This window comes from Mytilus californianus, unplaced genomic scaffold (genome assembly GCF_021869535.1).
Source record: "Mytilus californianus isolate M0D057914Y unplaced genomic scaffold, xbMytCali1.0.p SCAF_3, whole genome shotgun sequence".
Taxonomy (NCBI): Eukaryota; Metazoa; Mollusca; class Bivalvia; order Mytilida; family Mytilidae; genus Mytilus; species Mytilus californianus.
The window spans coordinates 77,922,909-78,067,087 of NW_026262679.1; the positions used below are offsets into that span (position 1 = coordinate 77,922,909).

Consider the following 144,179-nt stretch of genomic DNA (forward strand, 5'->3'; position numbering starts at 1 on the left):
AATCATTATCCCATACGGTATATAAAAATTGTTGAGTTAGATTGCTGACAAATAACAAATACATTGTGTATTAAATAATAATATAACATCTTCACACGCTTAAAACACATGTCTTATGTCTATCTCTAGATTCGCCTTACGTGACAAGGTAACACTACGACTATTGAAGTTATATTTATATATAGCGGATGTGGTCGTGTGGTCTAGAGCGCTGGACATGAGGCTAAGCGATTGGTGCTGTAGTGTATCAAAGGTGTGAGTTCGAATCCCGTTGAGGGACAAAAATTTGTCAGCATAAAAGTCTAATTCTAACACTGTTGGGTGTAATTTTCAGACTTATATAAATATTTGTATTAACCCTGTGTCTCAAACACACTGAGATCCAGTGGGCATATATATTGTATGGTTGTCACTTGCTTAGACTTGTTTGTATGATATACTTATTTCTAGTGACTGTATAATGAATTGAATCATTTTCCCATACGGTATATAAAAATTGTTGAGTTAGATTGCTGACAAATAACAAATACATTGTGTATTAAATAATAATATAACATCTTCACACGCTTAAAACACATGTCTTATGTCTATCTCTAGATTCGCCTTACGTGACAAGGTAACACTACGACTATTGAAGTTATATTTATATATAGCGGATGTGGTCGTGTGGTCTAGAGCGCTGGACATGAGGCTAAGCGATTGGTGCTGTAGTGTATCAAAGGTGTGAGTTCGAATCCCGTTGAGGGACAAAAATTTGTCAGCATAAAAGTCTAATTCTAACACTGTTGGGTGTAATTTTCAGACTTATATAAATATTTGTATTAACCCTGTGTCTCAAACACACTGAGATCCAGTGGGCATATATATTGTATGGTTGTCACTTGCTTAGACTTGTTTGTATGATATACTTATTTCTAGTGACTGTATAATGAATTGAATCATTATCCCATACGGTATATAAAAATTGTTGAGTTAGATTGCTGACAAATAACAAATACATTGTGTATTAAATAATAATATAACATCTTCACACGCTTAAAACACATGTCTTATGTCTATCTCTAGATTCGCCTTACGTGACAAGGTAACACTACGACTATTGAAGTTATATTTATATATAGCGGATGTGGTCGTGTGGTCTAGAGCGCTGGACATGAGGATAAGCGATTGGTGCTGTAGTGTATCAAAGGTGTGAGTTCGAATCCCGTTGAGGGACAAAAATTTGTCAGCATAAAAGTCTAATTCTAACACTGTTGGGTGTAATTTTCAGACTTATATATATATATATATATATATATATATATATGACCTAAAATTAATTTTATAATATTATAAATCAATGATAAAATCAACTTCAATAGTAAGTGTCGTAGTAGGCCATTATATCTGGGAATAAAAACCGTCATTTCATATCAGTTGCTTGGTGAATATAAATGAATCAGACAAATTGTTTATTGTTCGACATAATTCCTTTAGAGGTCTAAACATGTAACGTTTATGAATGAATAAATCATTGAATCTCCAGAATTATTAAACATTCTGACCATGAATTTAACAATAATTGTTCAATACTAATCTTTTTTCTAGTTATAGATTTTGACAGCACTCGTTTTTCCTGTCATTATAGATTCGGCTTTCATGTAAAATCTAATGCTCTTTGCTAAAGAAAATAAAGAAAAATTTTCAAAAACAATATTATTAATTTGCTGAAATAAACAGAGAGAATAAAAAAGATGTTGAGTAAGTCAAGGTTAAAGTTGATTACCGATGTTCAGTTCTCATAAATCGATTAAAAAGATATAAGTGAAGGAAACAAGTAGACACTGAGGGTATTGAACCTCAAAAGGATCATCCGTCGACATGGTATAAGAGAGGTGGAAGATACCAAATGGATAGTTAAACTCATATATAAGTCGATAACGAGCTGACAATGCCATGGATAAAACGATAAACAACAAAACACAAACAAGTCTACAAAAAACAACATAGAAAACAAAAGACTGATCAACACGAACCCCACCAAAAAGTAAGCGTCTCCTGTTACGGATGCACCTCTCGCCATATGAATCCACACTCAGTCACAATCGGTAAAATTACATATTACATATTCTGGTATCTGAGGATCTAAGACTGCACAAAAATGTCGCTAGTGAGTTTGGGAAAGAGACCCATCGTATCGGTCAATCAATCCGTGATGATGACCGTAAAACCTGCGTAGTGTCGATTTTAGTCGTTCTTTTTCATAAGTCTGTTTGAGTAGGTTCTATATAAGGAGCACATCCCTGTCAACGAAGTCCATATAGTGTGAATATGTACGAGAGTAACGTATTAATTGAGATATGTGTACTCAATAAGATGAAGCAAATGGTATGTTACTGCTAAATGTGAAGTTGACAATAGAAAGTTGAAATCAACGCGTTTGTCATAGATTCTAGTTTGAAATCGTCCATCGGTGCCAGTATCAAGGAAAATATCGAGATATAAAGCAGACACAGTCAAGGCATCAACGTCATTATGGCAACAATCGCAAACGCAAACGACACCTACAGGTCAACATGCAGTCTTAACTAATACAGACATGTCAAACGCAAAATTGCTTGTCTATATATACAATATATGAACACTGTAGAAAAACATTAAACAATTTTTTTTTTGGGGGGGGGGGGGGTAATATCACGGGCTATACAGTTCCTTAAGAGCCTCATGTATCTTGAGACTTGGTTCCTACCGATGCACCACGGAAACCTATATCATTGGAGGCTGGAGTCATCTTAGTGGAACCAGGTGTCCTATTAGTAGAGCCTGTAGCTCATAATGTGAGTCTGGGGCCAAACGATAAAATTAGGATGGAGCCCGGAGTCTAGAGTCCGTGCTATCTCCAATTATTTGTTTGATCTATTGAAACAGGCAGAAAAGCGAAGCTTTTGCGTTAAGATTCTCTATAAAAAAAAGCCGTCGTTTGTTTAAATAGAAATCAACATTTCTTAAGCGCAGAGCACTAAGAAGAGGACCCCAAATTGAACTGTTACGTTTAACTTAATAGTAATTTTAGCATAACCTTTTGCTCAACATACAAGAAGAATATCAGGAGACTTTGTATAACAACTATCTGTATACCTGTTATTTGTACAATGGTTTGATGATTGCAAGTAAAAAATACATTATTAACAATTAGTATTTATGAGAGTCCCAAGGAATTTATCTCTTACAAAAAGTACGTCATCTTGTATTCTGATGAACGTTTTGGGATAATAATTACATTGATTATATAAATTTGTTCTAATTCCATTTATAAGAACCTCATTAACCCTTACAATCCCCTCAGTCCCGCTGCTAAAATTCATTAGTATGAGAAAACGGTTGAATTGATTTCAGAAAAAATAGTTTCTTTCAACAAATATTCCGACACTAAGCGGCAATCAATTTTCCCACTTTAATATGCAGTAAATGATTAATTGTTCCCCATAGGGATTTTTATAATTTTCATGTACACAAGTTCAAGATAGTACATTTTATAAATCTTCTAGGTAATCAAATAACGGGTTGAAAGGGAAAAGTTAGCTTTTGATAATGATATTTAAGTTTGATGGAGTTCGCGTTGTTCAGTCTGTAGTTTTCTATGTTGTGTTTTGTAATGTTTGTTTGTCTGTTCGTCGTCGTCGTCGTCGTTTTTTTTTTTTTTTTTTGCCATGGCGTTGTCAGTTTGTCTTCGAACTATGGGTTTGAACTGCCCCTCTTCTATAAGGTAGAAAATATACATATTTTGGGGCCCTTTATAGCTTTCTGTTCGGTGTGAGCCAAGGCTCCGTGTTGAAGGTCGTACTTTGACCTATAATGGTTTACTTTGGATGGAGAGTTGTCTCAATGGCACTCATACCACATCTTCTTATATCTATATATTTTCATCGAGGATTTTCTCAATCAATAGTGTTGCATAAGTGACACAAATTCATTACCGTATTCTTATTTCTTATGGGAAAATATCACAATCTCGGTAATATTTTATACATTGACAGACACGTAGGAGTTTTACACTTGTCGCATTTAAAAGTGATTCCAATTACTTACAATAGCACTTGTCTTTTTTAGCGATTCTGTTACTGTGCTTAATCGGATGGCTTTGTCCTTTCACAATACCAATTGCTAAAAATGTTTTACCCTATTGCAGTTTAAATTCATCTTTACATACTGATCAACTGATTAAACATTTTAGCTCATTTCTTCTGTGAAAGGTTGTTAGTATGAATTGAATGCAATGAAATCAAAGTAATGCTTACCACCCAAATTCAGTTACTCAGCGTCTGTGTCATGAAATTGAATTTAAATATTCACCTTCTTTAGCAAAAAGCACTGGTTTAAAAAGGTTTGATTTGGATATGAAAACTTCTTTCCTAATGACATTTTATAAAAGATTAGTTCTAAACTTTATTTTGTTGGTCAATGATTAAAGGCTGTAAAAATTTTAGCAAGCGCTCTTTTTTCAAGCTTGCCTAGCGCATTGGGTCGACGAGTTATTTCAATTTTTCATGTCCGTGAACTTTTCCACAATAAGTAATTGTACAGATGGTATACTATAGTGTTGGCCTACTTGTGGCTCAGTAACGTTCCGTAAACTGACATTGACAGCCTTTCCAGTTCATAATGAACTGTTTTTTTGTATGTAATTTTGTAAAAACAGATTGTGTTTTGATTTCAATACGGTTGACCCATTTATGATCTGGGCTATATTGGGAAATTTCTTTTAATCCCTCCTCCATGAATTTGATTTAAATTTTGTTTTAAGTATTTGGATACGACTATGTGTTGAGGTTTCGAGTTGTTGCAAATAACTAATTCTGTTAGATGTTTACTTTTCAGTAGTGCAAATGGTGAATAGCTTTTTTCCTTTAAAAAATTGTATTCAAGTTCACTGAACTTGAACTAGCTGATCCTAATTCACGTATGGTAAAACAATGGTTTATGTGATGAACAGGGTTCCTGCGAGCTTCAGATTCATTGCAAGTTTCATTTAATGCTGATTAATTCAAACACAGCCAAGTTTTTCGTAATCGATGCAGAAAACATGAATGTGTTGACTCATTGCTGTCAAATTCTGTATATTCCGAAGTACGCGATTTTGTCGGATTAAAATCTGGCCTTCAGATTTCCATCTTGCTTTGTACTGAAATCTTACTTATCCCACATATGAGATTACAGTCAAGATGGCAATTCTAATAACATTGAAGCAATTGGTGATGAATTCAACTTAATTCTTAATTGTACATCTTCATCAAATAGACGGAAAGAATTTCTAAAACTTTATAGTAACGCATAGTTAATATTTTAAAATTCTGCACATTTTTCGGATAAAAGATATTCTGGTATTAATAATTTGTATGAATTCATACTGACATACATTGTCTCGAATAGTAACAGCAAACATTTTTCGTCACATACTTTGTAGATTGGCTTACAAATGTTTATATACGAATATCATGGTTAAGTTTACATAATGAACGATTCATTTCCCAGAAAGAAACCACGTGGCAAGAAACTTCATCTTTAAAGTAAATAATAAAAATTTGGGTTTTAGCGTCTCTGATGGCCACAAAGCTATAGAATAGCGCTTCGGACGCATAAAATTTGATAGTAAGTGTTATTTTCATTTTAAAGTCGCCCAAGAAATTAAATGATAATTTAAAATACAAAAGTGCTAAGAAAGTCTCTATAATGGTAGCATAATGCAGGTTTTATTTCTTCTTTATTGGTAGAAGCATATAAATAGCATTTACGAATGTTATTTAAGAAATTTTGTTCATAAAATAATAAACTAGCATCTTCAAATTAAAAAAAAATACATAAATAGTAAAAGTTATTTCTCAACTTGTGTATATAATAAAATTTTTGGTGGGAAAATAAGGAAAAATGACACAATCATTTATCATTAAAAATAGTAAGACAAAATCATATAGATCACTTTAGCCTCGGCGTCATTAAACGCCATTAATCAAGACATCATTTAAGCAATACACTTTTGTACCATTCTGTACTTCTGGGACAGAAGATAATTAATTAGATTCCACGTAATAACATCACTTATAAAATCATTTATTCCTTTATTTCATTCATTGACCAAAACTAATTACATTTGTAGTGCAAAGAAATAAATGTATCAAATATGCATCTTTGCATCAGTGTTATTCTAGCAATTTTATAAGTTTTTGATCTCTATGATAGTATTTCAAGTATAAGTATATATATACATACATTTACCAACTTTCAAATGCATATTCTTACATTTTTTAGAGGTAGAGAGTATCTGTATTTAATGTTATTCATGGTTTTTTTCAAGAAGATGGATTACAAATAATGTGATGTCTTCAGTGGCGGATCCAGAACTTTGTGTAAGGGAGGGGGGGCTGACTGACCTAAGGGGGGGGGGGGGGGGGCGCGCTCCAGTCACGCTTCAGTGATTCCCTATATAATCAACCAAATTTTTCCCACGAAAAGGGGGGCCCGGCCCCCACCCCCACCCCTAGATCCGCCTATGGTCTTTCCTGAAAACGAAATTTGTACGGCTCCATTAGTTATGTTACGTAAGGGATATTCACGTTCATACTGAATTTAAATTCAGTTTACATATGTCGATACTGGGACCGTCTTGATCTCGTAGAACCTCTGTCTTTCAGAAATACTGTGTTTTCAATATTTATTGGTTTCTTCTTTTGCAATTCTGCCCGATATCTTATCTGCAGAAAATGTTAACTATCTTTATTAAAACTGTGACCAACTATGCGAGTTCACTTCGCCGCGATAAACACTCCCGTATATATTTGATTCCAAAACCTTTCAATTTTTGCAAAAATACACAGAATATTATTATTTGTCTCGATTAACCTATATGCAGCAATACCAGTGAATGAAAAAATTTTTTAACATCATTCTTTCGTCAGTAAATTGAAAATATTGCAAAACTATTTTAACCTCCTTAATCAAACAAACCAATTTTCTTGACCTACGTTTGATTGGAATGTGAATGTCCTCGGCGCGTGATTAGGAGTGTATAGTATTATTGTTCTTTCAAATATGATTTAATAGGAAATTCCAGGATTGACAAAATACTTCAAAAATAATGCATCTCACTTAAAGTTAATGCATTAAATAAAAGTGATATGTGATTACTTTGATAACATACTTCAGCAGATGCTATATAAATGAAATTATGCTTTCCAAAATCAAATTATAAATGCAGTTAATATGAAATATCTATTAAGCAAAGTACACTTAATTTTATTAAATTGTCAAAATAAAACTTTTTTCAAACTTGATATACGAAAACATTTTGCAATATTCGAAGTTACAAAACACTCAATAAACAATATTATTCAAATTATCCCCTTATAATTATTAAGGTGTTTACATTCAAAACCGAGTATGAAGGCTTCACCCCCCAAAAAACCCACCAGCATGACTTTAATTACCAAACTGTAATTTCCAGGAGACAAGGCCGTTTGAAAAGGAGGAAAAAAACCCCAGGAAAAACAATTATTGATTTTACACAAGATGCATTATGGTTGATTTGTTAAATTATTATATTTTTGAACCCAACCCATGACTCCACTCCACTTAACTCATCATATTAGCACAATTTTTAACCCTATGAATCCACTCCATGACTCTACTGCAAAACTCCACCCCACGGCTCAACTTCACTCCACTCCATTCCTGGATTCTACTCCAGAGCTCTACTCCACGGCTCTACTCAACTTTTTATTGACGACGACGACGACGAGACGACGACGACGACAACGACGACGACGACGATGACGATGACGATGACGATGATGATGATGATGATGATGATGATGATGATGATGATGATGATGATGATGATGATGATGATGATGATGATGATGATGATGATGATGATGATGATGATTAACGTCAAGTGGCAAATATTACATGTAATATCAGGGAGAGAATTTTTAAAATGTGATATGATTATGGACCCTGTCGGTAATAGATTCCATTGGTCAATATCTATTAGATTACAAAAGTGTTGTACCTGCACTTTGGCAAAACACTGCCATGTAAGCAAATAACAGCCCAGGTTATAAAGAAACATTAAACTAAAGCAAGGATAGCTGATCAACTATATTCATTTATTTGGTTTTAGTTTTGAAAATTATAATTTAAGACAAATAATGGATAATAGTTCATACGACGTAAAAAATTATTAAAAAACTTATTTAAATTAACTTTCTCTAGATAGTGTAAAGCACCAAAAAATCCATTTATCAACAACCGCGATAAATTGAAAATGAAATGTTGATTTTTCATAAGTTTTACATTATTAATAGACTGCGTGATAAAATTGCAGACTTGTTAAATTTACACTTTTAGACAGAAGACATTAACTAAACGTGTATTTAAAGTAGCACAGCAAAATTAGGTTTGTGCAAACTGACCTTGCATTTACTTGATTATTTGAAATATAAAACGAAAATAAAAGAAGTGTGGAATCTATTTGTTTTCAAACATTGAAATTAGTTTTGAATCATCGTTGTAGGAGTATTTCCTTAGATGTTGATGTGATTTTAGTTGTGTTATTTAGTATATAGAGATCTGTTATGAAGTGTTTCAGTCTTGAAATTCGTATGTGACATGTGTTTTATTGAGGCGCTTTGTCTGTGTAATCTGGTGAAACACTGTAAGGTGTTTTCGTATTGTTTGCTTATATGAGGGTGTGGACGGGGGGTTATAGAATAGAGAATAATGGGAAAAAATATAAAGAATAGAGAAAATGGACCAAAAAAATTTAAAAAAGAGAATAATGAGGTGCTAAAATATAAAGAATAGAGAATAATGGGCAAAAAGTATAAAGAATAGAGAAAAATGGCCTAAAAAATTTAAGAATACAGAAATGAAGGACCCCCTCATCCAGACCCTCTTATATATGTATTGCGTAAATTTGTTTTGATGTTCTTCAGTTTTCTGTTTGCACTGATATTGTTTATATTGTATATGTGTGTTAGAAAGTTACTTGGTCTTAAGTATGTAAAAATGTGTTGGGAGGTGTTGCCACATCCAGTCGGAATGGGACGTTAAATCCGATGCCACGTGCCTCGCTATCTACACGTTTTAGTCCAAAGTTGCTACCCTTCCTTTAGACAATCTACCTGCAGAACTTTCCGATTGTATTAATTGTTAATCTGTTGTCATCCTGAATATGCATGTAATATTTGCTGCTGGACTTAAATAAGCAACAAGCAATCAATCAATATGCATGATGTGCGTGTTCATTACGTGTAGTAGGGTGGCTTTTAAGTACACGTAGATATTTATCTGTGGGTATTGGATTCAGATGTGTTTTCGGTCTTGTTCATAAAATAGGTACTTGAGGACAGGACAACCTTTTTGTTAGCCCTTCCCCTTTTTTCCAAAAGCCTTTATTTTTTTGTTTTCTTGATTCATTCATACAACCAGAAAACAAAACAAAACAAAACCCAGAAACATATAGTAGAGATCATTTACCGATAAAAAGAATAGTTTCTTTTATTCTATATGTAGAACGTGGGTGGTTTTAATAAAATTGAGAATGGAAATGGGGAATATGTCAAAGAGACAACAACCCGACCAGAGAGCAGACAACAGCCCAAGGCCACCAATGGATCTTTTAAGTCTTTTTTTTTGGTATATGCCAATTTGTTCTTTATCATTGTGCGAGTTCTTTCATTATGGTTTTAGTCAAAAGCTTTGCTCTGTTATAGTATTAGTTTTCAATATTGCTTTGTTATAAGGTGGTATTCCTCTATCATGGTTTACACTTTTGTTTGTTTTTTTTTCAAACATTTTTTTCATTATCTTGATCTGAGACTACTATAGTGACATCATTCAATGTCTGATATTTGTATATCTCACTTTTTTACAAATGACATCCCATTACTTATATAATAAAAGTGAAGATCATAAAACCGATTTGTATTCATTAATTTTGCTATTAAGAACTGAATGCTCCTTTTTGTAATATTATTAGGTAACCGTTGTAAAGGCCTTGACCGAAGTACATTTTGTATGAGGAAGCGCTTCGTGCTAAAATGTGCGCACGATCAACGCTTGTCCAACCCCATAAAATACAAATAGAAGCATTCAATTTTTATAATTACATGTTCATGCTACAACCGTGAAAGAACGACTTATGTCAATTGTTCGTTTGTTTGTTCCTATATGCAATGTTGTGACGTTGTCACGGGAAGTTCGCACTGTCATGAATGTTGAATTTTATTTGGAAATAAAATCTAATTTTGTAATGCCTCTCCATTATTTCTAGTCGATCAAAAGTACGGATTCTTATGAACATACATGTAATGTAATTATTTGCAAATAACAAATCATAAATAATTAATATTCCCCGTTGAAAAATAAAGTAAATATTATTTTTCGGGGTCCCTTTTTCTAATTGCAGTACCTCAATTAATTTTAGATACAAATATGGGAATTCAAATTAAAGGTCATTGCAATAAAATTGTTCAATCACATGTTATAGAAACGCAATAATTAAAACCAAACATAACAGACATCTACTAGTATGCAATTTACATTAATTTTTATAATTGAGCATTGAGCAGACATGCTGAAATGTTTTGCCGACTCTACTGATTATTACATATTATTGAAAATTATATTTAAAGTCTTTGAGATCAAAATCCAACTAAAGGTATTCAATAATATGGACCATTGATCCATGCAAATGAGGTCAAGGTCAGAAGAATCTTATTCAATGGACATGTTCATCTTATAACTTTTGACAACAGATAAAATTGACTTTTAATTCAATATAAATGAGAAATTGATATAACCAAGAAAAATAAACATTGGTATATAAACCATTTGAAAATGATATCAAAGTGAAAAGAACCCTGTCAGATGTAAAAATCTCTTGATAATTGATATAGCACTATTGCAGACAAGACAGTTGCATTTACATCAATTCTCAGGTAGATAAGTATTTTTTCAGTGAATACAATGAGCTAAATGTGAGTCGATGACAATGGGTCCCTTAATTTGCATAACAAATTTGTTTAAATTGCAATTTCATATTTTAATCAAATAATGTTCCCTGTTTTATGTTTTACGTTTTATATCTATAGAAACAGAAGTTCTTACCAAATAAAGATTCTTGTGATAAAGTTTATTAATTGTCCTTGTAGGACATGGCACCAATTTGTATATTCATTTATTGAGATAAAGAATTGTGTATTGTGTTGTGTAAAAAAGTGTCTTAATTATGTAAAACTGAAGTTGATGAGTAATTTGGTCAATATAACTGGCATTTGAGGGGTGGGACATTCCAATTAAGTTTCAACCTAGTCCCTGATTGTTTGTTGATCATGACAGTTGTCAACAATACTGGTATTACCTAATAAAATTTAAAAGGACCAAACTAGCCAGGAAATTGACAAGACTAAACATATGTCCACTCTGTGTTTTTGTTAGATGTATTTCTATTTGTATCCATCTGATGAGTTAAGCCTTTTCCAACTGATTTTTATAGTTTGTTCTTATGTTGTACTGTTACACCACTGTCCCAGGTTAGGGAGAGGGTTGAGCGCTCAGAAAAATATTTAACCCCGCCATATTCTTAATGTGCCTGTCCCAAGTCATGAGCCTGTAGTTCAGTGGCGTAGGAGACCATAAGGCATGGGTTTTTCTCATTGTTGAAGGCCGTACGGTTGCCTATAATAGCTTACATCAACTTCATTTGAACTTTGGTGGATAGTTGTCTCATTGGCAATCATACCTCATCTCCTTATTTATATATACATACATGAATGAACTGATCTGAAGATTTAACCCAGTTTTCACACTTTATATGTGCAGACATGATAATCATTAGGAACTATATTTCAGTGTGTACTGATTTAGTAGCTAATATGGCCATTTCCTGTTTGGGAGGCTAGTGGAAAAAAATTGGACAGAAGTTCCATCTTTCCAAAAACAATAATAAAAATCTGATAATAAATTAAATGCTCCGCTGGGCACAGCTTGATACGACCGCAGAGGTCGAACCCTGAACAGTTGGGGCAAGTATGGACACAACATTCAAGCTTGATACAGCACTGAATTTGGATTGTGATTAAATATTTGACACAGCATAGGTTTCTGACACAGAATGAATGTGGTCTAAGAACTTAAAAAAAATTTTAATTTACCTATTCAAACCATATCATTATTATTTGCTTTTATATATAAATCAGAAATAACCAATTTAAAATGGAAAATTTTAAAGAAAAAAAAGGAAAAAAAAATCCCCCCCCCCCAATTTTTTGAACCCCCTTATGATTCATCACCCCCAAACTCAATCCCAGCCTTCCCTTTGTGGTATGGTACCTTGCAGTACAATTTCAGAGAGATCCATACACTTGAACACAAGTTATTGTCTTGAAACCAGAAAAATGCTTGTTTTTTTGGCCCCTTTTTTGCCCCAAATTCCTAAACATTTAGGGCAATTACCCCCAAACTCAAACCCAGCTTTCCCTTTGTGATATGGAACCTTGTAGTACAATTTCATAAAGATCCATACACTTACACACAAGTTATTGTCCTGAAACTAGAAAAATGCTTGTTTTTTGCCCTTTTTTGGTCCATAATTCCTAAATTATGAGGCAATTACCCCCAAAATCAATCCCAGCCTTCCCTTTGTGGTATGGTACCTTGCAGTACAATTTCAGAGAGATCCATACACTTGAACACAATTTATTGTCTGGAAACTAGAAAAATGTTTGTTTTTGGCCCCTTATTCCTAAACGTTTTGGGCAATTACCCCCAAACTCAATTCCAGCTTTCCCTTTGTGATATGGAACCTTGTAGTACAATTTCAGAAAGATCCATAGACTTACACACAAGTTATTGTCATGAAACTAGAAAAATGCTTGTTTTTTGCCCCTTATTGGCCCCTAATTCCTAAAATTTTGAGGCAATTACCCCCAAAATCAATCCCAGCCTTCCCTTTGTCATATGGAACCTTGCAGTACAATTTCAGAGAGATCCATACACTTGAACACAAGTTATTGTCTGGAAACTAGAAAAATGCTTATTTTTTGCCCCTTTTTGGCCCCTTATTCTTAACGTTTTGGGCAATTACCCCCAAACTCAATTCCAGCTTTCCCTTTGTGATATGGAACCTTGTAGTACAATTTCAGAAAGATCCATAGACTTACACACAAGTTATTGTCATGAAACTAGAAAAATGCTTGTTTTTTGCCGCTTTATTTGCCCCTAATTCCTAAATTTTGAGGCAATTACCCCCAAAATCAATCCCAGCATTCCCTTTGTGATATGGAACCTTGTGGTACAATGTCAGAGAGATCCATACACTAACACACAAGTTATGCCCGGAAGTTACAAAAATGCTTATTTTTGGCCCCTAATTCCTTAAATATTGGTACCATAACCCCCAAAATCAATCCCAACCTTCCTTTTGTGGTATTGAACCTTGTGGTAAAATTTCATAGAGATCCATTCACTTAAACTAAAGTTAGAATCGAAAACCAATGTGTCTTCGGAGGAAGACGAAGACGACGCCAACGTCATACCAATATACGACCGCAAAATTTTTCAAAAATTTTTTTGCGGTTGTATAAAAATGAGGTAGAGTTTCTATGAACCATTTCAGACAGACAGATTACTTTCATTTTGCAATGTGAACTTAAACATAATCATTGTATTTAGCACATTTCAGAAATATTTTGAATTGCATTTATCTTCCTAATCCTTTATTCATAATTGTACATTTGTACGAAAACCTATTTTTAGAACTGACAGATTCATACACCATGTCTTGTGTATTTTTTTTAATAAAATGGTTTTCTGGTAAAGTATGCTTATACAATCATTTTGTAATTTGAATTAAAGAATGTTGTATATCATATTTTTTGTTGTTTTGTACAAAAAATTGTTTTTACATTTTGTCATGGTAAAACCTTTCATATCATGTGATGCAGGAAGGTTTTGCACAATATTGCTAACATCTACGTCATTTGGTCTCTAGTGGATAGTTGTCTCATTAACAATCATACCACATCTTCTTATTTTTATGTTTTTAATTATGCTTAAATGAACCTTTAATGCCTGTTCAAAAGCAAAACATCAAAATATCACTTCACCTTTGTAAATATTGATAACTTAATTAATATTTGATTGGTTAGTGAAAGAACAAAACATTGTACTCCCCCCTGAACATTGATTCTCCTTCATACGACGTAACACACTGTTTACATAATGTTTAACCCTTTTTACAAAGCTAAATCATTGTCAATATTTTGCTTTAACAAATAAGTATGACATGTAATAAATAATTAATTACATGTGTTTTGATATATACTTATCATGTCATGCAAGGACGTATGTTAGTTATACGTCCTTGTGTCATGTAATTCTTAAATCAAGGAGAAATTGCAGCATGATGTATTTTTCTGGAAGTTAAAGAAAGTAGTGTAACTAGACATTATTGAGATGGGAGCCATTTCTGTGGGCCTGCTGACCTTGAGCTTTGACCTAGGAAGTTGTACAAACATTATGACACACCCTCACCTAATAAATCATTCATTACTCTTGCCTACTATACATTTATTTCCCTTGTCTTAGTAAGATATGAAGATTTGTTCATCTTCGAAAGCAATATTTCCCTCAGGCATTGCCCTTGAGAAATATGAATTTTCTTGGTGAACAAATCTTCATATCTCACTAAGACGAGGGAAAAAATGTATAATATCCCACTGAAACTAATTTAACACACATATCAGTGAAAGATATATTTTTTTGAAAAGAGAAAGAAAAGAATTCCTCTTTTCTTTAAAGGAGATACTATTTTCAGATTAATGACACTAATGTAAAAAAATCACAATTTTATAAATAAAACTCAAAAAGGCATAACTCAATAATGATTAAAGTGACGCCACCAAAATTCAACTTGATCTGTGTTTTGTGGTAAAAAGCATTGTGTATAAGTTTCATAACATTTGGTTGAGGCAACTTAAGTTAGAGAACAGAAACATAAAATTTTGCATTTTTTTTCCATTTATAAAGGGGCATAACTCGAGAATGGTTAAAGTCACCCCACCAAAATTCTAACTTGATCTTTATTTTGTGGTAATATGCATTGTGTATAAGTTTCATAACATTTGGTTAAAGCAAACTTAAGTTAGAGAACGGAAACTAAAAATTTTGCAATTTTTCCATTTATAAAGGGGCATAACTCTAGAACGGTTACAATGATACTACCAAAATTCAAACTTGATCTGTATTTTGTTGTAATAAGCATTGTGTATAAGTTTTATAACATTTGGTTGAGGCAAACTCAAGTTAGAGAAAGGAAACCAATTTTGGGACGTACGGACGTACGTACATACAGACGGACAAGGGTAAAACTTAATGCCCCCTCCGCTACGTCGGGGGCATAATAAAAAAATTACCAATCAACTCTTTATGAAACAGTACTGCTATACATTAGCTAAATTAGTGTAGTATTTATCTATATGTCATTATCATACAGGCATTAGATTTCAGACCTAATGGGACACTGGTAACTTTATTGTAACCCTAACCTGAGCAATATTAGATTTCAGACCTAACGGGATACTGATAAATTTATTGTAACCCTAGCATTAGCAACATTATATGTCAGACCTAATTGGATACTGATAACTGTATTGCAACTCGAGCAACTTTATTGTGACCCTAGCCTGAACAATAATCTAAAATTTCTCACCAACTGAAAAATTTGCTTTTATGATACAAATTGTACAGTAATTTGTTTAAATTTTTGATTGTGTTCTACAGGAAACAGTGATAAACTCCCAGTCAAGGCACACTTCTATCATTTCCATACAAAACAATTTAACAAGATTCAATATTGAAGTAGACAACAAAATATTAAGCAGTTTGTTTTAATACTTTATTTCATATAACTTGCACCAATACACATGTATTTGATTCGGTAAACAGCTGGTACAATATTGAGCAAACAAAGCTTGGCGATGACAAGTCAACACATTTAAGCTTTGAAGTCCTAGTTAAATACTTAAGATGAGTGTAAATTTAAACTATGACACAATTCATTGATGTTTTAATGATTTTACATTGATAACTTGAAAATTACATGTATTTGCTATTATTAGGAGTTGTTTCAATGCATTTGTTACCCCATAAATTTTATAGGTAATACCATCTACGTGACTGAAATAGCAGGCAGATCTATGCTTCACATGACATGTATTGTTGTACCGACATGAACAGTTCTTCAGTTTGAACTAATTAAACCCATAACAGCTGTCTGGTTAATGAAAACAGTCTTTTTTTTTTTTAAACTTTCTGGTATTATCCAAATGTTGTCCTTAAGAGGTTGAGTGGTGTCATTCTACAGAAATAGGATCTTAGCTATTTTATGAAAGAACATGGTATATTTTAATGGTTCTAATAAATACAGCAAAGTCCACATGCTTAACTATCATCCTTGATAATACATTATTTCTTATGAGTAAATTCTTGTAGTTGGTGAACAATTTCTGAGTCGACTGAATCCATCATTTCATTAAAAACACTTTGTCCATGTAATAGCTGACAGGCTCTGAGTTGAGAGAGTAAATATTCTCGCAGAGCGATGGTATGTACTGGATCCTTCTTTGATAACTGAAAAAATACAGTGAACCAGTCTGTGAAACATGCTTTGAAAATTAGCAATAGGGATTTCTTCAGACATTGAATGATTTGTAACTCTAGTGACTACACATAAGAATGTACTTTTAAAATAGCTTTTCAATGGTAATTTTAAAAGTACATCATGTACATTGATTAAAGTGTCTAAGGATTTTATTGTTTGAGGCTAAATTTCAAGGGTTTTGTGAGCAAACCACCAGCTTATTATTAAAGTCATATCTCATTGTATTGGTAGGAAAAATGTGAAAATATAAATTACAGGGCTTGTATTTCTTATCATGATTTCCTTGATAGAGGGTTGCTGCTAACATTGAAGCTATAAACCAAGAGTTCCAAGTGGTGAAACTTAAATCATCCCTTCGTAAATTTCATGGATGTCATCACTAGTTGGTTGACTGTTATGGAATATCTGTTTCAGATGACAACAGATATGTTCCAATTGTCATACTACAATCCTGTCCCCTTTTCCCCTAGTGTGACCTACTGAATTAGACTTATCAACATAATTGCATTTACATGAGCAACACCATGAGTGCCACATGTGGAGCAGGATCTGCTTACCCTTCCGAAGCACATGAGATCACCCCCATTTTTTGGTGGGGGTCCAAAAATAAACTTTGATTTCATCAAAAATTGAATTATGGGGGTTCTTTGATATGCAAAATCTTACTGTGTATTTGGATTTTTAATCTGGGGACCCTTTTTCAAATTGGTTCACATTAAGGTTCAAAGGGTCCAAAATTAAACTTTGTTTGATTTAAACAAAGTTAAATTCTTGGGGTTCTTTGATATGCTGAATCTAAGCATCTATTTACATTTTTGATTTTGGGCCCAGTTTTCAAGTTGGTCCAAATCGGGTCAAAAATTAAACTTTGATATTAACAAAAATTGAATTCTTTGGTTTCTTTGATATGCTGAATCTAACCATGTATTTAGATTTTGGATTTTGGACCCCCTTTTCAAATTGGTCCACATTGAGGTCCATAAGGTCTAAAATTAAACTTTTGTTTGATTTCATCAAAAATTGAATTCTTTGGGTTCTTTGATATTCTGAATCTAACCATGTATTTATATTTTGGATATTCGAACATAATAAGGTAAATGTCCAATTTCAAATTTTTAAGTTCTTAAACCACATTCATTCTGTGTAAGAAACCTATGCTGTGTCAATTATTTAATCACAATCCTAATTCAAAGCTGAATCAAGCTTGAATGTTGTGTTCATACTTGCCCCAACTGTTCAGGGTTTCGTCCTCTGCGGTCGTATCAAGCTGTGCCCTGCAGAGCATTTAATCTATGTTGTGTTTTGTGTACTGTTGTTTGTCCATTTTGCATTATTTTCTGCTATCTGAGAAGCTACTACATTTGTTTTTTTCAAATACTTATTTTATTCAACATAAACTTTGTTTTCAACATACTTTGTTCTGTTTAATACGCATCAAACATTTATTTCCTTTAACTGATTTTCAGTTAACCTTAATTGAGGGTTGGATGACCTTTTTTCAGGAAGTCTGGATTGAGCCATTTAATTCGCAGGAGTTTCCAAATAGCCAAATTTAATCATACTGTGGTGAAGGAATGGACACATCATTTTCACAGGTATCCAGAAAAGCCATTATTTTCTCTAGAATTCGGGATAAGACCCCTTCCTACCCCCTCTTAATTTTTCTCTTCAATCCTTTTATTCATTGTTTGTTACTACATTAAATTGGCTTTCAGTATCTTTAGCTACCTTAGTTTTTCTTCTGTCATGTTCTGTTATCTGATCTGTAGCTTCATTTCCACAATAATACTCGTTATCATCATCTGCACCATCATCATGTATCACAAGGGAACTAAAAATGTTATAAAATGCATTAATTTATTTTCATGGATACCAATTTTCGTGGATTGACAAAGATTTATATATACATGTATTATATTAGAATTTTGGATTTTGCAAAAGTCTCCTTACAATCTTTTATATAAATTGAACATTGTTGAACATTTAAAGCTGTTATTTACCTATATCCACGAATTCAATGAAAATTGGTATCAAACAAAAACCAATGAATCCACAGTAAATAGATTTACTAAAAGTAGACTTTAGTACACTGATGACATGGTTTAGTTGTATAGTCAAACTATTTCCCTGCTGCAAAGTGGATGGAAATTGAAACATAAATTATTTCCCTGCTGCAAAGTGGATGGAAATTGAAACACAAATTATTTCCCTGCTGCAAAGTGGATGGAAATTGAAACACAAATTATTTCCCTGCTGCAAAGTGGATGGAAATTGATTGTCTAGAGAAAGGAGAATATGCTTTTTTTTTTATCTAAAAGGTCAGAAACTGCTTTTTTTCCCTACTAAGGTAAATCAACATACTAACCCCATGAAAAAAAAAATGTTGAAATAAGACCTATCATGAAGGTCAGGCTGGGTATTTTTAATTTTTGGAAGGTGAACTGTCCCATTGAATGAATCCAATAGCTATTGTCCTCTGTGGAGTTCATTCAATAAAAACTTTAATAAATTTCTCCTTGAAAAAAAATAATCATTCATTAATTAATTTTTTTGTACAAAAAATTAAACTCCTAGTGATGAAAATACTTGTACCAATACTGAATAATGAAATACAAAACTCCCTCTGGTGTTGTACTTATTCATTGATACTGTAATATCATCTGTTGTTTGGGGGTTACTTAATAGTATGAAGGAGATGTTTACTACACCGCTAAACCAGTCTCAAATGTTATCACTATAAAACCAAAATAAACTGATATAATTCATTTGAAATATGCACCATTTAAAATAAATTATCTACAGCTTTTTCTCATAATTTGATTTAAAGTTTTATTTTTGAATGGGTTCACTAACCCTCATTTGAAGAGAAAAAATGAATTTTTGACATAAAATTTGGTTATGTTCCTACTTGATTTTTTTTTTATCGTGTTTGACCTATAAAATCATGAATATGGCAATGAATTAATTGACGCAAAAATCATAAGGTCATCATAAATTTATTCTATATGTACATGTAATATCAATCAACTGCATAGAATTGGGGGAAAAAATCCAAATTAATAAACTTATCAGATATTTCCTTTTAATGAAGATATATTGTGTTAATGAGTTAAGAATATGCACAAAAAATAATACGCCTACATGTATTCAGAATACATGTATTGATCAAATAAAATGAAATGTATTCTAAAGTTGACATAAATTTGTAATTATTATCTCTTGCTCTGATAATTTGTGTCCTTCAGAATTGGTACATGTATTTTCATCACTAAGATTTAAATCTTTTTTGTACAGCAAAAGAATCAATAAATGATTGGCTTTTCAAGGAAAAAAAATAAATTCCCATTGAATGATCTCCACAGAGGACATTAGCTATTGTATATATTCAAAGGAACAGTTCCCCTGCCAACAATTTAAATACCCTGACCAACACCAACTGATTCTAATGAAAGGTTTCATTTCCTTTGAGATAAGTGTTTATTTGTAAATCATTCCCTTTCTAAATATCCTGTATATTCTTCAGATGGAAGATTTCAATAAAGGAAAACTTAAAATGAAAGTTGCTGAATCATTATAAGAAAATTTAAATAAATGAGAATAAAACAGATCTTTCAGAAAATATTCTCCCATTTGTATAAAAAAAGCACCCAAAAGAGGAGTATTCACTTGCATTTTGATATCAGTGGTGTTTCCCATCATGCAGTTTGAACCAACTGTACCAAACAAACAGTAAGGGAGCAACCATTTAACTTCAAGGGCGGGGTTATGGTTTTTTGTCTGAGTCAGAAATTTTTACTTTGTTTTTTTGAAGCTATCAATCAAATTATTTTTTTTCAAAATTTAACACTATAAGGTAAGCGGAAAATCTGGATTCAGAATATTTTTTTTTGTCATCTGCTTGACCACAATATTTTTTTCATCAAATTGGGGAACAGAATATTTTTTTAAGAAAAAACCATAACCACCCTTGAAATTAAATGGTCGTTCCCTATTATGAAACAGTAACTGATTGGTTTAGATCTAGTAATTGACCTGAAATGACTCATCAATCACACAGGAAGTAGTCTGCAGAATATTGGTTTGAACTCCATAGTGGAAAGCACATGCAGATGTCATTCACCTGCGCTCTGTGACATCAATATATAATGGACATAACCTCATAGTGAACCATTGTTTGATATTTAATGAATATTGGATCTTGTAAATGGTAGCCTCTGTTTTGCATAAAAGATGCTAGAGCCAGAATAATAGATAGGTAACTACATCCATTCATGAGTTTATTGTAAAGGTATGACAAAATAGAAAAACGAGATGTGTCGGAACGACACACATGGTCCCCTCGGGAAAAAAGCTTGAAGCTCAACATATGTGAAGGCGTTTAGAAAAAAAATCTAAAACTGTTTTATTTTCATGAAATTTTCTTAAGCCCCTAATTTCGGCAAAAATAAGTGGAGCGGAACCAAATGTAAACTTGATCTGTAACTCATCATAGTACTCACATACTAAAAATTAGCTCAATATGCGAAGTCCTTATATTGTTCCTTACAGAATGACAGACAAGGGTAAAACTATATGGCCCGACCATTTCGTGGCGAGGCAATAAAAAACCATTGCCCCATCAAACGACAGTATGATTGAAAATAGAATATATTTCCATTTGATTAATCAACAAATGCCATTCCACGATCTATGCTCATTTTAACATTGGTGTCAATATAAAGAATAATTTCGATTCTAAAAGGAAAATTAAGAACTTTTGTACTTTGGAGGGGACATAATACACATTCAAAAGGCTGCAAAATTCATTTGATGAAACATTAAAAACAATGGTTTCACATTTGAAAAGTGAACAGATACACATAAACTTACTATCAGATTAATTTTATTTAATTTCCTAGCAAGCAACATGAACAAAAATGTCCATTTTGTTCTTTGGTTTTGTTCAAAATACAACTGATGTTGTAATTTTAATTGTGACATACTGCATGACTTTGTGCACCCAATGTTCTATTGGAATAAGAACATGGCTTTGCTTACAAGGCGAAAGAAAAGTGTGGTATAAGAATACTGTAAATTCAGAAATCTTTGTGTGCATTTATTATTGTGATTGTTGAACAATAGACACAAATGCGCAAAAAATATATAGCCCCGTTGAAATTTTCGCAATAACATTTGAATTTACATTACTAAATGAGAGTCTGGATAGGGTTTACGAAATAGAGAATAATGGGCAAAAAGTGCAGTATAGAGGGCTTAAAAAATAAAAAGAAATAGAGAAAACTAGGCCCAAAAATAAAATTATGTACAGAAGAATGGGGGTAAAAATAGAAAATTATGGGCCTTCGGGTGTTTTCTGCTCTTTGGTCAGGTTGCTGTCTGTTTGTCCATTCTTATCTTTAAATAGATAAAGAATATAGAAAATTTGTCTAAAAAATTAAAGAATAAAGAAATGAATGACCCCCCCCCCCCCCCCCTAGCCCCCTAGACCCTTGTAAATAAATACATACTCTAATTGTATTGTAGGATCTTCGTCCACAGGAATTCTGGTCACATCATGTAATACTTCCACACATAAACACATAATTGCACAAAACTTTTCTTTAATAACACTGTAAAATATTAATTATATGGTAATGGAACTGCAGTCAAATTTCCTCTTTGTGAGCATCTATAAATCAATTAAACCTGACTTATGACCTGAGAGACTTTATCTGCATGTATTGAAAATTGCTTGAAACCATGACAAAAAGTGCTGATTGCATTACTTTGCTGACTTGAATCAAGTTATAGTATAAAACTAGTAATTTGGGCATGATCAAGAAAAGTAGCACATACTGGTATTTTAAACAATACAGTTCTGATGCATAGCTGTAACTTTGTAAATAAGTAATATATTTGGGTAATTTTGGTATCGAACAAAGGACTTGGGATAACTGTAGAGTAATTATTGAAAGATTCTTCTGAATATTAAAAATAAACTGCTTCACTGAGCGCAGCTGGATACGCCCGCAGAGGTCCAACCCTGAACAGTTGGGGCAAAAATGGACACAATATTCAAGCTTGATACAGGTCTGAATTTGGATTGTAATTAAATATTGGATATATTATAGGTTTCTGAATAAATGTAGTCAAAGAACTTGAAATTGGTTTTATGAAAGATTTCTTGCTGTTGTGCAATACACTGTGCTGTTGCGCAATACATAGTAAATCTGTTGTCAGACTATAAACAAATAAAATCTTATAACTCGGAAACGTAAAATCGAAAATTTATAAAAATCAAAAGGGAGCTTACAAAAATGGATATAAACAATTTACCAAAGTTTCATAAAAAATGCTGAAAGCATTTTTGAGTTATTGTCCGAAAACTGGAAAATCCCCCCTTTCTGTAATGAATAAAACCCCATAAATCGGAAACATATAGTCTGAAATTTATAAAAATCAAAAGGGAGCTCATGTTGATAGAAATCATCAATTCACCAAAGTTTCTTGTAAATTGGTGAAATTGTTTTTGAGTTATTGTCTGAAAACTTGAAAATCCCCCCTTTTTTAATGAATAAAACCCAAAAACTCGGAAATGGTAAATCCGAAATTTATAAAAAACTAAAGGGAGCTCACGTCAATAGATATGAACAATTCACAAAAGTTTCATGCAAATTGGTGAAATTGTTTTTGAGTTATTGTCTGAAAACTGAAAAATCCCGCCTTTTTTAATGAATAAAACCCCAAAACTCAGAAATAGTAAATCTAAGATTCATAAAAAACGAAAGAAAGCTCACGTCAATAGATATGAACAATTCACAAAAGTTTCATGCAAATTGGTGAAATTGTTTTTGAGTTATTGTCTGAAAACTGAAAAATCCCACCTTTTTTAATGAATAAAACCCCAAAACTCAGAAATAGTAAATCTAAGATTCATAAAAAACGAAAGGGAGCTCACGTCAATAGATATAAACAATTCACCAAAGTTTCATGCATATTGGTTAAAGCGTTTTTGAATTAATGTCCGACATGTTGATGACGGACGGACAGACGGACAGACGGACGGACAGACGGTCAACGGTATACCATAATACGTCCCGTAAACGGACATATAAAAATTTCATGAAATTGAAATTGAAGGGCATATTTTGCCTATCTATCAGATTAGAAGTACCGGGTTTTTGTACTAAATGTACCAAACTTCTGGAAACCAGTGCACGTTTATATGCAATAAAAGGTATGTTCAATTTTTAAGCACAAGCCAGGATAAGGTATAGTTTTGATCTTAAATGACTGTCAATTTATTTAAACTAAAGGCAAAATAGCTATGAATGCTTGAAATTGCAGAATTTAGCTTAGAAAACAACAGGGCTATGTATTATTGGTTTTATTTCTTATACATGAAAAGGCACTATTTTTTTTACATTTTGCTACACATTCCCTTTTAAAATAACTTCCCATGTATTTTCCAGTGCTAGTGACACATTTGAACTTATAGCAGACAATGCAATTTATGTTATTGACCTTTTACATGCAGACATTATCTATTTCACTAATCAAAAATTTTAACAAGTATTTTAATACAAAGAGCAAACATCTTTTTGGCAAAATTTCATTTGATTTTGTTTTTTTAAGAAACTATTATTCATCATTAACTAAAAGTCATTGCTCTCATTTTAAATTATAACTTTTCATCAATAATGACGAAACTTTTAAAATTTCACAGAAAGTAATCACTGTTTTCTGTGATGTAATAATTGCTATTGATTTTGAAGTTGAATTAATCCAGTGGATTTCTATACAATCAAACAGATTGTCTAAAGATCATATTTGTCATCATGTTATTGCAATTTGTCTTCTTCATACTTGTTATAAACTTTTTTTTATATAATTATCCCTAAGTAATACAAAGAGAAATTTCAAATATCTTCATGAATGTGAGAAATTTTATTTTCTTAACATAAAAGCTTCACAGAATGTAGATAAAAAAACAAAAAATGTATCAGAAATTATCATTACTTTTATGATAAGTGAATACAAGAAATATTTCTTTTGAAAAAAATTCTCTAAAAGCTAGAAGAAGTGTTAAGTGGACTAAATCAAAAGTATTCTCTTGATCTATAGAAAAGGGGCAAGACAAATTGAGAAAAAAACCTATGGTGCACTTGAAAAGTCTTTTGATAACAAATCACAATATATTGCATTAAGGGGTAGGGATATGAACAGATTTTGAGATATTTATCAATATATGATATAAAAGGATGAGGAATTCACCTCCAGGGACACACAGATTTATAATGTCCAAAGTCATTGTCAAAGGATAAAAAAAAGTTATTTTTTACATGAAAATGAAGTGTCCCAGAAACACTTTGAATTTCAAGTCAAAGGTCGAAATCAGAAGTTATTTTCAATGGTACACAACATATCTTCCAGGTGATGCATACAGGAGCCAGTTAATATCAAAAGGGTATTCTCGAAGGCTAAAAATGTTATAACCTAGGCAAGAATATGTCAAAAGGCCATGTTCACATGAAGTTCCTGGTGTTATGTAACTGTCTTATATTATACCCCTTTATGCCATGTCTATGTCATGAGATATAAAAGGCTCCCGGGAGCCTGAATCGCTCACCTGGAACTCTTTGTGTAGATATTGCATCAATGATTATTTTGCTGTTTTAACGTATATTAATGTGTTAAATTAAAAGTGCCTTTTAAAGATTCTATCTATCATACTTTTGGCAAAAAACTGAAAATCATCTTTCAAGGGCAATAACTCCTATAAGGAATCAATTGACATTTTCAGTCAAGTTGTCTTATTTGTAGGTCTTGCATTGCTGATCAGTTTTACTGTTTAAAGTTTCTCTCTATCTATCACAGTTTCTGCAAAAACTAAAGTTTGGTAAAAATTATCTTTCAAGGGCAATATCTCCTACGTATAAGGGATCAATTGACAATTTTGATCATGCTGACTTATTTGTAGCTCTCTGAGACTCTCTTACTTTGCTGAACATTTTTTGCCCACAAAATTTCTCTCTATCTATCATAGTTTCTGCAAAAAACTAAAAAAATTGGTAAAAATTATCTTTCAAGGGCATTAACTCCTATAAGGGTTCAATTGACAATTTCGGTCAAGTTGACTTATTTGTAGCTCTTACTTTGCTGAACATTTTTGCTTTGAAATTTCTGTCTATCTATCATAGTTTCTGCGAAGAAACTAAAAAATTATCTTTCAAGGGCAGTAACTCCTATAAGGGATCAATTGAAACTTTCTGTCATGTTGACTTATCTGTAGCTCTCACTTTCCTGAACATTTTTGCTTTTGCAGTTTCTGTCTATCTTTAATAGCTTCTGTGAAAAATTTTAAAAATTGGTAAAAATTATCTTTCACAGGCAATTATACTCCTATAAGGGATCAATTGACAATAATTTGGTCATGCCCACTTAATTGAAGGTCTGACTTTGCTGAACAATTTTGCTGTTTGAATTTTCTATCTATTTACCAGTTTCTATACTTAGACATGGTGGCCATTTTTGTTGGCTGACTGGAATAAAAAACATAAACTTTATATTAGATACCATGCGTATCATTCCATCCAAGTTTGGTTGAAATTGGTTCAGTAGTTTCAGAGGAGAATTTAAAAAAAAAAGTTTACGACCACGACGCACGACAACTGATGCCAAGTGATGGCAATAGCTACAAAAGATATGGCAACAACAAAATTGCATGAGAACAAGAAAAACAATATGGCTTCCATCTTCAAAGGGAACACAGAATTAACAGAAAACTTGTCTTCCCTTGTGCAATAAAAAAAAGGTTTGACTGGTATTCGAAATAGTACTGGCTTCATTAAATCCTTTCTTGTAAGCCCTGACTTTGAAAAGAAAATCACCACTTAAATACATTATGAATGAAATGTTTGGTCTAAGTCAAGGAGACAACAGCCTAACGACACAAAAAATCTATAAAAGTTAAGTTGATAAAGTTAACAGAGGCTATAATATTGATACTTACTTTAAATTAAGCGATAACAAAGACGTAACACATAAAGCACACAGTTTCCGTTTCTCTGGTTGTGTAATACTATCTATCTTCTCTGACAATATGTCCAAAAACATTCCTAGAATACTCTCACTCTGTAAACAATAAAAAATATATCATAATCATTTTTAACAAAAGAAAAAATACTATAAGTTATATTTAATGAGAGAATACCCTATAATGGGGAAAAATTTATGAGAAATAACATCTATAGACGATATGAAATCATCATTGAATTTCCTCATCTACTACCACAAGACATTTGTTAGCTTTATACTTTTATTCAACTTATTTGTATAGAGAGATTAAAATAAACTATATTTCAGTAATAATTTTCAATAAATTATCTTGAAAATAAAATGTCTGTACTAATTTTTTTGTGGTTTGAGAATCACCTTTGCTCTTCCTTATTCCTATTTTAAATTTTCAATAAATTTACATTATTTTTTGTAACACTTCCTCACTGTAGCATTTTTGTTTGAGTGCAGGATGTCAAGTATTATATCAAGCTAGGTCAAATCAAAGATTTAAACATTGGTATTTGCTGCATCTTTGCTGATCATACTTCAATTATTAGTAAGTACTGTAGAAATTGGAGCTATAACAAGGATTGGTAGCTTTATACTTGGGAGTCAGAATAATGTGTGGGTGACATGTCGTCCTTGGGACTGTACCATGTGAACTAGCATTTTAAAATTCCTAGTTAGTGTGTAGGTCAAAGTACAAAGTCAGGATTTATATTCATATCACATTAACATATCATCTTGACTTGAATATTCATGAAACATTTGCCACTGGCTGTGACATATTTACCTTCATATCATTAATTTCATGTAACACCTCCACCTATTTTCTAGGCAAACAAGGTCGGACCCATGGTTTCCAGAAAGGGGGAGGGGTGAAGTTAGCCTGAATGGGTGAAATAGCCAATTTTATTTAACAGTTTTATGCAAAAAATTATATTTTCTCTAAGTAAAAGGGTGGGGGGTCTCACACCCTCTATGTCGTCCCCTTAATCCACAGACACGCTAGTTTTTTTCACAACACTCCTTATATTTCATCATGTCTAAGATAAAAATGAATCTCAGATACACTTCTGAAAAAATGTTATTTTTATTACAAGATTTTCAATTTGGTATTTGCTGCTTCTCCAAAAAGCATTCTGCATTTTGGAGTTATCAAAGACTGGTTGAGTTGTAGACAGAATAATGTGTCCAGTTATGGTGACTGTTATCTTTTGAACTGGATAAAAATCTGATCAGTTGATCAGTCCATATAAATCAAGGGAAAGTCATATCTAATTAACATGTAGTCATACTGAATATGCACATAATATTTGCCACTGGACAATCTGCAGCCCTAAAATCAATCAATCATTATGTAAATTGGTAAGTCAATTTCAAAAGGTTATCCATGTTCAAATTCATGAAAGCCATAATACAATTTTTGTTAAGGGACTTTCCAGAATAAAGCACAATGGAGGCATGGGAGGCACATTTTAAGACCCAACCATGGTTGGAAATGGTACACTTGAATTTTCATTTTACTTATAATTCTTCAACCACCCACATTTAATAAATTAATTAATAATTAATTGGAGTGCCTCCTGACCCCCCACCTGATAAATTTGGAACAGCCCTTACTTAAAACTTACATCTTTATTCAAATCTGTTGCTACTTGGTTTAAAAAATTAAACATAAATTCTTGGTTCTGTAGGAGAATTCTGGCAAGAAGTGTAAGGTACATAGACAAAATCAATGGATGTTCCTGAAAAATTAAATTCTTGTAGTGTTCAAAGTTTGTCAAATAGTTATCTTGAAATTATTTAAATATATGGTATTCTGTTAAAACTAAAACATAAAGCAATATCTCAAAAAACCTCTTTTTTCAAGTAAAATCTTTTATAAAAAAGACAAGTTTACTGTTAAATGTCAAATAATTTTCAACATGCTAACCATAAAAAGTTAATTTGATATGTACAAATCTACAAAAATAATAAAATTAAAATCCATTTCAACAATATTTTTTATTTTATTTTGAGCTATCTTTTACATATTGATTAATCATTATTTGAAATTGGACAATTATGTTCTGATTTTTTGTTGATTTATAAAAAAAAATGGCTTATCAGGACAATGTAGTATTTAAATTCTATTTATTGATATTTCTACTGATGAAGTGAGTTCACTCAAATCCTGAATATTATTAACAACTTAAACAAGTTAAAAAATTCAAATCAAGAATGTTCTGCAAAAAAAATCATATTAATGTCACAATGTGTCTTGACCTATTAAACAACATTTTAAAATATTTTTAAAATGGTACACTTGAATAATATATAGACACGTAAGATTCAGCTTTAGTTTACATATTTAACTTGATTCCTTACTAAAAGTGTTTGCTTTTCAATTTTACCTTTCATTTAAACAATATAATATATATATATAATCAATAAATGCCAAAATCCTTATGCTCTTAATATAAAAAAAAATCTTGATAAAAAGTTTTCAAGTTCATTCTTTGTATTAAATAAATAAGACTTTTTTTTTCTAATCAGGTAAATAGACTTTGACCAAAGAAATTCAGTTATCTTAAATAAAATGTATAAATATTTACAATATGCAATAAATTAAATGAAATCAATGTGTGAAATACTTCCTCAACCAGGAAGTAAATTTGACCTTTATCTTATTGGTGTGTTTAAGTGTACATGCAAGGTACTCTGTGACATGGCATCTAGTAAAATCTGTCACAATAAAAGAATTTGTTTTAGTAGGTTCACTGTTGATGAAAAAATCAATGGTTTAGGAATTTTTCTGTTGTTATAGACATACATATTATCATTGTGAAATATACCATTTGTTGTGATATTGATATTCACATATAATTGTTTCTCCCAGTAAGAGTACTCTGTTCATTTGTAAAATTAGGTTCGTGTTCTTATTACCTCATTTTCTAGTACTGCTTTCATAAAACTTGGTAGTAATGGAGAGAATGCCTCTGGAGCCTCTTTTGGGAATGTTTTCAACACAAGTTCAATCACCTTCAATAAAATAACAAACATATTCAATATATAAGATAATTCAACAACCTTTATATAGGATATTACAAGAATCTGTCCCATTACTGATCACATCAACTCTAAATCTGTCCCACTACTGATCACATCAACTCTAAATCTGTCCCACTACTGATCACATCAACTATCAATCTGTCCCATTACTGATCACATCAACTCTAAATCTGTCCCACTACTGATCACATCAACTCTCAATCTGTCCCACTACTGATCACATCAACTCTAAATCTGTCCCACTACTGATCACATCAAATCTAAATCTGTCCCATTACTGATCACATCAAATCTAAATCTGTCCCACTACTGATCACATCAAATCTAAATCTTTCCCACTACTGATCACATCAAATCTAAATCTGTCCCACTACTGATCACATCAAATCTAAATCTGTCCCACTACTGATCACATAAACTCTAAATCTGTCCCATTACTGATCACATACATGTAAAACACTAAATCTGTCCCACTACTGATCACATAATCACTTAAATAACCAGGAATATCAATGTGATGTCTAAAAACATCAATGAGACATCAACTAAAGAACCCCCTCTCATTAGCTTGCTTATACATGTACTGTCTTCTTCACATGGAAATAAAGTTCTCTTGACCTTAATTAATTCAGGAATAGAGCCATGCCATGTAAATGGTAATAAAGGAATACTTAAATCAAGCATTATCAGGCAAAGTGCCTACAAAGAAAATTAACTATCAAAACAGATGATTCTGCTTGACTGACATTTTTAAAGTGATGCAAAACAATTACAGATTTTCAGATGACACTAATTGTTATAAAAAAGTTTAATGCTGTAACATTAATGAAATATTAGGAAATTTCCATTAACAAATGAATATGAAACCTACTGACTTATTGAAGGATGAAATAGATGAGAAAAAATATTTATGATTGGAAGATGTTCAGAATTAGGCCAAACAAACAAACAGCAAAAAACATCCATTGGTTGACAATATAAATCATAAATAAAAATTAAAATTAAAGTACCGGTAAAATGTTAGGCCAAATTAGGCCATTATCACACCGTCCTTTTAAATTGTGTGAAAACCAACTCATCTTACCCTCAGTACTAATACTTGTGCTTCTGTCTTGATATCAGTCATTAAACTACCCAGACTGTTTACTAGTACACTGGAATACTGCTGTAAATACAGATATTGATACTGCCATAAATATAATAATCACTTGTACCCCTCAATCATAACAAATATATTATATTTAAAACTTCTCCCACAAAAAATTATCAGGTTCTTAAGGGCTGTTCCATAAATACATACATGGGACCTGTGAGGAAGGCAATTTGAAATCTGATCTTTTTTTTTGGGGGAGGGGGGGGGAAGGGGGGAGGGTGCCTACTCTGGGTACCATATACATTTTATTGGAACACCCCATAGCTACTTTTAAGAGCTCAGAGAAGGAGGATATGTTTTAATACAAAATCAATTAATTTATCGACCCAATCTCTTTATGTATATCATTATTTGGTATTACTTTATTTCATGAAATTTGATACAATAAAATGCTTCGCTGAGCGCAGCTTGATATGACCGCAGAGGTCCAACCCTGAACAGTTGGGGCGAAAATGGAAACAATATTCGCACTTGATACAGGTCTGAATTTGAATTGTAATTAAATATTTGACACATAATAGGTTTCTGACACCGAATAACTGTAGTCAAAGAACTTAGAATTGGTTATATGATTTGAATTTATATTCAATTTTTTGCTTTTGTGAAATACACTATGCTGTTCATATCGACCCCACCCCCCCCCCCCCCCCCCCCCCCCAAAAAAAAAAAAAAAATTGTTAGAGAGGTAATCCAACATTGTACAACATTGTACAATTTTGTTTTTTGATTACCTCCCTTACACTGCTTTTAAATTGTCCATTAACCAGGAAACCCTTGTTTTTTCCCCTTTTTTGCCCCTAATTCCTAAACGGTTTGAGCCATAACCCCTCAAAGCCAATCCTAACCATCCCTTTGTGGTATGGAAACTTGTGGTATAATTTCAGAGAGATCCATACACTTAAACACAGGTTATTGTCTGGAAGTTACAAAAATGCTTATTTTTTGCACCTTTTTGGCCCCTAATTCCTTAACTGTTGGTACCATAACCCCAAAATCAATCCCAACCTTCCTTTTGTGGTATTGAACCTTATGGTAAAATTTCATAGAGATCCTTTCACTTAAACTAAAGTTATTGTGCGAAAACCAATGTGTCTTCGGACAACGACGACGACGACGCCAACGTCATACCAATGTACGAATTTTTGCTGTCGTATAAAAACAGCACAACACATGTTTTTTGACTAGAATTAGGGTACTAGGTATCAGAAATTTTCAGAGTTTAATTAAAATAAGTAAGCATATTAACAGTAAGGCAAATCATAAGGCTGTGAGAATGAATATTTAGAGCAAGTCAGAGTTGTATCAGGGTTTCTTGTATTTAAAGTAAGGCAAAGTTGTACAATTGTAGGGAATAGTAATAAATGGAAGGCCAATTTGTCCTTTTGCAAGACACTGTATTTGGAATGTGGCAATTTTGTTTAACTGTGAGTCCTATATTGTTTATGGAGTGGTTTCACTATAACTTCCCTTTTTCAGGAAGATAGTTAGTTGTATTACAATAAGCTCAGGTATTTAAAGTAAGGCAAATTTGTCTCCCTGCATGACCTCACATTTTGAGTGTATTCAAGTAATTTTACTGTAAGTTCTAGTATTTGGATTGAGGCCTCCAAAGGCCAAGATGTTTCACTGTATGAAGGCAAAGCTGAACCACTGCAAAATTTTGTGTTTGAAGTAAGGTCTTCCAAAGCCAAGCTGTATCAATACTTATACTGGTGTTTGGAGGCCTATTGAGTTAAAGTTTTTTCTGTAAAATCTAGTGTTTGGAGTGAGACGTATTGAATCCCACTTCTTATGATATGAATCTTAAGTTTGCAGTGAAGGATGTTGATGCCAAATTGTTTCACTGCAAATTCTGGCATTTAAGAGTTTACAAGTTGTATGAGGACTTGTATTTAGAATAAAATTTTAACTGATTAATAACATATTTATATTGTAATTTTAATAAGAAAATATTTTATAATCTACCTTTAAAACATTAACATTTTCTTTTCACTGAGTATTTAAAACCTATATCAAGCATTAGATTAAATGAAAAGGTTGTATAAGATAAGACATTTTAATAACAACACATCTTTGTAGGCTGGGAAAATTGCATAAGCTATAGATTATTTAGTTTAATAGCAATAACTGTTGAACGTATCAGATAATCAACAGCTTGTATAAATATTTCTGCAGACTAGCTTTTTCCAAAAATTTAATTGAATATTTATCTAAATTCCAAACTTTATAGTTCACCAAATGCATTTAACTGAATTACAAATTGAAATATTAGATAAAAGTACAACTGTTTAAATTGATTAAAACAAATGTTATCAAACTGAACTACCCTTGATTGTATATACCTAGATGACTTCAAACTGTGAGCTACTGCTCACTAATGATAACCCAGCTTTAATTATTCCATACCCTGGCAGGTTGATAAGCAATGGATGTGACCCCACACCATAGGATATATCAGTTCAATTTCAAATTACAAGAAGAAATGAGACAAAAATTTCATACATTGACATTATGTTTAAAAATATATAAAAACTGTAAATTCAGAAATTGTTGCGATGTTTTTATTAATGCTAATAATTCGACTGAATGAGTATCGCAATAATAAGAATTTGCATTCTTATATCTGATACGTGTAACTGTATGAAGATTTTCCTGAAATCGCAATAATTAATCTTGCATTTTAGTCCATTGCACAAAATTCGCAATAATAAATGCAGGCAATAATTTCTGAATTTACAGTATTATGTTAATAGGAAGTTGATGAACTATGAATGTGAAAATGCAATCACACAGTATAACATGCTAACAAAAAGCTTGCTACAATATTTCATTAAGATACGATTTGTTGTTTCTGAGAAAAATACAACTAAGTTTCAAGGACGGACAGAAACATGGGACAGACAATGAAAAACCATAATACCCACTTTTCAGAAGAGGCTGTATAATAACATACCTGCATAAACTCAACAGGACATAACAGGATGTAATCTTCTATAACTTTTAGACACATCCGTAAATTTTCTGTTCCAAGTTCTGTAAAAAATAGTTTAATGGTAAAAGGGAGATAATAATATTAATTTGCAGTTATTGACCTATATTATCCCACTTGATTCAATTTGTAAAAATATAAACATACACATTCTTTTTATTGTTTCCCTACTTGATGTGTTTATGACACGGAACTTGTAAAGATCTAAAACTTTATATATTTTTAAGAAGAATAATTAATCAATTTCTAAGATAGTTAATACGCTTCATATTTTCTCCTCAACAACATACATTTCACCATTGAAAAATCAAAAGCTGAAGATATGACGGTACTACTAAAAGTTGATTGTTACAGAACAATAATATTATAACAGCATTCCTCAACTAATTCATATTGAAGCTGTTCTTTACAGGATAGTTATTTATGAGACTGCTACAAAACATTATCTTGACTTACAAGTGTATATTGTCTCCAAATCTTTAGGGGATCTGACAAAGTATAGATTTATGTTTGTTTTGTGGACATTTTAAAATGTACAATAAAACCTCTGTATTATTTGGAGTTTGACATATTGTATTAAAGACTTCTGTCTATTGTTGAAGACTGAATTTTGCCCTCTAAATGTCTTGTAGTTATTTTTGTCATTGGGTTGCTGCCTCATAAATGTATACCCCATCTCCCTTTGTTCATAGTTACTGGTAGTAAGTGAGCTTTAAATGATGAGAAAAAGAACTCTCATCTCACAGAAGGATTAAGACAGTCCCTGTTATTGATGTAATCAGTTCTGTTCATAAATTTTACTTTTCATTTCTGTAAATTTTGCTCTAGTATATCAAAACCACCATTTGTGCTAGCTCAGACAGCAAGAGGTCATTAATATGACCTCCACGATCAAACCAAAGAGTTTTTTCTGTTAAACATGTTGCATTTAGGTGTAAGAGCAAAGACTGGCCTTCTCAAAGTCAAAATACTGTATCAGGGTAAGGGCACATGTCTTCATGTAAGCTGTTACCCTGTTAACCAGAATGTTAAAACCCTAGCTCAGTGTGTCAGTCTTGTACAAAGCAGGGTTTTTATGTACTTCACATTTACATGTTCTAGTCCTGATTATGTAGTTTAACTTGAAATTGGACATTAAACAGCCATCAAACATAACCACAATCATCTTGCATATCCATACCTAATAAACCAGTCATATTTGAAAACAGCTGTAGCATATGGTCTGTAGAAACTGATGTATTCTGTAGAGTGACATGCCATAATTCTACGCCATCTTCTACAAGATATATATACTGGTCTTGTGTCACGTCAGTAGACATTTGTATCACAGGCAGCAGGAAATTAAACATACATGAACAACTGGTACCAAATCCCTGAAATTAATAGTTTGAATCTCAAAATATTTATATCAAAGGTTTATACATTAAAATGGAAGGCAAAATAGGAATAACTTTACCATTATTTGTTATAAATTATTAACGCCTAGAAATCTACATTGTCATCTAAGGGGGAAAACACCATTATTCATTTAATTTAAATTCATAAAAAATATATTTCCAGGTCAAAATGAATAGTATATTAGCAATTATGTCTGAATTTAATAAAACAGACAAAAACTGCTGAAAATGTTTCAGTGTCATGGTAATATCATGTCCAACTCTGATCCAATATGGTATGATATACAAAATAGATGAGTTTCATATTTTCTCAACAAGATTCAATATTAAACCATTCTTATTGTTCATTTCATAACATTATACATAATACATATACTTTTAACTAACTTATTTTCGTGCATACTTTATTTAGCATTAAGTTCTTTCTAGCCAACTTTACAGCCATTTATTTTTCGCGATCTTCTCAATTTCTTTGTATATTTATTTATTTAGGTAAGATCCAAATTTCACATATTCACGACAATTAAAATTGCGTTATTTTTCTAATCGCTAAAATTGCAAATATAAATCGCTTGCAAAAATTAGTTGGTTTACAATATCAATATTTTGTTTACAGACTTACTTGTACAAGATGAATGAGTGTAGTAAGTATAGCACATCGTAACATATTATGTTCGGCTGACTCTTGCCACAAAGCTGGTAGATAGTGGATCAATGCTGTGGCATATTGTTGTATCTTTGGTCCAACTCTCTCAATCACAAATGATATCACATGTAAAACTTGCATCTGGAAATACATTCAATTCTAATCTCAAGAAAGAACATATGAATGGATACCCCATATCCTTTGTTTTTCTATTATATGGTAAGAGTATTAAGTTTATGTTTACATACGGCCAAAATTGTATATAATTGTCACACTTAAGACTTGAGAAAACTGACCTCATTATTGAGATGCTTATTATTTTACTTTCAATATTTTTCCACAAAATTTTCTTATATTGTCTTCATGTTGATATTTATACATAAAAGTAAGGACAAAAAAAATAATATACAAATTTTTGCCTAATTTTCATAGATCCTTTTTTTTCTTTCGTGGGGAGTTGAGTATCACCCGATATCTTGAAAAGCATTATCAAAATAAAGCTCAAGCTAAAAATGCAAAAATGAAAATGAGAAGTGTTTTTTGTTTTTTTTTTCACTTAAAAAAAAAAGTTAACAAAAAAATATTTCAAAAGGTTATCTGAAATAAGAAAGAAGAATGGTTCTAATACATATATTTATTGAAATGAAATAAAAGATTTTTTCATATTACACATACTTACTTTTGTATCACATTCTCTAACCTCTTGTAGTAGTTGAAACAACAAGGAGAACAAGGTTTCCAAAAACTGAAAAAAAGGTTGGTTAGGCATTTACAGAAATGTCATGACAATGAAATTTGGTCTTCTAATAAACTCTCTGTCTTCTTTAGAATATTGTTTTTATTTAGAACTGTAACATATAGTACTGAGCCAGTATCATAAAGATGTATTAATGTGGTCAACCATTAGAGAATAGTAACATTAACATCATAATTAAACTTTGATATATATGAGAACAAGCAATCCACTCATTGTCTATAAGAAAAATAAACACCCTGATAGGAGAGGTTGACAAAATATTTTTGTATTTGTTTCTTCTACGCAAGGCTTTTTTCTTTTCATAATCTATGTCTATATTGACTACTTTTTTTATATCTAAAGCTTGTATATTATCTGCATTATTTATTTAGGGATGTGAAAGGTTATGTAATGTAAAAATACTGCAAATTTTTAATGTCATTTATATTAAATCACACTTACTGGTAAAAATTGATCCACACTAAATTCAAAATCATCCACTGGTAATACTGTTAAGGAATATTATATAAAAAGAGAGATCAAAACATGATCAATTTTCCATCGTTCATCAATAATGACAAACAAATACTAATGAAATTATACTAAATTTTGGAAAATGGGTGAAAATTCATTGTTTTGTATTTTACTTTGTGTTCATTGTAAATAAGAAAAAACGTGTACACCTATCATATTAAGCTAAAAGCTATAAATAAGTGTCTAGATGGGGTTTACAGAATAATAGAGAATAATGGGTTAATACTACAGAAAAATGACCCAAAACAATAAAGATTAGAGAAAAATAGGCCAAAAAATAAAGAATAGATAATAATGGAGCGCTAAAATATAAAGAACAGAGAATAATGGACAAAGTTTATAAAGAATAGAGAAAAATGGCTTAAAAAATTAAAGAATACAGAATTGAAAGACCCCATACAGACCCTCATAAATCATTCTATTGGGATTTTTGAAAAGGATATCAGTTTTCAGTGTCTGAGCAGCCTCTAATCTCACAACCAAATCCTCCTCTTTTGCCAGGAGAGGTATCAAAGCTTGGTACAAATTAGGTCTCAGGTTTTGTGACATCTTAACTCCTACCCACTGTCCACACAACCATATCACACGTCTTCTAATTATTCTGTAACTGTAAAATAAGTGGTAATTTATGATTATAAAGTTTTCACTGGTTCTCCATCTTTTTTATTTCTTATTGATTAACCTATACATCTTATTGTTATTTGTCTGCCATTACATGCCATCGCAAACATTCTTGTAAAATTTTAATGTCATAAGAGAAAATGTGTGACGCATCAATGAAAAGTGATTGTATGACATCAATGTTCAAATGTCGCAAAGATTCCTAGTCAATGACAAAGATTCCCAAAATGCTATAAAGTCTATTGAACGTGAACCTAGCACATTTAATCTAACTTTCCTTGTTTTTAAGGTGAACCATTATCTTTTGGTATATATTACAAATAGATATTTATATTCTTTTTACTATATCTACAGAACATACATAGTGTTGTGTGTTTTCCGAGGACTCATGGTAAAATAAGGACGCCCCAGTTTCCAAAAATGCTTTATACTATTCACTTAGGAGTGTAATGTCTTAGGTATATCTTCCCCATGGCTTCCAAAACGGTCATATATTCCGGACTTGACCGAAATTTATATAAAAAGTCCGGCTGCTCTCAGCCTCAAACGGTCAAATATCATAGGTTTGCCACTTTTTGTTATTCAAGGCATTTTTATAAAACGGTCATTTCACTTTTTTTACCAACTATCGATCGGTAAAAATGTCCGTTTGGGCATTATAGTTTATAATTGTGGCAATCTATTTCACAAAGATATTTCGGTCATATTTGGGTTTAATTAAACAGATGCAGCATATTTCATACTTTGAAGTGTCTCAGTTAGTCTAATCCTCTGGGTACACAAATGCACGGCTTTGTACATCAATAAAAAGTAGAAAAAAAAATTTGTTCTTTTATTTAAAAAACAAGAAGCTGTCAAACAATTATCCCTTCAATAAGTAATATTGAAGCCATAAATCATTCACTGATTACAGGTCATTATCTTTGATGAGAGACCTTAGCTTGTCTTATAAAGGTGATCAGGTAAACGAGGTCAAACATGTAAGCGTGTATGGAACAACATCCTACTTAATTAGGCTTTGTAGATATTATTGTAAATGACCATTCAGTTTTAAAAAAATTTCCTTAGATTTTAAAATAATTCTTCAAATAAGAATATTTATAAATGAATTCGAATATGTATGAAATTCATTATTATATTTAAAAACACTGTACATCGTGTTAAATACTGGGGTACGCTAAAGGGTATTCAAAGTTATTTTCTTACATTTCAGCGGGTTACATCTAATTAATTTAGTCTTAAAGATTGAAATTATAATAAATACGTTAATAAATATGATTTGATGAAAAATTTGAAAAGGTTTTAAACGAATAATCGTCAGAACCACGTTGTTTGAACTAGTACACTTGTGCGCATGTGTCTATTGTCCGCTGGTGGGAAATTTAATTATGCATCCTAATTCTTCAATAATGCTAAAATTATCATTGATTCCTTTATCTAACGTTCATTTCGAGTATTTTCTTACATGGATATTATGTATCCGTCTCTGATCCGTGATTTACCATTGTCAAGTCAACATCCGGCATTAGGAAAATGTGATTTTAAAAACAAAAGTAAAGCTTTTGACAGCGTTATTTTGCACAAATAAAGAGTCTAAAGCGGAATTAGTACGCTGATGTTGCACACTTCGAATGCTGCACTTTCAATTTAACACTTTACGTCAGAACATCGAATTTATATCAAAGTAAAGTTTAACATCGTTTTAATGTCAATCATTGGTTATATCATATATGATGGCCAACTGATTATCATAGTTGCCTAATTTTCTAAGTCTAAAGGGATTTAAAATCGGGATAAGATATGAAATGTCCGGCTGGCTCAACAAAATTTTGGAAGCCTTGATCTTCCCTTAATCTTTTTATCTTCTTTCATGTTAAAAACTTATGTTTGAATTATAATACAACCCTTACTTGACAGTATATTCTCCTGTGAACCAGAAAATGTCTTAAGTGTACTTAACACTTTATATTTTTGGCGAGTCTAAAGCACTTTTCTGGATTTACCTTCATCACACCAAAAAAAATGAAATCTGAGGATGTATAAATAATTGAATAAGTTATGAGCTATATGACCAAAAGGGACTTTAAAAGAATAGCCAAATTCTTTTAAGGTCAAATTTGCCTGAGAGAGGTTTAACCTAAATTTCTCAATAATTAATAATTTCATCAAAGGAAAATTTAAAAGTATGCAAAAAATCATGTCAGTATCGAAGCACTCATTACATAAATGTAAAACAGATTGAAATTCATATTTGATACAAGTAAATATGATGAGAGTATGTAGTACAAAGCCTAGACGAAGTAGATATACTTACTTTACATGTCTATTTTGTACTTCAGACAACAGATGACTTGTAAACCAATCATCAAAGTTTATATCATCAAACAAGTCAAAGGCCGACAGTCCTACAGCATTATACACTGATAACAGAACATTGACAAAAATCAAAAGTGACAGTATAAACTCATTATAATAATACACAAATTAGAGTGATTCTACAGTATCTTAAGGTTCATTATATATTTAATTTAATTATAACTTACACTAGGGTAATGCTCTATAGAACTAAAGTTAAAAAACACAAACTTAATTTTTTTTTTGCAGCCTCTGAAGCATGAACAAATAGGTATTTTGACCAGCATAACCCTACCATAACCAGTTAGATTGTTAAAGATGTCTGATTTTTTTTCACTTATTGTGGATTCTTTAATTTCCTTGAGTACCAATTTTGATGGATTAAGGAAAACATGCATTTTTCGTGGATATTTGATTTTGTGTTATTTTTTCTATAGAAAATTTGTAATTCATTAAATATCTAAATTTGTGAGTTCCCTGTACCCAAGAAATCCATGCCAATATCACACAAAAACAATGAAACCCCATTATATCATTTCTTACATACCTGCATCTTTTCTTAGGACAGCCATTATGTCATTTGGATCACTGGTCAGTTGTATTTGGTGTACCATTTCTATCAATACTGGTGATAACGACATTCTATTTTCTTTAAATAATGCCAAAAACAAAGTCTCTGTACAGGGCTGCAATAAAGAAAAAAGATATCCAGGATGAAAACAAGTCTGTTCTCTTAAAAAAATTGGAGAAAGCAAAGATACACAACAAGGCAAAAATAAAAACATAAGTGAAGTAAAAAAAACAACATGTTTAATACATCATCATTTATTTCAAATCCTAAGTGCAATACCTTATTCCTATTTCATACCTGATCATTTTTCACATATGGTAACACATGGGAACATATCTAATCACCAGAAAGTTTATCACCAACCCAGCTCGTCAAATAACCTAAGATTTTAGTAATGGTCCATTTTCATCAATATTCTAGATCAATAAGACTATACATGTCTTAAATACTTTATTTTCCTCTGAAATACTGCCTAATTTGTTCTTCATGGAGGATAAAATATTCAATAAACTTTATAACAGCCGGCAAAAAAGTATTTCCATAGAAAAATATTAATAACCCTAAGAGACAATACACAGATAAATATTTGGAGCTTAAAATACAACTAATAGTCATAGAAAACTCCCTAATGTGTACTAAACTGGTTAACGCTTCGTTTTGATCATTTAAACATTACAGAGCATTCATGCAAACAATCAGATATGAAGCTTTAAGTAAAATGATGTAAAAAGTAAGGAAGACAACTCTATTTTATCTATAGGTAGTATCGTAAACATCTCTCTAACTGTATCAGTAATTTAACATCATTAAAATTCCCCATTACCTTCTGAACGGCAAATCAGGTAAATAACAAAAATACAGGAAAGAGGTTTGAAAAAGAGAGACAACAAGTGAAACTGCAAGCTACTGCTCACTGATGATACCCCCAGCCCAAATACTTGACCGTAAACAGGAAGTTGTTGAGTGATGAATCTGAAAACGCATCACACGGTATAGCTGACTTCTATAAACCCTGAAACCAAATTTCAGAAATCCTTGTAGTGTAGTTCCTGAGGAAAATGTGATGAAAATTTTCAACTTGGCTTTCATGTGTAAAATGATACAAGTGTTCCATAAACAGGAAGTTGTTGAGTGATGAATCTGAAAACGCATCAAACGGTATAGCTGACTTATATAAACCCTGAAACCAAATTTCAGAAATCCTTGTAATGTAGTTCCTGAGAAAGATGCGAGGAAAAATATTCATGGGACAGAATGACTGATGGATGGATGGAAGGATGTACTGACAGATGGATGGATGGACTGACGGACGGATGGACAGACAGAGGTAAAACAGTATACCCCCCTTTTTTTAAAGCAGGGTAAAAATAAATACCAAACGATTATTCAAACTCATAAGTCGAAAACGAACTGACAATGCCATGGCTAAAACATGAAAAACAATCAAAAGACAAACAACAGTATTTAAAACTCAACATAGAAAACTAAAGACTGACTAACATGAACCCCACCAAAAAATTAGGGCGATCTCAGATTCTCAAAAATGGTAAGCAGACCCCTCAGAACATTTCCTTCAAAATGCTACCTTGTAATCATGTGACTAAACATTTAGGCAATGATTTGATTAATATTTTTAAAAACAATGAATATTCAAATAATTTTTGAATGGGTTATTAAGTAGAAATGGGAACCCGAATAAATTTTATACAGCTAGATAATTATTGTTATTAAGTAAAAATCAGAGAAAAAAGATTATTTTTTTGAATATTTTCAATGAATACATGTAATATGTTTTAAAATTGGGGGGAAAACAAGTGTATGAATACTCAAAATTCATCTTTAAAATGATTGTGCTATGAATGGATTTTTTTACTCAATATAGGTCATGACAAGTTTTTTTTACAGTTGTTGTGTGACTGTTCTCATGATTTAAATTTACAACAATAAATAAGTGTCATGAATATTTCAGTAAAAACTAACAATTAATTTTAGACAGCTGCTGTTGAGTTGTGAATTTCAGTTAATTTTTGCAGATTAAGACATTGTCGTGTTGTTACATTACTGTCCCAGTTCAGGGAAAGGTTTGTTTGCCCACAATCATAGTTAACCAAAACCCCTACTCTAGGAGCTAGTGCTGCCTATTATTCTAGGTTTTTTTATTGGATTCTATTGGATTATATAAGACCATTATTATGCATTTGCATTTTTTTACATTGGTTTACCCAATCATTTTGGAGTAAACATTGTGCTATGGGACTTTATAAGAGACACTATGGTAACCTGTAGATCTTATAGTCCTTTGGTCTTTGGTGGACAGTTTGTCTCATTGGTAATCATACCAGATTTGTTAATTGTTAACTGTTCTAGAATAATCTGGAATGTTTATGTTTTTAGTTTTACCTTTATTGAATATCTATAAGAATCTCCTATTTCTTCTTGACCTGTAATTAAAAAAAAAATAATTCCATATGTTTCAAATTTAATCATAGACTTCTAAATTCTGATAGAAATTTTATAGGCATATAATTGACCAAGCAGACTGATATCTGAGTAAAACTATAAAATAAATTCAATACTGAGTATAGCATATGTTAAATACTTAGTCTTTCTTAATTCTATGTAGACCTTTGTTACATGACAATTACGGTCATCAGATCTGAAATACTTACAAAATTCTTCTGGATCTGTATCCCAAGTATTCAGATCTTCAGAGGACAATAAAAAATACTGTGACACTAATCTTCGACATATTTCTGACAAGGTAGAGAATGTGAAAAATTCTGTTTTGATTTTACATGCTTCTTGTCTCATAGGTTCTGTTAAATCTGAAATATAGTAATATCTTTTAATATTTAAGAATATATGAAATTATAACATCTAAACTTATTACAAAAAATTATGTACCAAGTGCTCTTTAACATCATTTAATGTCATGACTTTTTACAACTACAATACCTAAAAGTATTTCAATTTATTAAACACATCATAAGTAAAACTTCATAAGATTGGGTCAAGAAGTTCTTTTATCCAACAGAAATCAACAAAAAATTAGCCCTTCTACATGTTCTGGGCAAAGGAAAAAAGAAGAAAAAAGCTGTTTCCAACTCATACTTACCTGATGAGTTCCGTAATGGTTTGTACATATCACACAATACTATAGACTTCATCAAATTAAAACAATTCACTGTAAACTTCTCAAATAACAGACCTACAATATAAAACAAATCGAAATGAATTAGATACAAATTATTTTTAGTTATGAAAAATCATCAAAGCTTTCTAAAAAAAAATAGTAAGCCTATAGAGAAGGTTTGTTTGTTATAACTTTTAAACATTCTTGCTATCTGATGAAATAATATTTTTTAGTGACAGAACAATATATATGTGGGTATATAGTTTTATTTCTTAGTTCCAAGTAAGTGGTCATCCTGTTGGTAGCTGGACAGTGCAGGTGGTTTTTTATTGTGTGTTTTACTTTTATGACATATGGTCTATATAGGCAAAGTGAGGTTATGACATATGGTCTATATAGGCAAAGTGAAGTTATGACATATGGTCTATATAGGCAAAGTGAGGTTATGACATATGGTCTATATAGGCAAAGTGAGGTTAGTACCGGTACACACTTCAAAATATTCATAGTTGTTGTCTTTGTTTGTACATTCATTTTGTGCAGGAGTCGGATAATTGGTAGCTAGTGTGGTATGTATGCTGTGCTGTCATATATTTTTGGTAATTCTTCAGGGCTATTCCATTTAAATGTATGTGGGAGGGTAGGAAGGGACTTTCAAAATATCCCTACAACCAAGAACCATTTTTTAGATAATTTTGCATAATGATAATAGACGCATACTGAAATTAAAATCAAACAAAGTTTAATTTTGGACCCTTTGGACCTTAATGTAGACCAATTTGAAAACTGGACCCAAAATTAAAAATCTAAATACACGGTTAGATTCGGCATAACAAATAAATAAATGTGGTCAAAGATTTTACAAATCTAATGCGCCATACTGTGCAATTAAAGATTACTTCTTGAAATTTTTCAATATTTGAAATTTGAAAAAAAATAATATTTGAAGAATAATTCTTTTTAATTTCTGAAATCTGAAATGAGAAAAAATTGACCCCCCACAATTTCTTTTTACCCCCCCCCCCCCTTTTTTTCCCCCAAAAAATTCTTTCCCTCAAGATATGGTCATAATCTCAATTCAAATTTCCAATGGAGTTTGCAACCATAATTACCCATTTAAATTTACCATAGTGCTAACTTAATCTATTTTATAATAGAATTTAAAATATGGTGTCAAATCTTTCATATGGATTTTTTTGTAAAAAAAAAAGATGCAGCATTTGCAGATATTTTTACTGGTCTTCCTTTATAAATATGCATTTCTTTAAACATTACGTAAAAGCAGTGTAAGGGAAGTAACCAAAACGTTGTATTTGGATTACCTCCCTTACACTGTTTTAAATTATCTTAATTGTTCATTAACCATTACTTTATACATAATTTAAAAGCAGTGTAAGGGAGGTAATTCAAATGATGTATTTGATTTATCTCCCTTACACTGCTTTAAATTATGTTTTGTACTAAAGTATTTGTCCACTAACCAGGACAACCTTGTTTTTCCCCCTTTTTTGCCCCTAATTCCTAAATGGTTTGAGCCATAACCCCCCAAAGCAAATCCTAACCATCCCTTTGTGGTATGGAAACTTGTGGTAAAATTTCAAAGAGATCCATTCACTTAAACTAAAGTTAGAGTGCGAAAACCAATGTGTCTTCGGACAACGACGACGCCAACGTCATACCAATATACGACCGCAAAAATACACATACGTATAAAAATTACTTGATATTTAGAAGAAAATAAAAATTTGCAATTTTGCCATCTATAAAGGGGCATAACTCTAGAACGGTTAAAGTGATGCCACCAAAGTTCAAACTTGATCTGTGTTTTGTGGTAATAAGCATTGTGTATAAGTTTCATAACATTTGGTTGAGGCAAACTTAAGTTAGAGAACGGAAACTAAAAATTTTGCAATTTTTCCATTTATAAAGGGGCATAACTCTAGAACAGTTAAAGTGACGCCACCAAAATTCAAATTTGATCTGTGTTTTGTGGTAATAAGCATTGTGTATAAGTTTCATAAAATGTGGTTGAGGCAAACTTAATTTAGAGAACGTAAACTAAAAATTTTGCAATTTTTCCATTTATTAAGGGGCATAACTCTAGAACAGTTAAAGTGACACCACCAATATTCAAACTTGATCTGTGTTTTGTAGTAATAAGCATTGTGTATAAGTTTCATAACATTTGGTGGAGGCAAACTCAAGTTAGAGAACAGAAACCAATTTTGGGAAGTATGGACGGACTTACGTACAGACGGACAAGGGAAAAACTTAATGCCCCCACTGCTAAGGCAGGGGCATAAAAAGACCCATTACCCACCTTCAATAATTAAACTTCCCTTCCTACCCTCCCACATACATTTTAATGGAATAGCCCTCATATGAGTTATTTCTTAAAATCTTCATGAATTCATGACTTTCCTGATCCCTTAACACCTTTTTAAGGCTGTTCCATTTAACATACATCAGCTGTTATTATCATTTGCTGTCTGTGATATCTGTTTTTTATTTATTGTTTTAGCATAAATCTGTCCTTTGGACAGTTTGAAATTGTTGATGGCATTCCGATATCAAATTTTGGATGGGTATCGAAAAGACTACTCAAATGAAAATGTACATGAATTGTTTGATATCCAATTTTCAGAATTTCATCGCTTAGTACAATGCATTGACTATCAAAAATCTTTTTTTTTTAAATCCTTGAATTTCATATTGGGAAGGGCAATTAATGCTATATAATATAAAACTTCTGATATATGATCATGTGTACTGGTGTGCAGTAACAAATCAAATTACTATCTACCTCATCAATTAGTAAATACAAACCTACATAATACATTGACTTTAGAGGAGAATAGAAAACAAACTAGGAAACAATCTATTTGCTTACCTTTCTCTGTCTGTGAGAAGTTATAAGCTACTGTTAATTCTAATGATGGTCTTATCAATGGTATAAATGTAACAGGATGCATATCAACCAAATCTAACAACTGAAAGTAAATTATGTATTGTTAAATATCAATATTGTTATTAATTATGTCTTTTTCCTTACTGTTGCTGCAGACTGAAAATAAGAAGCAACTATTTCTCTTCAAGTTCACAACCTTAATTCAAAATAGAATTACATTGCTTTTACAATTATGTGAGGATTCTGGTTTTTTTTAAATTAATCTATTAAGCTAGGATGCAATTGAATATAACTCTTGAAAAATTGAAAAAAGGATACGCTTTTTCTGCAGAAAAGTTTCTATATGAAAATAGGAGATGTGATCAATATGACTGTCAATGAGACAACTATCCATAAAGACCAAAGAACAGAGATGTGTGTATATGATTAATACATACTATATTTCTAGAATGCTTGTCAACAATTTGTCAGTTTAAGGTGTTACATAACACTACAGGGAGATAACTCTGTAAAAATCAGCTGAACGTTTTAATCACGTTCTATTGTTAAGGAAATATTAAGCTTCTCAATGATCAAAATTAGTGTTTGTCAAACTGCTATATATCCAATGAAATTTTTTCCGATAAAGTGTGTGGTTCAAGTTTTTTGAAATTTTAATATTTATGTCACAGGGTCAAAGTAAATATTTTGTCAACATTTTTATGAAAATTAAACGAGCAAAATTAGTTCTAGTCAAGGTGTTTGGTACCACCTTTAACTCTTAACACTAAATATGTTTGCAGGCTTAAAACCAATAATATATCAAGTTCTACAGGTGTAAAAAGCACTAAGTATCAAACATAAACAACTTAAAAGATAAGGCTACATTCTTTTGTGTATATACATAGCTGCTAGAAATGTTTGTGACCTAATATCTTATGTTTCTATATCAACAAGAAAATCAGACCCTATACAAAATATGACAAAATAAATACTGACAATAAGACCTTGATTTGAATACACATGTATAAATTGTCTATTTTCAGCATTAATTCCTATTCCATATAAACAAACATGGGACCCAAGGAAGGCAACTTGAATTTGCCCATAGGAATGAATGTGATATATTCATATGCAATTAAAATATATGCAGATCTCTACAATTGCTTGTATGGGTGGTTCCTTAATTTTCAAGTACCTTCCCTATACAAAAACAAGCATTCTGTGAGTATTGCATGGCAATACAATTACATAGTCCCCTACTGGTTAAAAATTCATTGTATTGGAACAAAATTCTAACTTGATCTATAACTTGTCATGGTGTAAACTATATAACAAATATCAAGTCAATATCTTCAAGCATGACGAAAAAAAGTGTTGAAAACTGATTATTTAAGTGAATTTTCTAAGTCCAAGGACCATAACTCTGCACAAAATCATCAGACCGGAACAAAATCCGAACTTGATCTGTAACTTGTCATGATAAAACTATATACCAATTATCAAATCAATATCTTCAAAATGACAACAAAAAAAAGTGCAGAAAACTGATTATTTCAGTGAATTTTCTAAGTCAAAGGACCATAACTCTAACCAAAATCATCAGACCGGAACAAAATTCGAACTTGATCTGTAACTTGTCATGATAAAACAATTCACTAAATATCAAATCAATATCATCAAGCATGAAGAAAATAAATGGGGAATGTGTCCATGGGACACAGATGATGCCCCCGCTTGCATATCATTTAAAGTTATAATGGGACATAACTGAAGAACGGTAAAAGTGATGCTACCCAAATTTGTTATTAATCTGAGTTTTGTAGAAATAAGTATTGTGTATAAGTTTCATAACATTTGGTTGAGGCAAACTTATTCATAAGTTAGAGAAGGGAAACGAAAAATTCAGCAATTTTTCCATTGTAAAGGGGCATAACTCTAGAACAGTAAGAGTGACACCACTAAAAATCAAACTTGATCTGTATTTTGTGGTAATAAGCATTGTGTATAAGTTTCATAATATTTGGTTGAGGCTAACTTAAGTAAGAGAATGGAAACCAAAAATTCAGCAAGTTTTCCATTTGTAAAGGGGCATAACTCTAGAACGTTTAAAGTGACACCACCAAAAATCAAACTTGATCTGTGTTTTGTAGTAATAAGCATTGTGTATAAGTTTCATAACATTTGGTTGAAGCAAACTTAAGTTAGAGAACAGAAACAAAAAATTCAGCAATTTTTCCATTTGTAAAGGGGCATAACTTTAGAACAGTTAAAGTGACACAACCAAAATTCAAACTTGATCTGTATTTTGTGGTAATAAGTATTGTGTATAAGTTTCATATCATTTGGTTGAGAACAGAAACCAACTTTGGGACGTACCGACGGAAAAGGGTAAAACTTAATGGCCCCTCCGCTACGGCGGGGGCATAAAAAGTGTGAAAAACTTATTTGCCGGGCTGACGGATAGACAGACAGATAGACAGACAGACAGACAGACAGATGGAGTGCAAACCTAAAGTCCCCTACGACTTCGTCGGTAGGGGACTAATAAGAAGATGTGGTATGATTGTCAATGAGACAACTTCCAACCAGGGATCAAAGGATGTAGGAGTAAGCAATTATAGGTCACTGTACAGCCTTCAACAATGAGCAAAACCCTTACCCATTACAACTTTAAAATGCCCCAAAATGACAAATGAAAACAATTTAAATGAGGAAAATTACGATCTGATTTATGTACAAAACAATAAACAAAAAACATGTATGTATTTATTGATGGAACAGCTCTAAAAAAAATCTATGGAAATGTAAAGGATATTTTAAAACATCAGAGTAACTTACCACTTTTGTCATAAGGATGATCATTTTTTCACATTTTTCTATCACCTGGTGATTGCCCCACATACTTTGTCCTGTAAAATAAACAGGTATAAAGATACTTAGCTGAAGTAAATAAATGTTTTTCTTCCCTATTCTGTTAGTATAATATATATTTCAAATGTTTTACTGCTGTTGAAAAAGTAACAAGGAATTTCATTGTGTAATTAGTATCAAAATCAGTGTATCCTATTGAACTGTAAATCTAATATGCTAGTATACAGTCATAATGTATTGCTGAAATATCTATTGACTGATTTTCAATGCTAAATTGTACAATAAGCATGGGGTACCATGATGCTACTTTTTTAATATTATAAATCTCCATTAAAATCTAAAAAAAACTCACTACAATCCAACATTTGCTTAAACCTTGTAAATATTTGCTTGAGGAAAATATTAACATCTGCATTTTCTCCAGGTTCTTTGAATCCAAATGCTGTCTGCTTCCTTAAAACTGAAAAGAAATTGTTTGAAATAAATATATTTTTGTTATCTGAAGGGTTTAGATTATAATGTTAACTAGATGTTAAAAATGACCACAGAGGGCCTCATTTACGGTAAGTATTAGGAAACAAGAAAATTGTGATAGTTTATTCAATAAAACATAGATACAGAAGGTAGAAATTTTCTGATACAGCACTTATTCATCCACAAACTGAAACTGTCCTTTAAAGGGATTTTTCTAGGTCTGTTTGATTTAATATTATAGGTTACAAATATATGTTAATCATCGTGTTTACATGTACCTGTATAAGTATGAGTTTTTGTGGATCGAATCAGTCAATCAAATGGTTTACCCTTGTTTCACTTTCAATGTTGATATTCTTTCCTTTTCATAACTGAACACGTGTAAATCATACGTAACCCAACTCTAGCTAAATAAGGGGTTAAATTAAAGGTCACATGAATACGGATTCAATGAGGTCGAATTATTCACTTGCAAGTGAATAATTCATCAGCGATCATCAATGATGTTTCTTTCCTTATTTGACAATATTGAACCAAACTGGCTGATAAAAGCGCATTATTATTTCACTATTTTACTTTCATTAAAGATTGAACCAAAAAAAATCATATTTTAGTATTTTTTTATATCTAGTAGCTAATGGCCTTTTAAGTTAGAAAGTTGAAATAATTTTTGTATAGTTAAGTTGAAATAAGTTTTGGATCATGACTTTCAAAGTCTGTTTTCCTTCCTTGTACTGGACACACCTTTTGGTACATGTAGTTGGGAAAAATCATGACAAATTTCATTGCTGAACTCAAAGGGGTTTATAAGTAACAGATCAGAAATGGGAGTTTTGTACATATGTACAGGGGTGGCAAAGTTAAATTAAGTTTTCGACTATGACTTTCACTGTAGGGTTTTCTTTTTGTATGAGACCCACCTTCTAGAAATTGGAATAATCATGTCACGTTTCATTACCAAACTCCACATGCAAGTGGTTTAGAGAGCAGAAACAATATTTGTACTAATGCACTGTCGAACTAAGGTTTGACTTTGGTTTTCAGTGTACGATTTTTTTTCTTGTATGCAGCAAACCTTCTAGAAGACATGAATAATCAAGTCAAGTTTCATTATCCAGCTCCATGGGGTTTGAAATTTAGAGAGTGGATACTTTTTTTGAAAACATAGTGCCCAATACTATCATTATAAAAATAAGGAGATGTGGTCTGATTGCCAATGAGACAACTCTCCACCAAAGTTCAAATGAAGTAGAATTTCAGCAATTATAGGCAACCATACTTCCTTCATAATGAGAAAAACCCATAACCTATAGTCGGCTATAAAAGGCCCTGACATGAAAAATATGAAACGATTCAATTGAGAAAACTAACGGCCTAATTCATAACAAAACAATTTATGAAAAACAAATACAACAGACATGAACCAACGACAACCAATGAACTACATGCTCCATATATATACCTGTCAACCTGTCTCATTTATATATACCTGTCAACCTGTCTCATTTACATATACCCCACATCTCATTGTATTACATATATGGGTCAATATCCCTAATGTGCCTCAAACTGAGGAACACGAAAGTACAAATTTAGTGTGTAAACAAAAAATCTCTGTGTAGTGATATTGGACAAGTTTCAATTCATAATGAGGGACTGTGTTTAACCATTTATGCTGATTTGGAGAGCAGAGGACCATAGAATAAAGATGTAAAAACTATGGAATTATTAAATGTATGCAAAGAACTAAATTTTCAAAGAACTTACTGTGTGAAAAAAGGAATTTTTTACCTTGAGAAGCAGCATCACAAAAGGATTTTTCGGGGGTGTGCTAAATTATGGAAAAACGAATTTCACTTCGTACCCTGAAATCTAACCACATATTTGAAAATGTCTCAGCTTCGAAACAAGCCATGATACATATTCAAGTTTACGATATGAGTAGAGGAATTGAAGAAAAGGCTACCATTAAGGCCTACCTCAAATGGATTGCGCATCTGTACACATACGAGTTATAATGTTTATGAAGAATTTATAGACTTACTTCTTAATGCCAGTATACTTTTATCTAAAGAATTGCTAGAGTTGTTGCTCTGTTTTAGGGCTAATTGTCCAAACTGATCCAGAGTAGATGTCCAAAGACCAAGAATAAAACTAAACACATCATTGGTTAACTGAAAAATTACAAAAAAATTATTCGCAAGGCCATTTATAAAGTCTAGTTTATTTTCTGATATTCCGAATGAATTTTTAATCAAGTATATTAATTAAAATCCTAAAGACAAAGTTAGACCAAAATCATCTGAGACATGCATGAAGATTTTGAAAATACATAATTTCAGGCATGCATTTGTCAGAATGGCTGAAAATTAATAGAAGAGTGCAATAACAAAATGTATTTACATGTTCTGATCTATTTTAAATATGATTAAGTGAATTTTAATAGTTCCCCTTTCTAAATGATCAAATCATATGTTACATTTAATGTCAGTCAATATCTATATAATCTATAACTTTAAGCAGCTGACACAAAACATACAAATACAATCGTGCTAAACACTTTTAAGTCTCAATTCAAAATATTGATTTTTTTTTAGTTGAAGGTAAATCTTGTCATAAATACATGTAGCTTGTTTAAAATGATAGATATAAGTGATTAGAAATAAATTTGCATTTAAATCTTATAAGAATAAGAAAAGTAAATAACAATATAATAAATAAATAAAATAACATCTTTTAAAATGTTTTAATATAACATATATTATTGAATAAATGGTAATCTTCATCCATATAATACAGAAGACAATAATTTTAAAACGATTCTTCATCCCTGTTTACTAATACAACTAATCAATAAATGAGGTACATGTATTGAAATTATAGAGTCATATCATACTAAACTTCTTGATTGATAAATATTACATCTGTGTAAGTAACAAATAGTTATATTACATATTACAGATATAGTAGCTGTCATTTGTATTTTATGTATTGTGATCTTTTATACATGTAATATCAAAAAATGTATATGCTAGTATCAAATGCATTCATATTACATTTACAATAAATGTGTCTAAAAGAGTCCATTACTTATTTTGTAATCTGAATGTTTGATCATGTTGATGTCTCCCTTTTTGCTCATAAGTACGTACACATATTGTTTTGGTTTTTTAGGGGGGGTTGCTGTATTTAACATTAGAATTTTCAGTATTTCATATTTTGGCAAGCACTAATTTTAATTTACCAAATATACATATGTAGTTTGTCAAAGATAATTCAATTATTCTTAAAATAGCCATTAATAGATGACCCTGTATTGGTTAAATCATATTTTACCAGGTTTAGATTATCCTACATATCATTCAGTCAGAAACAATCTTTATTCAGAAATCAAATTTAAATAAAATGCTCCGCAGGGCGCAGCTTGATACGACCGCAGAGGTCGAACCCTGAACAGTTGGGGCAAGTATGGACACAACATTTAAGCTTGATACAGCTTTGCATTTGGATTGTGATTAAATATTTGACACAGCATAGGTTTCTGACACAGAATGAATGTGGTCTAAGAACTTAAAAATTTTAAATTGGACATTCACCTATTATGGTCCAATATCCAAAATCTAAATACATGGTTAGATTCAGCATATCAAAGAACCCCAAGAATTCAATTTTTGATGAAATCAAACAAAGTTTAATTTTGGACCCTTTTGACCTCAATGTGGACAAAGTTGATAACGGGGCCCAAAAATCAAAAATCTAAATACATGGTTAGATTCAGCATATCAAAGAACCCCATATATTCAATTTTTGTTGAAATCAAACAAGTTTAATTTTGGACCCCGATTTGGACCAACTTGAAAACTGGGCCCATAATCAAAAATCTAAATACATGTTTAGATTCAGCATATCAAAGAACCCTAAGAATTCAATTTTTGTTAAAATCAAACTAAGTTTAATTTTGGACCCTTTGGACCTTAATGTAGACCAATTTGAAAACGGAACCAAAAATTAAGAATCTAAATACACGGTTAGATTCGGCATATCAAAGAACCCCAATAATTCAATTTTTGATGAAATCAAACAAAGTTTAATTTTGGACCCTTTGGACCTCAATGTGGACCAATTTAAAAACTGGGCCCAAAATCCAAAAACTAAATACACGGTTAGATTCAGCATATTAAAGAACCCCAAGAATTCAAGAATAAAACCCCATTGAAATTGGTCAAGAAATAAGCAATTTATAAGAAGTATCTTCTTTTGCACAGTATTGTGCAATTAAATATTTCTTGCTATTGCGCAATACTGTACAATTGACAATTTCTTGCTATTGCGCAATATTGTGCTATTGGATATTCTTGCTATTGCGCAATACTGTGCAATTGAAGATTTCTTGCTATTGCGCAATACTGTGCAATTGAAGATTTCTTGCTATTGTGCAATACTGTGCAATTGAAAATTTCTTGCTATTGCACAATACTTATTATATAATAATTTACACATCCTGTTTGGTGTGTATCTCCTACCATATCATTATTATTTGCGTTTTAATATAAATCTGAAATAACCAACTTAAAATGGAAAATTTTAAAAGAAAAAAAAAAGGAAAAGAAGAAAAAAAATGAAAAAAAAAAAATCCCCCCCCCCCAATTTTTTGAACCCCCTTATGATTCATCACCCCCAAACTCAATCCCAGCCTTCCCTTTGTGGTATGGTACCTTGCAGTACAATTTCAGAGAGATCCATACACTTGAACACAAGTTATTGTCTGGAAACTAGAAAAATGTGTTTTTTGGCCCCAAATTCCTAAACGTGTAGGGAAATTACCCCCAAACTCAAACCCAGCTTTCCCTTTGTGATATGGAACCTTGTAGTATAATTTCAGAAAGATCCATACACTTACACACAAGTTATTGTCCTGAAACTAGAAAAATGCTTGTTTTTTGCCCCTTTTTGGCCCCTTATTCCTAAAATATTGAGGCAATTACCCCCATCATCAATCCCAGCCTTCCCTTTGTGGTATGGTACCTTGCAGTACAATTTCAGAGAGATCCATACACTTGAACACAAGTTATGGTCTGGAAACTAGAAAAATGCTTATTTTTGGCCCCTTTTTGGCCCCCAATTCCTAAACGTTTCGGCAATTACCCCCAAACTCAATTCCAGCTTTCCCTTTGTGATATGGAACCTTGTAGTACAATTTCAGAAAGATCCATACACTTACACACAAGTTATTGTCATGAAACTAGAAAAATGCTTGTTTTTTGCCCCTTTTTTTGCCCCTAATTCCTAAAATTTTGAGGCAATTACCCCCAAAATCAATCCCAGCATTCCTTTTGTAATATGGAACCTTGTGATACAATGTCAGAGAGATCCATACACTAACACACAAGTTATGTCTGGAAGTTACAAAAATGCTTATTTTTGGCCCCTTTTTGGCCCCTAATTCCTTTACTGTTGGTACCATAACCCCCAAAATCAATCCCAACCTTCCTTTTGTGGTATTGAACCTTGTGGTAAAATTTCATAGAGATCCATACACTTAAACTAAAGTCAGAGTGCGAAAACCAATGTGTCTTCGGACAACGACGACGACTACGACGACGCCAACGTCATACCAATATACGACCACAAAAATTTTTTTTGCGGTCGTATAAAAATTGCTTGAAATTAAAATTTAGGTCAGGGATACTGGTTTCAACAAATAATAACATCTAAGATATAAATAAACAAGAATGTGTCCATAGTACACGGATGCCCCACTCGCACTATCATTTTCTATGTTCAGTGGACTGTGAAATTGGGGTAAAAACTCTAATTTGGCATTAAAATTAGAAAGATCATGTCAAAGGGAACATATGTGCTAATTTTTCAAGTTGATTGGACTTCAACTTCATCAAAAACTACCTTGACCAAAAACTTTAACCTGAAGCGGGACAGATGGACGGACTGACGAACGAATGGTCGCACAGACCGAAAAACATAATGCTCCTAGGTGGGGCATAAAAATAAATGGAAAATGTGTACATGGGACACAGACAATGCCCCCCGCTTGCATATAAGGTTATAAAAGGACATAATTAGAAAACTGTAAAAGTGACGCCACCCAAAATCGAACTTGATATGTGTTTTGTGGTAATACCGGTAAGATTTGTGTAGAAGTTTCATAACATTTGGCTGAGGCAAACTAAAGTTAGAAAACTGAAACCAATTTCGGGACGTACAGACGGACGTACAGATAGGGGAAAAACTTAATGCCAATATAAAAATATAAAAAATATATATTTATATATTCTGTATAAATAATTCTGCTGTTGGGAAGGTTAACTGAAACTATAATGTTGTTACCTCTTCAAACAATTTCCTGTCTCCAGGAAGCCTCTTAGATGCTAATGTCTTGGTCACATGATGTAAGACCAGTAAAGCTTGTTCTTGTGTATGCTCATCGTGACAACGTACTGCCTCAAACAGCACTGGTAGTAATCTTGACCAGTTTCTAGGACAGTCTACTCTCGCTATCTTTGCAATCAATACAGCTAACTGTAAAGCTATCTAGAAATGTATAAAATTTCAGCTTTTGAAGCAAATAAGTCAATTTGTACGTTTTTAGCTTGATTAAACATGTTCAATATAACAATAAGGAAATGTGTATAATTGTCAATGAGACAACAATCTACCAAAGACCAAAGGACAAGTGTAAACAACAACTGTGGATTTATTTATTTTCTTGGTTACCAATTTTTTGCAGGTTGAGAAAAAAAAGTATTTTAGTGGATATTTGATTTCAAATTTTGTGCCAAGTTTGCATTCTTAAGGAATAACTGTAATTCTTTTTCTGTCTATGAAGAAATAACATCAAAAATGTGGTGCATACTGAATAACCCACATATTGGTTATTTAAAAGTGTGCACCACATTTTTTAGGTTATTGTGAAAAGACAAAAAAAATATTACAGTCATTCCATATAATTCAATTCTAAGTTCCATTTTTTAGGAGTAAATCATGAATAAAGCATTGATGACGTCACGTTCACATGACAAAATTATGTCTATGAGCTGATAGACAAAAAGCTTTCAGCCAATCAGAAGACGTGTTACATCCAAAATTAAATTATAAGGATATAGAAAAATTGTACTTTCTTAAACATTTGAATTTGTTGTTTACTTTTACCCACAAACTGCACCAAAATTGGTGTACCACGAATGACATTGAATCCCCAGTAAAGGTCGCAGTACAACCTTTGACAAACAAACATTTGTTTGTACTGACAGAGTCAAAGTTATTACAATATGAATATAAAATTATAGTAGAGTTAAATAATATGATTATATGCATTAAGTAGTTAGTAAACTGTTTGTTTCCTTTCAGTATAATTATAGATAGCTGAATAACTGTTTATATATTTTTCAGAGAATTGGCAAGAGGATTACGGTATTCCTGAACTCATTATATTCATGTATTAGTTATCCAAAATTAATTATACCTGATGGACAGGTTCGTTGAAGTTGGAAATAAGCCTCTCTTTCAGTAACTCTTTTTCTTCCTCTTTCATGGCACTGAAAAATTATATGATTTTATTTTATTCTATTTTATTATAAGAATAAAGTTAATTTTCCAGCTCAACATGCTCAAGTAGTCTTTTGTTTTAGCTCATATGCTTGTACTAGATCAGCATACAAATAAATACTGGTCTTGCTAGCTTAAATAATAAGATCATTTGACACTTCATCATACATGTCATAGTAGAATTGAAAGTCATGAGTCATCTTTAGGATAAGTTTTATCTCCCTTTATTGAATCAAATATTGATTTTTATGAAACTCAATCAAATTGACATAAGCTTAAATGTATGTTTTTTTCTGCATAAAATAAAATCAAATAGTGATTTTTATGAAATTGAACCAAATGACCAAACGCTTTATGTACCAAGGCAAACACACATTGTACTACATGTATGTTCCCTGCATTATCATGTGTAACTCTAGAAAATGTCAACAAGTAAAAGTCATGACAGTTATAACCTGTCGTCATTTGAACTTTTTTGAAAAATGACTCCCTCTAGTGTTAAAGGCACCAATAAAACAGCTGTACATTTTATGTACATTTTTTTATTTCTTAGACTTCACTTACTTAGGCGCTGTTTTTCTCCAGTATTTCTCTACACCATTCTTACAATATAAGACTGCTAACCATCGTACATTTACATCTATACTGTGGTTACTAAATATCTCCTAAAAATAACAAATTATAATTTGTTCACAAGATCCACTCAAAACAAAAAGCACTTGGTTTATATCTAGTATTTTTATGAACACTTCTTTAAAGGCCTATTTTTTTTTATTTATACCAAAGAAATTCAACTTGTTTGGAATGAAAAGCTCCTTGAATGAACAGCACACACATACAATGTATGCACATTAGTGCATGATTCCAACAATATCATATTGAGACTTCTAAACCTTTATGAAATTCATCTAAACACTAAACCTGATCAATTGGACACAATTTTTAAAAAATGCCCTCAAATTAATCATTTTCAAATATGAGGTCTGTTCGGGAGGATATTTTTTTTACTCTGGTGCTATCTTTATATGTAAATCGCTTCATTAACCGAATACAATGTGTAACATTTTTCTATTGAATCCATGACAACTTACTTTAACTTTCAAACAGCTCGCCCCATTTATGAAAAAGCGTTTCATCCGCTTAATTTGGGCCTACCAAATTTCCCCACTTATGAAATGTAGACTAATTCTGATGATTTTAGGCCTACCAACTCGCCCCACTATTGGAAAGAATTTTAATTCCCAAAAATAAAGGTCTGCCAACCCGCCCAACTTATGAAAAAAAGAATTAAATCTCACTGAATTAAGGTTTACCAACTCGCCCAACTTATGAAAAGGAGTTTAATCCCAATGAACAAAGGTCTGCCATCTAGCCCCACTTATTGAAAAAGTATTAAATTGTACTGAATTAAGGCCTACAAACTCGCCCCACTTAAGAATTAAATGAATTCTGATGAAAACCTTAGGAGGGAAGGCATCTTTTTTTTACTTCTTTTATTTTGGTTGAAACAAAGCAGAAAGAAGTAAGTATTAGCATTTCTGTGAAGTATGACCATGCAAGACCCTCATTGGTAGTCAAGGTTGTTAAACACCCCCCCTTATTGGCCCCTACTAGTAGTCGTATGATGTTAATTATTGACCACTGTAACTGTTTATGATGTTAGTTTTCTGGTAACCATGGTAACAGAAAATATAAAACACTGTTTTTATTAATATTACAAGTGTTTTTTGTCTATTGTTATTTTAGCAGTATAGTTAGGGAGATTGTGTATATTAAACTACTTTTCATATGTGGGGAGAGTTGACAGGCCTAAATTTAGCGGGATGAAACTCTTTTTTATAAGTGGGGTGAGTTGGATATCGTGAATGTGGCAAGTTGGTAGAAATTGGGGCGAGACGATTGATATTTCGGGCGATTTGGCAGTGGGGCTAGTTGTTTTGCTTCCTTTCTATCTTCCATAAATGTACAGGTGAGAATTGAATTTTAGCAATCAGCTACAGATCTTCCAGCAGGTATTTGACACAAGTAATATTACAGCAGGTGATAATCATGATAATTACACTCTGACATCTTGGTGGATTCAGACATCTAAAGTAATATGACTCTATCCCTACAGCACAACAATGTATGCATAATTTTATAGTCCTAATTATTTATTGCATGTTTTATGAAAAATAATGTTGGGACAAACACAGAATATTAATGGGGACATACATGTACAAATACCAGAAATACTGAGAGCAAAGTAGGTGGCCACACAATAAGTTTTGTTATCTTAAATAATTACTTATACACTCGCAGGAATCACCTGACTCAGGGTTGCACTAATGACAGGACGATTGCCCGGATAGTGACAGGACGATTGACCGGATGAGATATAAATAGTCATAACTTTTTTGTTATTCGGTAGATTTTTTTAATATTTGTAGACCTTAGAGATATTAAACCATATTTTATGAAAATAAAACAAAATAAATGAAAAAAAATATTTTTGAGCAAATAAAGTTGACCGGACGGATTTCACACTCGCCGATATACGCTATACATATATTCAACTGGTCGAAAACACTAATACTAATACTAATACGAAATTATAAACTTTATAGTAAACAAAAATGTTTTTCTGCAAAAAAAGTTGACCGGACGGTATTGACATTCGCCGATGTACGCGTTGATTATATTGAACTGTTCGACAAAAAGTGTTTATATTTTTTTTGTTTTACAATATTTTTACATGAAACTAAGAAAACATTTTTGTTTACTATAAAGTTTATATTTTCGTATTATATATTTATTATTCTCACAGATTCCTTAATTTCATCGACAAATATTGTAAAACAAAAGAGATATTAACACTTGTTGTCGACCAGTTGAATATATGTATAGCGTATATCGGCGAGTGTGAAATCCGTCCGGTCAACTTTATTTGCTCAAAATATTTTTTTTCATTTATTTTGTTTTATTTTCATGAAATATAGTTAAATATCTCTAAGGTCTACAAATATTAAAAAAATCTACCGAATAACAAAAAAGTTATGACTATTTATATCTCATCCGGTCAATCGTCCTGTCACTATCCGGGCAATCGTCCTGTCATTAGTGCTTCCCCCTGACTCATAATAAATTAATCACATACCGATAAAACTGAGTAAAATCCAGGATGAATTTCCCAATCCTGCAACTGTTTTTCGGCAGGTTTCAAAATATCAGCATTTTGACTACAGGCATTGTGTAGTGCTTCAAGAACTGCTGTACTAGGATTTGTCATTGTCAAACTATAAGTTATCAGTCCGATCTGTTAAATTATTATGAATGTGTCAACATTGCAACAGACGATGAATATAAAACAACATAATTTCCTCCTTTACGTTTGTGTCATTCAAAGAGATTCTTATCAAAGAAAAAGAACATCAGGTTTTACAAGTAACATAACAGAGGTGTCTTTAGAAGCGTGTTTATGCCAAACTTCGTGTTTCTGTCATACAGATATTTTCGACTATGGGCGCAGCCATTTCTTTTTAATGCGGGACAACTCGGCCCGCGGCCCGGAGACACCTAGACCGATACAAATCGGACCGACTAATAAGTCAACTCAGACCGTCTATGATGAACTTTTGAGAAAAGTTTACATATAAAAGTAAAATCAGAGAATTTTATATATGTCTCCGGTTAAATCAAGGACGTATATTAGAATTACGTACTTGGCTCAGATTTTCAAACTTTATTAGGGACGATATGACTTCTCTTCAGACAAAGTCTTTTTCATCAAATCATTTACAAAGTCAAAACTCTAATTTTATAATTTGTCTGAGTTGGCATTATAGACGGTCCGTCGACCGAGTTGACTTTTTGACGGTCCGGGTTGATTAAATGACGATCCGAGTTGTCTTCATAGACGGTCCGAGTTGTCTCTGGGCCGAGTTGTCTCACACCTTTTTGAACTCTCAATTCCGGTTCCGGTTCTAAGCTAAAGATTGGTGACATGTAACATAAAACATATTTCTATCACAGATTTGCAGTTTTAAATTACTGTAGAGACTCATGATTTACATACCAATTGAAAGAAGTACAAAAATAACAATGACTTGATTGGCATTACTGCCTTGAATGAAAATTACCCGTCATGGTGGAATCTTATGGCAGTGGTCTGCCAAAACACGCAATCTACAACACTTCTTCAAGGTATAAGGAATGCTCTAAGAGCTGGAGATAGAAAAAATGGAGTATACAGAATGATATCGGGTTCTTCTAGTCCCAAAACAATCTGGCACCAAGTCGATTCCATGAGATTGTAGCTGACAAACACCCTTTTGTTTGAAAAAAGGCAGTGTCTGCGCGTAGCCGCATGCTGGTATGAATAGTCAAATTGCCATTCATAGGCTATGCGTACCCACATCCGGTTTTATGATAAAATGCCATCGGATCGGTAATGAAACGTGAAATATATACGGAAATTATCGATAATACATGTAATATGGGGACGAGTGAAAAGTATGAAAAATAATATTTGCAAATTTAAAGAATAAAATTTTACTGATTTTGAAAATTACCCATATGAGATTTAAAAATAATCTTTTAGTAAAATGTGAAACAGAAACTGAAATTGTTAAATATCTTAAAACTAAAGCTTGGTTGTCTATATAAAAATTAAAGAAGCAAGTAATAATGTCAAATTAAACCAATTATAAAAGATTCATGTAACTAATTAAGATTTGGAACAAATTTTACATATCCAATATGATTGTTTTGGCACATATTTCAACCCCGCACATTTCAAATGTTGCCAGTCAAAACCACAATCACAGGCCAAAGAGTCATGATCGTGTAGGTTTTTTTGACAAATGATACATATCCATTCGCATGATTCTCTTCTTCAGTTGATCCGAATTTTAAGTTGCTTCCACGCTTCATCTTTTACTACTTCTACTGTTGCACCTGAAATATAATAAAATATTTCAGGTGTTCATATATAGGTTAAAATGAACAAAATTATGTATGATGAATAAACTAAATGATGTGTTATATATATATAGATATAGGAAGATGTGGTATGAGTGCCATTGAGACAACTCTCCATCCAAGTAACAATTTATAAAAGTAAACCATTATAGGTCATTATAAACCATTATATATGTATAGATAATCTATTTTATTTAGATATATATTTTAAAAGAACCTAAACTGACTTATTTTTAAATCTCATATGGGTATTTTTCAAAATCAGTAAAATTTTATTCTTTAAATTTGCAAATATTATTTTTCATACTCTTCACTCGTTCTACACGAAATCCCGATATTATCGATAATTTCCGTATATATTTCACGTTTCATTCCCGATCCGATGGCATTTTATTATAAAACTGGATGTGGGTACGCGTAGCCAATGAATGGTAATTTGACTATTCGTACCCTCATGCGGGTACGCGAAGACATTGCCTTGAAAAAACTATTGATAATCTATAAATATTTTTATGAAAAATCCACTGCATCAATACTCACAGGTCACCAAAATTTATTAGCTGCATACATGAAAAATTACAAATGTAGGCTTAAGAAACAATTTCAAAAAGATTGTTTGATGTCACATACTTAGACATATCAGCTCAGTCTACCTGTACTCTCAGATCAGCACCGAATTAACCATTGATTAACAATGCTCTAGTGTGTGGCATTGTTCATTAAAATAGTCCTGCAAATTAAGAGTAAAAACTTGGAAGTGTTTTATTTGTTTGATGAAAATATGCAAACCCTTATTCAATCTCTGTATCTTTCAAATTCTAGTAAAGTAAAATAATTCTATTAACATGATTAATATCAAATTATTTAAAGCATGATATTTTCTGTTACAGTTGGATGAAGTATGTGATTATTTTAGCTGTGTCAAAGTTCCTTCGAGCTGCAGGTCTTTTCTTGTCTTATGATTTACTGAAGATCATCCCAGTGGTGCAGTTTCTGTTTATCATCAAAACAGGGTAAGGATAATAACGTCTGATTATAATTAAGTGCACATAACTCAATATACATTGAATTGTATTTTAAAATTGATTATACAATGCATTAGATAATCAATAAAAGAAATTGGACTTAGATATGAAACATTACAAGGAAAAAGATAGTACATGTATCAGAGATTCAGCAACACAACAAAAACATCAAACATAATCTAAAGTCTCTGCATTGTAAAGAAACTATATGATTACTTCTGCCTCCCAGCTCTGTTTCTGACAGACCAGATGGGGATCCAGGATTTTGAAAAAGAAAGGGCTTGGGGCCCCAAGCTAGGCAACATTTGGAGTGGGACATGTAAAAAGTCTATGCATTAACCATATATTTTGCTCCATAAGGGGTTCCGTGCTTTTATTTGGTTTTTGTGCTGTTTGATACGTTCAGCCAACGTTAACATTATCTATTTTTCATACTCATACAATTTAAATAATGTTTGGCAAAGGTAGTATTTCAATTAAATTCTAGAATTTGACAACATATGAATTTACGGTTTGGGTAGGCACATAAACATGTAAATATTGAATTACCATAACTTTTGGAGTAATCTGGACAAAGCAAAATTATCAATTCAATTTTTGATAATAACATTTATAACCTTTCTTCCTGTTATAAATGCAAAATTATTAATTCGGTTTCCAATAATGCCATTTTAACCATTCTTCATATTATAAATGATATTGATGTATTTTGTATATATTTCTTTTCAGGAGTTCACTACCACTACTTATATTACAAAAGCCATTTTCATCAAGTAAAAGATTATCAAAATCCCAGGTATGATTAACTTGAAAGTGCATTTAAATTTAAATTTCAAATACTAGACAAGATTCTTATTTTATGTCTAAGGGAGGATTGGTGGAAATTTTTGACAAAAGTGTGTGGATTCTGTCTCATAAACCCAACTATTAGTGCCAAGCTTTAAGACACATCAATATTTTATCTTTTCATTATTTTACAATCCCTCATTTGAGAATTAACTTTCTTTTCTTTAAAATGTGTATTTCTTACAGTCAATATCAACCAATGACAAGGAAAGATATATCAATAATCTCTTTTGAATCTAAATCGGATTCATGACTGTTTTTGAATAGATTAATACTAGTTCATATTATTTCATTTTTATTTTCAGTGGTTTAGAATAGGAAAACATGCAGTTTTTGGTGCATTTCTGAGTCTATTGTGGCTTTTTGGGTTGACATTATGTGGACCTTTAAGGTAGGAATCTGCATTTACACTACATACAGTTCACAAAAACAATTTAGAATATTTTTACTTTAAAAAAAAAAGGAATAAACATTTTTATTGATTTTGCAATATTAACCACCAATAAAATAACTAGAATATTCCCTTTTTCCTGTGTGAAACTGTGCTGAGAGAAAATTACTGTTTTGGATGTGCACACAGTAAAAATAACCCCCCTTTTCCAAGGGAAACTGTACATAGGCAAAATTACTGTTTGGGAATGTGCACATAAAAAAAAAAAAAACCTTTAAATTTGGTGCACTCCTGCACATCAAAGAAATGCTGGAGAACAAAATGTTTGAAAATTCAAAGCATACAAATGTTGAAGAGCAGATATAACTGCCAGGGACATACATATATCTTTTGTTCAAATCAACAGAATATTCAAATGTGTTTAAAATTAATTTGTAAGATTTGTTGTTAACGTAATAAAATTTTCATGCAATATTTTGTACTATATTTTCAGGACAATACTTTTGTTTGAACATAGTGATCTAGTTATCATCTCTGGTGCCAGTGCTCTATTTACAGCAAATGGAGGGGGCCCAGCAAAGGTAATTACTGGTTATTTTATACGGAAGAGTCTTGATTATTTGATTACTAGTATCATAAATTTCTAATCCCCAGCACACCGTAATATTGTAATTTGGTAAAAAAGTTTAGGAACATATATTCTAATTAAAAAAATTTAAAGTAAAAAAAATTCTAAAGTTGTAGAAACAGATTTTCAATAATTTTTTCTGTTTAGTAATCATTGCACCTTAAGGATTATTCTCTTTGTTACAATAATTTATTAATTGTTAATGAAATTGAAATTCAGCTGTTGAAAAACATGATAAAAATTGCCAGAATCAGAGATCTATATAGTCATGGCTTTCTTTGAATTAACAGAATCCAAGATACATATAAAACTATTGTAAAGTATTACCAAAAACCATTGAGGGGTTGAAAACAAAATATCTTAGGTAAATTAAAGGTAAAGCCACATTACTAAGTTTTATCATCCTAATGATATTGATTTCAACACTCATTTAAGGGGGTACAGAACACATAAGGGAGTTAACTCATCACGGAACATTTTAATCACATTGTATTTGTAGTGAGAAATCAAGCTTCTTAATGATCAAAATTAGCATTTGTTAAACTGCCATAAATCCAATGAAATTATTCCTGTAAATTGTGTGTTTCAAATTTCTTGATATTTTTATATTTTGTCAACAGGTCAAAGGAAATCTTTTGTAAAAAATTTCTGAAAATTAAAACCAGAATTGTTTCTTTTATAACCTTTATTTTTCATATATAACAGTCTAGTGGAGGTGGTTGTCATTTTGACCTTGTTGTTTTAATGCCCCACCTACGATAGTAGAGGGGGCATTATGTTTTTCGGTCTGTGAGTCCGTTCGTTCGTTCGTACGTCTGTCAGTCCCGCTTCAGGTTAAAGTTTTTGGTCAAGGTAGTTTTTGATGAAGTTGAAGTCCAATCAACTTGAAACTTAGTACACATGTTTCCTATGATATGATCATTCTAATTTTAATGCCAAATTAGAGTTTTGACCCCAATTTCACGGTCCACTGGACATAGAAAATGATAGTGCGAGTGGGGCATCAGTGTACTATGGACATATTCTTGTTTATCATTATTTTCTATATTTTACAGTCTAGAGGAGCTGTGTTTTTCCTGATTGCCATTTTGACGCTGTTGTTATTCGATCATGATGAAGAGCACAGTCACCATGATCATGATGGTATCCTTGTTAACACACTATGAGATGTTTAGTTATCTAGGATAAGATACAGGATTTGACCAGAATTTAGAATAAATATTTTCTTAGTTGAAATGTTTGTTTATTCAAACTTTTTTAGAATGTTTATTTGATATTTAGTTAAAATAAAACTAATTTGAAGTAGAAATTTTCTATCAAAGATACATGCTGTTTGTAGGAAACTTAAGTCTTATAAAAGTATGAAAATAGTAATTAATTTATTCATTTCATAGCTTGATGCTTACTGTCTTATACAATGTACTAATTATAAAAAAACAGATCAATTTTGTATATAGCAAGTCAATCTAAAACAAGTGAAGAATCTTTATGTTGGAGAACATTAATGGATTTTTAGATGCTTATGTTCAGGGTGTGAGAGAGGGGTTGCATGCATTAATATACTTAAAAACAACATGCCTTAACAAGTTTTCAGGAAATCACAAACACAGCAATGTATTTACACATGTATTTTATCATATAATAAATTCCATTGGATGGTCAGACCATAAGGTAAGTGCATAACTGTTTTTGAGGATGTTTGCGACTCTGTTTCAATTTGTTTCCATTGAAAATTTTGAGGGAAAGGATTCTCTCTAGACTTCTCATACATTTAAAATCGGTAGCTTAAAAAGGATGAAAAAAATAACAAGGATTTTATAATATTTTCAAATATGGCTTTTTAAACCATATGTTATAAAATTATGAAAAAGAAAGAAGGGGTTAGCAGACGAAATTTTTTAATGGCACCACATGGGTAAAACCAGAGGATTCTGAATATCTGACACAAAGTCAAAAACAAGATAAGCAAACTTCCTCAAATACAATTAGTTTGTAAATGGTCAATTGATATATCTTTTATGCAAAACAAGACTGGTGCCTTGAAAATACAGCAGAGTATCATAAAAGATTAATTGGTAACCTGAACAATAGAAAATCTCAGCAAGATCTCTAAAAGTGATGAAAAAGGAGAAAATTAACTTGCTAATGTCACAATTTAATGAGGATTTGCTCAAAATTAGCTTCAACAAAATCAATATTTATAATTAATGATGAAAACACTAAATTTAGTGGTTTATAAGTTTTTTCTTGTACATGTATAATAATAAAGTCAACAATCACCAGAACATGTTTCTATACAGAAAAAGTCTTTTCCTTGTTTATGTTGCATTGCTGTCTCGTTGACATATAGCTCAGATCTGCTTTTATTCATATGACAAAATAAAATAATGAAAGCAGATGTTCTTACTATTTATTGCACTTGTCAAATTTGTACATATCCGTAATTAGAAGAAATTGTAAATGGGTGTGTTTCCCCGGTTGAAACCATTAAAATTCATACCTTTTTGGTATGTTGTTGTCTATGAGTTTCTTGATCATATGTACCACTTGAATTGATATAGATCTATAAAGCATCTCTGATGTGCTATTTAACATGATTATAAAATGCAGGGAAAAGTTTAAATCTTATATTTTCATATTATTATTTTTGATAGGGTGGAGTCGTCCTACTGTCAATCACCTTATTCCTACAAATTGGATACAACAGTGCCTCAAAGAAATTATCTGTAGATGTTGGTGGTTCTAAACGTCTTCATGCTATGTCTACATTTATACAAGCATTTATTATGTTCCCATGGGCAATGTTCATTGCAATGACCAAAGAGGTAATTAAATAAGAATTTTCTGTTGATCAGATTTGCTGTAAATAAAAGATCAGTTTAGATGTTAGTTAAAAGAAGTTTTTGTATGAAGCAAGACACTAAACACTTCCCATTTATACATACTGTAATAAAAAATATTATCTTTAACATTATGTGAAATCAGTATATAGGTGATACTTGATCTTCTAACGTGCTTTTCCCTAGAAAAATTTGACGTTAAAAGAAAATATCTTCATGCCATAATGTCTTAATGACGTGTATTCCCAGAACGACCAAAGGTCAACCGTGGTAGTTCATTCATAAAATAGAAATTGAAAACTTGTATATTGACCACCCCTATGCATTCATTTTTTAAAATTGTACCATTACTATATGGGACAATAAAATTTAGGTCACAAAAGAAAATTTATGGTCAACAAATACTTCAGGCATGTAGGCCTTAATTAGTTAATACAGTTGAGTGACTTCAACATTATATAAATATAAATTACAGCTGGACTAAAAAATATCTCTGAAATACATGTATTGAAAATCAAAACCATGCATTTGTTGACGTATTCTAACGGCTATTCCATTATATTGGATATGGGGGTAGGAATATACATTAAAGATCACACCCCATCCTACATTATAAAAATAAGAATATGTGGTATGACTGTCCACGAGACAACTCTCCACCAGAGACCAAATGATGTAGAAGACCCTTCTTTATTGAATTTTGCATACATCAAATGGACACTGAATCATAAATGACTTGCGACTCATGAAAAAAATATTCCTACCTTCCCACATCTATGTTAATGGAATAGTCCTTAAAATTGGTCTATTTTTCAAATTTATTAACTTTTATTTTTTCATTGTAGAGTGACATAGATTCTTGGTTATACCTCCTTTTCCCACTATTTCTTGTGATATTATTTGTGCTTGTGATAGACTTCTATATAGAAGCAGTTGTTATTAACCACCTACAGCCACCAAAGACTGCAGTGTATGGGGCATATGCAATATTTCTCTCAGCTTTATTTCTTGCTTTAACTTGGAATCATCCATTAGTTTCTAAAATCACCACCATTAAAGAGATTATTTCAAATGATCATGTTTTGTCTGGGGGAGTTGTATTCAGTTTAGCAGTATTCATGTTAGGTAAGATTTTATTTTTAATGCATTTATTCTTCGTTTCTTTTGTATGAATCATGTGTATTTGTAAAAATGGTATTTATTTTGTTTTTTATTGAAAAAATTGCAAACCAATTAATTACAAAATTCAAAATAGCTTAGTTATCTTTAGCTAAAAACAGTCAAATTTATGATTCCTCCAATCAAAAAAGTCTTCACAAACGAATGCATTAGAATGCATAATTTATTGTTGCTTGTTTAAACTCTAGCAGTATTAAAAGTAGAGGTCAGACTAAATTGAAACAGCCAATTTTACCTGATGTAATTACTGTCTTTGTGGCGGTGGTTTTTTTTTTTGTTAAGGGGAATAGTGAAACAGATTTGAGATAAAAGTATTAACAATAATATGTATTTGTTTGAAATGGGAATTTTAATTGAAATTGTAAAAAACTGTTTTCCTAGAACTGTCTATAGAATGTCTGTTTATTTTTTTTCAGCCACCAATATGCTAGCATGGCCCAGTAAAGGGACAAAAGGTGGAAGTTTTATTGGCTACTCAGCAACTGGATTACCTTTGTATAGTTTTACTGGTGATGCAATATCTAAAACATCACATTCAGTAATCACCATACTTAAAAATGGACTGAAACAAATATATGAAGAATCAGACTCCCGGAGAATATTTTATTTCCTATGTATAAATTTGGTAAGGATAGTCTTAGATAAATGAAAAAGTATAATAGATATAATAGTTTAAAACAGCTTCTTTTATTTCCATTACAAAACAAATTTATATAGAATGGAGAGAATAGAGAATGAATGAAGAGAAATGTGACCTTGGTTGATGATTGATATATGTATTTAGTCCATTCACTGGTATATGATGGAGATGTGATGTCAAAATTCTGCACTGACCATTAATTTATACGAGTGAAAAGATGGGGACTTTAAAAACCATTGAAATAGACATAGACACAACAAACAAAACAAGATTCATAGCAATATTGGTACTATTGTTCATATACTAATTGTACTAAGTGCATTTTATACATTTCTTAAAAGGATGGTACTTAAGAAAAAAAGAACCAATTCTGCTACTTTAGCTTTGAATAGCTAATTGTGTTGTTACATTTGATGTGTTCTGACTTTGGATGTTTAAGTTACTTTACAATTTTTAAAATATTACAATGTTTTTTACAACTATTTATCATATACCTGTTTTACTGATATAAATTACAGTGGTTTGACATGACAGCATTTCAGATTTCAAACCTTATTCACGCTGCTGTATTGTAAGTCTGTACACCTTCATAATTTGTGTAATAACATTATACAAATGTATGTCAATGCAGTGTGCTGATTTGGAATGGATTGACATTTACAAAACTTGAATGTATATGTTTCAAAACAAAAAATGAGCAGCGTCGGATAGAAATCGACCTTATGCAAGTGCACATATACATGTACATGTACAAGACTTTGCTTGATTTTGGAACCTTCAAATACGAAATAAAAGATAAATTTTGGTCTGTTTTGTTTGGTTTTTATATCAACTCAATTTTTAAACAGTTACAGACTTTGCATTGAGATTTTTTCAACCGGAAATAAGTTAACAGGTGCATTAATATTGATTTGCATAAGGTCGATTTCTATCCGACACAGCGCAAATCATGAATTGAATTTTCTAAGTATATAATTTCATATTGTGCATTTAATCCCATCTAAATTTTAACATGTTTTTTTTTTCTCAATATTTTACCACCATTTGATTTTTAGATTCAACAAATGAATATATGTTTTTGAAGGTAGCAGTGAAAAGTCTATTTATATTATATTAGTTGCTTGTCACAAAATTTATCCGAATCGCGTACAAAAGTGTTTCCTAATATTATAAAGATTTTAATTATGTTAACATGTTATATATTACCATGATTACAGTGTTTTACTTTTGTTGAACTTGTATATGGTGTGTGGACCGATAGTTTAGGCCTGATATGGTGGTATTATATTAACATGTTATATTTTACAGTGTTTAACATTTGTTGAACTTGTATATGGTGTGTGGACCGATAGTTTAGGCCTGATATGGTGGTATTATATTAACATGTTATATTTTACAGTGTTTTACATTTGTTGAACTTGTATATGGTGTTTGGACCAATAGTTTAGGCCTGATATGGTAGTATTATATTAACATGTTATATTTTACAGTGTTTAACATTTGTTGAACTTGTATATGGTGTTTGGACCAATAGTTTAGGCCTGATATGGTGGTATTATATTAACATGTTATATTTTACAGTGTTTTACATTTGTTGAACTTGTATATGGTGTTTGGACCAATACTTTAGGCCTGATATGGTGGTATTATATTAACATGTTATATTTTACAGTGTTTTACATTTGTTGAACTTGTATATGGTGTGTGGACCAATAGTTTAGGCCTGATATCAGATGGCTTCCATATGTTATTCGATTGTTCAGCATTAGTTATGGGGTTATATGCAGCCATCATGAGTAGATGGAAAGCCACGAGAATATTTTCTTATGGGTAGGCTGTTTATAAGAAATGTTAATGATATAAGGTCTGTTCTATAAAAAACATGTATGAGACCCAGGGAAGGCACTTCAAAATCTCATCTATGGGTGAGTGATATTTTTTGTACACTACAGTGAAAGTGTAAGAGAAGTTTAAAAAAAACCTCAATAGGTGGTTACTCCATTTTCCCTGGGTACCATATATGTTGTTTTAATGGAACAGCCCTAACTGCTCATTTTACTTTTTTGCATTAAAGGAAATTGTAGGCAACACATTAGAAATATACTTGGTTTATTAATTACTGAAGTGCCATCTAGGATGATGAATTTAATTTCCAATGTTACATCAATTGTTCATCTGAAAACCAATTTAAAATGAAAATATTTATTATTTTTATTATTCCCCCTTGTCCGTGTGTACATATGTCTGTACATATATCCAGATATTGTTTTCCGTTCTCTAACTTTAGTTTCCTCAACCAAATGTTATGAAACTTATACACAATGCTTATTACCACCAACCACAGATCAAGTTTGAATTTAGGTGGCGTCAATTTCACTGTTCTTGAGTTAAGTCCCTTTATAAATAGAAAAATTGCCATATATTAACATGGACACATTTTTTTTTTATTTACATCCAAATTAGCGATGTTTTTTTTTTCTGAAAAAAGCTATCTTAATAAATTATCTCCTAGGAAATTTGAACACAAGTAAAAGTGATAAGTGATTATTGGCCTGTATCACCTGTGGTCATTAAAGCAGTAACTTGGATGGCCCCATGGATTATAATGCAATACTCAGTGAGTTTTTTTTCCCCCAAAAAAACATGGCAATCAGGATTGAGGTACTTACTATGTCCAATCATTGCAATTTCTTACAATGGGTGTTGAATGGAATTGGCTGGCAAGTAGGACTGTTTCTTGGTCATTGCATCTATTATAGCTAGCTTTGACACTGCAAAAATAGCAGAATAATAGTTCATTTCATTTTTGATTGTTTAAACTGTTGTTATTTGTAGCTATGACAGAGTAGAAGTTTTATCAGGCTTTATTAATGGTCTGTTCTTGGTTGTGATTGGTATATTTGTCTTCACAGAAGGACTAGCTAGATTATTTCACCCACCAGAGATACACACAGAAAGATTGTTTGTGAGTTATTTGTCATTATTAAAAGTAAAACCTTTCTTGAAAGAAAAATTTATAAAAAAAAAAAATATGATGTTAAACAATTCACTTTCATATTCTTGATATCATGAATGATGATAAAATAGATTGATTGATTGTTGGTTGCTTAATGTTTTGTGGTCAGACTAAGTTTTTTTTTTTTGCATACCACCTTCCGGTGCCCCTTTTTATGTGGATCTGTGTAATAAAAAGATACAGACAATTTTTAATTTAGTAAAAACACATTTAAGTCTTTATATTGATTTTTTTGTTGAGTCAAATTCTAATCAGTAAAATAAACTGTAAAAGAATTGCTCTCACAGACGTATTAACACTGCTGTGATTAAAAGCAGAACTTTGTAGCAGATTTCAACCAACAAGCAATAAAATACACATGTTTTTTCAATGCACAAGATTAGTACATTTGGTCACAGGCACATGCTATATTAAAGTATAAAGGTAAAAAAAATCAGAGACAAGTGCCTTTGTTTTTGGTAGACACATATCAAAAGAATAATCAATGGCATCTAGAAAAATGAGTGTATTTTCTGAACATTTTGCATGTATAAGTCACTTATATGTTGTTTTTCTTAGGCAATTTGTTCTTATGCTGAGACACTTTCCAGAAAACAATTTAATTCTTTAAATATATTGTTCATGTTGTGGACAAATGGTGGAGTTGACTATCTTTACAACATTTTTTTTTCCAAAACTGTATTTCCAAGAAATTATAACTTGGACCAGAATTAGTAGGATGTTTTTAGGACTGCTTTGCATGTCTTTGAAACTAAATTTTGTCTAATCATGAAATATATTTTTATTCATTTTTTACTGCCATTTAAAAATTTTAATGTCCCCTTTTTAAAAAAATTATATAAGTTTGCTAACTGTAAGATTTGAATACTTTCAGGCTGTGTCTGTAATGGGTCTTTTGGTTAATTTAATTGGTATTGTGGCCTTCAGAGGTGCACATGGGCATAGCCATGGAGGACATGGACATAGTCACGGGGGTGGAGGACATGGTCATTCCCATGGAGGCCACAACACAAACATGGAAGGTAGGTTAAGTCATTTTTTTTAAGTGAAATTGATTGAATATCAAAAATCATTTCTGGGATACACTTCATAAGGAATGTTCAGAACCAAAAGTTGGGAATGCCAATATTGTATATTTTCTGAAATTAACAATGTTCCATGCACAACACATGAACTTTGTCTCAACTATTTGACCTGCAGAAAATGACAAAATTTGTGGGTGGAAATGTGAACTGCAAAAGCAGACTTCCAGGTTAAGTTGAATAGAGTAGAGTTCTCGTATTGAGGATCGATATAAAGTTCAGCTTTCAACCTTTCAGTTAAATGTAAAGTTATGGATGAATATTTATTGTCAAATGTACAATGCCAACAAAGTGAGTTCCAATAATTGAGTCCTTCAGAAGTAATCAGTTGTGAGAGCCTCAGATATGTTTGAATGGCTTTGGTTATCTTTTTGATCTGTAAGTGCAGATTATGTTCTTGTGAGTAGAAAAAAACCAATGGCATTTGCAGTTCATTCTGATTCTAAATAATGTATCTTGCAATACTTGTCTTCTATAGATGTTCCAATAAAATTAAACATCAAACACCTGTGAAAAAGTGTTTCAGTCTTAATTGATTGACACTTTTATAATTTTAATTAATAGCACTTCTTGAAACTTTAGTTCTATAAATAAATATATATTTCTTTCCTTCTTCCTTTATTTTATCTATCTGTTTCATTCTTTCTGTCTCTTGAATAAACATTGCAGGTTCTTCTATATCTAAATGTGGAGCTTACATTAGTAGTGAGTTTAACATGTCTTTATTCCCTGCTCATTAAACCCCTTGGGTCAATCTCACTAATCCAATCACTAGTAAATGATACATTTTGAACTGAAACAATTGATCTGTTTGATTTGAAGTGACCTAAAATAATTTTGAAAAAGATATTACAATTAAAACTGTCTAAAAACCCAGACTGAAGACTTTGTCAGTTTAGTCAGGTGTTCAGTTTACCCAGGTTGAATGAACACATGTCCTGATACAAGAGCAGTTTGGATTGATTTCCTGTTAATATAGAGTTCTTTTAAGCAGGTTTCCCATTGATACAGGGTTTTGTGTTGCTAAGTTTCCTGTTAATTCATGGTTGTGTTTAGACAGGTTTCTGGTTGATATAGGGTTTTGTGTAGACAGGTTTCCTGTTGATTCAGGGTTCTGTTTAGACAGGTTTCTGGTTAATACAGGGTATTGTGTAGACAGGTTTCCTGTTGATTCAGGGTTCTGTTTAGACAGGTTTCTGGTTAATGTTGTGTTTTGTTAAGACAGGTTTCCCATTGATACAGGGTTTCGTTTGACATGTTTCTGGTTAATACTGGATTTAAAAAAAGACAGGTTTCCTGTTAACACAGGGTTTCGTTTAGACAGGTTTCCTATTTATATAGGATTTTGTTTAAACAGGTTTCCTATTAATACAGGGTTTTGTCTAGACAGGTTTCCATTGATTCAGGGTTTTGTTTAGACAGGTTTCCCATTGATACAGAGTTCTGTGTAGACAGGTTTCCCATTGATACAGGTTTTCGTTAGACATGTTTCTGATAACTACAGGGTTTTATTTAGACAGGTTTCCTGTCAATACAGGGTTTCATTTAGACAGGTTTCCCATTGAAACAGGGTTCTGTTCAGACTGGTTTCTGGTTAATACAGAGCTTTGTTTAGACAGGTTTACTGTTGATTCAGAGTTGTGTTAAAGCAGGTTTCCCATTGATACAGGGTTCTGATTAGACAGGTTTTTATACGACCGCAAAAAAATTTTTGTGGTCGTATATTGGTACGACGTTGGCGTCGTTGTTGTCGTCGTCGTTGTCGTCCGAAGACACATTAGTTTTCGCACTCTAACTTTAGTTTAAGTGAATGGATCTCTATGAAATTTTACCATAAGGTTCAATACCACAAAAGGAAGGTGGGGATTGATTTTGGGGGTTATGGTACCAACAGTTAAGGAATTAGGGGCCAAAAATAAGCATTTTTGTAACTTCCAGACATAACTTGTGTGTAAGTGTATGGATCTCTCTGACATTGTACCACAAGGTTCCATATCGCAAAGGGAATGCTGGGATTGATTTTGGGGGTAATTGCCTCCAAATTTTAGGAATTAGGTGCCAAAAAGGGGCAAAAAACAAGCATTTTTCTAGTTTCATGACAGTAACTTGTGTGTAAGTGTATGGATCTCTCTGAGATTGTATCACAAGGTTCCATATCACAAAGGGAACGCTGGGATTGATTTTGGGGGTAATTGCCTCCAAATTTTAGGAATTAGGGGCCAAAAAGGGGCAAAAAACAAGCATTTTTCTAGTTTCATGACAATAACTTGTGTGTAAGTGTATGGATCTTTATGAAATTGTACTACAAGGTTCCATATCACAAAGGGAAAGCTAGAATTGAGTTTGGGGTTAATTGCCCAAAAAGTTTAGGAATAAGGGGCCAAAAAGGGACCAAAAATAAGCATTTTTCTAGTTTCCAGACAATAACTTGTGTTCAAGTGTATGGATCTCTCTGAAATTGTACTGCAAGGTACCATACCACAAAGGGAAGGCTGGGATTGATTTTGGGGGTAATTCCCTCAAAATTTTAGGGATTAGGGGCCATAAAAGGGCCACAAAACAAGCATTTTTCTAGTTTCAGGACAATAACTTGTGTGTAAGTGTATGGATCTTTATGAAATTGTACTGCAAGGTTCCATATCACAAAGGGAAAGCTGGGTTTGAGTTTAGGGGTAATTGCCTTAATAGTTTAGGAATTTGGGGCCAAAAAGGGGCCAAAAAACAAGCATTTTTCTAGTTTCCAGACAATAACTTGTGTTCAAGTGTATGGATCTCTCTGAAATTGTACTGCAAGGTACAATACCACAAAGGGAAGGCTGAGATTGAGTTTGGGGGTGATGAATCATAAGGGGGTTCATAAAATTTGGGGGGATTATTTTTTTCCTTTTTTTTCTTTAAAATTTTCCATTTTAAATTGGTTGTTTCTGATTTATATATAAAAGCAAATAATAATGATATGGTTTGAATAGGTAAATTAAAAATTTTTAAGTTCTTAGACCACTTTCATTCTGTGTCAAATATTTAATTACAATCCAAATTCAGTGCTGTATCAAGCTTGAATGTTGTGTCCATACTTGCCCCAACTGTTCAGGGTTTCGACCTCTGTGGTCGTATCAAGCTGCGCCCCAGCGGAGCATTTTATTATTTAATACAGGTATTTGTTTAGACGGGTTTCCCATTTAAACACGGTTCTGATAACATAATTTAGTGACCTTGACCCGTTACCCAAAGTATTAACCTGCAAATAAAAAAATTCTGCAAATCTACTATGCACTTGAGATGTATGAATCCATGGCTTAAATTTGGCAACAGCTTTGATATGAATATAAAACTAACACATCTTTTAATGCTATATCATGCTTTTTGGTTGAGAGCCATTATACAACTTCTTGTTTGTTTTTAAATTTGTAATGGTGTTTGTTATGGTCATGACTTTATTGACATTTTGATGCAATTATTTTGTTCTTCATATGTTTTAATTGATATAGTTATGTACAGTTAAATTATACAATACAGAATGGATTTACGCACAAATTTTACTGATTCCATAAAGCTTAGTAATATACTGTGAATTCATTATTATTTGTTGGATACCAATTTTCGTGGAGTTCGTAGTTATTGTTGAACCACGAAATTAAATGTTCAACAATTAACAAATTTTCTATAGGCTTGTATGCAGACTTCAGCAAAACCACGAAATTAAATATCCACGAACATGCAAGTTTTCCTTAATCCACGAAAATTGGTACCCACGAAAATAAATGAATCCACAGTATAGTATTTAGTCTTTTTTTTTCCTCACCATTGTGGAGAAGATAAAGTTAAGTCAGTTTCTTATTATGTTTTCTAGTCAGAACTGAGCTAACTTTTCTTCTTCCAATCTTCATGAAACTTTGCAATGACTAGGCCATAAACCCTAGTAATTTTTATAGTCAGAGGACAAAGTCAAGGATACAAATCATTGTAACACTTGACATTATACTAAGTCAAAGGTCAAGATATCTAAACCATCAAATCACATGTTACCATTTATATCTTCAATTTTTCTCCATTTATGATGCAGCTGCACCAGAAAACTACAGACAGATTTTAAATACCAGGTAGCTCCTATAAAAAGAGATCAAAAAGAGACAAGATTCCAACCTTACATTTCATCTTAAGATCAAAAATGGAAGAGAATTTGTTATTAAAACACATTTATTAATAATTTTATGTGTTATAAGAGAGGGAGTGGATAAGTGGAATTTGCAAAACATGTCTTGGTTTCATTCTGCACCTAGTCAAGTGGTGGCTCCAACATGGTCAAATCAGACATGCAACTTTTGGGGGTTTAGCAGTTGGCCTTGCGAACTGAGGTCTCATTTAAAACAATCTGTGACCTTTAACACAGGTTTATTGTTAAACATAAATACGTAAAAATTTGCTTTAAGTGGTGACCGGAGGCAGTTTTCAAAGGGGAGCTGGAGCCCCAAAGAGCTACCGTTCATTTCCCTGTTTATCCCTTCCTTTTTCATATAATTTTTTGGTGACAATTTCCATTTTATAATTCAGCACTGATGCAAGTTTAATTTCATGCTCTTATGAAAACTTATGGATATCTAAAATTCCAAAGATGTTTAGCTGTTCATCTTTTTTTCATTTATATGGAATGGAATACATGTAAAATAATTTTATAACATTTAATTAATCTAAAGATGAAGAAAAAGTAATATATACAGAATTTATTTTTAGGAATCAAAAGAAATATTTGGTGAATGTACATATTACTCATGTGACAACAATATATTAAATTTCATACAACTATAGCCATGGTTTTATTGATCTGGTAAAATTGTATTGACTAAGGACGCATTGAAAGGTCACTTTTAAGCATTTCATAAATATACTTTGATTTTGGTTGATTTTATAATGTCTTTCTGAATGCAAATGCAAGAAACTACTACTGGGTACATAATTTACTGTAAATTCAGAAATTATTGCGATGTATTTATTATTGCGAAAAATGCGACAGGGTTATAATCGCAATAATTTAAACTCGCATTTTGAAATTTTTTATATGAATTAAACAGAATTTTTCTCAATATCTCAAAAATTAAAATCGCATTTTAGTCTGAAATGACAAAAATCACAATAATAAATGCACGCAATAATTTCTGAATTTACAGTACCACAGTATTTAACTGCTTATTCAACACCTCTTTAGTTTGACATAAACCTGGTTATTGCATCTTATCCATCTGGTCCATATCCCCCATATAAAACATAAAAAAACAAGAAAAATTTAGAATAGCCTTACAGTTGACTATTAATTATTTATTCAAATGATATTGTGATACTTCATAATATATGTTAAAAGATGCTCTTAACACTTCTCCTACATAAAAAATGTTGAAATTTTCCTTCAGATTCTGTAATTCATTTGTGTATTAAATTTCAGGTGTATTTCTACATATTTTGGCTGATACACTAGGCAGTGTGGGAGTGATCATATCTACTGTACTGATAGAAAATTTTGGCTGGAATATAGCTGATCCCATATGTTCATTATTTATTGCTACAATGATATTGCTGAGTGTTCTTCCGCTGCTAAAAGAAACATCTATGATTTTATTGCTCCGTTCTCCGAGCGATGAAGATTCAGATATCAACAGAGTCTTACAGAAGGTTTGAATCGTTAAACATTACAAATTTTAAAATCTAGATGATTTAGTACTGAATCAGTTATGTGCCACTCTTTACCTCAGAACAAAACCATACTGAAATTAAAGAAGAATGTTTCTGAGAACACAAATGCCCCCGCTCAAGCTTCAAACAAGCAAAAATGGGACGGACTGACGGACAGAAGAACAAAAGGACGGACGGTCATGGGTAACAAACACTTGATGTCCCCATCACCTACGACGGGTACATAAAAAACCTGATAATATGAAAATAAGAAGATGTGGTATGATTGCCAATGAGACAACTCTCCACCAGAGACCAAATGATATAGAAGTTAACAACGATAGGTCACCATACTGCCTTCAACAATTAGCAAAACCCATACCTAATAGTAGGCTATAAAAGGCCCCGAAATGAAAAAAATGTAAAACAATTCAAACAAGAAAACTAACGGCCTGATTATGTACAAATTATAAATAAGTATAGTATAAAAATTAAGTTTACAAAGAGGGCAATGCTATTTAAGACAAACTGCCAACATTATCTCCAAAGTAAAACTATGGTCACAAATCATTACATGCAAAAAAACAGGCACTTCAACAAAAACTTTTGTGTTAACTCTAATACATGTTATTACCCATATATTTTTATACGCCCGTTTACGGGACGAATTATGGTATACCTCTGTCCGTCCGTCCGTCTGTCCATCTGTCTGTCCGTCCGTCGTCAACATGTCAGACATTAACTCAAAAATGCTTTAACCAATTTGCATAAAACTTTGGTGAATTGTTTATATCTATTGACGTGAGCTCCCTCTCATTTTTTATAAAATTTAGATTTTACGTTTCCGAGTTATGGGGTTTTATTCATTAAAAAAAGGGGGATTTTCCAGTTTTCGGACAAAAAGTCAAGAATGCTTTCACCAACTTGCAAGAAATTGTGGTGAATTGTTTATATCTATTGACATGAGCTCCCTTTTGATTTTTATAAATTTTAGATTTTACGTTTCCAAGTTACAGGGTTTAATTCATAAAAAAAGGGAGGATTTTCCAGTTTTCGGACAAAAACTCTAAAATGCTTTCAGCAATTCTTATGAAACTTTGGTGAATTGTTTGTATGTATTGATGTAAGCTCCCTTTAGAATTTTATAAATTTTACATTTCTGAGTTATGGGGTTTTATTCATTAAAAAAAGGGGTGATTTTCCAGTTTTCGAACAATAACTCAAAAATGCTGTCACCAATTCTCATGAAACTTTGGTGAATTGTTTATATCTATTGTTGTAAGCTCCCTTTTTATTTTCATAAATTTCTAATATGACATTGAGAATTAATTGAACTTTATTTGTTTATAGTCTGACAACAGGTTTACTAAGTATTGCACAACAGCAAGAAATCTTTAATTGCATATTCAATTCATATAACCAATTTCAAGATCTTTGACTACATTTATTCAGAAACCTATAATATGTCAAATATTTAATTACAATCCAAATTCAGACCTGAATCAAGCTTGAATATTGTGTCCATTTTTGCCCCAACTGTTCAGGGTTGGACCTCTGCGGGCGTATCTAGCTGCGCTCAGCGAAGCAGTTTATTTTAATGTTGCTTTTATAAAGTAGTTTTGTATTTAAAACTAGCTGCCATTCACAGGATACACCATGAAAAAAATAAGGATTTATAAAAGCATTTGACACAAAACACAGTTGCCATGTATCAATTGGTCATTATTATAAATGAGTAACAGTAAATAAATATCTTTCTTGATTTTCAAACTTGAAGGCAAAATATTTTATCAGAACTGTTGTATCACCATTCACACAGGACGTATATTTTAATGATTTTAGGTGCTTAATATAGAAGGCATACTGGCTTACAGAGAACCACATTTCTGGCAGCACACAGCTGATAAAATTTATGGCACAGTACATATACATGTTGTACCAGATGCTAGTGAACAAAAAATAATTGCATATGTAAGTAGTAATTAGACCTTATACATTCTGCATGATTCTTAGGTGGAGTGGTTCTTAAATCTTATACAAATGTGGAGAAAATGTAGATAAGGCAGCAATCTAACATTAATTTAAACCAAAATGATGTTTTGAGGTGAACATAGGTCCATCAATGATAGCCAAGAGTCCACACTCTATATGCCAAGGCTTAAATTGCCTTGAGTATAGACAAAATGTGAATAGATTAAGGCCACACTATAGAGATCTGCCATCAATGCCATATTTTTTCATGGTCCTAAAACACAATAAGAAATAACAATTTCCAAGTAATATGATTGATTGATTCTTGGTTCTTAACGCCACTTTCCGCACTATTGGCTAACTCCTGGAGGTCAGTTTTTATTGGAGGCTGAAGCAGGTGTCCCTGGAGAAAACCATGACCTTCGGCAGGAAAACCGGCAATACTCATACATATTTTGAAATAGAAAAATCAGTCATGTATTTTAGGCATAAGACTAATATTACCAACAATGGAATAATATAAAATTGAGAATGGAAATGGAGAATATGTCAAAGAGACAACAACCCGACCAAAGAGCAGACAACAGCCAAAGGCCACCAATGGGTCTTCAATGCAGCGAGAAAATCCCGCACCCGGAGGTGGTCCTCAGCTGGCCCCTAAATAACATTGTGTGCTAGTTCAGTGAAAATGGACGTCACACTAAACTCCAAAACAAATAAATGAACTAAAATTAAAAAAACATGCAAGACTAACAAAGGCCAGAGGCTCCTGACTTGGGACAGGCACAAAAATGCGGCGGGGTTAAACATGTTTTGTGAGACCTCAACCCTCCCCATACTTCTAGTCAATGTAGAAAAAAGAAACACAAATCAATACGCACAGTAAAACTCAGTTTAAAAGAAGTCCGAGTCCGATGTCAGAATAGGTAACAAAAGAAACAAAGCAAAATGACAATGATACATAAATGAACAAAGGACTACTAGCAGTTACTGACATGCCAGCTCCAAACCTCAATTAAATTGATTGAAAGATTATTTCTTCATCATATGAAATATGTTTGCTTGAATATTTCAAAATATACTTTTTTGGATAATGATTTTGCATATTGACTTACAGCGACTTTTTTGTTAATTTTATATGGATTTGGCATTTTCATTACTGTTGTGTATTTACATATATATAAATAAAGGACACACATATTCTTTGTTCATTACTGTTATGTATTTACATATATATAAATAAAGGACACACATATGATTCCTATTTTTCAGGTAACAAATTTATTCAAAGAGATTAACATTAACACTGTAACAGTACAGGTGGAGAAAGAAACATATTACTTCCACTTATCAGGACTTGGTGCTAATTGTGACAGTTATAATGACTTTGGAAACTCAAAATTCTTTCAAAATGGTCAACCTGTAAAAGATATATAAAATTTCAATTACAATGGTACAGGGATTGAATTTAAGCCTCAAATATAAGATTGGTCGTAAGTCTCCTGTGGAATCATAAAAAACAATATTAGTAAATTCATAATGAAGAATATTTCCAATGCAGGGATGATAGCAGGGATGTTATAATGTGGACTGTTGAGTTTTAAAAGATATATTGTATTTTTAAAATATGACCATGTTGGGATTGATAAAAAAATAATGGTATTTAAAAGTGAATTCCATTAAAAAAAGTAATAGTGATATGAATAAAAGAAGACTTGAGACATACATCAATGATATAGAAACCCAACAACACAATTAAAACAAGAAAACACATTGTGGTCCACCCCATATGTCAAGCTCTTAATCACCAGCTGATCTGTGAGTTTGATTTTGCATACACATGATGTTTGACGAACACTTGAAAATTGAGTTTAGGCTCCGTTTTGAAGGCCGTACCTTGACATATAATTGTAAACTTTTTATACATTGTGACTTGGATGGAGAGTAGTCTCATTGGATCTTCTTATTTATATATGTATTTTTCTCCTCCCATGTTAATGCTTTCTTAATTTGTTGGCTTTTAATAAAACTGAAAATGACGTAATTATTTGTATTTAAACCAAATATCAGTGTTATATTATTCTGTGTTAACTGTAACCAAAGTAAGGGGACACTGTTACTTAGAATTGCCTGTAAATGTACAATTTTGCCTGAATTGTGCAAAATATTTTCACACTTTTGATGTATAATCTGTTTAAGTTCTATAAATCTTCAAAATTAAATCATTAAAAACATAATGAGCAACCATTTACTAATTAACAAATGAACCCAGATAAATATGGTCAGACTTTGTATAGCAATTAGATTAACCAATACATATGAAATAAGGTTTTTGTCTGGCCTCAACAAAGAAAAAAACGCAGGACTTAGGCATGCTGTTTTTGACAGCGGCGTCAATAATGTATGAATTTGTGATTAGGTCAGTTTAAGGGGAACCACATGTGGTAAGTCAATGATATCTGGTATCAGTTGTATTAGCATTGGCACATCTAATTTCAATGGAGGTTATTTGGCCCTGCACCCTCAGTTATGGAAAATTCTAATGCAATTATTTTGTATCAATGGTTCTGATTGGATGACAGTAAGCGTAAAATTCTCTATCTCCTTGTCTGTAACTAAGGAAGCCGACATTTTGAATTGCGGAATGTATTGACATGTAATTTCTACAATAATAAGCAAAAAAATCACATGTTGCACCTAGAAATCTTCTTTTTATCAAATTTTATTACATTCTGAAGCGGTCAAGAAGCCAGAAAACGCCTGGTGTTTACGTTTGACGTCGGAAGCATACCTATGACGTCACCTAGTTTAGGGGCCAAAGAAGATAACATCTTTTCGTGGAATTTTCTTTAATGAAAATTTTACACTGAAATAATGATTGAAATTGAATTATGTACTTGTTTTGCATTAGAATAGAGATAACCATATTATATTTGAAGCTTTGTGGACATCCATTGGTAGTTTTACTGTCGCAAATACCTGTTTACCTGTCTCCGCTACTCGTCGCCAGGTAAACTAAATTTGGGACAGTAAAACTACCGATGGACGTCCGCAAAGCTTCAAATACAATACAGTTATCTCTTAAATGACTTTGAATGATGTGCATAGTTAAGTTTACAGTTAAAGTATTGCCATTTAAATTTCAACATTTGCATTATACTATCAAAATTACATAAAGGCAAGACATATCTCTGTGTCAACAGTTTACTAATAACTTTTTTGGAAGATTTGTAGAACTCAGACATCAAAAAGACTATCTTATAAAAGGTTGTAGCAAGAATATTTGTGAATTTGAAAAAGTGAAAGAAAAAACCCTTTATTGCAGTAGCAAGGTAGTAGAATGAAATATTCCATTTTCTAATTTGGATAATATGCACCAGAATTCATGGAATAGTCCTGTAAATATTAAATTATTGGGAAAGCGGATTAATATTAAAGTAGCTTTGGATTTCAGTGTCAATACTCACAATTTTTTTTTGCCCTTGAACAAAGTAGTACTATAATAATTTAAAGAGTTGTTATTAAATTCATTATTTCAAAAACAAAATGTCAATACCATTTTGTTTTCAAGGAATAATTGTGATTTTTTTATGTATTAATTATTTGTTTAACTTTTTCAAGCTAGTGAGAATATGATAATGGCAAAGAGTTGTACTCTGGTGTTGGAATAAAACAATTGCTTTTATATCGTTTCTATTTATTAAAGTGCCAATTAGGAATAATTTGAATAATTTATGTGCAAGTACTACTGTAAATTCAGAAATTATTGTGAGGTTTTTATAAATGTAAATAATGCAACTTGGTAAGTTACAATAATAAGAACTCACATTCTGATATCTGATACATGTATCTTTATGCAGATTTACCTAAAATTGCATTAATTAATTTCCAATTTTTGTCAATTCTTGAAAATCACAATAATAAATGCTTGCAATAATTTCTGAATTTACAGTATACTACTTTAAATGTTCAGTAGACAGAAGTTATAGGTAGTAAAATATTAGGTTCAAAAGTTTACATTATATTTTTGTAACTGTTGTTAGATATTTGAATCATATTTTATGATTATTGGGGACCAATATTGGGAACTTATTCAAATCTATTTTGAAAACAATATCTGAAACTGGTTGGAATTACATGTTTGTTACAAAAATGCCATTGGCGATAAAATATTTACCTGTCATTAATTTACATTTATATAAGTGTATATTAGTATCTTTTAAAATATGCTTTAAAACAATGTAGATCTGATTTTATTATAATTTATTTTGTCAGGAATAATGTTATTTTTAAACTGAACATACCAAATCAAAATAAATATTTTTTGCATATACAGCTTTCATTCTATCTAAGAAACTTACGAGCCTCTAGCCTATTTTAGTCTTGTTAAATTTTTTAAATTTTGATTCATTTTCATGTTTCGAAGTTTAGTGTGGCATCTATTTTGGTGAACTAGTATACACAATTGTGTAGGGGCCAACTGAAGCCCACCTCTTAGTGCAGGATTTTCTGGCTGCATTGAAGACCCATTGATTGCCTTGGGCTGTTTTCTGCTCTTTTTTCGGGTTGTTGACTCTTTGACACATTCTCTGTTTCCATTCTCTCTTCATTTACGGGACATATTATGGTATACCGTTGTCCGTCCCTCCGTCCGTCCTTCGTCAACATCTCGGACAATAACTCAAAAATGCTTTGAGCAGTTTTCATGAAGCTATGGTGAATTGTTTATATCTATTGACGTGAGCTCCCTTTCGATTTTTATAAATTTTAGATTTTACGTTTCAGAGTATTTTCCAGTTTTCAGACAATAACTCAAAGGTGCTTTGAGCAGTTTTCATGAAACTTTGGTGACTGGTTTATATCTATTAAAATAACCTCCCTTCAGTTTTTTATAAATTTCTGAGTGACATTGAGGAGTTATGGAACTTTATTCTTTGAAAAAGCGACGGGTGTATCATGCGCTCATGGCACAGCTTTTCATTGGTTTTGTTAGCTATTGTCATCACTTGGGATCTGGCATTGGTGTTCACTTTTTCAAACAACTTCTCAGAAATCACTCAACTAATTTGAATTAAATTTTTAGTACCGTAAATGTTTCTTGTGATATCTACATGTAGTTTATAAATTATATTCAAGATTTTGAATTTTTTAACAAACATGACTACTGTTGCTAAAAATATAACAAAAGGGTAAAGCTGCAGTTGTTGGTGTGGGTCTAAAAACTAAAGCAGTTAGAGCAAAATTGATATGTTAAAAACCTTGAAAAAGATCAGTAAAAATAAGCAATCCATTTTGGAGTTACTGCCACTAATAAATGTGTATTTTAACCAAATTTCACAGTTTTTGGCTATTATTTTGTAAACTAAAGGTGATAAAGATGAAAAATGTAAATTGCAGGAAATGATTATACACAATGTTTATTATCACAAAACACAGATCAAGTTTGAATTTTTGTGGCTTCACTTTTACCGTTCTAGAGTTATGCCCCTTTACAACTGGAAAAATTGCTGAATTTATCGTTTCCGTTCTCTAACTTTAGTTTGCCTCAACCAAATGTTATGAAACTTATACACAATGCTTATTACCACAAAACACAGATCAAGTTTGAATTTTGTAGGCGTCACTTATACCGTTCTAGAGTTATGCCCCTTTACAAATGAAAAAATTGCTGAATTTATCGTTTCCGTTCTCTAACTTTAGTTTGCCACAATCAAATGTTATTATACACAATGCTTATTACCACAAAACACAGATCAAGTTTAAATTTTGGTGGCGTCACTTTTACCGTTCTAGAGTTATGCCCTTTACAAATGGAAAAATTGCTGAATTTTTCATTTCCGTTCTCTAATTTTAGTTTGCCTTAACCAAATGTTATGAAACTAATTATATACAGTGCTTATTACCACAAAACACAGATCAAGTTTGAATTTTGGTGGTGTCACTTTAACTGTTCTAGAGTTATGCCCCTTTATAAATGGAAATATTGCAAAATTTTATTTTCTTTTAAATATCAAGTAATTTTTAAATTGGAGTTATCTTCCTTTGTCCATGATTATAGTTGAATCAACTACAATCAATGCTTTATACAATGCAATGTTTAATTTTGACTTCCACTGATAAAACACAGATCAAGTTGAATTTGGGTAGTGTCACTTTAACCATTATTGAGTTATGCCCCTTTATAAATCGAAAGATTGCAAAATTTTTAGTTTCCATTCTGTTACTAAAGTTTGCCCCAACCAAACATTATGAGACCTATACACAATATTCATTACCACAAAACTAAGATCAAGTACAAATTTTTTGTTTCCGTTTTCTAACTTTAGTTTGCCTCAACCAAATGTTATGAAACTTTAATATACACAATGCTTATTACTACATAATACAGATTGAGTATGAAATTTGGTGGTGACACTTTAACCATTCTTGAGTTATGTCCCTTTATAAACACAAAAATTACTGAATTTTTCATTTCCGATCTCTAACTTTAGTTTGTCTCAACCAAATGTTATAAAACTTATACACAACTGTTCTAGAGTTATGCGTGTTTACAAATATAAAAATTGCTGAATTTTTAGTTTCTGTTCTCTACTTAAGTTAGCCTCAACCAAATGTTATGAGACTTACACACAATGCTTTAACCTTATTACCACAAAACTCAGATGAAGTTTAAATTTGGGTAGCGTCACGTTTACCGTTCTTGAGTTATGTCCCTTTATAACTATATGATATGCAAGCAGGGCATCATGTGGACACATGTGGACACTATCCACATTTTTTTTTTTTTTTAAAGCAAGGTATCATCTCTGTGTTCAGAGTTTTATAATAATATTCCAAATATCAATGGTTTATTGCAAATATATTTCTGATAGAGTACACATGCTGAAATGTGAGGACTGCTTTGTTGTTCATGATTAAATTTATGTTGAAAATATAAAAATTAGAAGATGAGGTATGATTGCCATGAGAAAACTCTCCACAAGAGACCAAATGACATAGAAATTAACAACTATAGGTCACTGTGCGCGACAATGAACAAAACCCATACCGCATAGTCAGCTATAAAAGGCCCTGAAATAACAAATGTAAAACGAGAAGACTAACGGCCTGATTTATGTTCAAAATAATGAATGAGAAACAAATATGAGCAACAAATGACAACCACTGAGTACAGGCTCCTGACTTGGGATTGGCATTTACAGAATGTGGCTGGGTTAACCTAGTTTGAAGGCACCAACCCTCCCCTAATCTGGGACAGTGGTGTAACAGTACATTGTACAACATAAGCACAAACTATAAAAATCAGTTGAAAAGGGCTTAATTCATCAGATGGATACATAGCAGAAATGCATCTGAAAGTCTTGATAATAAAGGTTTTACTACAAGTATTGCATAAACTTCACATTATCACTGATCCATGTAAATGAAGTAAATGGTAAGATGAACCCTGCAAGACAGACATAAAATAGAGAATGGAAATGGGGAATGTGTCAAAGAGACAACAACCCGACCATAGAACAGACAACAGCAGAAGGTCACCAACAGGTCTTCAATGCAGCGAGAAATTCCCGCACCCAGAGGCGTCCTTCAGCTGGCCCCTAAACAAATATATATACTAGTTCAGTGATAATGAACGCCATACTAAACTCCAAATTGTACACAAGAAACTAAAATTAAAAATAATACAAGACTAACAAAGGCTAGAGGCTCCTGACTTGGGACAGGCGCAAAAATGCGACGGGGTTAAACATGTTTATGAGATCTCAACCCTCCCCCTATACCTCTAGCCAATGTAGAAAAGTAAACGCATAACAATACGCACATTAAAATTCAGTTCAAGAGAAGTCCGAGTCTGATGTCAGAAGATGTAATGTACACCTTTCAATCATTCCATACACAAAATGTAGTTTACCAATTGCTTATAGTATCAGAGAAACAGACCTAACAACGGAAACTTTTTGTTGACCAATGTACCAAGAAAATGAGGCTAAGGTCAGTTGAACCCAGCCAGACAGACATGTATGCCAAAAGATCATTCTGTACACCTAATTTAGTTGACCTTTTGCTTATAGAAGCTGGGAAACTGACGTAATCACCAAACTTTACATTGACCAATGAACCATGAAAATGAGGTAATAATCAGATGAACTTCAGAAGGAAAATGCATATATATACAAGATATGAAGTATCCCACGCATCTTTCTTCTGATATATGAAGCCTTATACAAATAGTTTATGCCATCACTGTTTAGAATTCTGCCACCAAGGTGAAACAAAAATGAGGCATTTAAATAATGAAAACATTCTAAGTCACTGAAACATGACTAAGGGACGAAGCCCAACATGCTGCTTGAATCTTATAAAGTGTAGGGATGTTTATACAACATCAATCTGAATACATTGTATCAATGGTACATTATAAGTATTTCTTCACAAACACACCATCACTGATTCTAATGCAACAGCATACAATTATCAAATATCAACTGTCTAGAAATAGTTCTTCTATATAAACTAATCTAATCAGAAAACATAACTCCTAAACAATATAATGGTAGCAGCTCCCTTTATCTTTTTAGTCATTATTTCCACTTATTTCTAATTACCTTACCAGAAGTTACAAATAAATTGCACAAAATACTATTTTTTCACATGTTTGCAGGTAACTGGTAAGGGTTCAACTTAACTTCTGTAAAATATGAATAATACAGAACTGGTATTTTACCACAGGCACTTGTCTCAGAAAAAAATTACCTATATACCTTAATATAATATGTTATATTAAGGTATATAGGGGGAAAAAATTCTGAGACAAGTGCCTGTGCATTTTACACAATACTGTGGATTCATTATTATTCGTTGGATACCAATTTTCGTGGTTTTCGTGGGTACAGGTGAACCACGAATCTAAATGTTCAACGAATTACAAATTTTTTATAAGGTTGTATTCAGACTTTGGCAAAAATCACGAAATCACATATCCATGAAAAAGCAAGTTTTCCGCAATCCATGAAAATTGGTACCCACGATAATAATAGAATCCACAATAGTTCATCCGAACCGTGCTAATTCTCAAGCTCATAGTTGAAAACCATCTTCTTAGATGCCCAGATGAAGAACAACAGTAAACTATCATTCCTTTGATATATGTTTATACATGGTCTATTTGCATTTCTTCCACTCCAAATCAATTTTAAACTATGTAATAAGTATATTGGTAGTAGCAGAATTTTTACATGTACAAATAGACCATGTATAAACATATATCAAAGGAATGATAGTTTACTGTTGTTCTTCATCTTATCCTTATTGGAAGGAAATTAAACCTTCCCCCACAATCAGTTGGTCTTTACCTGGCAATTTCAATTTGCAAAGTGAACTGTCCCATTGAAAAAACACAAAAGATATTGTTCATGTTGTTAGCTGTGGAATTCATTAAATTTCAAATGAATATGGAATAATCTTCATCTGGAACACTTACGTGGTTTGACACCTAATGATAGGAAATAAATAATATGAAAGCATAAAAACCAAAAGGGTCTAAACAGATCCGACAAAAACATCTAATGTCAACTGTGCCTGAAGCAGTTAACAGTGGAACTTTAGTTTTAGCATAATAATGTAATTTTATAAACTGGAAATACAGCTAAACTCTATTATTTACAGAAATGATTAAGAAGCAATTGCAAGTATAACCAATTCTTCTTCAGATGTACAGTTGTATTTCATATAGATGATGGACTTTCACCACACCTTCAGAGCTAATATTCTCCTGTGTCTCAAAAGCACTAGTTCCTGGGTGTAAGGTGCATTGTTGAAGAACTATAAGCAACAATCAATACAGTAAAGATGAAGAACAGCAATGAAACCATTACATAATTCATACCTGTATATTGAATACAGGAATGAAAGGTGTGATAAAAGGCATTTGTTCTAATGTTGTGCTGTTACACCACTGTCCCAGGTAAGGTGGAGAGTTGAGCACTCACAAACATGTTTAACCCCACCACATAATGACATTATGTATATGCCTTTCCTAAGTCAGGAGCTTGCAGTTCAGTGGTTGTTGTTGGTTTATGTCTGTCAAATTTATATTTCATATATTTTTTTGTTATAAATTAGGCCCTCAGTTTTCTTGTATGAATTGTTTCACATTTTTTATGTCCTTTTATAGCCGCTATACAGTGTGAGATTTTCTCAGTGTTGGAGGCCTTACGCCAATATGGTTGCCCATAATTACTTACATTCACTTCATTTGAACTCTGGTGGATAGTTGTCTCATTGGCAATCATACCACATCTCCTTATCTTTATATTAACCAAAAAAAAACATTTTTTCAAGAAAATGATTCAATAATTAAAGGCATGATAAAACATTTAATAACTGAACTACATTTGTAACACTTAATTCTTGGATTTTCTAGCTAATCGTCTTGATCTAACAACTTGGTTTCCACTTTCAATAACATATGACGTTTTCAAATTTTGCTTATTGAAACCAATAATTTCTATATCAGTTCTTGGCAGCAACTTTGTGACTACCCCTGTCACAGTTGTTCTTTGTAGCTCTCTTATTGTGAATCTTGTCCCAACTTCAAAAACCATGGATTTTCTTACCAACATATTTATATTTACAACTTCACCAGGCATAATCATTTTTGACTCCTCTGGTACTAGTATGCAAGATTGTACTGTAAAATAATTGGTATAGAGTAACTGCATATATTTGTCAGTGATGGGTTTTGTCCTTCCTCCTTCAGCACGTGTTAACACATAAATTTTTGCTTCAAAAGCATCATGCTGAGAGAATGCATTAGGTTCACATAAAAACATTCCTCTTGTTACAATACCATTTTTGATACCTCTCATGAGAACACCAACATTATCTCCTGCTTGGCATTCCGTAACAGATTTCTTGAAAACTTCGATATCGGATACTGCTGTTTTGTGTGTTACGCCTTCTCCAAGTATTTGAGCTTGCTGTCCTTTCTTTATAATTCCATCTCTGAGAGTCCCAACTGCTACGGTTCCTCTTCCTCTCGCTGAAAACACATGTTCAACTGGTAGAATAAATGGTTTTGATAAATCACGAAATGGAATATCAATATATTTATCTACAGCTTCCATCAGTTTTAATATGGAGTTATGTCCAGATTTCTCCCCTTTTAAAGCTTTCAATGCTGAACCCTTGACAACCGGAGTATTTTCTGAATCATATCCATATTCCTCTAGTAATTCCCGAACTTCAAGTTCAACGAGCTCTGCTAGTTCGTCATCGACCAAGTCAATTTTGTTTAAGAAAACTACTAATTTCTGTATTCCTATCTGTTTAGCTAATAACACATGCTCTCTAGTTTGTGGCATCGTGCCTTCTGATGCAGCAACAACAAGTATTGCTCCGTCCATTTGAGACGTGCCATTTATCATGTTCTTAATGTAATCAATGTGACCTGGACAATCAGTGTGTGCATAATGACGATTGTCAGTTTCGTAACCAACATGACATGTATTTATTGTTATACCACGTTTTCTTTCTAACTCTGCTCTGTCAATTTCATCAAACTGCACATATTTGGCTTTCCCGTATTCAGACAAAACTTTTGTAATAGCTGCCGTTAATGTTGTCTTGCCATGGTCAATGTGACCTATTGTCCCAACATTACAATGCGGTTTCGCTTGACCTTCGGCTTCTTCCTTTTTCTTCGAATAATTTCTGGCGGTTGGAAGAAAGTTCGGGTAATTTGAAGCCACAATAATTCGTGATTGTTTATATAATGTACAAATGCTGTGAAGAAATGCTTTGCGAACTACGTTCGCCATGTCTGTTTTTTGGAGTCGTTTAGGACTAGGGATGAAACGAAAATAACTGTTGTTGTAAATCTTCTATGAGTTTACTCCTGTAATAAGGGAAACCACCAATATAGATATGATGTCGTCCTATATACCTGCCTATATAAGGCTCTAGACTAACGATTTTCGATACTATTGTCATAAATAACAAGCTTCGTAAGGGACTGGTCATTTAAAGCCTCAGGAAATTAAGGGGGCCTTGAAAAGTTTTGGGATTGGAAAGGGTTGAATCCAATTCTTTTATGCCGCAGATCGTGGGCATCGATTTTTTTTTACCAGATTTGAGCAACTCTGTTTTTTAAACATTCAAAAACATAGTTAATTTGATGAATACTATCAATCAGTATCTGATTATTCAGGCAATTTCATCAAACTGCACATATTTTGCTTTCCCGTATTCAGACAGTACTTTTGTAATAGCTGCCGTTAATGTTTTAATGCCATAGTCAATGTGACCTATTGTCATACAGATCTATTGTATACAGATCTAGAATCAAAAGTAAAATGGACGGGAGACACTATAGTGACCCTTTTGATATCAGACAAGGTGTAAGACAAGGAGGAATTCTCTCTACCCACCTTTATAAACTGTACGTCCAAAACCTACTTGAAGAGCTCAAAAACAGCTCGATTGGCCTATAGGTAACATATATACATAGGCCCACCTACTTGCGAAGATGACCAATTGTCCTATTGAGCTCCGATACATCTGAAATGCAATTAATGCTAGATATTATAGGTAACTATGCAGATCAACATCAATATAACATCCATCCAACCAAAACTAAAATCGTACAGTGCAATACGAAAGACATTGACAATAAATGGATATTGAAAAGATTGTAATTGCTGTTGACAATTATCGCTCGTTCTCAGAAAATTAAAAGTTTATTTCAGATTTTAGCAGCTGTATATATAAACGGTGTGTGTACATAGTTAAAAGACTTTTTATCCATATTAATCTCAAAAGAGGGGTGTTCCTAATAGAGGAAGCTCATACGAAGAAATGAAGGCAACAGAAGTGTCTAACACTTGATTCAGATGTCATATCTAAATCTCTTGTAACTTCATTTCAGTGTTAAATGTTTTATTCATGTGAGTCATGACTGTTTGTTTGACATGAAGAATGACAATGATAGGGAATGATGGATTAATGTCTTTCAGTTTTTGCAGGTTTCCTCGGAGGGTTTTCTTTATAGTATACCCCTTTCAATATTATCAGTAAAATCACCGACAATATATTAATCGTAAAACTCATGACTGAGCCACAGGCACTTGTCTCAGAAAAAAAATATCCTAGGAAACTTAGTATATAGGATTTTTTTTCTGAGACAAGTGCCTGTGGACTGAGCGCATGATAATTTCAATAGTTCAAGATGATATCTAGGAGTCAAGTGTGACATTTTAAATATATCTTATTATGAATAATTTTCCTTTATGATCTAGAGATATGGAGTCAGGCGATCCACATCCAACGCTTCCGCTTACAAGAAAAAACATTTTGGCAGGAAAGACATCAATTTGTTTCGCCTCGCTCCGCTTGGCTCAATATTTCAGATAAAACCATGTTCTTCCGGGAAAGTTATTTTATCTGAATAAAGGAGAAACAATGTGCTGAATGAATATGTAATAAATGTCAACGATGAGGTATGTTTTGTCACAAGTTTACAGAACCAGTGGCCATGGCGTAGGTAGGCCATTTTAAGTGTACGCCCGAACCTCGGCGAGTGATCTGAGAGCCCCCAGCGGGCCGAGGGCAGAGGACCTCCGAGTAGGGACGAAATCCACCCTGGAAGCTATCGAGAAAGAGATACCATTTATGTCATTAAAACTCACCAATAGCGACATACTTGGTCGGTTGAGTACAAAAAGTTACGACGATAGAGATTAGTTCAGCTTCCCAATTGTGAACTTTCCGGCATTTCTACGGTAGCAACATTTCAGCAGCACCTACATATGGAGTATTTTCTCCCAGTTGACACGATATTCCAGAACTTGCATTTCCTATCACGATTTCCTTGATAAAGAATTGCTGCTTACAAGGAAGCTATCATGAGAACCAAGAGATCCAAGAGGTAAAGTTGAAATCATTCCTTTGAAAATGTTATGGTCGCCATCACGAGTTGTTTGACTGTTATGGAATATATGTTTTACAGATGACTACGGAGTCACATTGTTACCACAATTCCGTCCTCTTTTCCTCTAATGTGACCCATCGAATAATACTTATCACCGGGTTTGTACTTACATGACTGACAACACGACGGGTGCCACATGTGGAGCAGGATCTGTTTACCCTTCCGAAGCACTTGAGATCACCCCTGGTTTTTGATAGGGTTCGTGTTACTCAGTCTGTAGATTTCTATGTTGTGTTTTATATACTGTTGTTTGTCTTTTCGTCGTTTTTCGTATTTTTGAAATGGCATTGTCAGTTTATTTTCAACTGATGAGTTTGAACATCCTTTCGCCTCTCTTTTTTCTTTTTTTTTTCTTTTATGTTAAATTTATTCATTGTGTTGATTTGGAATCTAATGGTCATTTGTTTTAGAGGAAAATGTCCAAACCAGCTACATTAAAATATGTTTAAAAGGAGATGTGGGGTAAAACAATCAATCGATAAAAGATTTAAAACTTTATGAAGATAGTTAAAAAAGCAAATCTGTCGTTCTACTGACTATTTTAACTTTATCTAATTTTCTCACCTTTTTATTTCGTTGATGGACACCTGAAATAATTAATTTTCATAGATAGTCCGGTGTAACATAAAAATGCAAGCCAGACATATCGTATTTCAGCAATGAATGGCTTTAAAAATAGTAAACTTAATAGAATTCACAGTAGATTCGAACTCTGACTTAATATTATTCAGAAGGGATATAGTTACGATACTGTTGTCAGGTCATTAAATATGGCATATTTTGGTATTAATATTGATTCACTCATAGGGTCTTTGCATCGCAAATAAACCCATTTATTCTGAAACCAGTTGTTGGCATGATACGGGTTATGTTCTTCTCATATATTTTAGTTTGGTATGATACTAAATCCCTAACGGGAGGGATTGTGCTTGATTTTCATATAATGAAGACATAATCTTTCATTCAGTTTAATTGAGGTCTGGAGCTGGCATGTCAGTAACTGCTAGTAGTCCATTGTTAATTTATGTATCAGTCATATTGCTTAGTTTCTTTTGCATGTTACCTATTCTGACATCGGACTCGGACTTCTTTTAAACTGAGTTTTACTGTGCATATTGCTGTGTGTTTGTTTATTCTACATTTGCTAGTGGTATAGGGGGAGGGTTGAGATCTCACAAAACATGTTTAACCCCGCCGCATGTTTGCTCCTGTCCCAAGACAAGGGGCCTCTGGCCTTTGTTAGTCTTGTATGGTTTTATGCCCCCGCCGTAGCGGAGGGGGCATTAAGTTTTACCCTTGTCCGTACGTACGTCCCAAAATTGGTTTCCGTTCTCTAACTTTAGTTTGCCTCAACCAAATTGTTATGAAACTTATACATAATGCTTATTACCACAAAACACAGATCAAGTTTGAATTTTGATGGCGTCACTTTTACCGTTCTAGAGTTATGCCTCTTTACAAATGGAAAATTGCTGAATTTATCGTTTCCATTCTCTAACTTTAGTTTGCCTCAACCAAATGTTATGAAACTTATACACATTGCTTATTATCACAAAACACAGATCAAGTTTGAATTTTGGTGGCGTCACTTTAAACGTTCTAGAGTTATGCCCCTTTACAAATGGCGAACTATGATTGCCGAATTTTTCGTTTCCGTTCTCTAATTTTAGTTTGCCTCAACCAAATGTTATGAAACTTATACAAAATGCTTATTACCACAAAACACAGATCAAGTTTGAATTTTGTTGGCGTCACTTTAAACGTTCTAGAGTTATGCCACTTTATAAATGGAAAAATTGCAAAAAAATTATTTTCTTCTAAATATCAAGTAATTTTTATTAAAATTGGAGTTATCTTCCTTTGTCCATGATTATAATTGAATCATCTACATTCAATGCTTTATACAATGCAATTTTTAATTTTGACTTCCACTGATAAAACACAGATCAAGTTGAATTTGGGTAGTGTCACTTTAACCATTATTGAGTTATGCCCCTTTATAAGACGGAAGATTGCAAAATTTTTAGTTTCCATTCTGTAACTTAAGTTTGCCCCAACCAAACATTATAAAACCTATACACAATATTCATTACCACAAAACTAAGATCAAGTACAAATTTTTTGTTTCCGTTTTCTAACTTTAGTGTCTCAACCAAATGATATGAAACTTATACACAATGCTTATTACTACATAATACAGATTAAGTACGAAATTTGGTGGCAACACTTTGACCATTCTTGAGTTGTCTCCCTTAATAAACATAAAAATTGCTGAATTTTTCATTTCCGTTCTCTAACTTTAGTTTGCCTCAGCCAAATGTTATCAAACTTATACATAATGCTTATTACCACAAAACAAAGATCAAGTTTGAATTTTGGAGGCGTCACTTTAAACGTTCTAGAGTTATGCCTCTTTACAAATGGAAAATTGCTGAATTTATCGTTTCCATTCTCTAACTTTAGTTTGCCTCAACCAAATGTTATCAAACTTATACACATTGCTTATTATCACAAAACACAGATCAAGTTTGAATTTTGGTGGCGTCACTATAAACGTTCTAGAGTTATGCCCCTTTACAAATGGCAAACTATGATTGCCGAATTTTCGTTTCCGTTCTCTTATTTTAGTTTGCCTCAACCAAATGCTATGAAACTTATACACAATGCTTATAACCACAAAACACAGATCAAGTTTGAATTTTGGTGGCGTCACTTTTACCGTTCTAGAGTTATGCCCCTTTACAAGTGGAAAAATTGCTGAATTTTTCGTTTCCGTTCTCTAACTTTAGTTTGCCTCAACCAAATGTTATCAAACTTATACAAAATGCTTATTACCACAAAACAAAGATCAAGTTTGAATTTCGAGGCGTCACTTTAAACGTTCTAGAGTTATGCCTCTTTACAAATGGAAAATTGCTGAATTTATCGTTTCCATTCTCTAACTTTAGTTTGCCTCAACCAAATGTAATGAAACTTATACACAATGCTTATTATCACAAAACACAGATCAAGTTTGAATTTTGGTGGCGTCACTTTTACCGTTCTAGAGTTATGCCCCTTTACAAATGGCAAACTATGATTGCCGAATTTTTCGTTTCCGTTCTCTAATTTTAGTTTGCCTCAACCAAATGTTATGAAACTTATACACAATGCTTATTACCACAAAACACAGATCAAGTTTGAATTTTGGTGGCGTCACTTTTACCGTTCTAGAGTTATGCCCCTTTACAAATGGAAAAATTGCTGAAATTTTCGTTTCCGTTCTCTAACTTTAGTTTGCCTCAACCAAATGTTATCAAACTTATACACAATGCTTATTACCACAAAACACAGATCAAGTTTGAATTTTGGTGGCGTCACTTTTACCGTTCTAGAGTTATGCCCCTTTATAAATGGAAAAATTGCAAAAAAATTATTTTCTTCTAAATATCAAGTAATTTTTATTAAAATTGGAGTTATCTTCCTTTGTCCATGATTATAATTGAATCATCTACATTCAATGCTTTATACAATGCAATTTTTAATTTTGACTTCCACTGATAAAACACAGATCAAGTTGAATTTGGGTAGTGTCACTTTAACCATTATTGAGTTATGCCCCTTTATAAGACGGAAGATGGCAAAATTTTTAGTTTCCATTCTGTAACTTAAGTTTGCCCCAACAAAACATAATAAAACCTATACACAATATTCATTACCACAAAACTAAGATCAAGTACAAATTTTTTGTTTCCGTTTTCTAACTTTAGTGTCTCAACCAAATGATATGAAACTTATACACAATGCTTATTACTACATAATACAGATTAAGTACGAAATTTGGTGGCAACACTTTGACCATTCTTGAGTTGTCTCCCTTAATAAACATAAAAATTGCTGAATTTTTCATTTCCGTTCTCTAACTTTAGTTTGTCTCAACCAAATGTTATAAAACTTATACACAACCGTTCTAGAGTTATGCGTGTTTACAAATAGAAAAATTGCTGCATTTTAAGTTTCTGTTCTCTACTTAAGTTAGCCTCAACCAAATGTTATGAGACTTGCACACAATGCTTATTACCACATAACTCAGATCAAGTTCAAATTTGGGTAGCGTCACTTTTACCGTTCGTCAGTTATGTCCCTTTATAACTATATGATATGCAAGCGGGGGCATCATCTGTGTCCACATGTGGAAACTATCCACATTTATTTTAATTTTAGTTCATTTATATGTTTTGGAGTTTAGTGTAACGTCCATTTTCATTGAACTAATACATATGTTTGTTTAGGGGCCAGCTGAACCCGCTTCCGGGTGCGTGATTTTCTCGCTGTGTTAAAGCTCCATTGGTGGCCTTCGGCTGTTTTCTGCTCTTTGGTCGGGTTGTTGTCTCTTTGACAAATTCCCCATTTCCATTCCAAATTTTATTGTTTTATAATTTTCATACGATCTGTACACAATGCACAATTCCCCCTGGAAATTGTACAAGTGAGCAATTCATATATACATGTAAAGAAATGCAGCCTAGATCATCAGTCAAACAACCTTAAAACTGTACTGATTATGCACGTAAAGTAATGCACCCAGGTTTGTCAAACAATTGTAAAACTGTGCATATCTATGTAGTGTACAGTTTTACTATTGTTTGTTGGACTGGGCATGCATTGTTTTACAATTTTCATACGATCAGTTCACCATGCACAACTTCCCTGGAAATTGCACATGTGAAAACTGCATATATATACGTTGGATAAACATGTGAAAACTACATATATATACGTTGGATAACAAGAGTGCACACGCTGAAATGTCTCGCCTTCTTTACTAACCATTGATATTATGTTGATAGTCCTAAATAAAAGCTTTACTACAACTATTACATAAACTTAACATGATCCAAGAAAATGAAGTCAAGGTCATATAAACCAAACGAGAAATACATGTACACCTTACAATCATTCAATACACTAAATATAGTTGACCTATTGCTTATATAGTTTCTAAGAAACAGACTTAACCAAGAAAACTAAACATTGACCAATGAATCGTGAAAATGAGGTCAAGGTCAGATGAACCATGCCAGGCAGACATGAACAGCTTACAATCCTTCCATACAACAAATATAGCTGACCTATTGCTTATAGTTTAAGAAAAACAGACTGAAACACATAAACTTAACACTGAGCAATGAACCGTGAAAATGAGGTCAAGGTCAAATAAAACCTGCGAGACTGACATGTACATCATAGAATATTTCCATACACCAAATATAGTTGACTTATTGCATATAGAATAAGAAAAAAGACCAAAACTCAAAAACTTAACTTTGACCACTGAACGATGAAAATGAGGTCAAGGTCAGATGACACCTGCCAGTTAGACATGTACACCTTACAATCATTCAATACACCAAATATAGTAGACCTATTGCATAAAGTATAAGAGAAACGGACCAAAACACAAAAACTTAACTATAACCACTGAACCATGAAAATGAGGTCAAGGTAAGATGACACCTGCCAGTTGGATATGTACACCTTACAATCCTTCCATACACCAAGTATACTAGACCTATTGCTTATAGTATCTGAGATATGGACTACCAAAACTTAACCTTGTTCACTGATCCATGAAATGAGGTCGAGGTCAAGTGAAAACTGTCTGACGGGCATTAAGACCTTGATAGGTACGCACATACCAAATATAGTTATCCTATTACTCATAATAAGAGAGAAATTAACATTACAAAAAATCACAACTTTTTTTTCAAGTAGTCACTGAACCATGAAAATGAGGTCAAGGACAATGGACATGTGACAGACGGAAACTTTGTAACATAAGGCATCTATATACAAAGTTTGAAGCATCCAGGTCTTCCACCTTCTAAAATATAAAGATTTTAAGAAGTTAGCTAACGCCGCCGCCGTCGCCGCCGCCGGATCACTATCCCTATGTCGAGCTTTCTGCGACAAAAGTCGCAGGCTCGACAAAAACCGCAATTTTTATATGTGTGCATGCAAGACAAATTTCTTGTTAGAGGGGTCTAAATACAGAATAAACAACATTTTCCAAAAGACCAAAAAAGTGAAAAATTATATTTTAACAAAACGCATTTGACTAACAGGTCGAACAACAAATGTTCTTAAACCCTGCTGACTGCCATTGGCGATTGCCAAATAAACGGATCACCGATGTAATAAATGGAACTTAATTATAAATTTAATACTAAACAGAAAACAATAAACTTGCGGAAAAGATGGTATACCGCAAACAAAAGGTGCAAAGGTTTTTGTACACCATTTGTATATTAGTAAATGAATGCTGTCTGTTTCATCAAATAATTGTAAAACTGTGCACTTGAATTATTAAATCATGGCAGAATTATGAAAATTATTGTATAACTGTGAACTTGAATTAAATTATTGCACAATCATACAAAAATTGCAAAACTGTGCACTTGAATTTGAAATCATTTAAATAGTTGGTATGGGAAACACCACACAAAATACATGCTATAATGGACAGTCTCGGAATCTGTGGCAGATTTCTTATGCCACCAGATATTTTTATTCTTTGAACAAAAACGAGTCATTTTCCTGTAGTGGTCGTTTAGATGCTCACCAAGGTTTATACTTTATTTTAGAATAGTATAACTGTAACATATATCTGGTGTCGCTTATAGTGCAAAATGAAAACAGTTACGAAGAAGTACGATACTCTTGAAAAATTGACACTAAACATTAATTGTTTACTTGGTATATCCGAACATACAGGCAACTGAGACATATAATAAATTAATTTAAATCCGAAAAGGGTCAGTATCGGGCTGAACTCCGAAAATGTAAATACTTATATCCAATCAGATATATTTGAATTAGATTAGTCGCTACAGTTTTCCCCAAAAAATATCAAATTTCACGACCATGTGATTATGTGGAAAATTATCTTAACTGATTTTCTCAAGATCGGCAAATATCCTAGTCCGTTAAAAGTTTCTAAAATTCCTATGTCTTAAACAGAGGAAAAGAGAAAAAACAAACAAAACTACAACTTCTTGCAATGTTTGATGAAAATATTGATAGCTTACCTACAGAACAAATAACACATTGTGAATTAGAAGAAAAATCAAAGAAACACACTAAATGAAATACACTAAAAATCTGTTCTCATAGATTTTCTGATCAATGTCAGACAGGAATTAAGACGTGACTACAGTAATTTCGATGACTAGGTGTTTTCTTAAGTGTGTGTAGCACTTATACACATGCACAGTACCTGTTTATAAATATATTTAAAATTCTATAAAAAATGATTTTGAGACTTGCTTTTCAAGTTTACGAGATTACTTAAAAGATCAGGCGCCTCCCGGTTTTGAAAATATAAATATTGCTTATATGAAATCAATACAACTTACTTTTCATATGATATATAAGGGAGATAATCTGCATACATTTTTTTTTTATAAAACAATTTTTCCTGAGTCTGACTTAAAAACACATTTGGGGGGAGGGCTGGGGCCCGCCCCACCCCCCCCCCCCCTTTTGTGGGAAAAATTTGGTTGATTATATAGGAAATCACTGAAGCATGACTGTAGTTGGCCACCTCTTATGGCAGTCAGTGGGCCCCTTCTTATAAAAAGTTCCTGATCCCCCACTGGTTTCAACTTGTTTATCTAAGTGTTTTGTGGACTTGTTTTAGCCTTTACAGTTATTATTTGGCGGCAAAAGGGGAATAATAATTTCGATTTTTTTTTGTTACCATTGACGGACAAATTCCAGATTATTATGCATTTTCTGCACTAGTTGGTTTATCGAATATACTGTTGTGACAAGGACTAATTATAAGATGGAAAAAGTTATGTTTAAAGTCAAAAAGTATTAATACATATCACTTTGCCTTTAAAATTCATCTTTTAAGTTATCATGCATTTACCAGAGACATTAAAAAAAATCTTGCATTTTTTACACACATGGTAACTTGCATCAAATATTTCTTATTTCTTTTTCTTTTTGTGTGGTCCTGTGCAACAGTTTTAATCTGTTTAACTGATGTATTTCCTATGTTTATAATGTGATGAATATGAAGAGTTGCCTCCTATACACCATGGATTTGACCCTTTCAAGACAAACAATTGATTGGGAGTAACTTTCAGTGGTTTCCCATTATGAACAGTTTGTGTCACTGTGGTTGTTAAAATGTTTTGTATAAGCTATAGTTTCAACAATAAAATAACTGAAAATCAAGTAAATATAACCCAATTACAGAATTACAAGACTTTTTATGCCAATACATTGACTGAAATGAAAAAAAGATAAAAAAAGGTGATAAGGTTATTTGTTTGTCTTTAGGTCTTTTTTCTTTTAACCCCGATCTATGTCTACATCATATGAGGGTCTGGATGGGTTTACAGAATAGAGAATAATAGGCAAACAGGGCAGAATAAAGGGCAATAAAGATACAGAATAGAAAATAATAGGCAAACAGGGCAGAATAGAATAGAAAATAATAGGAAAACAGGGCAGAATAAAGGGCAATAAAGATACAGAATAGAAAATAATAGGCAAACAGGGCAGAATAAAGGGCAATAAAGATACAGAATAGAAAATAATAGGCAAATAGGGCAGAATAAAGGGCAATAAAGATACAGAATAGAAAAAAACAAGTAAAATAAAATAAAGAATAGAGAAGAATGTGATGTTAAAATATAAAGAATAAGTATAATAGTGTTAAACAAATATAAAGGAAAGAGAAAACTGGCTCAAAAAAGCAATGAAAAAACATTAAATTTTAATGAAATGGTTATAAAAAAAAGATGTTTATGATTGCTAATGAGGCAACTATCAATCAGAGTTCATAAAACGAATATAATGCAATAATAGGTTACAGTACAGCCTTCAACAATCAGAAAACCCATACATGCAGTCATAAAGTTTTTTTCTGCATAAACAGGCAAAGTAGTTATTTACACTCTGTTCATTAGCAATCATACCACATCTCCTTATTATTTATTTTTGTTATGTAACAACACAAAAAATGTCCTTTGTGGTAAATTATCTTTTGTTTTTTTTGTTTTTGTTTTTCGAGGGAGGAAATGTGTAGTTTATAGTTGTCACAAGTCAGTTTTTACCATTTTGTTTAGGCCTTTTTTTTTTTAGCTCACCTGGCCTAATGAGACACGTGACCAACTGTGGTAGATTCAAGGGTGGGCCATAGAGGGTGTAAATTATTTTTAGCATAAAATTGTCCAAAATATTTTGGCCTCTCTCTGTTCTCCAATGTATGATATACATGTATATAGCAGTATATGCTTTTATGACCCTCCTTTCAAAATTTCTGGATTCGTTCCCAACTATTATTGCCATCATTTTTAATTTTGCCTGTTGTCCATTGTTTTCTGTCACAGATGACAACAGATATATTCTACTTGTTTTATCCATAATCCAGTCCTCTTTGCTTGGATTGTGAAGTCACTGATTGGAACTGGCCCCAGGAACACAGTAATCATCCTATGAATTTGGTGGTCTACAAATATAATTTGTAGTGTGGACAGTGTATTTCTTTAAAAAAAATTTCATACACTTTTCGAATTTACTTCTGTTTTGGGCATAAAATAGAAAGTAGGGGGATGCAGTTACACTGTAAAAAAAACTTAGTCATGAATTTTAAGGTAAAGTTAAAAAAAAGTTCAAACAAAAGTATGTCTGAAGCTCTCAAACTGAACTCATTAAAGACCTCCTTAACATAAGATTGTCCATATATTGAGTTATATAATTTGTCCCAAAAGTAGTACACTTTACTAAAAATCTTATTTAGAAAGCACAGATTTTTTTAATCTGCCTTTTTTGTTTAAAAATGCACAACAGAATAACCGTGTTCTCAGGTCAACTAATCACAGAATTTTACTTATCGATGATTAACATGACACATATCCTAGTGGAGCATGAGCTGCTTACCCACTGAGTTCACTCCTGTTTTTTATGGGTTTTTGTTGCTCAATCCTTTGTTTTCCGTGTAGTTTTTTTTGGATTGCTGTTTTGAAAATACTTATGGTTTTTGATTTCCTCCTTTGGTATTATCTTCCCTTTTTAAATAAACTGTTGACACAAGAGATATCTCTTTTGTAATTTCGAGAGTAAAATGATCAATTAATTAGGTCAAGGTTTGCTGTGGATATGTTTTTTTGTCATAAAAAGGCTTCTGTCCAAATTTCATAAAATACCATAAAGGTTTGAGAAGCTATTGATGTCTAAAAAAAACTTAACTACAGACAATCTAAATGCGATGCTGCCACCAAAATCTAGGATCACTGTTGCAGGCTCGACAAAAATCTGCTTTCAGTCATCAAAACATGACCCCTTGTGGCCTCACAAGAGGGACAAACAAATCTAATGTAGCAAAATGAAAGTTATGATTTTGATCAGATTGACATACATGTTTAACAATGTCATTTTCCTTGCCCGTCCTGAGCCTGGAACCTGTAATCTAGTGGTTGTTGGTTGCTGTCAGTCATTTTTTCGTTTTGATTTTTTTTGTAGTACAAATCTTGCCATTTGTTTTCTCTTTCAGATTGTTTTGCATTTCATCATGTATGGGTTTGCTCATTGAAGAAGAATGTAGAATAGTAACCAGTAATTGTTCACAACTTTTTCCTTTAGTATTTATGGATTGCCGTCTCATTGACAACCATACCAAATCTTCCTATTTAAAAAGTTTCTATTCAACTAAATCAAGAAATAAAAATACGATGTTGAAAAAATTTTGTTTTATTTAAAAAAAAAAATGAATATTTTATAGGAAAAAGATACAATTCTAATACTACAATATACAAAATGTTAAAAATTAAAATCTACAAGTCAATTTAATTTAATGATAAGGATTTCAAAGGAACATATGGCAACTAACATTTAGAGACTCCAGAAGAAATGTTTTACAACAATATTCATAAAGGTACTGTTCAGTACAATTCTGAAAATTTTCACCACCATTTTACATTTTGGTCCCAAAACCAGGCTTAATCAGGTATGGGTTTTGCTCATTGTTGAAGGCTGTACAGTGGTTGACCTATAGTTGCTACCTTCTTTGTCATTTGGTCTCTGGTGGACAGCCGTCTCATTGGCAGTCATACCGGATCTCCTCGTTTTTATATTAGTAGATCAAAAGGTCATATAAATACCCTGTATATTCTATTTTTAGATATGAATAAAAGTTGTGAGGGTTGTGCGTCAATGAGACAGAAACAAAATGACAAAAATAACCAAAATACATCTAGAGAATTTCTGTGAATTTCTCATAAGCTTTAATAAAATTTCATTGTGTAAAATGTTTTTCTACTGATGTAACAAATCTGGACAATTAAATTTCTTGTTACTTTCTCATTAAAAGTATTCTTCTACATGTATTAAATACAGTTGGATTCCTCCAATAGGAGTAAGGTCACCTTATCAGCAATTATCAAACATCACATATTGCTCAAGTTGACAGTAGAAGTCGTCTTGACATTGCTGTTAAGTATGTGCATTTCAGTGTATTGCTGAAGACCTTACAGCAACAGTTAATGATGAAGAACAGCAAAAAAGTACATATTCCTTTCATGAATTGTTTATTTTTTGACACATCAAGAAATATTTGCCTAAAATTCCATTGTGTTTCGTCAACTTTCCAAAGATGGCTATGTGAGTAAAACATAGTTTTTAAGCAGCTCAGTCTCATTGGAACTAAAGTTGACATCCAGGTAATCATGTATGGGTTTGCTCATTGATGAAGAATGTATAGTAGTAACCAGTAATTGTTCACAACTTTTTCCTTTAGTATTTATGGATTGCCGTCTCATTGACAACCATACCAAATCTTCCTATTTAAAAAGTTTCTATTCAACTAAATCAAGAAATAAAAATACGATGTTGAAAAAATTTTGTTTTATTTAAAAAAAAAATGAATATTCTATAGGAAAAAGATACAATTCTAATACAATAGTTACAATTCGTTACATAAAAAAAAAAACCAAACAAACAAATTATCTGACAAAAACAGACAATATCAACATATTTACAGAAATTTACAAAATGCTGTTTAAATGTTATCAAAGGAGAAGATGGAATTTGATTCCAAATTTATAAAATTATCAAATTTGGGTTTTTGCCGTTTTGAGGATAATCATTCATAAAATATCAAAAGTGTTTTGTAATATAATTACATTGACCAGACAGAAATTACTAAATATTCCAACTTTATTAAACCACCCTTAATGTTTATTATCAAGAACTCTGTTTACAATTTTGTTTTCATAGTTTTTTTATCTAATGTTTTTACAATTTTTTTTTACAGAGCTCTAGATAATAAAAATATCAGATGTATTTAATTTCATAAATTTGGAAAAAAAAAAAAAAAAGAAAATATGACCCCTTTCTATACCACCCTTAATGTATATTATCTAGAACTCTGTTCACAATTTTGTTTTCATATTTTTTCATATTTTATTTTTTACATTTTTTTTAACAAAGCTCTAGATAATAAATATCAAATTATTAAATTTCATAAATATATAAATATATTGAAAATAAATGGAGAATTTGTCCATGGGACACAGAATATGCCCTTGCTAGCATAAATGGACATTACTTAAGAACGTTAAAGGTGATGCAACCCAAATTCTAACTTGATCTGTGCTTTTGGTTATAAGCATTGTGTATAAGTTTCATACATTTGGTAGAGGCAAACTAAAGTTAGAGGATGTAAACTAATTTTGGGATATACAGACGGATGTACAACTGTTACCGTTAATGCCCCCTGCACAGGGGCAAGGGTATATAAGAGAAAATTAAATATGTCCCCTTTTTACACCACCATTAATGTTGATTATCTAGAACTCTGTTTACAATTTTTTTTTTTTACAGAGCTCTAGATAATAAAAATATCAGATGTATTCAATTTCATATCTATATTGAATACACTCTGACCATCATATATCTTTCTTTCTCTTACTCTGACCATCATACACCTCTCTCTCTCTCTCTCCCATTCTGACCATACATGTATACAATTTATACAATTTGGAAATATAAGTCATATAAATTGGCAAGAATATTTGTAATTTACATGTTTATTGTTTTACTATGTTCATCAGTTCGGTCAGTAGGTGACAATTACTTCATAAAATTGGTGATAAAGCAGCTGTTATGTAGATTGAAATAGTTCCTCATGTTCATTTCAGACTTTTGCTTGTTTCATCTGACCATTAGTTTCTAGGAGTTCATCTATCTGATTTCATGTTCCACGAGTTCTGTTTTTCTCATAAAGTATGTTTTTCAAGTCAATTGTTCCTCCTCACTACAATATACAAAATGTTAAAAATTAAAATCTACAAGTCAATTTAATTTAATGATAAAAATTTCAAAGGAACATATGGCAACTAACATTTAGAGACTCCAGAAGAAATGTTTTACAACAATATTCATAAAGGTACTGTTCAGTACAATTCTGAAAATTTTCACCACCATTTTACATTTTGGTCCCAAAACCAGGCTTAATCAGGTATGGGTTTTGCTCATTGTTGAAGGCTGTACAGTGGTTGACCTATAGTTGCTACCTTCTTTGTCATTTGGTCTCTGGTGGACAGCCGTCTCATTGGCAGTCATACCGGATCTCCTCGTTTTTATATTAGTAGATCAAAAGGTCATATAAATACCCTGTATATTCTATTTTTAGATATGAATAAAAGTTGTGAGGGTTGTGCGTCAATGAGACAGAAACAAAATGACAAAAATAACCAAAATACATCTAGAGAATTTCTGTGAATTTCTCATAAGCTTTAATAAAATTTCATTGTGTAAAATGTTTTTCTACTGATGTAACAAATCTGGACAATTAAATTTCTTGTTACTTTCTCATTAAAAGTATTCTTCTACATGTATTAAATACAGTTGGATTCCTCCAATAGGAGTAAGGTCACCTTATCGGCAATTATCAAACATCACATATTGCTCAAGTTGACAGTAGAAGTCGTCTTGACATTGCTGTTAAGTATGTGCATTTCAGTGTATTGCTGAAGACCTTACAGCAACAGTTAATGATGAAGAACAGCAAAAAAGTACATATTCCTTTCATGAATTGTTTATTTTTTGACACATCAAGAAATATTTGCCTAAAATTCCATTGTGTTTCGTCAACTTTCCAAAGATGGCTATGTGAGTAAAACATAGTTTTTAAGCAGCTCAGTCTTATTGGAACTAAAGTTGACATCCAGGTAATCAAGGCAACATCAGATTGAGAGGTATTTCAGACCCTTTGCAACTATAACAATACCAACCTTGTATGAGGTGAGAACCTGCTCCTATGTCCTACTCTTTTCAAGAAATTCTACTGGTTTGATCTTTGAAGCATGATTTGATGTACATCTGAAACACAGAAAATATTTCTTAGTTTTTGGAATCAACTGCATGAACAATATTTATTTCTTTTGCCAGGTATTTTCCCTAATATATAAACAAAAGAATCTAAGACAAATACATTTGAATGATGTTGAAATTTGTGATCCACTTCAATCTATAGAAAAAGGTCAATACACCAATCACATCAATTGTTTACTTGGCACATCTTTTTACTGGATATCTTAATTGCAAATGGTATATATAGTTCAAAATCTGCTGAATACGATTGAAAATCCATTGTATTGCAATGGCAACCAGAAATGCAGACAAAAAGTTCAAGTTGGCAAAAACAATCGTCTTAAATGGCAATTGGAAACAAATAATATTGTATCTGCTGTAGTGATTGCCAGCAACAAGGTGTGTTTGAGCATGAGCATCTGTCAAAAGTACAGGCTCTAGAACATACTTTATACCTTTAAGGATTTAACAGTATTTTGAAAACAGTGAATACCATTACAATATTTCAAACTATTTGAGCCCATATTTGGTCCAATACATTTAGTACTCCTTTATCAATCTGATCAAACTTGTCAAAATCACAAGAAATTACTAGGCATTTTGGAATACACTCAGTTTTATTTGAATATTATAAAGCATATGATGGCTTCTATCATAGAAGATAGGGGAGATACCAGAGGGACATTCAAACTTTTAAGTCGAAAATAAACTGACAACGCTATGGCTATAAAAGATTAAGACCAACAGACAAACAATAGTACACAAAACACAACATAGAAAACTAAAGACTGAGCAACACGAACTCCACCAAAAACTGGTGATCCAGCTGTCTGCCTCATTCAGGTGTTATGTATGCATAATATACCACAATCTACCCACAGAATTTCCTAAAGTGAACACTTACCATTAATCTATTCAGAATATTCTCCACAAGTTTAATATCTTGAAAAAGACAATACTGCATCAATCTGAAAAAAATTAAATAACATCTGGTTAAAGTGACCACTATTGGAAAAAGATTCATGGCAATTGGAAACAAATAATATTGTATCTGCTGTAGTGATTGCCAGCAACAAGGTGTGTTTGAGCATGAGCATCTGTCAAAAGTACAGGCTCTAGAACATACTTTATACCTTTTAAGGATTTAACAGTATTTTGAAAACAGTGAATACCATTACAATATTTCAAACTATTTGAGCCCATATTTGGTCCAATACATTTAGTACTCCTTTATCAATCTGATCAAACTTGTCAAAATCACAAGAAATTACTAGGCATTTTGGAATACACTCAGTTTTATTTGAATATTATAAAGCATATGATGGCTTCTATCATAGAAGATAGGGGAGATACCAGAGGGACATTCAAACTTTTAAGTCGAAAATAAACTGACAACGCTATGGCTATAAAAGATTAATACCAACAGACAAACAATAGTACACAAAACACAACATAGAAAACTAAAGACTGAGCAACATGAACTCCACCAAAAACTGGTGATCCAGCTGTCTGCCTCATTCAGGTGTTATGTATGCATAATGTACCACAATCTACCCACAGAATTTCCTAAAGTGAACACTTACCATTAATCTATTCAGAATATTCTCCATAAGTTTAATATCTTGAAAAAGACAATACTGCATCAATCTGAAAAAAATTAAATAACATCTGGTTAAAGTGACCACTATTGGAAAAAGATTCATTATCCCCCCCTTAATATTATTTTTTGGTGTTTAATGCCACATTCAGCTACCTTAGCTATATCATGGCAGAAATGTTTTGTGTGGAAGAATCCAGAAAACCAGAAAACATCAGCAGGAAAACTAACAATCCTTATCAATTAAGATCAGAGTTCAGCAAGGTGCCACCCGCACGGATTGAAAACAACCTCAGAGTTGATCAACTAGTGATCTCTTTAGATGAACTACTGAGACCAATCTTCCACTGAGGCCCGTACAACAAACTTTTGCTTGGTTTAAAATATAAAAATGTTAAAAGTCCAACAAAAAGTTACTTTGTAAAAAATGTTGTTTGCCAATCCTTGTTTCTGCATGAAATATCGAATTTATTTTGTCCCCTTTTTAATATTGATAAATAGCTTTTATTTCTAAATCAATAGTGTTTAAATTAAAATGTTATTACCTAGAATTATATAATCTTTTGCTCCAAAGTCCAAGGATTTACTCAAGGACAAGATGTTGACTACAAGAAATCTTAAATCATCCTGCAGGTCTGTATAGGATCCTCGCCTTGAGATCTACACCAGTGTAAATCTAAAGAATTTCTCCTTTCATGTTGAATAATGAAATCTGGAATAAAAATATTTCACTTTTATGAATGGCATGTCTACATACTGGACTTGAAATAATTTCCTTAAATCAAAACTGTTCCATTCAGATCTTTGTATTGCTTGTTTGTTTTTTTTCTAATTTTATAATGATCTCAATGTGACTAATTGATGTCATTAGGTCACTGCTGAATAGTTGTCTCAATTGGCAATCATACCACTTCTCCTTATTTTCATAATTATGATGGTATTTGTTGATATATTTCTTCTTTTTTTTATATTGTCTATGTTGTTGTTTAACCTCTATCAGTGTTATTCAATGGATGGTTATAACAAGATTCTCTTCTAGCAAAGAATCCCCTCTAATTAGAAGTTGGGGCCATGATCTATAACTTGTAGTAAGATGTAAGCTTATACAGTCAATGTTGTTACTTTTAAGCTCTTTTTCAATTGTTAACTGGGATTTTTTTGGTCATGATTTAATAAATTATTTCCCTTTGTTTGCATTCAATTTGTTTTTTTTTAACTTGTAAAATCAATTCAGGTGGATCATACAAATAATCAACAAATCAAAAAATCCTGCTGCCTTACAATACATTCTGTTCAACAATAAAAAAGAAAACCAGGATAAACTAAAACATTTATCAAATTTATCAAATAGATATTGATTGCAAAAATATCCTAAATCAGGAACAAGAACATCACACAATAAATCCACACTAAGTGAGGTTAGGCCCTTGGAATTCAAAATTTAAATCCATGAAAATAATACACTTTTTACAGACAAACTATTTATACCTTGTGTTTTTCTTGGGAAAATGCCAGAATTGGTAATGAAGAGATGGAAATCTGATCAGCTATGTGTTCTGGATACTTTATTGCAAAAGGGAAGCTCTCGGTCTGTCTTCTGAATACTTCATTGCAACTCAGGAACATCTGTCTTCACTATAGAACATTATGTAAGTTCGTAGATTTTTTAGCAATTACTTTTAGCTGGAGTTGTGCCAGTTGTCCGACTGTACATGTCCAACAATCTCCTAGAAATCATTTAAGCTTATAGTCATTCTCACAGTCTTTCATTCTCTAAGATATCATTGTAGAATTTTGTTGGATCTTTCTTCTATTTCATTTTTATATAAAAATTCAGTTTCTTCAAACATTATCCTATTGTCCACCATTGCCATGATTATCATTGAAGACACAGTTCTAAAGTTTCACAATTCTCCAAGACTTCACAATAAATATTTTAACAAATTATACACTGCATTATTTATAGTAATAAACAAATATTCTAGTCCCTGACAATCTGTTTTTACAATTAATATCCTCCTTTTCTCATTCTTTCTCCTAAACCAAACTTTTCTCTCCCTCATTATTCTTCAAAATCTGTATCTCTCCCTCTCCCACACTTTAGATATTCCATTATATATATATATCAACGAATATAACTTTGAACACTTCAAATTTGGAATATTCAGTTCTTGCCATCCAAATTTCTTTCTCTCCCACTTTGAATATTCCACTTTATACCCAAATATATATTATACTTTCCTTTATAACACTGAACAAAAAATTCACATATTTGGATAATTATTCCAAAATTTAAAATATGCCCCCTTATTACACCACCTTTAATGTTTATTATCTAGAACTCTGTGTACAATTTTGTTTTCATATATTTTTTACAGAGCTCTAGACAATACATATATCAGCTGTTTAAAGTTAGAGGTATTAGCAAACACATTCAAAATCAGAATATTGCAAAATTTAAGACACTGTTAAAGTGTAATAATCAGAGAAGATAGATTTTGTCTCCAAATAACTAAAATTAAACATTCCAACTTTAAAGCCATTTACGATACCACAAAAAATGTACAGCTTGAAAAAAAAAGTCATATACTAATGAAAGAAAAAACTTATCCAGCACAAATCATTCACCAAAAAATATGTTGTATTAATAAATATATTGAAAATTCTTTTTTTTTTTTTAATATGCCCACTTTTTACACCACCCTCAATTTTTATTATCTAGAACTTTGTTTACAATATTGTTTTCTAATTATTTTTTTTTTACAGAGCCCTAGATAATAAAAATATCAGATGTATATAATTTCATCACTATATTGAGAAAAAAAAAAATAGAAATATGCACACTTTTTTACACTAACCTTTATTTACAATTTTGTGTTTATATACTTTTTTTTAACAGAGCTCTACATAATATAAATATCAGATGTATATGATTTTAACGATATATTGAGAAAAAAGAAAATTTAAAATATGCCCACTTTTTTACACCATACTCAATGTTTATTATCTAGAACTCTGTTTACAATTTTGTTTTCATATTATTTAATTTTTTTTTCTAATACGATTCCCTACTCCTAAATCCCCCTTTTTAATCTTTAGTGACCCCTGCATGTAATAAATTGATATTGAAATAATTTGCCCTAGGTGGGGCATAAAAAGAAAATTTAAAATATGCCCACTTTTTACACCACCCTAAATGTTTATTATCTAGAACTCTGTTCATCATTTTGTTTTCATATCATTTTTTGTTCTTTTCATTTTTTTAGATTTTTTTTTTCTTTTTTTAACAGAGCTCTAGATAATAAAAATATCAGATGTTTAAGGTGAGAGGTATAAACAAAGACATTCAAAATCAGAATATTGCATAATTTTAAGACAATGTTCGAGTGGAAAATATAGAGAAGATAGCCATTTTTGAAACCAAAAAAAAAAAATGTACTGATTGACAAAAAAACAATTTAAGAGGCTGTCAGAGTGACAGCAAACTGGATTTTTTAACATTGATTTGTGTCCTGGCATTTTTCAATAGCACAAGGACCATAACTGCTGAACGGTAAAAGTGACAATCACCAATTTGAAATTGACCTCCATTTTGTCATCAGTAACAACATGTTAAAATTTGAAAAGCTTTGGTTGAATGTTTCACGAGTTAAAGCACGGGCACGACTGGAAACACCATTTTTCAATCATTCAAGAACCATAACTCCTGAACAGTGAAAGTGAAAATAGTTAATATTGAACTTGACTTCCATTTTGTCATCAGTAACAACATTTTAAAATTTGAAAAGCTTTGGTTGAATGGTTCACGAGTAAATGCACGACACTGTTCGGCAGCCGCCCACCCACAGTACATCCCCAAATCAATAACTGATTTTTCCGTTGGAAATCCGGTTAACAATTATTTCAATATTGGTTCAATTTGAATTTTGCCATGTTCTTGACATTCTAATACCATTCCCTACTCCTAAATCCCCCCTTTTTAATCTTTAGTGACCCCTGCATGTAATAAATTGATATTGAAATAATTTGCCCTAGGTGGGGCATAAAAAGAAAATTTAAAATATGCCCACTTTTTACACCACCCTCAATGTTTATTATCTAGAACTCTGTTCATCATTTTGTTTTCATATCATTTTTTGTTCTTTTCATTTTTTTAGATTTTTTTTTTCTTTTTTTAACAGAGCTCTAGATAATAAAAATATCAGATGTTTAAGGTGAGAGGTATAAACAAAGACATTCAAAATCAGAATATTGCAAAATTTTAAGACAATGTTCGAGTGGAAAATATAGAGAAGATAGCCATTTTTGAAACCAAAAAAAAAAAATGTACCGATTGACAAAAAAACAATTTAAGAGGCTGTCAGAGTGACAGCAAACTGGATTTTTTAACATTGATTTGTGTCCTGGCATTTTTCAATAGCACAAGGACCATAACTGCTGAACGGTAAAAGTGACAATCACCAATTTGAAATTGACCTCCATTTTGTCATCAGTAACAACATGTTAAAATTTGAAAAGCTTCGGTTGAACGTTTCACAAGTTAAAGCACAGGCACGACTGGAAACACCATTTTTCAATCATTCAAGAACCATAACTCCTGAACGGTGAAAGTGAAAATCGTTAATATTGAACTTGACTTCCATTTTGTCATCAGTAACAACATTTTAAAATTTGAAAAGCTTTGGTTGAATGGTTCATGAGTAAATGCACGACACTGTTCGGCAGCCGCCCACCCACAGTACATCCCCAAATCAATAACTGACGTTTCCGTTTGAAATCCGGTTAACATTTATTTCAATATTGGTTCAATTTGAATTTTGCCATGTTCTTGACATTCTAATACCATTCCCTACTCCTAAATCCCCCCTTTTTAATCTTTAGTGACCCCTGCATGTAATATGCCCTAGGTGGGGCATAAAAAGAAAATTTAAAATATGCCCACTTTTTACACCACCCTCAATGTTTATTATCTAGAACTCTGTTCATCATTTTGTTTTCATATCATTTTTTGTTCTTTTCATTTTTTTAGATTTTTTTTTTCTTTTTTTAACAGAGCTCTAGATAATAAAAATATCAGATGTTTAAGGTGAGAGGTATAAACAAAGACATTCAAAATCAGAATATTGCAAAATTTTAAGACAATGTTTGAGTGGAAAATATAGAGAAGATAGCCATTTTTGAAACCAAAAAAAAAAAATGTACCGATTGACAAAAAAACAATTTAAGAGGCTGTCAGAGTGACAGCAAACTGGATTTTTTAACATTGATTTGTGTCCTGGCATTTTTCAATAGCACAAGGACCATAACTGCTGAACGGTAAAAGTGACAATCACCAATTTGAAATTGACCTCCATTTTGTCATCAGTAACAACATGTTAAAATTTGAAAAGCTTTGGTTGAACGTTTCACAAGTTAAAGCACGGGCACGATTGGAAACACCATTTTTCAATCATTCAAGAACCATAACTCCTGAACGGTGAAAGTGAAAATCGTTAATATTGAACTTGACTTCCATTTTGTCATCAGTAACAACATTTTAAAATTTGAAAAGCTTTGGTTGAATGGTTCATGAGTAAATGCACGACACTGTTCGGCAGCCGCCCACCCACAGTACATCCCCAAATCAATAACTGATTTTTCCGTTGGAAATCCGGTTAACAATTATTTCAATATTGGTTCAATTTGAATTTTGCCATGTTCTTGACATTCTAATACCATTCCCTACTCCTAAATCCCCCCTTTTTAATCTTTAGTGACCCCTGCATGTAATAAATTGATATTGAAATAATTTGCCCTAGGTGGGGCATAAAAAGAAAATTTAAAATATGCCCACTTTTTACACCACCCTCAATGTTTATTATCTAGAACTCTGTTCATCATTTTGTTTTCATATCATTTTTTGTTCTTTTCATTTTTTTAGATTTTTTTTTTCTTTTTTTAACAGAGCTCTAGATAATAAAAATATCAGATGTTTAAGGTGAGAGGTATAAACAAAGACATTCAAAATCAGAATATTGCAAAATTTTAAGACAATGTTCGAGTGGAAAATATAGAGAAGATAGCCATTTTTGAAACCAAAAAAAAAAAATGTACCGATTGACAAAAAAACAATTTAAGAGGCTGTCAGAGTGACAGCAAACTGGATTTTTTAACATTGATTTGTGTCCTGGCATTTTTCAATAGCACAAGGACCATAACTGCTGAACGGTAAAAGTGACAATCACCAATTTGAAATTGACCTCCATTTTGTCATCAGTAACAACATGTTAAAATTTGAAAAGCTTTGGTTGAATGTTTCACGAGTTAAAGCACGGGCACGACTGGAAACACCATTTTTCAATCATTCAAGAACCATAACTCCTGAACAGTGAAAGTGAAAATCGTTAATATTGAACTTGACTTCCATTTTGTCATCAGTAACAACATTTTAAAATTTGAAAAGCTTTGGTTGAATGGTTCATGAGTAAATGCACGACACTGTTCAGCAGCCGCCCACCCACAGTACATCCCCAAATCAATAACTGATTTTTCCGTTGGAAATCCAGTTAACAATTATTTCAATATTGGTTCAATTTGAATTTTGCCATGTTCTTGACATTCTAATACCATTCCCTACTCCTAAATCCCCCCTTTTTAATCTTTAGTGACCCCTGCATGTAATAAATTGATATTCAAATAATTTGCCCTAGGTGGGGCATAAAAAGAAAATTTAAAATATGCCCACTTTTTACACCACCCTCAATGTTTATTATCTAGAACTCTGTTCATCATTTTGTTTTCATATCATTTTTTGTTCTTTTCATTTTTTTAGATTTTTTTGTTCTTTTTTTAACAGAGCTCTAGATAATAAAAATATCAGATGTTTAAGGTGAGAGGTATAAACAAAGACATTCAAAATCAGAATATTGCAAAATTTTAAGACAATGTTCGAGTGGAAAATATAGAGAAGATAGCCATTTTTGAAATCAAAAAAAAAAAATGTACCGATTGACAAAAAAACAATTTAAGAGGCTGTCAGAGTGACAGCAAACTGGATTTTTTAACATTGATTTGTGTCCTGGCATTTTTCAATAGCACAAGGACCATAACTGCTGAACGGTAAAAGTGACAATCACCAATTTGAAATTGACCTCCATTTTGTCATCAGTAACAACATGTTAAAATTTGAAAAGCTTCGGTTGAACGTTTCACAAGTTAAAGCACAGGCACGACTGGAAACACCATTTTTCAATCATTCAAGAACCATAACTCCTGAACGGTGAAAGTGAAAATCGTTAATATTGAACTTGACTTCCATTTTGTCATCAGTAACAACATTTTAAAATTTGAAAAGCTTTGGTCAAATGGTTCATGAGTAAATGCACGACACTGTTCGGCAGCCGCCCACCCACAGTACATCCCCAAATCAATAACTGATTTTTCCGTTTGAAATCCGGTTAACATTTATTTCAATATTGGTTCAATTTGAATTTTGCCATGTTCTTGACATTCTAATACCATTCCCTACTCCTAAATCCCCCCTTTTTAATCTTTAATGACCCCTGCATGTAATATGCCCTAGGTGGGGCATAAAAAGAAAATTTAAAATATGCCCACTTTTTACACCACCCTCAATGTTTATTATCTAGAACTCTGTTCATCATTTTGTTTTCATATCATTTTTTGTTCTTTTCATTTTTTTAGATTTTTTTTTTCTTTTTTTAACAGAGCTCTAGATAATAAAAATATCAGATGTTTAAGGTGAGAGGTATAAACAAAGACATTCAAAATCAGAATATTGCAAAATTTTAAGACAATGTTCGAGTGGAAAATATAGAGAAGATAGCCATTTTTGAAACCAAAAAAAAAAAATGTACCGATTGACAAAAAAACAATTTAAGAGGCTGTCAGAGTGACAGCAAACTGGATTTTTTAACATTGATTTGTGTCCTGGCATTTTTCAATAGCACAAGGACCATAACTGCTGAACGGTAAAAGTGACAATCACCAATTTGAAATTGACCTCCATTTTGTCATCAGTAACAACATGTTAAAATTTGAAAAGCTTTGGTTGAACGTTTCACAAGTTAAAGCACGGGCACGATTGGAAACACCATTTTTCAATCATTCAAGAACCATAACTCATGAACGGTGAAAGTGAAAATCGTTAATATTGAACTTGACTTCCATTTTGTCATCAGTAACAACATTTTAAAATTTGAAAAGCTTTGGTTGAATGGTTCATGAGTAAATGCACGACACTGTTCGGCAGCCGCCCACCCACAGTACATCCCCAAATCAATAACTGATTTTTCCGTTGGAAATCCGGTTAACAATTATTTCAATATTGGTTCAATTTGAATTTTGCCATGTTCTTGACATTCTAATACCATTCCCTACTCCTAAATCCCCCCTTTTTAATCTTTAGTGACCCCTGCATGTAATAAATTGATATTGAAATAATTTGCCCTAGGTGGGGCATAAAAAGAAAATTTAAAATATGCCCACTTTTTACACCACCCTCAATGTTTATTATCTAGAACTCTGTTCATCATTTTGTTTTCATATCATTTTTTGTTCTTTTCATTTTTTTAGATTTTTTTGTTCTTTTTTTAACAGAGCTCTAGATAATAAAAATATCAGATGTTTAAGGTGAGAGGTATAAACAAAGACATTCAAAATCAGAATATTGCAAAATTTTAAGACAATGTTCGAGTGGAAAATATAGAGAAGATAGCCATTTTTGAAATCAAAAAAAAAAAATGTACCGATTGACAAAAAAACAATTTAAGAGGCTGTCAGAGTGACAGCAAACTGGATTTTTTAACATTGATTTGTGTCCTGGCATTTTTCAATAGCACAAGGACCATAACTGCTGAACGGTAAAAGTGACAATCACCAATTTGAAATTGACCTCCATTTTGTCATCAGTAACAACATGTTAAAATTTGAAAAGCTTCGGTTGAACGTTTCACAAGTTAAAGCACAGGCACGACTGGAAACACCATTTTTCAATCATTCAAGAACCATAACTCCTGAACGGTGAAAGTGAAAATCGTTAATATTGAACTTGACTTCCATTTTGTCATCAGTAACAACATTTTAAAATTTGAAAAGCTTTGGTCAAATGGTTCATGAGTAAATGCACGACACTGTTCGGCAGCCGCCCACCCACAGTACATCCCCAAATCAATAACTGATTTTTCCGTTTGAAATCCGGTTAACATTTATTTCAATATTGGTTCAATTTGAATTTTGCCATGTTCTTGACATTCTAATACCATTCCCTACTCCTAAATCCCCCCTTTTTAATCTTTAATGACCCCTGCATGTAATATGCCCTAGGTGGGGCATAAAAAGAAAATTTAAAATATGCCCACTTTTTACACCACCCTCAATGTTTATTATCTAGAACTCTGTTCATCATTTTGTTTTCATATCATTTTTTGTTCTTTTCATTTTTTTAGATTTTTTTTTTCTTTTTTTAACAGAGCTCTAGATAATAAAAATATCAGATGTTTAAGGTGAGAGGTATAAACAAAGACATTCAAAATCAGAATATTGCAAAATTTTAAGACAATGTTCGAGTGGAAAATATAGAGAAGATAGCCATTTTTGAAACCAAAAAAAAAAAATGTACCGATTGACAAAAAAACAATTTAAGAGGCTGTCAGAGTGACAGCAAACTGGATTTTTTAACATTGATTTGTGTCCTGGCATTTTTCAATAGCACAAGGACCATAACTGCTGAACGGTAAAAGTGACAATCACCAATTTGAAATTGACCTCCATTTTGTCATCAGTAACAACATGTTAAAATTTGAAAAGCTTTGGTTGAACGTTTCACAAGTTAAAGCACGGGCACGATTGGAAACACCATTTTTCAATCATTCAAGAACCATAACTCCTGAACGGTGAAAGTGAAAATCGTTAATATTGAACTTGACTTCCATTTTGTCATCAGTAACAACATTTTAAAATTTGAAAAGCTTTGGTTGAATGGTTCATGAGTAAATGCACGACACTGTTCGGCAGCCGCCCACCCACAGTACATCCCCAAATCAATAACTGATTTTTCCGTTGGAAATCCGGTTAACAATTATTTCAATATTGGTTCAATTTGAATTTTGCCATGTTCTTGACATTCTAATACCATTCCCTACTCCTAAATCCCCCCTTTTTAATCTTTAGTGACCCCTGCATGTAATAAATTGATATTCAAATAATTTGCCCTAGGTGGGGCATAAAAAGAAAATTTAAAATATGCCCACTTTTTACACCACCCTCAATGTTTATTATCTAGAACTCTGTTCATCATTTTGTTTTCATATCATTTTTTGTTCTTTTCATTTTTTTAGATTTTTTTTTTCTTTTTTAACAGAGCTCTAGATAATAAAAATATCAGATGTTTAAGGTGAGAGGTATAAACAAAGACATTCAAAATCAGAATATTGCAAAATTTTAAGACAATGTTCGAGTGGAAAATATAGAGAAGATAGCCATTTTTGAAACCAAAAAAAAAAATGTACCGATTGACAAAAAAACAAATTAAGAGGCTGTCAGAGTGACAGCAAACTGGATTTTTTAACATTGATTTGTGTCCTGGCATTTTTCAATAGCATAAGGACCATAACTGCTGAACGGTAAAAGTAACAATCACTAATTTGTAATTGACCTCCATTTTGTCATCAGTAACAACATGTTAAAATTTGAAAAGCTTTGGTTGAACGGTTCACGAGTTAAAGCACGGGCACGACTGGAAACACCATTTTTCAATCTTTCAAGAACCATAACTCCTGAACGGTGAAAGTGAAAATCGTTAATATTGAACTTGACCTCCATTTTGTCATCAGTAACAACATTTTAAAATTTGAAAAGCTTTGGTTGAATGGTTCATGAGTAAATGCAAGACACTGTTCGGCAGCCGCCCACCCACAGTACATCCCCAAATCAATAACTGATTTTTCCGTTGGAAATCCGATTAACAATTATTTCAATATTGGTTCAATTTGAATTTTGCCATGTTCTTGACATTCTAATACCATTCCCTACTCCTAAACCCCCCTTGTTAATCTTTAGTGACCCCTGCATGTAATAAATTGATATTGAAATAATTTGCCCTAGATGGGGCATAAAAAGAAAATTTTAAATATGCCCACTTTTTACACCACCCTCAATGTTTTTTATCTAGAACTCTGTTCATCATTTTGTTTTCATATCATTTTTTGTTCTTTTCATTTTTTTTCTTTTTTTTTTCTTTTTTTAACAGAGCTCTAGATAATAAAAATATCAGATGTTTAAGGTGAGAGGTATAAACAAAGACATTCAAAATCAGAATATTGCAAAATTTTAAGACAATGTTAGAGTGGAAAATACAGAGAAGATAGCCTTTTTTGAAACCAAAAAAAAAAAAATGTACCGATTGACAAAAAAACAATTTAAGAGGCTGTCAGAGTGACAGCAAACTGGATTTTTTAACATTGATTTGTGTCCTGGCATTTTTCAATAGCACAAGGACCATAACTGCTGAACGGTAAAAGTGACAATCACCAATTTGAAATTGACCTCCATTTTGTCATCAGTAACAACATGTTAAAATTTGAAAAGCTTTGGTTGAACGTTTCACAAGTTAAAGCACGGGCACGATTGGAAACACCATTTTTCAATCATTCAAGAACCATAACTCCTGAACGGTGAAAGTGAAAATCGTTAATATTGAACTTGACTTCCATTTTGTCATCAGTAACAACATTTTAAAATTTGAAAAGCTTTGGTTGAATGGTTCATGAGTAAATGCACGACACTGTTCGGCAGCCGCCCACCCACAGTACATCCCCAAATCAATAACTGATTTTTCCGTTGGAAATCCGGTTAACAATTATTTCAATATTGGTTCAATTTGAATTTTGCCATGTTCTTGACATTCTAATACCATTCCCTACTCCTAAATCCCCCCTTTTTAATCTTTAGTGACCCCTGCATGTAATAAATTGATATTCAAATAATTTGCCCTAGGTGGGGCATAAAAAGAAAATTTAAAATATGCCCACTTTTTACACCACCCTCAATGTTTATTATCTAGAACTCTGTTCATCATTTTGTTTTCATATCATTTTTTGTTCTTTTCATTTTTTTAGATTTTTTTTTTCTTTTTTAACAGAGCTCTAGATAATAAAAATATCAGATGTTTAAGGTGAGAGGTATAAACAAAGACATTCAAAATCAGAATATTGCAAAATTTTAAGACAATGTTCGAGTGGAAAATATAGAGAAGATGGCCATTTTTGAAACCAAAAAAAAAAATGTACCGATTGACAAAAAAACAATTTAAGAGGCTGTCAGAGTGACAGCAAACTGGATTTTTTAACATTGATTTGTGTCCTGGCATTTTTCAATAGCATAAGGACCATAACTGCTGAACGGTAAAAGTAACAATCACTAATTTGTAATTGACCTCCATTTTGTCATCAGTAACAACATGTTAAAATTTGAAAAGCTTTGGTTGAACGGTTCACGAGTTAAAGCACGGGCACGACTGGAAACACCATTTTTCAATCTTTCAAGAACCATAACTCCTGAACGGTGAAATTGAAAATCGTTAATATTGAACTTGACCTCCATTTTGTCATCAGTAACAACATTTTAAAATTTGAAAAGCTTTGGTTGAATGGTTCATGAGTAAATGCAAGACACTGTTCGGCAGCCGCACACCCACAGTACATCCCCAAATCAATAACTGATTTTTCCGTTGGAAATCCGGTTAACAATTATTTCAATATTGGTTCAATTTGAATTTTGCCATGTTCTTGACATTCTAATACCATTCCCTACTCCTAAACCCCCCTTTTTAATCTTTAGTGACCCCTGCATGTAATAAATTGATATTGAAATAATTTGCCCTAGGTGGGGCATAAAAAGAAAATTTTAAATATGCCCACTTTTTACACCACCCTCAATGTTTTTTATCTAGAACTCTGTTCATCATTTTGTTTTCATATCATTTTTTGTTCTTTTCATTTTTTTTCATTTTTTTTTATTTTTTTTTTATTTTTTTAACAGAGCTCTAGATAATAAAAATATCAGATGTTTAAGGTGAGAGGTATAAACAAAGACATTCAAAATCAGAATATTGCAAAATTTTAAGACAATGTTAGAGTGGAAAATACAGAGAAGATAGCCTTTTTTGAAACCAAAAAAAAAAAAATGTACCGATTGACAAAAAAACAATTTAAGAGGCTGTCAGAGTGACAGCAAACTGGATTTTTTAACATTGATTTGTGTCCTGGCATTTTTCAATAGCACAAGGACCATAACTGCTGAACGGTAAAAGTGACAATCACCAATTTGAAATTGACCTCCATTTTGTCATCAGTAACAACATGTTAAAATTTGAAAAGCTTTGGTTGAACGTTTCACAAGTTAAAGCACGGGCACGATTGGAAACACCATTTTTCAATCATTCAAGAACCATAACTCATGAACGGTGAAAGTGAAAATCGTTAATATTGAACTTGACTTCCATTTTGTCATCAGTAACAACATTTTAAAATTTGAAAAGCTTTGGTTGAATGGTTCATGAGTAAATGCACGACACTGTTCGGCAGCCGCCCACCCACAGTACATCCCCAAATCAATAACTGATTTTTCCGTTGGAAATCCGGTTAACAATTATTTCAATATTGGTTCAATTTGAATTTTGCCATGTTCTTGACATTCTAATACCATTCCCTACTCCTAAATCCCCCCTTTTTAATCTTTAGTGACCCCTGCATGTAATAAATTGATATTGAAATAATTTGCCCTAGGTGGGGCATAAAAAGAAAATTTAAAATATGCCCACTTTTTACACCACCCTCAATGTTTATTATCTAGAACTCTGTTCATCATTTTGTTTTCATATCATTTTTTGTTCTTTTCATTTTTTTAGATTTTTTTGTTCTTTTTTTAACAGAGCTCTAGATAATAAAAATATCAGATGTTTAAGGTGAGAGGTATAAACAAAGACATTCAAAATCAGAATATTGCAAAATTTTAAGACAATGTTCGAGTGGAAAATATAGAGAAGATAGCCATTTTTGAAACCAAAAAAAAAAAATGTACCGATTGACAAAAAAACAATTTAAGAGGCTGTCAGAGTGACAGCAAACTGGATTTTTTAACATTGATTTGTGTCCTGGCATTTTTCAATAGCACAAGGACCATAACTGCTGAACGGTAAAAGTGACAATCACCAATTTGAAATTGACCTCCATTTTGTCATCAGTAACAACATGTTAAAATTTGAAAAGCTTTGGTTGAACGTTTCACAAGTTAAAGCACGGGCACGATTGGAAACACCATTTTTCAATCATTCAAGAACCATAACTCATGAACGGTGAAAGTGAAAATCGTTAATATTGAACTTGACTTCCATTTTGTCATCAGTAACAACATTTTAAAATTTGAAAAGCTTTGGTTGAATGGTTCATGAGTAAATGCACGACACTGTTCGGCAGCCGCCCACCCACAGTACATCCCCAAATCAATAACTGATTTTTCCGTTGGAAATCCGGTTAACAATTATTTCAATATTGGTTCAATTTGAATTTTGCCATGTTCTTGACATTCTAATACCATTCCCTACTCCTAAATCCCCCCTTTTTAATCTTTAGTGACCCCTGCATGTAATAAATTGATATTGAAATAATTTGCCCTAGGTGGGGCATAAAAAGAAAATTTAAAATATGCCCACTTTTTACACCACCCTCAATGTTTATTATCTAGAACTCTGTTCATCATTTTGTTTTCATATCATTTTTTGTTCTTTTCATTTTTTTAGATTTTTTTTTTCTTTTTTTAACAGAGCTCTAGATAATAAAAATATCAGATGTTTAAGGTGAGAGGTATAAACAAAGACATTGAAAATCAGAATATTGCAAAATTTAAGACAATGTTCGAGTGGAAAATATAGAGAAGATAGCCATTTTTGAAACAAAAAAAAAAAATGTACCGATTGACAAAAAAACAATTTAAGAGGCTGTCAGAGAGACAGCAAACTGGATTTTTTAACATTGATTTGTGTCCTGGCATTTTTCAATAGCACAAGGACCATAACTGCTGAACGGTAAAAGTGACAATCACCAATTTGAAATTGACCTCCATTTTGTCATCAGTAACAACATGTTAAAATTTGAAAAGCTTTGGTTGAATGTTTCACGAGTTAAAGCACGGGCACGACTGGAAACACCATTTTTCAATCATTCAAGAACCATAACTCCTGAACAGTGAAAGTGAAAATCGTTAATATTGAACTTGACTTCCATTTTGTCATCAGTAACAACATTTTAAAATTTGAAAAGCTTTGGTTGAATGGTTCATGAGTAAATGCACGACACTGTTCGGCAGCCGCCCACCCACAGTACATCCCCAAATCAATAACTGATTTTTCCGTTGGAAATCCGGTTAACAATTATTTCAATATTGGTTCAATTTGAATTTTGCCATGTTCTTGACATTCTAATACCATTCCCTACTCCTAAATCCCCCCTTTTTAATCTTTAGTGACCCCTGCATGTAATAAATTGATATTGAAATAATTTGCCCTAGGTGGGGCATAAAAAGAAAATTTTAAATATGCCCACTTTTTACACCACCCTCAATGTTTTTTATCTAGAACTCTGTTCATCATTTTGTTTTCATATCATTTTTTGTTCTTTTCATTTTTTGTTCTTTTTTCTTTCTTTTTTTAACAGAGCTCTAGATAATAAAAATATCAGATGTTTAAGGTGAGAGGTATAAACAAAGACATTCAAAATCAGAATATTGCAAAATTTTAAGACAATGTTAGAGTGGAAAATACAGAGAAGATAGCCATTTTTGAAACCAAAAAAAAAAAATGTACCGATTGACAAAAATACAATTTAAGAGGCTGTCAGAGTGACAGCAAACTGGATTTTTTAACATTGATTTGTGTCCTGGCATTTTTCAATAGCACAAGGACCATAACTGCTGAACGGTAAAAGTGACAATCACCAATTTGAAATTGACCTCCATTTTGTCATCAGTAACAACATGTTAAAATTTGAAAAGCTTTGGTTGAACGTTTCACAAGTTCAAGCACGGGCACGATTGGAAACACCATTTTTCAATCATTCAAGAACCATAACTCCTGAACGGTGAAAGTGAAAATCGTTAATATTGAACTTGACTTCCATTTTGTCATCAGTAACAACATTTTAAAATTTGAAAAGCTTTGGTTGAATGGTTCATGAGTAAATGCACGACACTGTTCGGCAGCCGCCCACCCACAGTACATCCCCAAATCAATAACTGATTTTTCCGTTGGAAATCCGGTTAACAATTATTTCAATATTGGTTCAATTTGAATTTTGCCATGTTCTTGACATTCTAATACCATTCCCTACTCCTAAATCCCCCCTTTTTAATCTTTAGTGACCCCTGCATGTAATAAATTGATATTCAAATAATTTGCCCTAGGTGGGGCATAAAAAGAAAATTTAAAATATGCCCACTTTTTACACCACCCTCAATGTTTATTATCTAGAACTCTGTTCATCATTTTGTTTTCATATCATTTTTTGTTCTTTTCATTTTTTTAGATTTTTTTTTTCTTTTTTTAACAGAGCTCTAGATAATAAAAATATCAGATGTTTAAGGTGAGAGGTATAAACAAAGACATTCAAAATCAGAATATTGCAAAATTTTAAGACAATGTTCGAGTGGAAAATATAGAGAAGATAGCCATTTTTGAAACCAAAAAAAAAAAATGTACCGATTGACAAAAAAACAATTTAAGAGGCTGTCAGAGTGACAGCAAACTGGATTTTTTAACATTGATTTGTGTCCTGGCATTTTTCAATAGCACAAGGACCATAACTGCTGAACGGTAAAAGTGACAATCACCAATTTGAAATTGACCTCCATTTTGTCATCAGTAACAACATGTTAAAATTTGAAAAGCTTTGGTTGAACGTTTCACAAGTTCAAGCACGGGCACGATTGGAAACACCATTTTTCAATCATTCAAGAACCATAACTCCTGAACGGTGAAAGTGAAAATCGTTAATATTGAACTTGACTTCCATTTTGTCATCAGTAACAACATTTTAAAATTTGAAAAGCTTTGGTTGAATGGTTCATGAGTAAATGCACGACACTGTTAGGCAGCCGCCCACCCACAGTACATCCCCAAATCAATAACTGATTTTTCCGTTGGAAATCCGGTTAACAATTATTTCAATATTGGTTCAATTTGAATTTTGCCATGTTCTTGACATTCTAATACCATTCCCTACTCCTAAATCCCCCCTTTTTAATCTTTAGTGACCCCTGCATGTAATAAATTGATATTCAAATAATTTGCCCTAGGTGGGGCATAAAAAGAAAATTTAAAATATGCCCACTTTTTACACCACCCTCAATGTTTATTATCTAGAACTCTGTTCATCATTTTGTTTTCATATCATTTTTTGTTCTTTTCATTTTTTTAGATTTTTTTTTTCTTTTTTTAACAGAGCTCTAGATAATAAAAATATCAGATGTTTAAGGTGAGAGGTATAAACAAAGACATTCAAAATCAGAATATTGCAAAATTTTAAGACAATGTTCGAGTGGAAAATATAGAGAAGATAGCCATTTTTGAAACCAAAAAAAAAAAATGTACCGATTGACAAAAAAACAATTTAAGAGGCTGTCAGAGTGACAGCAAACTGGATTTTTTAACATTGATTTGTGTCCTGGCATTTTTCAATAGCACAAGGACCATAACTGCTGAACGGTAAAAGTGACAATCACCAATTTGAAATTGACCTCCATTTTGTCATCAGTAACAACATGTTAAAATTTGAAAAGCTTTGGTTGAACGTTTCACAAGTTAAAGCACGGGCACGATTGGAAACACCATTTTTCAATCATTCAAGAACCATAACTCCTGAACGGTGAAAGTGAAAATCGTTAATATTGAACTTGACTTCCATTTTGTCATCAGTAACAACATTTTAAAATTTGAAAAGCTTTGGTTGAATGGTTCATGAGTAAATGCACGACACTGTTAGGCAGCCGCCCACCCACAGTACATCCCCAAATCAATAACTGATTTTTCCGTTGGAAATCCGGTTAACAATTATTTCAATATTGGTTCAATTTGAATTTTGCCATGTTCTTGACATTCTAATACCATTCCCTACTCCTAAATCCCCCCTTTTTAATCTTTAGTGACCCCTGCATGTAATAAATTGATATTGAAATAATTTGCCCTAGGTGGGGCATAAAAAGAAAATTTAAAATATGCCCACTTTTTACACCACCCTCAATGTTTATTATCTAGAACTCTGTTCATCATTTTGTTTTCATATCATTTTTTGTTCTTTTCATTTTTTTAGATTTTTTTTTTCTTTTTTTAACAGAGCTCTAGATAATAAAAATATCAGATGTTTAAGGTGAGAGGTATAAACAAAGACATTCAAAATCAGAATATTGCAAAATTTTAAGACAATGTTCGAGTGGAAAATATAGAGAAGATAGCCATTTTTGAAACCAAAAAAAAAAAATGTACCGATTGACAAAAAAACAATTTAAGAGGCTGTCAGAGTGACAGCAAACTGGATTTTTTAACATTGATTTGTGTCCTGGCATTTTTCAATAGCACAAGGACCATAACTGCTGAACGGTAAAAGTGACAATCACCAATTTGAAATTGACCTCCATTTTGTCATCAGTAACAAACATGTAAAAATTTGAAAAGCTTTGGTTGAACGGTTCACGAGTTAAAGCACGGGCACGACTGGAAACACCATTTTTCAATCTTTCAAGAACCATAACTCCTGAACGGTGAAAGTGAAAATCGTTAATATTGAAATTGACTTCCATTTTGTCATCAGTAACAACATTTTAAAATTTGAAAAGCTTTCGTTGAATGGTTCATGAGTAAATGCACGACACTGTTCGGCAGCCGCCCACCCACAGTACATCCCCAAATCAATAACTGATTTTTCTGTTGGAAATCCGGTTAACAATTATTTCAATATTGGTTCAATTTGAATTTTGCCATGTTCTTGACATTCTAATACCATTCCCTACTCCTAAATCCCCCCTTTTTAATCTTTAGTGACCCCTGCATGTAATAAATTGATATTGAAATAATTTGCCCTAGGTGGGGCATAAAAAGAAAATTTTAAATATGCCCACTTTTTACACCACCCTCAATGTTTTTTATCTAGAACTCTGTTCATCATTTTGTTTTCATATCATTTTTTGTTCTTTTCATTTTTTTTAATTTTTTTTTTCTTTTTTTAACAGAGCTCTAGATAATAAAAATATCAGATGTTTAAGGTGAGAGGTATAAACAAAGACATTCAAAATCAGAATATTGCAAAATTTTAAGACAATGTTAGAGTGGAAAATACAGAGAAGATAGCCATTTTTGAAACCAAAAAAAAAAAATGTACCGATTGACAAAAAAACAATTTAAGAGGCTGTCAGAGTGACAGCAAACTGGATTTTTTAACATTGATTTGTGTCCTGGCATTTTTCAATAGCACAAGGACCATAACTGCTGAACGGTAAAAGTGACAATCACCAATTTGAAATTGACCTCCATTTTGTCATCAGTAACAACATGTTAAAATTTGAAAAGCTTTGGTTGAACGTTTCACAAGTTAAAGCACGGGCACGATTGGAAACACCATTTTTCAATCATTCAAGAACCATAACTCCTGAACGGTGAAAGTGAAAATCGTTAATATTGAACTTGACCTCCATTTTGTCATCAGTAACAACATTTTAAAATTTGAAAAGCTTTGGTTGAATGGTTCATGAGTAAATGCACGACACTGTTCGGCAGCCGCCCACCCACAGTACATCCCCAAATCAATAACTGATTTTTCCGTTGGAAATCCGGTTAACAATTATTTCAATATTGGTTCAATTTGAATTTTGCCATGTTCTTGACATTCTAATACCATTCCCTACTCCTAAATCCCCCCTTTTTAATCTTTAGTGACCCCTGCATGTAATAAATTGATATTGAAATAATTTGCCCTAGGTGGGGCATAAAAAGAAAATTTAAAATATGCCCACTTTTTACACCACCCTCAATGTTTATTATCTAGAACTCTGTTCATCATTTTGTTTTCATATCATTTTTTGTTCTTTTCATTTTTTTAGATTTTTTTTTTCTTTTTTTAACAGAGCTCTAGATAATAAAAATATCAGATGTTTAAGGTGAGAGGTATAAACAAAGACATTCAAAATCAGAATATTGCAAAATTTTAAGACAATGTTCGAGTGGAAAATATAGAGAAGATAGCCATTTTTGAAACCAAAAAAAAAAAATGTACCGATTGACAAAAAAACAATTTAAGAGGCTGTCAGAGTGACAGCAAACTGGATTTTTTAACATTGATTTGTGTCCTGGCATTTTTCAATAGCACAAGGACCATAACTGCTGAACGGTAAAAGTGACAATCACCAATTTGAAATTGACCTCCATTTTGTCATCAGTAACAACATGTTAAAATTTGAAAAGCTTTGGTTGAACGGTTCACAAGTTAAAGCACGGGCACGATTGGAAACACCATTTTTCAATCATTCAAGAACCATAACTCCTGAACAGTGAAAGTGAAAATCGTTAATATTGAACTTGACCTCCATTTTGTCATCAGTAACAACATTTTAAAATTTGAAAAGCTTTGGTTGAATGGTTCATGAGTAAATGCACGACACTGTTCGGCAGCCGCCCTTCCACAGTACATCCCCAAATCAATAACTGATTTTTCCGTTGGAAATCCGGTTAACAATTATTTCAATATTGGTTCAATTTGAATTTTGGCATGTTCTTGACATTCTAATACCATTCCCTACTCCTAAATCCCCCCTTTTTAATCTTTAGTGACCCCTGCATGTAATAAATTGATATTGAAATAATTTGCCCTAGGTGGGGCATAAAAAGAAAATTTAAAATATGCCCACTTTTTACACCACCCTCAATGTTTTTTATCTAAAACTCTGTTCATCATTTTGTTTTCATATCATTTTTTGTTCTTTTCATTTTTTTAGATTTTTTTTTTCTTTTTTTAACAGAGCTCTAGATAATAAAAATATCAGATGTTTAAGGTGAGAGGTATAAACAAAGACATTCAAAATCAGAATATTGCATAATTTTAAGACAATGTTCGAGTGGAAAATATAGAGAAGATAGCCATTTTTGAAACCAAAAAAAAAAAATGTACCGATTGACAAAAAAACAATTTAAGAGGCTGTCAGAGTGACAGCAAACTGGATTTTTTAACATTGATTTGTGTCCTGGCATTTTTCAATAGCACAAGGACCATAACTGCTGAACGGTAAAAGTGACAATCACCAATTTGTAATTGACCTCCATTTTGTCATCAGTAACAACATGTTAAAATTTGAAAAGCTTTGGTTGAACGGTTCACGAGTTAAAGCACGGGGACGATTGGAAACACCATTTTTCAATCTTTCAAGAACCATAACTCCTGAACGGTGAAAGTGAAAATCGTTAATATTGAACTTGACCTCCATTTTGTCATCAGTAACAACATTTTAAAATTTGAAAAGCTTTCGTTGAATGGTTCATGAGTAAATGCATGACACTGTTCGGCAGCTGCCCACCCACAGTACATCCCCAAATCAATAACTGATTTTTCCGTTGGAAATCCGGTTAACAATTATTTCAATATTGGTTCAATTTGAATTTTGCCATGTTCTTGACATTCTAATACCATTCCCTACTCCTAAATCCTCCCTTTTTAATCTTTAGTGACCCCTGCATGTAATAAATTGATATTGAAATAATTTGCCCTAGGTGGGGCATAAAAAGAAAATTTAAAATATGCCCACTTTTTACACCACCCTCAATGTTTATTATCTAGAACTCTGTTCATCATTTCGTTTTCATATCATTTTTTGTTCTTTTCATTTTTTTAGATTTTTTTTTTCTTTTTTTAACAGAGCTCTAGATAATAAAAATATCAGATGTTTAAGGTGAGAGGTATAAACAAAGACATTCAAAATCAGAATATTGCAAAATTTTAAGACAATGTTCGAGTGGAAAATATAGAGAAGATAGCCATTTTTGAAACCAAAAAAAAAAAATGTACCGATTGACAAAAAAACAATTTAAGAGGCTGTCAGAGTGACAGCAAACTGGATTTTTTAACATTGATTTGTGTCCTGGCATTTTTCAATAGCACAAGGACCATAACTGCTGAACGGTAAAAGTGACAATCACCAATTTGAAATTGACCTCCATTTTGTCATCAGTAACAACATGTTAAAATTTGAAAAGCTTTGGTTGAACGGTTCACGAGTTAAAGCACGGGCACGACTGGAAACACCATTTTTCAATCTTTCAAGAACCATAACTCCTGAACGGTGAAAGTGAAAATCGTTAATATTGAACTTGACCTCCATTTTGTCATCAGTAACAACATTTTAAAATTTGAAAAGCTTTCGTTGAATGGTTCATGAGTAAATGCATGACACTGTTCGGCAGCTGCCCACCCACAGTACATCCCCAAATCAATAACTGATTTTTCCGTTGGAAATCCGGTTAACAATTATTTCAATATTGGTTCAATTTGAATTTTGCCATGTTCTTGACATTCTAATACCATTCCCTACTCCTAAATCCTCCCTTTTTAATCTTTAGTGACACCTGCATGTAATAAATTGATATTGAAATAATTTGCCCTAGGTGGGGCATAAAAAGAAAATTTAAAATATGCCCACTTTTAACACCACCCTCAATGTTTTTTATCTAGAACTCTGTTCATCATTTTGTTTTCATATCATTTTTTGTTCTTTTCATTTTTTAGATTTTTTTTTTCTTTTTTTAACAGAGCTCTAGATAATAAAAATATCAGATGTTTAAGGTGAGAGGTATAAACAAAGACATTCAAAATCAGAATATTGCAAAATTTTAAGACAATGTTAGAGTGGAAAAATACAGAGAAGATAGCCATTTTTGAAAGCAAAAAAAAAAATGTACCGATTGACAAAAAAACAATTTAAGAGGCTGTCAGAGTGACAGCAAACTGGATTTTTTAACATTGATTTGTGTCCTGGCATTTTTCAATAGCACAAGGACCATAACTGCTGAATGGTAAAAGTGACAATCACCAATTTGTAATTGACCTCCATTTTGTCATCAGTAAAATCATGTTAAAATTTGAAAAGCTTTGGTTGAACGGTTCACGAGTTAAAGCACGGGCACGACTGGAAACACCATTTTTCAATCATTCAAGAACCATAACTCCTGAACGGTGAAAGTGAAAATCGTTAATATTGAACTTGAACTCCATTTTGTCATCAGTAACAACATTTTAAAATTTGAAAAGCTTTGGTTGAATGGTTCATGAGTAAATGCACGACACTGTTCGGCAGCCGCCCACCCACAGTACATCCCCAAATCAATAACTGATTTTTCCGTTGGAAATCCGGTTAACAATTATTTCAATATTGGTTCAATTTGAATTTTGCCATGTTCTTGACATTCTAATACCATTCCCTACTCCTAAATCCCCCCTTTTTAATCTTTAGTGACCCCTGCATGTAATAAATTAATATTGAAATAATTTGCCCTAGGTGGGGCATAAAAAGAAAATTTAAAATATGCCCACTTTTTACACCACCCTCAATGTTTATTACCTAGAACTATGTTCATCATTTTGTTTTCATATCATTTTTTGTTCTTTTCATTTTTTTAGATTTTTTTTTCTTTTTTTAACAGAGCTCTAGATAATAAAAATATCAGATGTTTAAGGTGAGAGGTATAAACAAAGACATTCAAAATCAGAATATTGCATAATTTTAAGACAATGTTCGAGTGGAAAATATAGAGAAGATAGCCATTTTTGAAACCAAAAAAAAAAATGTACCGATTGACAAAAAAACAATTTAAGAGGCTGTCAGAGTGACAGCAAACTGGATTTTTTAACATTGATTTGTGTCCTGGCATTTTTCAATAGCACAAGGACCATAACTGCTGAATGGTAAAAGTGACAATCACCAATTTGAAATTGACCTCCATTTTGTCATCAGTAACAACATGTTAAAATTTGAAAAGCTTTGGTTGAACGGTTCACAAGTTAAAGCACAGGCACGACTGGAAACACCATTTTTCAATCATTCAAGAACCATAACTCCTGAACAGTGAAAGTGAAAATCGTTAATATTGAACTTGACCTCCATTTTGTCATCAGTAACAACATTTTAAAATTTGAAAAGCTTTGGTTGAATGGTTCATGAGTAAATGCACGACACTGTTCGGCAGCCGCCCTTCCACAGTACATCCCCAAATCAATAACTGATTTTTCCGTTGGAAATCCGGTTAACAATTATTTCAATATTGGTTCAATTTGAATTTTGCCATGTTCTTGACATTCTAATACCATTCCCTACTCCTAAATCCCCCCTTTTTAATCTTTAGTGACCCCTGCATGTAATAAATTGATATTGAAATAATTTGCCCTAGGTGGGGCATAAAAAGAAAATTTAAAATATGCCCACTTTTTACACCACCCTCAATGTTTTTTATCTAAAACTCTGTTCATCATTTTGTTTTCATATCATTTTTTGTTCTTTTCATTTTTTTAGATTTTTTTTTTCTTTTTTTAACAGAGCTCTAGATAATAAAAATATCAGATGTTTAAGGTGAGAGGTATAAACAAAGACATTCAAAATCAGAATATTGCATAATTTTAAGACAATGTTCGAGTGGAAAATATAGAGAAGATAGCCATTTTTGAAACCAAAAAAAAAAAATGTACCGATTGACAAAAAAACAATTTAAGAGGCTGTCAGAGTGACAGCAAACTGGATTTTTTAACATTGATTTGTGTCCTGGGATTTTTCAATAGCACAAGGACCATAACTGCTGAACGGTAAAAGTGACAATCACCAATTTGTAATTGACCTCCATTTTGTCATCAGTAACAACATGTTAAAATTTGAAAAGCTTTGGTTGAACGGTTCACGAGTTAAAGCACGGGCACGACTGGAAACACCATTTTTCAATCTTTCAAGAACCATAACTCCTGAACGGTGAAAGTGAAAATCGTTAATATTGAACTTGACCTCCATTTTGTCATCAGTAACAACATTTTAAAATTTGAAAAGCTTTGGTTGAATGGTTCATGAGTAAATGCATGACACTGTTCGGCAGCTGCCCATCCACAGTACATCCCCAAATCAATAACTGATTTTTCCGTTGGAAATCCGGTTAACAATTATTTCAATATTGGTTCAATTTGAATTTTGCCATGTTCTTGACATTCTAATACCATTCCCTACTCCTAAATCCTCCCTTTTTAATCTTTAGTGACACCTGCATGTAATAAATTGATATTGAAATAATTTGCCCTAGGTGGGGCATAAAAAGAAAATTTAAAATATGCCCACTTTTAACACCACCCTCAATGTTTTTTATCTAGAACTCTGTTCATCATTTTGTTTTCATATCATTTTTTGTTCTTTTCATTTTTTAGATTTTTTTTTTCTTTTTTTAACAGAGCTCTAGATAATAAAAATATCAGATGTTTAAGGTGAGAGGTATAAACAAAGACATTCAAAATCAGAATATTGCAAAATTTTAAGACAATGTTAGAGTGGAAAATACAGAGAAGATAGCCATTTTTGAAAGCAAAAAAAAAAAATGTACCGATTGACAAAAAAACAATTTAAGAGGCTGTCAGAGTGACAGCAAACTGGATTTTTTAACATTGATTTGTGTCCTGGCATTTTTCAATAGCACAAGGACCATAACTGCTGAAGGGTAAAAGTGACAATCACCAATTTGTAATTGACCTCCATTTTGTCATCAGTAAAATCATGTTAAAATTTGAAAAGCTTTGGTTGAACGGTTCACGAGTTAAAGCACAGGCACGACTGGAAACACCATTTTTCAATCATTCAAGAACCATAACTCCTGAACGGTGAAAGTGAAAATCGTTAATATTGAACTTGAACTCCATTTTGTCATCAGTAACAACATTTTAAAATTTGAAAAGCTTTGGTTGAATGGTTCATGAGTAAATGCACGACACTGTTCGGCAGCCGCCCACCCACAGTACATCCCCAAATCAATAACTGATTTTTCCGTTGGAAATCCGGTTAACAATTATTTCAATATTGGTTCAATTTGAATTTTGCCATGTTCTTGACATTCTAATACCATTCCCTACTCCTAAATCCCCCCTTTTTAATCTTTAGTGACCCCTGCATGTAATAAATTAATATTGAAATAATTTGCCCTAGGTGGGGCATAAAAAGAAAATTTAAAATATGCCCACTTTTTACACCACCCTCAATGTTTATTATCTAGAACTATGTTCATCATTTTGTTTTCATATCATTTTTTGTTCTTTTCATTTTTTTAGATTTTTTTTTCTTTTTTTAACAGAGCTCTAGATAATAAAAATATCAGATGTTTAAGGTGAGAGGTATAAACAAAGACATTCAAAATCAGAATATTGCATAATTTTAAGACAATGTTCGAGTGGAAAATATAGAGAAGATAGCCATTTTTGAAACCAAAAAAAAAAATGTACCGATTGACAAAAAAACAATTTAAGAGGCTGTCAGAGTGACAGCAAACTGGATTTTTTAACATTGATTTGTGTCCTGGCATTTTTCAATAGCACAAGGACCATAACTGCTGAACGGTAAAAGTGACAATCACCAATTTGTAATTGACCTCCATTTTGTCATCAGTAACAACATGTTAAAATTTGAAAAGCTTTGGTTGAACAGTTCACAAGTTAAAGCACGGGCACGACTGGAAACACCATTTTTCAATCTTTCAAGAACCATAACTCCTGAACAGTGAAAGTGAAAATCGTTAATATTGAACTTGACCTCCATTTTGTCATCAGTAACAACATTTTAAAATTTGAAAAGCTTTCGTTGAATGGTTCATGAGTAAATGCACGACACTGTTCGGCAGCTGTCCACCCACAGTACATCCCCAAATCAATAACTGATTTTTCCGTTGGAAATCCGGTTAACAATTATTTCAATATTGGTTCAATTTGAATTTTGCCATGTTCTTGACATTCTAATACCATTCCCTACTCCTAAATCCCCCCTTTTTAATCTTTAGTGACCCCTGCATGTAATAAATTAATATTGAAATAATTTGCCCTAGGTGGGGCATAAAAAGAAAATTTAAAATATGCCCACTTTTTACACCACCCTCAATGTTTATTATCTAGAACTATGTTCATCATTTTGTTTTCATATCATTTTTTGTTCTTTTCATTTTTTTAGATTTTTTTTTCTTTTTTTAACAGAGCTCTAGATAATAAAAATATCAGATGTTTAAGGTGAGAGGTATAAACAAAGACATTCAAAATCAGAATATTGCATAATTTTAAGACAATGTTCGAGTGGAAAATATAGAGAAGATAGCCATTTTTGAAACCAAAAAAAAAAATGTACCGATTGACAAAAAAACAATTTAAGAGGCTGTCAGAGTGACAGCAAACTGGATTTTTTAACATTGATTTGTGTCCTGGCATTTTTCAATAGCACAAGGACCATAACTGCTGAACGGTAAAAGTGACAATCACCAATTTGTAATTGACCTCCATTTTGTCATCAGTAACAACACGTTAAAATTTGAAAAGCTTTGGTTGAACAGTTCACAAGTTAAAGCACGGGCACGACTGGAAACACCATTTTTCAATCTTTCAAGAACCATAACTCCTGAACGGTGAAAGTGAAAATCGTTAATATTGAACTTGACCTCCATTTTGTCATCAGTAACAACATTTTAAAATTTGAAAAGCTTTCGTTGAATGGTTCATAATTAAATGCACGACACTGTTCGGCAGCTGTCCACCCACAGTACATCCCCAAATCAATAACTGATTTTTCCGTTGGAAATCCGGTTAACAATTATTTCAATATTGGTTCAATTTGAATTTTGCCATGTTCTTGACAATCTAATACCATTCCCTACTCCTAAATCCCCCCTTTTTAATCTTTAGTGACCCCTGCATGTAATAAATTGATATTGAAATAATTTGCCCTAGGTGGGGCATAAAAAGAAAATTTAAAATATGCCCACTTTTTACACCACCCTCAATGTTTATTATCTAGAACTATGTTCATCATTTTGTTTTCATATCATTTTTTGTTCTTTTCATTTTTTAGATTTTTTTTTTCTTTTTTTAACAGAGCTCTAGATAATAAAAATATCAGATGTTTAAGGTGAGAGGTATAAACAAAGACATTCAAAATCAGAATATTGCAAAATTTTAAGACAATGTTAGAGTGGAAAATACAGAGAAGATAGCCATTTTTGAAAGCAAAAAAAAAAAATGTACCGATTGACAAAAAAACAATTTAAGAGGCTGTCAGAGTGACAGCAAACTGGATTTTTTAACATTGATTTGTGTCCTGGCATTTTTCAATAGCACAAGGACCATAACTGCTGAAGGGTAAAAGTGACAATCACCAATTTGTAATTGACCTCCATTTTGTCATCAGTAAAATCATGTTAAAATTTGAAAAGCTTTGGTTGAACGGTTCACGAGTTAAAGCACAGGCACGACTGGAAACACCATTTTTCAATCATTCAAGAACCATAACTCCTGAACGGTGAAAGTGAAAATCGTTAATATTGAACTTGAACTCCATTTTGTCATCAGTAACAACATTTTAAAATTTGAAAAGCTTTGGTTGAATGGTTCATGAGTAAATGCACGACACTGTTCGGCAGCCGCCCACCCACAGTACATCCCCAAATCAATAACTGATTTTTCCGTTGGAAATCCGGTTAACAATTATTTCAATATTGGTTCAATTTGAATTTTGCCATGTTCTTGACATTCTAATACCATTCCCTACTCCTAAATCCCCCCTTTTTAATCTTTAGTGACCCCTGCATGTAATAAATTAATATTGAAATAATTTGCCCTAGGTGGGGCATAAAAAGAAAATTTAAAATATGCCCACTTTTTACACCACCCTCAATGTTTATTATCTAGAACTATGTTCATCATTTTGTTTTCATATCATTTTTTGTTCTTTTCATTTTTTTAGATTTTTTTTTCTTTTTTTAACAGAGCTCTAGATAATAAAAATATCAGATGTTTAAGGTGAGAGGTATAAACAAAGACATTCAAAATCAGAATATTGCATAATTTTAAGACAATGTTCGAGTGGAAAATATAGAGAAGATAGCCATTTTTGAAACCAAAAAAAAAAATGTACCGATTGACAAAAAAACAATTTAAGAGGCTGTCAGAGTGACAGCAAACTGGATTTTTTAACATTGATTTGTGTCCTGGCATTTTTCAATAGCACAAGGACCATAACTGCTGAACGGTAAAAGTGACAATCACCAATTTGTAATTGACCTCCATTTTGTCATCAGTAACAACATGTTAAAATTTGAAAAGCTTTGGTTGAACAGTTCACAAGTTAAAGCACGGGCACGACTGGAAACACCATTTTTCAATCTTTCAAGAACCATAACTCCTGAACGGTGAAAGTGAAAATCGTTAATATTGAACTTGACCTCCATTTTGTCATCAGTAACAACATTTTAAAATTTGAAAAGCTTTCGTTGAATGGTTCATGAGTAAATGCACGACACTGTTCGGCAGCTGTCCACCCACAGTACATCCCCAAATCAATAACTGATTTTTCCGTTGGAAATCCGGTTAACAATTATTTCAATATTGGTTCAATTTGAATTTTGCCATGTTCTTGACAATCTAATACCATTCCCTACTCCTAAATCCCCCCTTTTTAATCTTTAGTGACCCCTGCATGTAATAAATTAATATTGAAATAATTTGCCCTAGGTGGGGCATAAAAAGAAAATTTAAAATATGCCCACTTTTTACACCACCCTCAATGTTTATTATCTAGAACTATGTTCATCATTTTGTTTTCATATCATTTTTTGTTCTTTTCATTTTTTAGATTTTTTTTTTCTTTTTTGAACAGAGCTCTAGATAATAAAAATATCAGATGTTTAAGGTGAGAGGTATAAACAAAGACATTCAAAATCAGAATATTGCAAAATTTTAAGACAATGTTAGAGTGGAAAATACAGAGAAGATAGCCATTTTTGAAAGCAAAAAAAAAAATGTACCGATTGACAAAAAAACAATTTAAGAGGCTGTCAGAGTGACAGCAAACTGGATTTTTTAACATTGATTTGTGTCCTGGCATTTTTCAATAGCACAAGGACCATAACTGCTGAACGGTAAAAGTGACAATCACCAATTTGTAATTGACCTCCATTTTGTCATCAGTAAAATCATGTTAAAATTTGAAAAGCTTTGGTTGAACGGTTCACGAGTTAAAGCACGGGCACGACTGGAAACACCATTTTTCAATCATTCAAGAACCATAACTCCTGAACGGTGAAAGTGAAAATCGTTAATATTGAACTTGAACTCCATTTTGTCATCAGTAACAACATTTTAAAATTTGAAAAGCTTTGGTTGAATGGTTCATGAGTAAATGCACGACACTGTTCGGCAGCCGCCCACCCACAGTACATCCCCAAATCAATAACTGATTTTTCCGTTGGAAATCCGGTTAACAATTATTTCAATATTGGTTCAATTTGAATTTTGCCATGTTCTTGACATTCTAATACCATTCCCTACTCCTAAATCCCCCCTTTTTAATCTTTAGTGACCCCTGCATGTAATAAATTGATATTGAAATAATTTGCCCTAGGTGGGGCATAAAAAGAAAATTTAAAATATGCCCACTTTTTACACCACCCTCAATGTTTATTATCTAGAACTCTGTTCATCATTTTGTTTTCATATCATTTTTTGTTCTTTTCATTTTTTTAGATTTTTTTTTTCTTTTTGTTAACAGAGCTCTAGATAATAAAAATATCAGATGTTTAAGGTGAGAGGTATAAACAAAGACATTCAAAATCAGAATATTGCAAAATTTTAAGACAATGTTCGAGTGGAAAATATAGAGAAGATAGCCATTTTTGAAACCAAAAAAAAAAAATGTACCGATTGACAAAAAAACAATTTAAGAGGCTGTCAGAGTGACAGCAAACTGGATTTTTTAACATTGATTTGTGTCCTGGCATTTTTCAATAGCACAAGGACCATAACTGCTGAACGGTAAAAGTGACAATCACCAATTTGAAATTGACCTCCATTTTGTCATCAGTAACATGTTAAAATTTGAAAAGCTTTGGTTGAACGTTTCACGAGTTAAAGCACGGGCACGACTGGAAACACCATTTTTCAATCATTCAAGAACCATAACTCCTGAACGGTGAAAGTGAAAATCGTTAATATTGAACTTGACTTCCATTTTGTCATCAGTAACAACATTTTAAAATTTGAAAAGCTTTGGTTGAATGGTTCATGAGTAAATGCACGACACTGTTCGGCAGCCGCCCACCCACAGTACATCCCCAAATCAATAACTGATTTTTCCGTTTGAAATCCGGTTAACAATTATTTCAATATTGGTTCAATTTGAATTTTGCCATGTTCTTGACATTCTAATACCATTCCCTACTCCTAAATCCCCCCTTTTTAATCTTTAGTGACCCCTGCATGTAATATGCCCTAGGTGGGGCATAAAAAGAAAATTTAAAATATGCCCACTTTTTACACCACCCTCAATGTTTATTATCTAGAACTCTGTTCATCATTTTGTTTTCATATCATTTTTTGTTCTTTTCATTTTTTTAGATTTTTTTTTTCTTTTTTTAACAGAGCTCTAGATAATAAAAATATCAGATGTTTAAGGTGAGAGGTATAAACAAAGACATTCAAAATCAGAATATTGCAAAATTTTAAGACAATGTTCCAGTGGAAAATATAGAGAAGATAGCCATTTTTGAAACCAAAAAAAAAAATGTACCGATTGACAAAAAAACAATTTAAGAGGCTGTCAGAGTGACAGCAAACTGGATTTTTTAACATTGATTTGTGTCCTGGCATTTTTCAATAGCACAAGGACCATAACTGCTGAACGGTAAAAGTGACAATCACCAATTTGAAATTGACCTCCATTTTGTCATCAGTAACAACATGTTAAAATTTGAAAAGCTTCGGTTGAACGGTTCACGAGTTAAAGCACGGGCACGACTGGAAACACCATTTTTCAATCATTCAAGAACCATAACTCCTGAACGGTGAAAGTGAAAATCGTTAATATTGAACTTGAACTCCATTTTGTCATCAGTAACAACATTTTAAAATTTGAAAAGCTTTGGTTGAATGGTTCATGAGTAAGTGCACGACACTGTTCGGCAGCTGCCCAC

The 144,179-nt window shown here is 32.2% G+C and overlaps 3 protein-coding genes and 1 long non-coding RNA gene across 5 annotated transcripts; 1 reads left to right on the forward strand and 3 right to left on the reverse strand.

The window, feature by feature from the left end:
- Positions 1 to 15,917: 15,917 nt before the first annotated feature.
- LOC127735112 (importin-11-like) lies at positions 15,918 to 61,261 on the reverse strand. The gene is made up of 26 exons (XM_052245199.1): positions 60,861 to 61,261; positions 58,289 to 58,389; positions 57,642 to 57,714; positions 56,507 to 56,710; positions 52,206 to 52,335; positions 50,040 to 50,147; positions 49,655 to 49,725; positions 46,817 to 46,916; positions 43,909 to 44,001; positions 43,463 to 43,618; positions 43,194 to 43,234; positions 40,770 to 40,908; positions 40,182 to 40,287; positions 37,690 to 37,853; positions 37,175 to 37,215; positions 36,656 to 36,721; positions 35,953 to 36,117; positions 35,114 to 35,306; positions 33,898 to 33,977; positions 30,876 to 30,956; positions 29,666 to 29,761; positions 28,372 to 28,485; positions 26,691 to 26,812; positions 22,207 to 22,308; positions 18,428 to 18,530; positions 15,918 to 16,668 (listed from the first exon to the last, which is right to left on the reverse strand). Exons 1-26 carry the CDS (start codon positions 60,990 to 60,992, stop codon positions 16,504 to 16,506), a joined length of 2,946 nt encoding a protein of 981 aa, XP_052101159.1. The 5' UTR covers positions 60,993 to 61,261; the 3' UTR covers positions 15,918 to 16,503.
- Positions 61,262 to 61,668: 407 nt separating this feature from the next.
- LOC127735113 (zinc transporter 5-like) lies at positions 61,669 to 86,300 on the forward strand. The gene is made up of 16 exons (XM_052245201.1): positions 61,669 to 61,906; positions 63,574 to 63,696; positions 64,438 to 64,504; positions 64,860 to 64,945; positions 65,439 to 65,526; positions 66,629 to 66,716; positions 67,168 to 67,244; positions 68,228 to 68,398; positions 69,259 to 69,538; positions 70,009 to 70,217; positions 71,905 to 72,062; positions 73,068 to 73,197; positions 74,123 to 74,270; positions 79,768 to 79,994; positions 81,837 to 81,965; positions 83,238 to 86,300. The coding sequence occupies exons 1-16, from the start codon at positions 61,848 to 61,850 to the stop codon at positions 83,400 to 83,402; spliced, it is 2,205 nt and encodes a 734-aa protein (XP_052101161.1). The 5' UTR covers positions 61,669 to 61,847; the 3' UTR covers positions 83,403 to 86,300.
- Positions 86,301 to 92,321: 6,021 nt separating this feature from the next.
- LOC127735115 (elongation factor Tu-like) lies at positions 92,322 to 93,798 on the reverse strand. The gene has a single exon (XM_052245204.1). The coding sequence runs from the start codon at positions 93,782 to 93,784 to the stop codon at positions 92,369 to 92,371; it is 1,416 nt and encodes a 471-aa protein (XP_052101164.1). The 5' UTR covers positions 93,785 to 93,798; the 3' UTR covers positions 92,322 to 92,368.
- Positions 93,799 to 110,254: 16,456 nt separating this feature from the next.
- Positions 110,255 to 115,631, reverse strand: LOC127735117 (uncharacterized). 2 transcript variants are annotated; one of them, XR_007998067.1, is made up of 5 exons: positions 113,402 to 115,631; positions 112,459 to 112,625; positions 111,900 to 111,963; positions 111,221 to 111,284; positions 110,272 to 110,325 (listed from the first exon to the last, which is right to left on the reverse strand). It is a non-coding gene; the product is annotated as an uncharacterized LOC127735117 (long non-coding RNA). The 2 variants fall into 2 exon arrangements; XR_007998068.1 differs by lacking the exon at positions 111,221 to 111,284 and having other exon boundaries at positions 110,255 to 110,325.
- Positions 115,632 to 144,179: the final 28,548 nt, after the last annotated feature.

Coding starts and splice junctions, on each gene's coding strand:
- LOC127735112 (XM_052245199.1), bottom strand. CDS start 60,992: ATGACAAATCCTAGTACAGCAGTTCTTGAAGCACTACACAATGCCTGT. Junction 33,978..35,113: donor AAATATGACTGGTTTATTAG/GTATGGATATGC, acceptor TATTTTTTACAG/AACTTGGAACAGAAAATTTA. Junction 22,309..26,690: donor TTGTTATCGCTTAATTTAAA/GTAAGTATCAAT, acceptor AATATTTTACAG/TGTTATTAAAGAAAAGTTTT.
- LOC127735113 (XM_052245201.1), top strand. CDS start 61,848: ATGGTGGAATCTTATGGCAGTGGTCTGCCAAAACACGCAATCTACAAC. Junction 64,946..65,438: donor ACATTATGTGGACCTTTAAG/GTAGGAATCTGC, acceptor CTATATTTTCAG/GACAATACTTTTGTTTGAAC. Junction 68,399..69,258: donor TCATTGCAATGACCAAAGAG/GTAATTAAATAA, acceptor TTTTCATTGTAG/AGTGACATAGATTCTTGGTT.
- LOC127735115 (XM_052245204.1), bottom strand. CDS start 93,784: ATGGCGAACGTAGTTCGCAAAGCATTTCTTCACAGCATTTGTACATTA.